The sequence below is a fragment of the Sinohyriopsis cumingii genome, chromosome 5, assembly GCF_028554795.1.
Source record: "Sinohyriopsis cumingii isolate HCF-2022 chromosome 5, ASM2855479v2, whole genome shotgun sequence".
NCBI classification, from domain to species: Eukaryota; Metazoa; Mollusca; class Bivalvia; order Unionida; family Unionidae; genus Sinohyriopsis; species Sinohyriopsis cumingii.
In genome coordinates, this window is record NC_142965.1 from 32,187,198 (window position 1) to 32,296,431 (window position 109,234).

Here is a 109,234-nt window from a genome sequence, read left to right on the forward strand (position 1 = left end):
AAATTATAAGTTGATCTTTACCTTGTCTGTTAGATTAAAAATGTTGATCTTTGCCATTTCTGTTAGATTATAAAGTTGATCTTTGCCATTTCTGTTAGATTATACAGTTGATCTTGGCCATGGATAACGAGTAATAAGTCATTTCCTTTACTGCATTGTACCAACAAGGTGGTCTGATAAATAGGCGAGCTTAATGAATTCATACTGTGTTTTCTTCCAATGCAGATCTTATTTCCGACGAAGTCGAAGCACAATATAAATAAAGATGAAGCCGTCAGAAGAAAAAAGTGCGAGGGTTTTTCTTATGTTTATCTTTTCTTAACCCGAACCACAGTCCGCCGAGCTCCTTTTGGGGATGTTATGCAGGATCTGAAACGTTGTCATTCACTTCTTTTTATGGCATGATGCCAAATAATGTCGCACTCCCATAATCGGTGTAACCTGAGTTAAAGTTTTACACAGGATTCTATAAAACCTGGACACTTGTGACTATGGACCTCCGCCCCGACTAATGGACCTGATGATGGAGACTGATTCATACATATGCACGACTTCGATCAATCACAATTGCAGAAAAATATAAAAGGGATGTAATAATGATGTAGAATTATCGAACAATTAAAATTCACGTTTATGTGAACGGTAGAGTAAAACCAATATCCACATGAGTGTTGAATTCGCTGATCCCGCAAACGTCCGTCCATTAGTTGGTTCCGTTATAAACATAACTTCAGCTATATTGAGAAAGGATTGTCCTACTTTTGATGTGATATTAAACAAGGACGATCAGATTGCAATGTAGGTTTTAAATTCTGCAAACAGATCCGAGAGAAAAGGGGTGGGCGGTCAAAGGCCAAAGTTTCAAAGGTAATATGACCTTTTTCTTGTAACCTGAAATCTACACCGACCGAGAGACCAATCATATTTGACATATTTTATGATGACGAGTTGAACACTGAAATAGCTTCGAAACCTGAATGCAGCCCAGTCGGATTGGGGCATTGGGTCAGAGTGAACGGAGGCGGTCTAAAATAAAATGTGCGGATATTTACGATGACTTTCATATCAAATTTAGCCATAAAATGTGTGTCAAAATCCATAATTGGCCATGAACGTCATTTTTAGTGATATGCAATCAAATTCATCATTTGTACATGTCAGGAAATGATTGACTTGATAATAATCCATTTAACTCGTTTAATCCTTAATACATTGCGATAACGATTCTCAAACAACGCTGTCTTAAACCAGAAATGTGTTCAGAGAGCACGAATGACCAACCACTTCCTCTTTTGCTGTACCTCGGCAAAACAACTTAATCAAGATAAGATGCAAAGGAAAGGAAGTACGAAATGACAGGATGAATAATTCTTGAAATTTCTAAATATTTAGCCGGGCATAAAAATATGACGAACTTTTAATGATCGATTTTCTATGCTTGGTATAAATATCAGCATTTGTTCAGTCGAATACATTCAAACACGTACAACGAATACAATAAAGTAAATAGTTTCACCCAACGGACTAGGTGCGCTGACCCGTATGTAAAAGTTATAGATTGAGAGTTAGTACTTTGAGACACTAGGTACTCTAGTATTGGACATGAATGAGATTGACAGATCAGGGATGAGACACTAGTTACTCTGTTACTGAAATTGAATCTCATGACCAGAGATTGACATTTGGTCCTGTGGGACACTAGGCACTCTAGTATTAAGAATGACTCTCATGACCAGAGGTACATGTCTTATTACACATACACAAAATAACTTTATTTTCACCCTTAGCAAGCGCGAACGTATGTACACGAGAAATGGTTTGTTATGGTAGGGTACGATCGAAATCGGTAGTGAAAACGCAGTACATATATTATCTTCATCAAAATCTCAGAAATATCTTGTTAGTTTCACGGTTTCGCATTTAGTCAACTGTAACTTAGTGCTCGCATCAAAATATAGCCATTTAACTAGTAAACAGATTAATTGAATTTGCAAATGCCATATAAATTCGATACTTAATGTACTCCAAGGGTCATGGGGAATCAGTTCGAGAGACTAGAAGTTTAAAGATAAGATAATGTGTGTAATTTATAGACATTCCAACTCGCTTTCAGAGCCAGGGCAATGCCAAAGTTCGTCTGGAGCAGATTTCCTTTAAGGACGTTTTTCGTAATCCTAATAAGGGAAGTGCGCATCTACATATAATTATCTGTAATTATCGTCATTTAAAATTAACCTTATTGTCACTTTGCTCTGTAATTATCATCGTTTAAAATTAACCTTATAGTCATTTTATTCAGAGTATATTCAGAAGCCGACACTTTTTAACCCTCTCTTACCACACTCTGTCGTAGAAAGACAATTGTCGTGTGTACAGCTTGCCAAGGGTGATTATTATTTGCTGAATTAGGTCAGGTTTTTAAATACTAATTTTATAAAGGACTACCCGATGCACTGGAAAACTGGCCTAGTGATTGTTCATTTTGTTGATCTCTCTTGTGTAAAAATGGAATCCGAGGAAACGATTAAATACAGCACCATAATGCTCGGAGTGCAAAACTGTAATACGATAAACAGAGCCATTGTAGACTGAAACAAGAAGGTTCACTTTAAATAATCAGTGCAGCACCGTGAATGTAGCGTGAAGAATACAAAATCAATTCCTGTACATGTTGCACTGGAAGCATAAATAATTTGTTCCATTATGATTAAATATTCGTGAAGACGATAAATTATATCCCTCTGAGTGCCATAATTAAAATACGGCTGAAAGAAAGAAGACTTAAATTTTATGAAACAGATAGGTACAAAAATGGGATGTTGTCTTCCCTAGAAATTCAGGAGCAATTTGATGATTATACTGAAATGTTTCCAGAAAATGCATTTTCTTATTGTCAATGTCAGACAAATTTCTGCCAGTTTTCATGGAAATTTCGATTAAAATAAGACCCCTTTTCCGAACAAAATTTGCACTATATACGGAAAACAAGTGCAGGTCTTCATACGATTCTGATAATAAAATGCATTGGAAAACACAGTGACCTTAATATACATATGGAAAACAAATTTGAAACAAAAATGCCTAATTGCGCGAGAAACAGTCCCGTATATGTCGATATCACAAAAACAATCCTGACGCAACTATACGTCCCTTAATATCTGTACATCTATGACTGCTTGTTTGTCTGTCTGTATGTAAGTCTGTCGTATACATCTGTTGAAAACAAAAGACCCAGCATACTTAGATAAGACAGATTTGGAATAAATGTCTTTATCCATGCATGTACGTGCAGATTGAATAATTTTGAATAAGCGAGTAAGACCAATTACGTTCCGTTTCCTTGATTATAAGTTGCTTTTCTCCGTCTGGGTCTCGGCAAATTTTCACCACCTCAGTGCAGCAAGCATGAATACCGCCAACGCACACGATACACACTTGTCATGACCTTTGACATCCTGATGGTTTAGAAACGTGACTATTGCATGAAATGGCGTGGACCCGAGTAAAGTCTGATTAAAATATGTATGGGTTAAAAAGCGACAGCCTGGATAATGAACTGGCGACTGATTTGCTTTATCCTTTGTTTAGTCCTACATGTAAGACCTCGACGCTGATATTTATGTTTTGGGCGTCAAGGTCTTACAGCCTAACTAACGGCACTGTATAGCGTGTTTTGATGTCGACTAGCATTGTAACGAAAGTCACATTTTCAGGAATAGCTCACACAACTGGCAACCAATAACAAAGAAAGGTCATAATGTTTAAGTCAGTTTTTACTTACTCTGGTGTCTTTTCTCTAATAAATTCAAATTCTCACAAAAAGAAATGGACCTGTTTTCAAGTTTCGTTGGCCTACATTTCAGTTTGCTGGAAAGCGATGAAAGCTGGAAAGCCGAAATCGGGTTAAGTTGAAATACTATTCTTTAACTAAACGAATAAAAATATATTATACCTATTGGAATTGTAAGAAACGGTTAGTTTCGTTCAAGAAATATATCCCATACATGAAACCTACTTGAACATACTTCGGCATACCTCGACTACCGTCGCATTTCAACAAATTCAAATGTATGTCAACGGAACATGAAAATGCGTCCATTTCATAGTGTCAGATTTTGATTCAACCAGGATAACAGCACAGTAAGTAAATTAATTACATATCAGTTTGTGTCCATATGGGCTACCAAGTATGTGAGATATTTCTGAAACTTTGACTACTCGTTACGATGTCAACCGACATCAGAACACGCTATACAAGGCCGTTATTTGGGTAATAAGACGTACCACTAAAACATAAATAACATTTGATACGTCTTACATGTAGGACTATCCTTTGTTGTGACGTAGACCTTGGTTTTGTTTGATTTGGTTATGTGGGGTTTACAGACATTTTTCAGCACATGATAGACTATACATTGCGGTCGGTATATTTGGTGAAGGAAGAACCCTGAAAAACACCGAGAAGAACCACCGACCCACTGGAAGCTACTGGCAAGCTTTCTCACATACCCGCATTGGTTGAGCCTAGACTCTACAAAGGCGAGCATCTTATACCACTCGTCCACCCGGGGCCCCCGACAGGGCAGTGGGTATGACTGTAGATGTGCGTTACACTGTCAAGTCCAAATACACAATGGGATATGGTTTCATTAAACCATTTTTATTGGTTTAAAGATTATTCCAGTGATAGAAGCCACTGATTTATGTTTCCCTGCGGTGGCTTTGACCTTCAGACGCATGAGGGGTATGGCCAGGGCCAACCTTTGGCCGAATTTACCGCTTTGGCCCAATCGGGCCTAGCGCTCACAGAGGCCCCGTGCGTAATTTTTTTTAAAAAATATATCTATAAATAGAACTAAGTTTAAAGCGATGGAAACAACTGTTAAGTTCAATATTATGTAAAACTTGTTTAAAAGTTTATTTTCAAATACCATGCTCACAGTGGGCCCCTAGCGTAAATCCAGGGGGCTCCGCCAAAATGACGCCCTGGATACAATAACAAATTTCATATTCTCTTGCCGTGGCCTTGACCTGGCTTGAGGCAGAGGGCTTGGCTTTTTATACGTGACCCGCTGCCCATTCATAGTATAGCAAAGTTTCATTATATTATCTTCAGTAGTTCAAACGTTTTATTCAGGAAAAGACTCTAAGTCAGAGAATTACTTTTTCACTTGCAGAAACCTTGACCTTAAAGGAGAAGGCCAATGGTTATGGTCGGTGACACACCGTTTAGGTACGACATATACTTGGGCAATGTTTCATGAAAATCTCTCCAACAGTTGCAAAGTTATGGGTCAGAGAGGCAAATATGAAAGGATCGAAAGAAGGACAACGCCATGACATAACACGTCCAAATAGATCGAAAACGCCGATCCAACTTATTAATTACATGTTATATATTTGAAAAATTATTCCTTTGATACGATCGGCACATAATGCACAAAAATAATGCTTCCCTGTTTAAGTCTCTCTCTCTCTCTCTCTCTGCTTCAGCTGAGATAACTTTGCTCTTAATTGATATGGATTGTAATTAATTTCAGATTGTTCGGTCAAGATTCTGACTGGGTCTCTGGCTCCCTTTGAAACTCCATATGCTCCGTAGGTAAACTTGAGTTAAGTCATTATGACTGACCATGCATACTAAGGCCAAAATTTGGAAATACTTTTTAATTATGATTTAATTATTATTTCTTTAAAATCTTTTCTGACGATACCTAGCGGAAGTGACGTATCATGAGAACAAAAGGGACCCCTCCCCTACACACACAACATTAATGGTTTTTATATACACATGTCAGTGATGTGATGCGATTTTGATTTTTAACGTAGCTTTAACAATTTTTCAGTCATATCGCTACGATGTCTGCAATGTGGCAGTTTATAGTGATGTCTAGCACTAGGGCATCATGCCGCAGACATGTAGCATGATGTCCCACCCAGTCTCATTATCCTGACACCAGGCCGACCAGTCCTAACACTAACCTCTTAATGCTGAACGCCAAGCAAGGCATCTGTTAATACCATTTTTGTAAGTCTCTGGTATGACTCGGCCGGGGATTGAACCTACGACCTCCCGCATCCGTGACGGACGCTCTAACCACTAGGCCACCGGAGCGGTATATACACAAGTCAGAATGAGAACAAAGTTGATCAAATACTGACAATGACTTTCGAAAAAGAAATACTAATTGTTTTGGATGTTGAAGTGAGGAATACATCCCCCTCCCTCAAAACTTTTACCTGTATATTTTTGTATTTATATATGCCCTATTTATTGATGCTCTTCCGATGCTCTACATTTTTCTGATCTTTTATTATATCAACTAATTTTTCTATATATTATCCAGCAGATTCATATATATCCGTGTGTGTGATCTATCTGGCAATTTGTCCTTCAAATACCTATTAAAAACTAGTTTATTGTACATTATATAGGATAAATGGTAGATGAATTTTGTTGTCAATCAATTAAAGATATGTCTCAATAACTATTAGAAATATTGCAATAAAGTTCAGTGGAAGGAAAGGTGTTAAATTTTAATAGTTTTCTTCAAACCGTCAAAACTCACAGCTAACTCAAGCAACAGAGAATAATATCAGAAGCTGTAAGTTCCACTCAAAGAACTAGCTGACTTACAATTTCTGTTAAATTATTATTCTAACTAATTCGTCAAAATAATATTTTCGACCTCTTCTACGTTGCACGTATCTTGCTATATTGTTGATAGATACTGTTATCTAAATCAGTTAATATTTGTCGTTAAAAAATATAATAAATTTTCAACATCGATGGCCGTTGCTGAGTTACATAACTTGCCATATGAAAAATACAAAACTTTAATTGTATATTTCATACAAAGATATTGAAATACGTCAATGCGAGAAAAATCACATTACCACAGAATCGATATAACTTTTATTGACAGAATGATGATATCACTTTCATTTTCTTTTTTTTAATAAATATATATGCCCTAATATATATTATTAAGATCCGTATTTCCATATTTAGGTCTGTTCCATATTTTTTCACACACACCCCTCCATCATGATGAATAAATAAAAAATGCTTCAAGACTATTGACCTTCTAGTATACATTTATGTAGTTAATCACAATGCGCCATCAAGAATGCCGAAAAATGAACCCCAAATTTGAAGTATTAACTCTACTATAATTAGTTTCCATGAATTATAAAAATTGTTTACGACTGAACTTACATGACCTGTTACTATTTAATATTCCCATACAGTATTGCATATCTATTACACTCATTGACCAAATGTACACATTTTTATGGTTGCATATCGTAATAAAATTGTTTAAGTAGCGACTTTAGCTGACATGACAATTATAACCATGTCTAAAACGATAGAGAAATTATGCATTGATTAGTGTCGATTGCAAAACCCCAATTAAGTGACAATATATAGTTGGGTACAGCATATGTTATCGAAATAAATTGCGAGCATCCCAACACACAAAATTCACGTCTCAATGCAAAAATAAACGAAAATAGCTATCACAATTCTTACAAGTAAACTCACAATCGTTAAAATATGATGTTTAATGACGTTAAGCTCTGAAGTCTGTTGGACCGTTCTGTCATGTTTCAACATTATTACACCCCAACAATGTCTCTTGTACCACTCAGCGCAATAAGTGTTAACAACGATTACACATATTTTAATTTTGGTATGAAAAACATTCATTAATTTGACAAATGCACAATTTGAAGTATTATATGCAAAATCTACATTTGTAAAAGGTCGATGTCTAAAATTGTAAAATTTCGGAGCTTTTTTTATTAACATAGTGCAGCCGTTCACCACATTGACTCAGAATGTAGAAATAAATCCATGCAAACGAAAGGGTTGTGCCTTGAAAAATATTACATAAGAAAATCGTAGTTTTTTTAGTAGATATATGGAAATATAATTTATGATGTGGAAATATTTTTTATTTTCACGACAAATACGTTTCCAATTCACGAGTGTAGTGTTTCCTTACAGCTATTCGTGTAAAACGTACAAATCATCGATTAATTTTATCATTCAGATGGCATGATAACGAATTGCTGAAGACTAAAGACTGCCATTACTGTTAATTAGTGTCATAGAAATCCTTGCTAAGTCCCGGCAGAAATTTCGAGTGTCTTGAGGAAATAATTATTGTTTAAACCAGACCGATTCGTTGAACACAAAGGAAAGTAAATCTTAAAGGGATGTAAATAAGAAATCTGCAGAAGCTACTTCTTTTATTTAGTATCCGTAAAGCTCTGATTGTAAGCTGTATGAGGAAAATAAAATATGTGCGTATAATTGCGGTCATTTATATCACGTAATAGACAGAATGAAATTATTTTGAAACCTAAGGTTAGCTTGGATTCCTTAGTTACGTTCTCTTGTTTTTTTAATTGCAAGATATTAGAAATGTCTTTCAAAACATGGCTACTTGGTCAAGCTGCAACCAGAAATAATGTGCACTGTGTAAACAAAATAACAACAAAACAAACAAACAAATAAAGTAGGTACAGGCCACACTATGTACAATGCGTTACTTATGATATTTATGAAAGCAAGAAACCTTCGTACTTAAATCTGTTTTCATGCTTCCGGCTGACTTTTTACATCCGGGTTTGTCGATGTGAAACTGTCTGTATCCGGATAACAGTAATTGAATCTAAGTCCCAAGAATGCACACCATAACGTATCACATTCTAACATTCTTATGATTCGTGGTTAGGCTCGAATAAACAGAAACACAAGAAAGAGTGAAAACAACAAGCTTTGTAAAAAATATAATAATTTATTTTCCTGGAAAAATTCGGTAAAAATTAAAATATGATCTTACGGTTTTAAGAACCAAATCCAAAAAATAATCCAAGAATAATAAAAAAAAATTTTTTTGTTGAATTCATAATAACAAGATTTCAAGTTCGAATTCTGACGAAGAATCCAAGATGGAAGACGATGACGTATGCTGTGATACGTAGTGTTGAAGTCTACACTTCCTTGTAGAAACAAGAATTATCACTCCGGTTTTGAAAAGCTGAACAAATATTTATGAAAGTTGTCCTTATTCAACAATTTCACATAAGCACACCTATTTTCCAGGAAAAAGAAATAATCCTTTTTGAATCAAGGTAATTTGAAATAACTCCAAACAACACAACATACAACTTCCAGCGTAAGAAAAAGCCCAGCTTCTACTGAGAATATTTCTCAAAAACAAAGGTTATATCGTCTTCTAAAACGCAAAACGGTGGTCACGTTTTCATGTTCATAACCTTGAAGAAATGATGTGCTTGCTAAAGATCACGTACACCCAATGTGGCCCTGACGAAAACCAATCATTTTACACTCAGAAATAAAAACAAAAATTGTTTACATCTTAAACACGTGGTCACATCTTGACCTCGACAACAACCAATCATTTTAAAATAAAAATTGAACTTTATTTAAGTTGTTGCTACTAATTTTGAATCAAGGTCAAGGTCTAGATCAACACCTGGTGTTTACAAAACGAACAATTAATGTCAAATTATTTTCTGGAAAAGGCATCATCTCTTGTGCATACATTTACATTACAATAGCATGTAATGAAAAATATAAAAAAATTAAAACTGAAAAAGAATTTAATTGAAATTATATATATATATATATATATATATATATATATATATATATATATATATATATATATATATATAAAGTCAGATATAATTAAATCAAATACACATAACAACATACATTCTGAAAATATTTCAAAAATCTATCATCTTTAACGTTCACATAAATATTCGTTCGATACCAAAAATCACAAAACTGTTGCATGGATATATGACAGGAATCTTAACTGTCTTCGCTATTTAATTGACATAAAAGTTTACAGGTTAGTATTTGCTATTTCGTGATCAGAGCCTTGTTTCCGTTCGGTGATACACTTAGTTTGCATGGATCCATCCAATGTATAATCTCAGATTTTTTTCATTTCAGTAAACACAGCGCCTACCAACCTTGAGAAATACTTTGAAAATATCTTCATGCTTGTTTTTTTCTTCAAAGCTATACATATTTCTATTACAAAAAATGATACTGCTGTTGCTATTGCTACTACTGCTAATACTACATCGGTGTTTGCTTATTATACTCAACAATTAAGCTGCATATTAAAAACGGTGTAGCACAAGGATAGCTACCGAGAAATTAAATTCTTCTAAATTCTTCATATGAATGAATAATAGGAGGACAGAAGAAACGAAGTGACTAATAGTCACCCATGGTCGTTTGGATCCGTATTTGACCACACTTACTTTTCATTTCTAACTCCTCTTTCTCAAATTGATCGACCAATTTTGGACCTGTTTAGCGTTACATTTGCTCTTGAAATAAAATAAATAAATAAATAAATAAATAAATAAATAAAATAATAATAATAATAATAATAATAGTGTTTATCTGTATTCCCGGCCACTCGCCCGTAATGCATATTCATACATTATGCGGCACAAAAAGATGTTTCAATGCGGAACAAAAAAGCATCGTATCTGTTGGAGGTGTTATAAATGAAAGTAATCGCAATTGCATTTTTTCGAACTGGGTGAAATGCAGATATATATTATACAGAAGTCATACAAACTAATTTCAAGAGAACCCTAAAACCTGCATGGAGCAAGTTTTGTGATATTGATCAAGAGTCTTATGTATCAGGATTCGATGATAAAACGGTTTATCTAATCTTTAATGCTTTTAAAGTAAATATTGATAAATTAGTCATCGGAAAGTTTTATCTTTATATACAAAGATTGGTAAATATGTTCTTCATAATTCTCCATTTAGCGGACAAGCAGTAATACAATGGAATTCATTTTCGATATTAATGTCACACAATTTTTCTTCATAACATGTATTTTCATTTCTTCCCGTGTTACCTATGATTGATAATTTGTGTTTCCTCTGATTGGCAAGTTCCCCACTCTTTGATTAGTGATTATATAACAAAATGCGCTATCTCCTAACGATTACAGCTATCATTGGCAAGTGAATTCTACTCCCAATGACTTATAGAAACGCAGTATTTCCATGACTTAATCTCATCCTGTAGCTTTTGTCTAAAAATCATCATATCTCTGGTTGAACAATCTAAGAATGTATCTTCATCATTTACGCCCTGAGTACACCAAAAATTGGCAAATCCAAAAGTACGTAGAAGATTTTCAATAGTTTTACTCCAGCTATTTAAATTTTCACCCCATCCCCAAGCTTAACTGTAAATTGTAACATTGTCTTCTGGCATTTTTAAAATCGAAGCCAACATTTCAAAATACGTCTATTTCTTACACTCTGCATCTAATTCTTCTTAATTCATTATATACAAATGCATTTGGAGTAGACAAAGATGTACCAAGAATATATTTACCACGTGACTAAATAACTTTTTCAATATCATGGGAATTATAAAGATTGTTAAATCCCCAAACATCGGCCCCATAGTTAATTCATATTACGTTTGCTTGCTTTTTGTAAGAAATTTATACATATTTCTATAGAATTAATAAATATTTAATTAATCTGAACTGTCTTAGACATCTTAAAGCTTTATTTTTGGCGGTTATGCAATCTGTGTTAAACCAAGGATGACATTTAACAAGTCTTCTTAGAAATGTCACAGCTAGGTTTTGCTTGTCTTGATTGTCTTCATTGTGTTTGCTGCATCGTGGTAAATATCAGTAATTGTTTCGACGCATTGAATTTGTTATTGTTTATATTATTCAAAATATTATCCACTTTTTGAGATAATAGATATTTGCAATTTTTGATTAACGATAGACCTTCTTCTTTGCTCCATACCTATTTATCCATTTCGTTACCACCCCCTCCCCTCGAGAAATATAAAGCCTTTTGCCCTAGTTTACCCATGTAGTCAAGAGAAAATACAATGGGCATGTGTATCGAGCCTAGTCTATCATGTATGTCGAAGAATGAAATACATTTTAAAGCACATGCGTCAGACAAAACAGAATCTATTGCGGAGGCCGAGTTGCCGTGGATACATGTAAATTTTCCTATCCCTTTATCTGATCCACATCTGCCATTGGCGATCCTCAACCCAGTCTTAATGACATAGTTGTGGAAGTTTTGCTCCATAGTGATTTATCTCCTTTACGTATTGATTATCCCGATCATACAAGGCTTCGTCATCTGCAGAATTAACTTCTCGAATTAGGTCAATAACACTATCATATTCGATCAAATCTGGCTCCGTACCAATATAGGCATTAAGATCACCTGCAATTATTATTATATAGTCAACATTTTTCATTTGTGGGTGAGCTAACCCATGTTTTTACCACTGCATACGCATTTTCTTAGCAGTGAACACAGGATGATTCAGGGGACAAGTAGACAAAACCAAACATTAAGTTCCACTTCAGTATGCTAGTCTTAGATGATACACCTAACCAAATAATATTTTAAGACGCTTTTTTCTCTTAATATATTGAAATGATTGAAGAAGAATTTACTTACAAACACCGAGACCCCCCCCCCCGCCAACAATTTATTTTAGCTGAGTGTGATTTAATACTTACGATACTAACGTTTTTGTAACCGTTAATATGAAATTGATAGAAAGATTCTACCAACGTTGCAACAAAGCCTAGTAGATCAAATTTTTCAACATAGGTAATAAAATCAGACCTCTTTTTCTCTAGAAAGCCTGTTACTTAAGCCAGATATATTCCATATCAAACAACCCAACACAGAAGTAGAAAGGCTCTCATCGCATACAATTCCTAGTTCCTCGGCAGGAGTCCCATCTTTTGTCTACAAGAACAGCTTCATTTCTAACTCCATCAAAAACATACGTGCAACAGTCTTTTATTAGCTTGCGATATCTACAGAAAGTTCTGAATGTTTTTGTAAAACAACTCGTGTGATTTAATTATTCTTGAACAATTTGTTCAGAAATAGTTGTATTAACACCTACACACGGACTCGCAAGAGAAATGAAAGAAAGAAATATTAAATCATGCACTTATCACAAATTCTTTTGATGGAAGGGAGATAAATGGACTCCGGAACGAATAAGAGAGAAAATTATTCTAAGGAGTATTGTTTGGGATGAAATATGCACTGTTTCATTAGAAACGTTACAAATATTTCTTGATTGGTTATTGACAAAAATACTGCTGTAATAATGTGCAGCGATCATAGCCAACCACCGCCTTTTCTTGGATTGTCTCCACATAAATGGCTGAGGAATTTTGTAGATTATTATGAAATAATAACTAATGATCATAAAGTGCTTGATTCAAAATTAAGAGAGATTATGAAATTAATCAGACTACAACCGAATAAAGTGCAGTGTGAAATAATGCGTGAAATAATTTCAGAAACTCCAATTAACAAATTTTGGAATTTATGGAGACCAAATGATTTGATAGTGGCAAGCAGAATGATAGTTGGTGATACAGGTGTTAAATCTACCCGTACCATTGTGCTATCAACCAGCAGATACGCGAAGACAGAATATCGACGTTGATATAAAAGGATAGTCAGAAAAACAAAATATTGTATTAAATGATAGTGTTTTAGTTCCTGTCAGTGTTGTTGAGAGCGCGTTAACTATGGATAAAACTCCACGGACGATAGGATAAGCAACGACAATTCTTTTATCACAAGGATTAACCATCTCTGATACAAATGTTTGGATCGTCGATGATCATATCGAATGGTCAAACTTAGTTTATCTCGCAGTGGCTCAAGTCAGAAGAATATCTCAGCTGTGGAGAATTGTCATAGACTTCAAAGAAAACAATGATCAAATTCAGGAAACCATTGCTGGCAATGGAGATGATATATAAAGAAAACAATTAGTTATAAACAATGTGACCAAAAATAAGCGCGACTTTGATCTCGATGCTGAATTTAACATGACATTAAAACAACAACAGAATAATCATTGTGCGGGCTGTAACACATTCATGTTTTGGCAGTATTCAAAAAATAATCCAAGACAACTTACAGCAGACAGAATTAATATTAATGTTGGTCATACAAGCGAAAATGTGATGCTGACCTGTCTTGAATGTAATCGACGTCAAGGTGCTAGTTTACAAAAGTGAATGCGGTGGTAATTGTGCGTCTTCAGGAATTACTTGTAATTGTTCACGTACAAATCCACGTTGAGGAGCAGTTGAATCTAATCTGTATGTTGCAGGTCTACCCGTAGATATTACTACGCTAGAAATGTTATGTGTCGTCACAATCCAAATAGGATCAGTCGCTCATTTTTTACCACCTTCAAGTTCGCCAGGTTCATATAAATATCTTACAGTAACATTACATAAAACTGGTTGTTTTGAAAAGCCATGTCGTTGTATTGGTATATGTTTGTTTTTTGTGTTAATGAGTTTCATGGCAGTTGCACGAGTAATTTCATTATTTAACACAGTTATCACACCTGGTAATCTTGCAACCCATTCGCGAGATCACATATCTTTCTGAATTATTTCCTTTGCATATTTATATCCAACTAGCCGCTCAGTATGTGTTCGATTAAATCGTTCAGAAATTGCCTGATCATGATGAATTGCAGTATGTCCTCGTCTAATTTTGCCATTATGTTTTTTCATCAGTGATGATACTGCACCAAGAAATTGCTTGCCAGGATCAACCTGTAGCAACTGTGGCCATCGCAAGGGTCTTCGTTGATAAATTCGTTCAAATGCATATACAACTTCAGCTGCTGTTTTAGTTGATAGTGTTTCTGCTTCCTTGTATCTACTTGCAACGTCAACGACAGTCAACGCGTATTTGTAGGTACGTGATTGAAGTCTACCACTTTTAATATTATCATGTGGTAAAAATATAATGTCTGCTTCATGAACTTCATTATGAGTGCTGACATCAAAATGTGCTGAATATTTTTAGGTGGTGCTAGATAAATTTGACATATTGTCTGTAGGTCTAACCAATTTTCAGCAACATAACGTGTACCATTTGCTGCATCAGCAAGTTTACTAATCGCTGCTCTACCCCTCCAATATCCTCTTGGGCTATACTAAATAGATTCCATTATTTTAATAATCGGATTATTCATAACCAGCCCCTAGCACTAGTTTTTCTTTCATCGCAGATCTTATCAACCAATTAGCTAGTAATTCTCTAAAATATTTTATTATAAATGGAATTTAACGAGTGAATCAACTTCACATCTGCAATATGTCGTTGTTGCAGATCTGGATTTTTAGAAGCTGAATCATGAACGTGATAGACTTGATCAACTGCATTTATTGGATGCTCTCCAAATCTTGGTTGATCTCGCTCGTCAAGTCAGATATAAAGTCGAGATCTAGGACCAGAATAAATATATCCAGAAAGGTGTTTTTCTCCTGCGTATTTAGACCATGGAGTTCCTGGTAATTTTCCTAATGAAGTAGCGATATCACCACTGCTTTTATTATTATAAATAAATTTATATTTTTAGTACCACATTTAACACACTTACCTGTAAGTGCACGTTTTTTATTTTTTTGTTATTATTGCTGTTAATCCACTTGTGAGTGTGGATGCTTTACATCAAACAAAATATAAATCCATATTATTTATTATATTTGTATAACATGGATGTCATTCATTTCTCAGCGACACGAAAACAAGAGTCAGTATAACATCATCCAGCGCTACCAAATTGTATCAGAGCAATTATCATAGGTCCATCCGGATCGGGTAAAACACACTTACTGCTTAATTTGATAATGAGATGGCTCAAGTCGGATAAGTTATATTTAGTGGCGCCATCCGTAGATTACCAGAGATGCTACGATATTCTTAAAGATTTTAATGAAAATGCAAAATTATCGGACGAGGACGGTAATGACATTATTGATTATTTCACCGATATTGACGATGCTCCATCTGTAGATGACCTCGATGGATTTATTAATAATCTCGTGGTATACGATGATATGATGCTGGACAAATCCAGCCAAATCCAGCTAAAATATTTTCTCGAGGCAGACATAAAAACACTGATGTGATTTATGTTACTCAGCGATACACACAAATACCTAAAGTGTTCAGAGATAACTGCTATATTTTAGCTGTGTTTAATGGAGTTGAAACGCATACTCTGCGAAACATTCATCAGCCTAGTTGTAGTGGGGGTATGGAGATGATTAGGTTCAAAAACACCTGCCCAAGTTCACCAACATATTATCATGGCGGCCTAGCCAGTCACAGTTAAAAAGATGCAAACAAACAGGCTCCTGTTTCGTGTAACTCAGACTTGTCTACGTGTAAGGATGTTTCTCAATCATTTTTCAATTCAATCTTGAACAGTATTTTTGGTTTTGGTGTTTCTCTTTGACTTGCTTTTGAAAATAAAATAAAAATGTGCTTCTTATCTACACAAGTACTGATATTTTGAGCAACAACTCTATATCGAAGTAACCATTTGCCATGAGGTTGTCAATTTTAAAACTTTTTGAAAATAAGTTTTAACACTTTGAAGTGTATATTTAAGCAGCTCTTTCTCAAAATATTGTATTCAGTGTTCACAAGTCCTTAACTTTTATCAACAAAATGAAAACCAAAAATCACAGATTGTTGAGGTTCAGTTTGATGTTGCAAGAATGCAACATCGACATTAGGCACATCAAGGGTAAAAACAACCTGATGGAATATACATTTTTATGTATATATAAGTTCTGAATTGCCTTAATTTATATATATATATATATATATATATATATATATATATATATATATATATATATATATATATATGTCTTGTTAATAAAACGTCTTCCAGTGCAATTTTATTATCAGTTTTAAGTTTGATTGATATGGAAAAAGAGAGCATTATTGCATAAATCTTTCTTTTCTTTATGAGGTGAGGTGTTATGTATATGTATTTTTTTGTAACTCTTGGTACATGATTGTGTCTATATTATATGTAGCTTTTTATTATGACTAAATTGTGATGACCAAATGTAGTCGAAATATTAGCTAATTGGTTTTTACTCTTGTATAAAATTATAATTTAAGATATTACAAATGTAGATTACATAAGATCAAGATCAATAAATAAATTTCATATTTCTAATAATAAAACCTGTTGACAACTTTGATGTAATTTCTCACTGGCAGGTGGGATCCGCCGGGTTGTTAGAAGAATTAAGTTAATTTTCATGATGGGTTAGGTCACATGAATAGGTATTTTCAAATATTAGATTAATAAGTAAGATCCGTCACGTGGGGTATGTTACGATATATAGTTGTAATAGACTCTTGGAGGTGTATATATAGAGAGAACTGAACAGATTCATTCATATTTCAAATTCCTCTTCCATACGCTGAAATCAGTCTGCAGATGTGTTTAAATAATTTGAGGAGATATTCATTAGGACTATCATTGGAACTACAAAGAGCTCAGTGGACTAAAATATTACATTGGGACTAATGTGAATTATTCAAAGTAATTATGGCCAATGCCACTGTGATATATACATTCAAGGATTAGAAATGTATTCGGAACATTAAATTCTCTTGGACCTAAATAGAACGTTTCAGGATTATTTTAGATTCAGTTCAAAATATTCTTTAAGTTACTATTAAATTTTAATTTCATAACATGGATAATTAAATTGTTCGTTGAATTTTTTTTTACAAAACTTGTTGGTTTTGTTTCTTTCTGTTTCTTAGTTTATGACCATAGAGTCGTAACAATGTTGAGCATTGTTTACATTGTGAGTCATAAAAGTATAATGAAATTACCTTGTATCATATACAATTTAGCCAGGACATTCAATTTATCCTGTAATTCCACTATTTTCCCGTGCACTTGCTGCCAATACAAAATAATCTGCCAGTTTGCACTCTTTTGGTTAGCTATCGCTATGCCAATTGACTGACTATCGGTCATATGACCTTTTGCTATTAACAGCACCATAAAATTGTACTGAAGAGCTTCTACGGTATCTATTCATCTATCTATAAAAACGTTGACGTAGTCACTATTAAGCAACGGGTGGTGCGTGGTCAAATATAAGGTAAAGATGGTAGCGATTGGACATTCAGAAGAGTAATGTTAAGAAAGGCAGACATAACTAAAAGAGTGCCAGTGTACGTTTTTGTCCCTACATACTCAAACCAATCTGTCGGCTTATGGTCAATCCACACCCAAATTGTTTCGTAACCAGTAGAAATTGGTCGCTTCGTACCCAAGGAGTTGGAGTTTAAATGTTTATGTCTAGATAAATGTATCACTTTCTGTAATGGCATGTTCATCTGTTCTTGTACTTAATGTAATTTACAAATAAATACTTTCAATATTTATTCTGTATGGTCTTGTATTATTCTTTCTAACAACAAGCAAGACAGGAGTACCCCAAAATCATGTAGCCTGGATGCGAGGTTACAATACTATGGAAACAAAATGCTCATAAATAGATGGGCATTGCAATAGCCTTCCCCATAACATACTGTTGGAAAGAAGTTAAAGTGCCAATTTACTGGCCTAAGCTAGGTTAGTATATATGATGAAGCAAATTTAGATCTACTTAATGAGTAAATATGATGAAAACAACAGCAAATTTAGATCTACCTAATGGGTACATATCATGAAAACAGCAGCAAATTTAGATCTACCTAATGGGTAAATATGATGAAAACAACAGCAAATTTAGACCTACCTAATGAGTAAATATGATGAAAACTGCGAATTTAGATCTACCTAATGGGTACATATCATGAAAACAGCAGCAAATTTAGATCTACCTAATGGGTAAATATGATGAAAACAACAGCAAATTTAGATCTACCTAATGAGTAAATATGATGAAAACAACTGCGAATTTAGATCTACCTAATGGGTACATATCATGAAAACAGCAGCAAATTTAGATCTACCTAATGGGTAAATATGATGAAAACAACAGCAAATTTAGATCTACCTAATGAGTAAATATGACGAAAACAATTGCAAATTTAGATCTACTTAATGGGTACATATGATGAAAACAACAGCAAATTTAGATCTACCTAATGGGTAAATATGATGAAAACAACAGCAAATTTACATCTACCTAATGAGTAAATATGACGAAAACAATTGCAAATTTAGATCTACTTAATGGGTACATATGATGAAAACAACAGCAAATTTAGATCTACCTAATGGGTAAATATGATGAAAACAACAGCAAATTTACATCTACCTAATGGGTAAACATGAAGAAAATAACAGCAAATTTAGATCTACTAAATGGGTAAATATGATGAAAACAACAGCAAATTTATATCTACTTAATGGGTACATATGATGAAAACAACAGCAAATTTAGATCTACCTAATGGATAAACATGATGAAAACAACAGCAAATTTAGATCTACCTAATGGGTAAACATGATGAAAACAACAGCAAATTTAGATCTACCTATGGGTAAATATGATGAAAAGAACAGCAAATTTAGATTTACCTAATGGGTAAATATGATGAAAACAACAGCAAATTTAGATCTACTAAATGGGTAAATATGATGAAAACAACAGCAAATTTTATATCTACCTAATGGGTAAATATGATGAAAACAACAGCAAATTTAGATCTACTAAATGGGTAAATATGATGAAAACAACAGCAAATTTTATATCTACCTAATGGGTAAATATGTTGAAAACAACAGCAAATTTAGATCTACTTAATGGGTAAACATGATGAAAACAACAGCAAATTTAGATCTACCTAATGGGTAAACATGATGAAAACAACAGCAAATTTAGATCTACTTAATGGGTAAACATGATGAAAACAACAGCAAATTTAGATCAACCTAATGGGTAAATATGATGAAAACAATAGCAAATTATAGATTTACCTAATGGGTAAATATGATGAAAACAATAGCAAATTTAGATCTACCTAATGGGTAAACATGATGAAAACAACAGCAAATTTAGATCTACCTAATGGGTAAACATGATGAAAACAACAGCAAATTTAGATCTACCTAATGGGTAAATATGATGAAAACAACAGCAAATTTTATATTTACCTAATGGGTAAATATGATGAAAACAACAGCAAATTTAGATCTACCTAATGGGTAAATATGAAAACAACAGCAAATTTAAATCTACTTGAAAGGTAAATATGATGAAAACAACAGCAAATTTTATATCTATATAATGGGTAAATATGATGAAAACAATAGCAAATTATGTAAAATACTTTATTGAGGTTTCGTGGAAAGAAATCTTGCGCTAAACACTGAGAATTATGCTAATTAACAGCATATTTTTGACAAAGACCACATCCACATCAATAGATACTTGTTTGTTAATATCATTTTCAATTAGAACATAATGGTTATAAAATAAAGGTATAATGTGCCTTTTGAGCTAAAACAAATTTGCATGGCAAACAATTTTTTTTATCCCATATTTGTGTATAATCAATAGTTTCAACATGTCACCTATATAAAAGATTGAACATTAGCAAGTGATGCAGATTTATTTTAAAACCGAGGGTTAACATCAGGCAAAACTGTTTTCTTCATTCTAGCTACTGTATGTTTACAGTGGACACCAGATTGTACAGGATAGGTATCATCACATTAATGTATTCACTTTGCTGGACAATATTTCATACTGCAGTGTTAAATACTCAGATGTCAAGACCTCTACAATTTGTTATCTGACACACTTTGTAGATTTAATTCATAAGCATGCATTACACTATGGAAACAAAAGTGACAACTGAATTCCACACAAGAGAAGGAGTGCAGCTGCTACTAAACACAACTTCACACTCTTCCTAAATGGATATCACATTTCTGTCATGTGTGCATACATGTGTACATTAAGGTACTAATTGCAACTCCTGTGACGCTAGTGGAGCACCAATGCTCAACACAGACCACTACAATGTTTATTATTTCAGACTCCATGTTGCACTTACCAATGTATTCCATGTGTACCCAATTGCAAATAGCCATGACATAAATCGGCTGTTGAACAATGGTTGGAGAGATTAAAATATATGCTGTTTACTCTGACAGCATATAGTTACACAGCAGATCTGGATTTATGCTGTAGGTTGCTGAGTGCATATCACAGAAGATCTGGATTTATGCTGGGAGGTGCTGAGTGCATATCACAGCAGATCTGGATTTATGCTGGGAGCTGTCAAGTGTATATCACAGCAGATCTGGATTTGTGCTGGGAGATGTCAAGTGCATATCACAGCAGATCTGGATTTGTGCTAGATGTCAAGTGCATATCACAGCTGATCTGGATTTATGCTGGGAGTTGCCGAGTGCATACCACAGCAGATCTGGATTTATGCTGGGAGTTGCTGAAGGCATATCACAGCAGATCTGAATTGATGCTGGGAGTTGCTGGGTGCATATTACAGCAGGTCTGGATTTATGCTGGGAGTTGCTGAGTGCATATCACAGCAGGTCTGGATTTATGCTGGAAGTTGCTGAGTGCATATCACAGCAGGTCTGGATTTATGCTGGGAGATGTTAAGTGCATATCGAAGCATGTGTATAGACATCATTTCAGCCAGTCAAGTGCTCATTTATTCTCTGCACTTCTTTTATGACCATTTTTAAATATTTGTTTTTCTTTTTAAGGGAATATACATCCAAAAATGATCCTAGTGCTCTTGGCTTTAAAGTCATCATGTGATAACTGTCAGTGTGGAATCTAATCAAAGTAGGTTTATCATGAGAAAACGAAGAACCAATCAATCAGAACTTAATAGCCTTCATGTATAATTGTCAAATTCTCTGTCTGCTTGACCCTATCTCTGGTCTCTTTGCTTGGCCAAAGATACAAATAAATTTTGTTCACAGTCTTATTAGGGCCACCTGTAAAAAATATTTGCTTGTTGTCTCATAACCCAGAAGTCCTGGTAGTCGGTACATACCATTTATACTAACCTTTAAGCAGAGTCCAACTTCAAACTACAAAGATCAGGACCTGCAATTGCATAAGGCACCAGCAGATCTGGGTCTATGTAGTTTGTTAAAAGTAATCAACAGAACAAACAACATAAACCCTGATCTGCTAGGATATTATTGGATGAGATTAAGATTTTTTCATTTGCAGCTGAACTCGACTTACAAGCAAGTATATATGGTACACAGCATCTTTGTTCTTCGGCATGATTTTTAACAACAGCAGCAATTCAGCATCATCAATTTTGTGGAAAAAAAATGTTTCCTATATATGTTTGGGAAAAATCAGTTGCAGCAGTATTTGTCATCCAGAAGACAGCCAACAAAGAATTGTTAAGACTAGCCTGACAGATTTAGGATTGTTCAATTTGAAATCCATATACAGAATAAGTTGTTGTTGTTGTTGTTGTTGTAGGGCTTAACGCCATTTTTCAGCACAAGATAGGCTATACATGGCGGCCAGTATTAATGGTGGAGGAAGAAACCGGAAACCCCCGGAAAGAACCACCGACCCACGAGAAGCTACTGGCAAGCTATCTCACATAACCACATTAGCCGAATCCGAGACTCGAACCGACGCAGACAGAGGTGAGATGGCAGTGATCCGTAACGGTACGCGCTTTAGACCACTCGGCCACTCGGGGCCCCTATACAGAATAAGAACAATGTACTGGAAAGCTAAGGATAAAGTTGTATAAGTTCTAGGTAACAATTCACTGTACCATATTTCTATAAACTTTTACATGCACAAGCAATTCACAAAGATCATGACTTCCTTATGTCCTCTAATTTTCATACAAAGAACTTTGTCTTGTTAACAAAATTGCAAATTCTATATACTTATCAAAACTTTCACCTGTAATTATTTGTACCCTTAATAAACACAATATGTACTTTAAAAAACAAACAATACCAGAAGAATTGCCTTAAATCTGTTCATATATTACACAACCAATTACAACTCTCAGCTGTAGAAGCATGCAAATAAAATGCTAGCACATTCTAATATCTCATAAGGTAGTTACAGCTCTATTAAGCTCCATCACACCTTTACTAACAATACTGTTTTTCTGTGTAAATATTGGAACTGATCCCTCAAAATTAGACAGTTGGCTGACCTAAAAATTAAGCCAACCTCATAAATAATCTGTCGATTCCTGCAATGTCTGCATTCAAAAGAAAGTCATACAGAAAACAAATGACTTAATACATATCATATAACATGCAGAGAGGGAAACTTGCACCTTCAAAGATGAAACAGTCACAGAGCATCCATTTACATCACAAATGGCACTTTTCAGACAGCTTTATCCCCTAGACAATTTCACTCTGTCATTCTGACTTTATCCTATTAAATTCTGATCTAATTTGAAATTAACATTTTCTTTTCACTATGGTCAGGGGTAAATCCTTCCCTAGTCACCAAAACTGTTAATAAGTGAAACCTATATGAAGTACAAATAAATCTGGCACTGACTAGCTCTACCCAAGGCATGCAGTACTGGCATTTCCATCAAATTTCTTGCTGTTATAAACATCAACATGTGAAAATCAGGCAGGGTATTACATGGATTCATAACACATGTTGTTAAAACTTAATGTATCTACTAATGAAAATTCAAGGACATTTTGGAGACAATGAGGTTGATGTTTCATTGATGCAAGCAATGATGCAAATCAATCATAAGTTTTCATAAATAAAATAAATCATTCATAATTTTTAACAGCCTTTCATTTTTTTAAAAAATGTGTTGACTGAACTCTTTGAGTCTTCTCTTATGAACAGAGTTTAAAATTCTTCTAAGGAAAGTCAATATAATGTATTTGAAGGTTACACTGCTGATCAAAATTAATATGTTTCTCTTGAGGAAAACTTTCAAACAAATTACATTTGTAAGCATTCAATAACCAATCACCACATGCAGCAAAACAAGGGATGAAGTAAATTATTAAAAACACTAGAACATAATAAAGGACATTAACTAAAGCTAAATAGCAAATTCTGGAAAAGAAATTTAACTTCTTGTAAACCATAAAAATATAAATAAAATAAAATCATTCTCATTTTTCTCAAAACAGTATGTAAAATACTATTTGATAATCCAGTAGTTTTTCTGACAGGCACCTTATCTATGATATCTGATCTTATTCCTCAACTGTCCCAACTTGACCCTTTGAGACATATACAGGGGTCACACTAATCCTCTGGAAAAAATTCCAGCACAACTACATTCAAAATTACAAGCAAATTATAATAACAAAATCAATTAAAATAGAATTAACATGTTCTTCATTAATGCTGCATTAAAACAGTCATGGGTTTAACATTCTCTACAATTTTTTAAATGTAAATAGAAACCTATTTCTAAATGTTTATTAATGTTTTCTTGAAAACAAGCCTACCTATAAAAAAAAACATAATCAAAAATAAGCTGAGCAAAACCCTACATATGAATAAAATTACCTGTAACTTAGTTTCAAATTTTGGGAGTAACAGAATAGTTATTAGGTGAAATATAATTAAAAACTGGAAACCAAAGACAATTCAGAATCAACCTCTTGATTACAGGTCTGTCAATATCAAAATTTACTCAAATGTTTATTAACAACAGCAGTCAACATAATTAACTATAACTGGGTAACTTTTAATCATTCATGAATTTCCCATAACCACTTTTGTTAAGGTATGACTGAAATTAAAACCCCAAACATACTCCAGGGTATGAAAGTGTGCTTTTATATGTAACCATCTACTGACATCTTAAATAACCTGCTAATGAGTCAAGTATGAAAAACAGATGCAACTCATTTTCACAGCACAATTACACACTTCTGTAGCATTCCTAACACCCCTAATTAGTCAACTAAATATAAAGTCAACTAAAGTATCACAACCTTAATCTCAAAATACTGAGAGACATGCAAACCTTTCAACTCTTAGCACTGCTTAACTTTTTCTCAATTTTAATTAGAAAAACACAGTCAAACCTGCCAGGGGCGACACATTTTGTTCACATACAAACTGACTCTGAACAAATCACTTACCTGAACTAAAATTCCACTCAATACAAAGGGACACATTTTCTTTGATGATTTTGACACAATGCATCCAACCGCTATAATTAATCATTACAAAATTACTTTTTAATGATCCATAGCTTTTGTTTGTTTCTCAAAATATTTTATATACTACAGTACACTTCAGCAAAAATGATTTAATTCGATTTCATTTCCAGCATCATTAAATGTACAACGTCAATGAATGAAGTTTATCTGTAATGCAGTCCATCAAGCCATAATAATACTGATTCCATTTCATTTAATCCAGGCATGGGTAACTTCCATCATGAAAAAGGCTGGATAAGCAATTTTTAAAGCCCCAACCTAAGATGTAAATTAATGGGTAAAACCAGGTCATGGGCCAGATCTGGCTGCAAGCCATATTTTGCCCACCCCTGATTCAAAGCAATGTCTTTTCCATGTTGTTATGTTGACCAGTACTCAGGAAAAAAATAGTTCATGCTGTGTGCTGTACTATAGTGACAACTGTTTGGGATTTTTGTTCCCTCGTTTGTATTAAATTTCATCAAAGCACAATATCTTGGTTTTCAGGTTCTGACATCAACCATGAGGGAGCAAAATAGTTCTGGCTTATAACTGTACTTCAGCACATCTAGCATTGTTTATTTAAATTTTGCTTCCTTTTCACTGAAAGTTAGTTTTATATCTATTATTTCAATCAGCACTAAAAAAAATATCCAGAAAACAATGGCTTCAAGTGTCAAAATTATACATGTTACAGTATAAAGCTCTCACCATCTTGAGACAGGTACTCATGATTATGTTTCAAAACCAGCCAATCTCGAATAATGGGATGGCAGGTAAATCATGTAAACAGAATTAACAAAGACTTCCTTTTTTGGGCAATACAACTACAACAAGAAAAGATAAGTACTACACAAAGCTTAACGAAACAGGCATTTGTCAGAAAAGATTTCTGCACATGATTTGTAGGTCATACGAATTTTAATGATTGCAAGTTTAACACCCACTCAGGCCAGCCTCCATGCAGTGTCCCTGGGAAATGGATCAGTTTTCAATGGTAAGATACAGTCAATTATGCATTAATGTACTGTTAAGCCAACCAACAGCAATAATACCTGTTAAAAATGGAACAGCCCAAAGGGCCTTTCTATTAATGATTGGAGAGCTATACAGTAGATGCATTGTAAATTAACTCTGAGGACCAATGTTCATTCAAGGTGAAAAATATTGTCATGGTAGCATGAGAACAAGTTAATATATTTAACCACTGATAGCATATGTATAAACAATGGACATAACACGCACCAAGAGGCTCATTACATTTTTCATGACGGACAAGTATTACATTATTCTTGAAGGACAAGCACTAATTATAAGTAAACAGTGAAGTCTTTTTCAAAGGAATATTATTGTTATTATTATTATTATTATATTATTATTATTATCCTTTATTTGTCCAGGATGACATACTTAGCCGGAAGTTAGTTTACATTATGGCCCTGCAGCAGCCAAAACAATTACACCAAAACCCAAAATGATTAACATTTACTGCATCCAAGAAAACAAACATAATAAAAGTTAATACAAATTTTACAAGCTTAGCATACCATCATCTCACTGAGATATCACAGTTATAAAATCAGGATTGCACATTCAAATACTTGCAGAGGTATAATTTCTAAAAAGCAGAAACATTACATTTATATCTGAAATCATGTTTCGTAAGACTGTGCTAGAGTAAGAAAAGGTTTCTAAAAATACTGTCAAACACTTAGTAGGTATAAATCATTGTTTTCACTTGACCATGTACTCCTTGTCTTGATGTTCCTTATAAACTAAAAACCTTAAGATGATGTTACTGTAGCTCTTTTTCGTATGCTGCATCGTTTCTGCTTGTATCAAGATTTATGGGTTCTCCACACACGATACAGCGGTAAATAAAATATAAAACTACAACTGTATTATACACTGTCAAAAATCAAATGATCAAACATAAAACCTCCAACCCTTTCCATAATTTCTTCTTTCTTAGATTCTAAAAAAAAAATGTTTCAAAGTGGCTAGACCAGGATAAAGCATCAACAAGGATACCCAAACGTTTGGCACATTTAGCCATTTCAATTTCCGTACTGCTTACTAACAGCCCTGAGTGGCTTTTGAGTTAAAGTCATATAAAGATTTTTCCATTTTTGAGTACTGAACGCCAAATTTGGTGGTCAGTTGAGTGCTTTCTGATGAAATTGTTCAAATTCTGTTTAAGTTTTTAAAAATAAATCATTTAAAGGATTTTCTCTTTTTTGCAATGTAACCCATATTTAATGGTGGATTAATACCTGTTGTACAACTCTGACAGACCTCTATGTGACCTCTTTCCATCAAATCTGAACTAATTCAATTGAGATTTTTGCGAAGTCATTTAAAAATTTCTCCATTTTTAGTAATGGCAGCCATGTTTGATCATGGATTGGCATAATCTGTACCACTATGTAAGGATGGTTTGTGTGTGTGTGTGTATGTGTAATCTGTACCACTATGTAAGGATGGTTTGTGTGTGTGTGTGTGTGTGTGTGTATGTGTAATCTGTACCACTATGTAAGGATGGTTTGTGTGTGGATTTTTAATGTAGTTTTAACAATTCTTCAGTTATATTGCTACAATGTCTGCAGTGTGGCAGTTTATAGTTATGTCTAGCACTGGGGCATCATGCCACAGACATGGAGCATGATGTCTCACCCAGTCACATTATCCTGACACCAGGATGACCAGTCCAAACACTAAACTCTTAATGCTGAGTGCCTAACGAGGCAGCGGTTAGTACCATTTTTAGTTATATTCTTATAAGTCTTTGGTATGACTTGGTTGGGGTTTTGAACCCGCAACCTCCCACATCCAAGACAGACACTCTAACCACTAGACTACCAGGGCTTTGTCAAATGTGGTCAAGTTATGGATAGTATCTTATGAGAAGGACCTTTCTAGCAAAAGGGGAATGCATATCAGGGTCTATGTTGTTCATTCTACTGATTACTCCTAACAAACTGCACAGACCCAGATCTGATGGTGCATTATGAAATGGCAGCTCTGGGTCTGTGCAGTTTGCAGTTGGACTTGTCTTATAAGTGAATATGTATGGTAATTTATATGAACCTGAAAGCCTTGCCTGCCAGGTAAGATGATTTTTGATCGAATTCTGTTTAGCCATTTATAAGAAATCATTAAAGGATTTTCTATTTTTAGTAACTGTGGGCAAATTTGATGGCATATTGGCATTTTTATTTGTACAAACTTGTGTTATGGATATTTAAATTTATATTGTATACTTAACTTTTGTCCATGACTGCAAGCTGTAAACAAAATGTTTATCCAGCAAGAGTTCATGGCCAGTCTTATTTAAACTTTGACTAGGTTTTTACATTGGAAATCTTCCCATTCTATAATGATGTAGGTTAAATGAAAATGTGTATCAATAGGGATTTGATAAACAGATCATTCATTCCCAATTTTAGATAAGTCTGTCAGATATAATTCAATAGGAATTATTTAAAACATTCACTGGAATTACTAAAGTACTCACTGACTTTCAAATTTGTGTGAACTTATTCAAGGACATTATGGACTGTATCATTATATCAGATAGTTGAGACTACTGGAATTCATTTAGAACATTCTATATTTTTGGACTTGTGATAGGACATTTAAGATTATCTCGAATTTAGATCACAAAAACTGCGTCTCTTGAATTTTCACTTTGTACTGTAGAGATATAAATTGCTTGTTTATTTTACTTAATTTAATTGATTTTACTTTCTTTCTGTTTCATATTTTAAGACCTAGAGTCATGACACTTGAAAAATCTTCATTCATGGATGCTCTTTTTCAGATCTGGTTGAAACTGCCCTGGTGGCTTTTTAAAGTTGAAGATAGTACATGTTGATCAATGCACGCATGGTAGACATGGGATCATATCACAAGCTCATGGAGCTGCACCACCAGGTGAGCTAAAAATAAGGCTGTCAAAGAGGTTATTTGAGATGAAACCATGTTGCTGCATTTGATCCTGGGCTACTAGGCAGTATCTACGCACAGCCTGCATCAGGTGACCAACTGTCCAGTTCTTCTCCTTGATTATATCCACCACACTCTGCAGCTAAAATAATAATAATAATAATAATACTGATTCAGCATATCATCAAACATAGCCAATTAAACAATATGAGTAGCAATCTTTTCCATCTAATACATTAATTTGTAAAAATATATATTTAATACCTATTTTCAAAATTAGTAACTAAATAATACATAAATCATTTCATTCATATTTCCAAAATGTTGACAACCAAGAGGACTAAAAGCCCATCTTTATTATAATGTTAATTCAAATTTGTTTGACTTTCAAATTTTGTGGGATTGGAACATTCAAAGGAACTGAAGACTAAGACCACTCTCTCCAGAATCAAGAGTACCACAAATGGTAAATTACTCACCTGTATTTAATACCATATATGCTCACTCACAAGTTGAGTAAAACTGCAAACAATAAGGATGTTGATCTGCCACAGTATAATGTGAGTGCAGTTCAGGGTCTATGTTATTTTGTTCTACTGATTAATAACAAAACACAGACACAGATCTGACAGCACATTATGCAACTGCTGAATGGGTCTGTGCAAATTGCAGTTTAACTTAACTTAAAAACGAGTATATATGATAATCCTTAGTGCACTCAGTGGGACATCTTTACGCTGGAGATTATTGGGTTAAAATGATCTTGACCAAATTCTTTTTATTACACTTACCAAAACTGTGACCTTCAACCTTTAGACCCCAAAGTCGGCAAGCATCTTTAAAATGCCAAATGCAAGCCATACACAAAATTTGGTCAAGAAGCATACCCATGAACATTTGCCACTTGGCAAAACCCAATATTCACTGAGTAACAATGAACATGACCTTTGATTATTTCACCCCCAAATGGGCCTCCATTACATGACCTTTGATCATTCCACACCCAAAAGAAAAGGCCTCCATTAAACCATAAATGCAAGCCCTAACCAAATCTGGTGGAGGTATGTGGTCAACAACTCAAGATATTATTCAAAAGCCATTTTTTCTTTTGGTCACAGTAACTTCTGATCTTTTGACCCTAAAATTTATTGGCTTATTTCTTTCCTGAAGTTTCAGCCATTCAATTTATAAAAAAAAAATTAGTCATTTATCAAGCAGTAACTGTTACCTTTGGCCCCCTCCAATAAACCTTGATCAAAGTGAAGACCAATCTTAGACCAATTCTGTAAAGTTGAATTGAAATTATCATGCAGAAACCACATTCCTACCTGGAGTCTCAATGACTCCAATGTGCGAATTTTTTTATCCCTAAATTAATAGGTTCTCCCATGCCCCAATGCAAACTATTTACGAAGTTTGGTAATAATATATGGAGGAAAAAACAACTTTCTGTGTTAAAATCTGGTAGGGAATCGATGGATGGACAGACATGACATTCTCTGTCTTACAGCAGACATATACAATGAGCTTACACACACACACATACACACAGAAGCCAAACATATCTTATGCTGAAATTAATGAATTTTGATGCTTAACAATCATGTTTGCACTCAGACACCTTTAGATCTCTTTTTTTATATACAATATATACGTATGTATTTCAGGGGTTTCTGAAGTACTGAATAAGTCCTCTAGATACTCTGGTACAGCGCCACTCAGACATTTATATGCAAGAACTGTCTCATGAAAATCAATCAATTTCATATATATTAAATTATTTCAGTTCTGTAAACAAAGAAATAATTGACAGATGCACGTAAAATTATGTCTGCTGCGAATTTCTGAAGTTTATAAATCATGCAAAACTGAGAACTGGCACATTTTCACCAATACAGCTGAACAATAATCCACTTTTGGAAGATTTGGGGAAAAATGAGAAGGATTGTGTAAGGTCATTTTGCACACAGACTAATACTGGTCACATGATCAGGTAAAACTGGGTACAGCCTGTATAACATTGCTATAACAAGTACTGATGTACAAACTGGGTACAGCCTGTATAACATTGCTATAAAAAGTACCGATGTACAAACTGGGTACAGCCTGTATAACATTGTTATAACAAGTACTGATGTACAAACTGGGTACAGCATGTATAACATTGCTATAACAAGTACACATGTACAAACTGGGTACAGCCTGTATAACATTGCTATAATAATGAGTACTAATGTAAATACTAGGTACAGCCTAAATAACATTGCTATAATAAGTATACATACAAGGTGCAGCCTGTACAACATTGCTATAATGTGTACTGATGTACATGTTTGGTACCGCCTGCACAAGATTGCTATAATAATAAGTACACCTCTCCCTCGATAACTCACGCACAACGGGGTCCACAAACATAGACAGCACTATAAGCGAGGCGCGAGTTACCGAGGGACCTCCAAATATTGAAAAACGTCGCTTTGACATCGAGAAAACCATACGGGGTGGGGGGGGGGCGGCAGGCGTTGTTGTTAGGGAACTGGGCTGTTTAATGACTGAATCCTCATTTTACAATCACGTCGATAATAATTTTTAATAATGCGCTTTTTCTAATGAAGATGTTTGTTATTCTGTTTAAATAACATTTTTTTCTCTCAAAATATCCAACATTTGAAAGATTGTTCCAACTGGTTTGAACAACCATCATGTATATGCGAAAAATCTGTGTATTACGTCACTGCTTTTTGTTTTCTTGATGAGTCTGGTTCCTGTAGTGGTATTTAATAGTATCTTGCCAAATTGGTAGTCCACAATTTGGGAACTAGACTAACTGTTGATACATCACCAAACAAGATTCCTTTTTTTTCAAAAACATGCGACATTTATTTTGTGACAAGTCTATGTCGAAACTCAATTTTTTATTGTTCAATTAGTACAATGTTAATGTCGTGATTTCACTGGAAATAATAATGAAATTTCTTATCATCCCTGAGGATATCTCTAAATGCCAGTTCAAAAATTCTCTGAAACTCGCTTGCCCATAATGGTACGTATCTGTGAAAGCAAGCTCTTTATTTTACAAAGTATTCTTTTCGCTTTGCTGCCTTGTTATCTTTGATCACAGTTATGAAAGAGTCGGTTAATTTAAGGTAGTTTCTGTTACATACACAATAACATTTATTACAGTGCTCGATTGATCAAATGAAGTGAGTTCACCTGACATACAACCGAGGCCGCTAGATTTTAAGTTAGTCCGATTTTTGTGCCTTTTAACTTTTCTTTTATTCCAACTCTTTTTTTTCATTCAAATGACATAATTAACATGATAACATAAAGGAGGCCAGCTTTTAATTCAGTGCAACAATACTACAATTACAGTTACTTCCGCAAGTCAGTTATCAAAACACAGTCGGCACTTAATTAGATTCTCAGAGAAACGCTCGCGGACATAGCTGTTACGGCAGATTGATGCATTTTACATTTAATTACAAGGGGGCACACTGCACTTATGAATTACACTTAAAAGAAACTAAAAGATGGAACTAGAACCCAAATTTCAATTGATAAAAAAATTATTTAATTTGTATTTATTTATTAAAGTACTGCCTCCACTCGGCGTGACATTTTCATTGATCGAAATTTCCTCACATATCGTTAATTGTGGTGTACTAGGAATGTCGTTTGGAAAGAAAATGAAAAAACTGTATGAGTTATTTTTACATTTGATATTTTATAGTGTTGATTAAAATTTACAGGTCCTATCTACCATTTTCAACAATAAAACGAGCGATACATCAAAGTTTATGTTATCAATTTTGATCGCGATTTTCAAGTTCAACAAATAGGGATAATTTTTTGGGTATTTTCGGGTTTAAAAAATGGGATCCATGCCTGACACCGCGTTATAAGCAGGTTTGCGAGTTATCAGGGTGCGAGTTATCAAGGGAGTGGTTTACTGATGTACATACTGGGTACAGCCTGTATAGCATTGTTATAACAAGTACTGAGGCAAATAAAAAAATGTGTTTCCTATTGCACTGGATTTAAAATTAGGATAGTTAGGTGGGTTTTTTTATATTATATTTAGTGCTTCAAGTACTGTGCAAAACCTGCTCTTTTAATTAGATGTAGAGTGTGACCCCGCTATAGCAAGTTCCGTTATAACTCAAATTCGGATATAACACGGTCGTGGTGTGGTTCCCAAAATTTCATATGTATGTATTTTTCTCATACACGAAAAAAAAAATTCTTTCTGAAAAGTACGAAAATGAAAAAAAGAAGTTTATTATCATTTTGGGGAAGAGACTGTGTATAAATAATACAAGATGATCGTGGCATGGCTCCTGAAATTTTATATGTATCTTTCTCGTACACAACAAAATAGTTTTTCTTCTTAAAAGTATGCAAAATAATGTGTAAAAAGTTTATTCAGGGATCGTGCAGGGCTTTGCCTTGATTTAATAGATCCAATGGCTGAAAATGTGAAAATTTTCACTCTATTTAAATAAAATTGAGAATTTTATGACTACTGGAGGAATTTCATGAGGAAATAAAGGTTGGGTTTGAAAATATAATGCATGATTGTCATGTATTTGTTTTTTTTTGTTTTTGATGCAATAATTTACAAGAAATTTACATGGATCCATCATAATGCATGCTAGAAAAGACCATGTAAGACAAGGAAATTGACATAAATCATGAATTCTAGAATACATCCTGAAAGATTGGGAAATTTACATGAATCCTGCAATCATGCATTGTAGAATAGCTCCTGTAAAACTGAAATTTGCATAAAATATCAACATACAATAACTGTAGCAATATTGGTGTAACTGCCTAAGAATGTTTATCTTTGATGTATTTGCTCTGTAAAATATAGCTGCAAATATCAAGTTTATTCTGGTGAAAACAAGTGGATTGATAATTTCTTCCTCTTGAGTAAAAGGCAGGACCATGTATCAAGAGACAAATAGAATTTCCTGTCTTTTACTATAAAAGTTGTATGAATACTAGGAATAAAACAATGCATTTAATAGCTTTGGAAGGGGAAAAAAAAACAAGTAACACATCAAATGAAATCTTTCCTTCAGCCTTTGTGCATCCACTATCATACACATATTTGATCCCCATAATGGGCTTTTTTCGCCACTACCGACACAAAGGATTTAAAACTTTTTAGCCACTGGTAAGCTGATGATCACAAGAAATATTTATTGCCGACTGATTGCAACAATCTTCATCTCTTGTAAATTACCTGCAAATACACTGACTTATACTTACAAACAAGAAATCAGATCTCCTTTGAAAGTGTCTAAAAGTATAAACTCAAGAAAAAAAGTACAGCAAAGTGATGCCCAAAAATAACAAAGCATTAAGATATTATTTTTGCAACAAATTTATGGTGTCTGAAACCATGCCAAAAATATGGTAAATGTTAATTTTGGACAGTTCATATCATTTACTAGAGATTTCGTTCTGTATGGATCAACAGGTCAAATCTGTTTAGTGATAAACTTTTACCAATTAATACCAATGTAAAGACTTCAATTCATCGATACATCAATTATACTGAACCAGCTCTACTGGAGAAGCTGTCTGACTAGCTCAACCAGTGAGTGAAATGTAGACACTGACAAGAAAATTCAAACGCAGATCATTCACAGGAAAACTGGGATGCCCTCTTCAACGACATGGGTAAAACATGGTTAATCCACTTTACATGTACTGTAAATAAACACCAACTGTCTCAAAAACTAATTTAAAATCAGTGTATCCCCCAGGGGTGTAAAACTGAGGGTAAAAAAAACCTTTTGGTGTCAGAACTGGGGGTCAGATAAAAAATGTGGGGGTCAAAAATATACTGACAAATTTTCATCCAACTCGTACTTTTTCAGCTTGAAATAGGATATTGCAACTTGCACACCATACGCTCTCTCTCTCTAAACATACCAATAAACCAACATGCACAATTAAATTTAACAAACAAATGCATTGTCCATTCAAAAAGTAATTTTATTAGTTCATTTTTCTTTTAAAATCGTACTTTTAACAGTCTCCTTATAATCTTTTCGAAGCAATATTATAGACCAACATATTACACACAAGCCAATACAAAAAACCTAATAAATCTTTATAACCGAATGACAATTTACTGCCTGTCATAAAATGTGTACTGTCATCGGTTTCATTGTACTTCGTCCTGGACCAAATTTATCCAAAAATCAAGGAGACTAATGATTCATCTAGTTTCTAATAAGTTACACTTGAACTTTAATGTCTTTCTTTTATTGCAGCAAAGTTAAAAACCAACAAAATCTGCAATGACCCCCTGACTGTGTAATCCAAATAAACGCATTTGTCTCGGCAAGTTTACTGATTTCTTTGTTGTGAAAGAATGTCTTGGGTTATAACGTGTTCTCCATATATCTTGTGGTGAACGAGGGCAGATTTGTTAAAATTCTTAAACCCTGTCACGAAAGGATGATTCACTTATGCAGTCTTCGCAATCATGCTATCATAAGTCAAACCGGTAATCCTAATCAGGCTAATGGATGTGCCGTATTCCAGTGAAGGGAATTATTTCTCCATTTTTCATTAAAGTTAGATTCACAGTTACTCTTTTGTGTTCTGCTTCTTTCACTTTCTTCGCTAATGATTTTAGTGCAAAGCTCGCGAGATTAGGGGAAGCTACTCCGTCATAACATTGCCTATGCTAGTCTGGTTCCTTATTTCGTATGTTGCCTGCATTCCACTCCGCTATACAAATAGAGGAGCCCAACACAGGGAGTAAACAAAGCGGGGAACCAGTCAATGCCTATTTGCGAAGTATACACAATGCCACCCTTTGTCCAACGCATTGGATATTAAATAAATCCTGATTGCATTATGCGAATCCCTTGCGTCAAAAAAACGCACAGCAACAAAATTTGTGCATCAATTTTCTTCAGCGTGCGTCACTGACGCACAAATGTGTGTAAAGGGAAACACTGAAAATGTCCCGACAATACATAAATTGTACATGTACAAGACTATCTGCTCATAAAGATCACTTTCAGATGACCTCTGGGCAGTTGTTATAGACATGTTTGACTGTATTGCATTAGAAATAAAAAGGTCACATAAGTACCTGCTTACCCGAATCATTTGTGGATTATTGAATGTGTAGTACATAAGAACTGGTGTCCCAGCATAGGAGGCTGCCATCCACTGGATAAGAGACTTTAGATGAGGGTCTCCACCAAATGCACCACAGCCCCAATTTCCGGTAGCAATTGGCCGCCCACACGTTCTCTGTTTATAATAATAAATAAGTAATGCTTTATTTTCCAAACTGAAAATACTGATCTAGTGGAATTTTTTAAAAGAAAGTTCTCGCCTTTAAATTCTTGAGGTTAATATTTTATTTTGATTAATCACAAAACTACATTCCTTTTGAAAGTTTGTTCTTGATTGACCAAGTGTTGAAAATTCAATCTCAGACTCAAACTCAGATCCAGAACTCCTTGAACATCTCATATTTCCATCCTCAAACTCAGATTTAAAGAAAAATGAAAACATGTTAACTGCTTGGTTTACCACATCAAATTTCCCACCAAATATTTGTTAGGAATCAAAAATAAAAATATGTCACATGATAGTCTTGTTGTTGTTGTTGTAATGGGGTTCAACGCCATTTTTCAGCACACGATAGGCCATACATGGCAGCCAGTATTAATGGTGGAGGAAGAACCCGGGAAAACCCTGGAAAGAACCACCGACCCACAAGAAGCTACTGGCAAGCTTTCTCACATACCCACATTGGCTGAATCCGAGACTCGAACCCACGCAGATAGCGGTGAGATGGCAGTGATCCGTAACGGAGAGCGCTTTAGACCACTCGGCCACTCGGGCCCCATGATAGTCTTGAGTTCTACTCTAAAAATTGTTCAATATGTGGGGAATTTTCTGGAATTCCTCATTCTGTCCAGAACAGACAGATACATGTGTATAATTTTAAAACAATGATGGATTTTATTTCCATCCTTTTTCTTATCTGAACATATACTTGCATGCACCAGACAAAATCACATTACTGTCAGAAGTATTGTTAGCATGATAATGTAAATTCTCAATTTGACAAAGAACTTGAAGAAACTTGTGAAAACAGGGCCAGGGTCATGCTTTCCACAAAACCATGAGTTTATTTTTAAAAAATTGCAAGTTTGAAACAATTCATATATTTTAGTGATTAACGGCTACATAGTTTTAATAGAAGCAAGTCAAAACCAAGAAAATAAAGGTCTGGAAGGTGGGGCTCTTGCTAGAGTGACCTTTGCTTACTTCTTATTCATTCACAGATAACAGTACAAATGAGCAGTCTATGACCAATTGAGATAAAAGCTGTAGGCCAAGTTACATCTACAACATTGTGTGGACAGATTAGACAGACACACTCAAGTATTCCAATATGCTACCACCTCTACAGGTGGTGGGTATAAAAATAAAATGACATAATGACTTACCCTAAGCCTGCATTCTTCTTCCCGTTTCCACACTTTAACAGCATTAACCAACACCTGATCTGCAACACAGCTGGCATACTGTTCCAGCACAGGGTAAGGAATATCCAAAGCATCCTCAAAATCATGAGACAAGGAGGTGGAACGCAGGGTTGGTCTTGCCTCCTTTTCAGTATCATCAGTCTTCTCTATACCTGTATCTATAACACCTTGATCCAAAGGGTCTTGATGTTCATGTGATTCAATGGAGTCTGACTTGGAAAACTCTGATTTGCAGTGGACAACACTCAATTCATGTACAGCAGTAGTAATTATTTGCCCGGCTAAATTATTACAATAAGATTCTAAACTAAATATGACAACAGTTGTGTCCTTGTGCCTTACGACAGAATCTTCAGTTCCATGAAAAACACTAAGAGATTGTATTAAAATACGAGATGCCAAATCTTTGGCAAAGTTGGACACTGTCTCTGAGCAACAACTACCACTTTCTGAAGCAACAGACAAACCAGAGGTGTGACTGTCAAAGGACGTGCTTTTCAAAACTCTTGCATCCAGCATCGAATTTCCAGATTCCACATTCAGAGACTTCTGCTGTGACACACGACCTAAAACCTTTTGCCTAGAAGTGGAGTTTTGACTTTTGGCTGATGATCGCACACAGTTTGTGTTCACAAGCTCCTCCTCAAAGCTGGCAAGGAGAGGATCTCGGAAGCCACTGATGTTACTTGTTCCAGACTGAGAGGATCCACTGGTGCTTCTGTTTGTACTGTCAATGGGAATGAATGATGGTGCTTTCACATTTACTTTCATCAGCTCCTCTGCAAATCTGGTCAGAAAGACAGCGGGTTCATTAAATCTCGCAACAAATACAAACAGAAGTACTGGTACCTTCAATATACAAATATACAAAGTTCAAAATCTGAACTCTACAAATCTGCAGAATCTCAGTATGTCCCTACTCTTTTTCATCCTTAATCCAAACAAAAAAACATACCACTTGGTCCCTTCACTTTGATGTTGACACTTCATCCACTGTGAAAAATTACCAATGAAATACATATTCTGCAAACTGCCAAAGTATATAATATTTATTTCTAGAGATGAAAGATTCAGTGATAAAATGTCAATATGTTTAAAATGGTAACAAATCCACAGCAGGTCAATTACTGGCATCTCTGATTCATAATCCAAGGACTGCAGGTTTCAAAACCTGACCAGGCTTTCATGGGTTAGCTGCCATTGTGTGTTCTTAAGAAAGGCAATTTTCTTGGAATGATTTAACCAATAAATTGTTTAAAGTGCCATTACAATCAAATATAAAAACAAGTCACCCCTCCCAAAAGCAAATGGGTTAAGATTATAAATACACCATGGGCATTCAAAAATGCTCAGAAAATTTTAAGAAAAATGTATGCAAATAATGCACACTGCATTACTTTAGACAGTTAATTCAGTTAAACAATGATAATATACACAAAATGTAAAATAGTGAAAAAATTTAAATTGTTAAATATTTCTGTGCCCATACAAATCTTGATAGTTGTAGGTGACCTTGATATTGAAACTATAGCTAGTAACAGGTATTCAACTAATAGTAATCCCATAATCTCATAGTTTCAGAAAAAAGAAAGAAAAAAATACTTGAAGGAATCTAATGACTATCATTATTAATTTACACTGAATTTGCATTCCAAATTTCATACCTCGACAAAACCGGGTCTCGGAAGCCAGTTGACCGCCTCCTATGCTCCTTTCCTATGTCAGTTGAGGATCTGTACCTTGCAAGTTCTGCTGCAAACCTCCCCAGATCTTCATCTGTCCTACACTGAACAAGTGACATCTGGGATCCCGACATGTCACATGCATGTTCTGCCAATCTGCGCCGAACAGATCCGTTTGACAAGTGAATTGGCTCACTGCTCCTGCGCGGATAATTAGAAGCATGTACATTTTCTTCCTGCACTTCAAGAAATGCGTTGGTCACAAGATCTCGAGAAAGAACGTTAAAATATTGATCCAGATATTTATGACCACCGTTGGTCCAGGAATCTTTTGTCTTAGGTTCATCTTTTACATCAACATCAAACTGAATCTTCTTTTGAACTGCATTTTTCACATTATTGGAAACATCTGAGTTGGACTGTTTGACTTTTAGTGAAGACAGAACTGGAGATGAAGTTTCCTTCAAAATGTCAGAATGGATTTGTGGAGATACAGATTTATCTGACCTGCCTGATGAACCTGAATGTTCAATACTGGATTTGGATAGTTTTGAGCCTGAACATTTTCTTCTGGGAGATTTAATGGCTATTCTCCCTGAACAACAACTCGGATCACTGCTACTGCCTTTCTGGCTTGACTGACTTTGGTCACTGCTGGTACCTGTATCTGAGGAACTCAATTCTTTGGACAGCTGGTCCTGATGAAAAGAAGACCTATGCTGGACAGAACACAAATTAATAGAATTGCTGTCATTTTCTTTGTTCATATCACTAACATCTGATAAGCAACTTTGTAAAACACTGTCAGCTACTTTGGAATATATTTCATTCTGGTCCGAGTGGTGCTCTTTTGTTGTCTCAAAATGGTCTGCAGTCTTAAGATAAACATCGCAGACATGAGAGGTATACTTTTCTCTTCTGCTTTCTGAATCATTCTCATCTCTCTTGCACGTACAACCCGATAAAGAAGAAAATGCATCAGTGACGAGCTTGTCTGCAATGGCTAAATAAGCTGCACTTTCTGTTTTCTCAATGGAATGTAGTGATTCATCTGTACTATTGGAGAAATCTATCTCTCTTACGTCCCTGAAAAAACTGGAATGCATTGAAGGCATCTCCACATCCATTTGCCGAGGAGTACAGTCAATTGCACAAGAGACTGAACTTGAATATTGTAAATCTGTCAGCCTGGGCAAATCTTTCTTTAGACACATTTGTTCATATTCATTCATTGCTTCTTGAATAACTTGATATACAAGATTATTTGCAGCATCAAGTAATACATTTTCTTCAGAAGGCATCTCAGAGCCTTCTGTGTGATTTTCATTTGTGATCAAGGAAGCATCCACATGCTTTGGTTCATCTTCTAATAAATAATTGACAGTTCCTGGAAAAACTTGTACTGAAGCGCTTAGTTTCTTGTCTTTATTGCAGCACTGTGATAAGATGTGTCTAATTTCCTGCTGGCATGGAGCAGACAACTTTCCAACAGAAAATGGCCAAATTCCTTTGAACAGTTCATCGACATATTTCTCTGCAATTGACACAGGAACACAACCTGGGGTCTCTTCAACATCACTATCATAAAATTTCAGAGGAAGAGGTCTGGCAGTGCCTATTGCTGGTTGGACATTATGAAAATCTAGAACACAAAAATGAGACTCAGCTGCCACTTCATGTAGGATCTGTAAAGCCAAGTTGGATGCAAATTCATTCACTACTGAACCTCCCAACTCTTCTTTAATGGTATGATATTTATATTTTTGATCATACATCTGAAAATTTTCATACATTTCCTCAAACTCGGAACTAAATTCAGAACTGTACCGAGTGCTACAACTGCTTCGTCTCGATGTCACATCATAGCTGCTTCGGCGTGAACTAAGATCACTCAAATTTGAACTACGCCTTCTTCGGCTCAGCCATTCACGAAAGTTAACTTCCAGGTGTTCCTTTCCATCATTGTAACCTTCTTCCTCTAAAGAAGTAAAATCCTCTACCATCATGGATGATTTCTCATTCCTTGTATCACAAGCTATACTGATATCTATGCTTGCCACATTCCTTGGGGAGCTCAATAGTACATCTACAGCTTCAGGCATAGCAAGAGTTATTGCCCTTGCAAGTAGTTCCTCTGCCATGGCATTTATTCTTTTAAGTTCAACATCACCATTATCTGCAATATATATATATATATATATATATATATATATATATATATATATGTATATATGTATGTGTATATATGTATATATATATATATATATATATATATATATATATATATATATATATATATATATATATATATATATGTATGTGTGTGTGTGTGTGTGAGTGTGTCTGTGGAGTGATGGAGGAAAAAAGGACCCTAAATATTCACTAGAGGTACTATTCCTGGCAGACTGAATGTCAAACTATAGCAAACTGAAATAGAACTAGAAAGGACTTGTTTCTAAAAGCAAGCACTTCCACCTACTCCTCAGCTACCATGCCAAAGAAGTGTCAGCAATGGACAGACAGCAATGCCAAATTGTCTGACTCTTTTTGAGAAAAGGGGTGGGGGAACAAAAGCTATTTTCTGACTAAGTGAACAAATTACTTTATAGTAATCAATCTCACTTAAATGTAGTATCTGTTTAAGCATTAAAGCATTAAATGTATTTCAACCTTTTCTTTAGATTAAGACAATCACTCATTCCAGACATTACTATCTCACATCATTCTTCTCCATTAATGTTTGTGATTTGTGTGATTTAGATTTTTAACGTAGCTTTAAAAAAATTTCAGTCATATTGCTACGATGTCTGCAGTGTGACAGTTTATAGTGATGTCCAGTGCTGGGGCATCATGCTGCAGACATGTAGAATGATGTCCCACCCACTCACATTATCCAGACACCAAGCCGACCAGTCCTAACACTAACCTCTTAATGCTGAGCACCAAGTGAGGCAGCTTTTAGTACCATTTTTGTAAGTCTCTGGTATGACTCGGCTGGGGTTTGAACCCGCGACCTCCCGCATCTGAGATGGATGCTCTAACCACTAGGCCACCATTAATGTTTGTGTTTAAATGTAAGACATGTCTGAACAGCTCTAATCTCACAAATGAAAATCCTCAAGAGACATATCTGATACCATGATAATTCATAATTCCTGGAGTGCATTATCAACTTCATTCATGATGCCTTACCCAGAGGAAAAAGACAATGTGACCAAATGGTTCTTTTCCATGCATGTCAATGAAGGAGAGCAAATGAGTGATAGCGTTACAATGCTCACACATTGATGAAGGTTCTTAGTCATGCAGTGTTCCAAAAAATCTGAATGTCTGATTCCCTGAGCCCCCTGAATTTCAAATCAGGCCTTCCTGTATTCAGGGATGGAAACAGCCTCCCCCCAAAAAAAAAATCTGAAAATTTTAGATGCATCTCTATGGCACATGTAAAGTGCCGAATTTCACAGGTAACCAAAAACATGCACAACAAAATTATCAAAACATGTAAGAAAAGATTAACTATTATTATCATTTATTAACTTTGATACTCTGTAACTGTTTTGACAAATCACTTGTGAAGGACTGTTGATACCCTTTCTTTCAGCTTGTATTAAACTGGGACGCCTGCTGTGAAGTGTTTCCTACTGCACTGGTTTTAAGATTAAAATAGGTAGTTTTTACTTGAACATTATATATAATAGGGTGAAAAAGTTCCTAGAGTCAGAAATGAAAAACCTGGGATGGTTGGCTGGCTGGAAACATTTACTTTTGGCCTGAGGCAGTCACTGCCATTTTCAAAGAAGAACGTGACTGAAAAGCCACTTGAAGCTTCTGGTATTTACCTTGTCTTCCCTGTGTGTGCTTTTTCGTTTAAGCATGGTTAGGGAGACTTTTTCATTCAAGCATGGTTAGGGAGACTTTTTGCTAGTTGATCCAGAATTAATTTTGTCCTGGCAGCTCAAGCACCAGCAGACCTGCCAACCCTGTCTAGTCCATCTCAGTAAGGCAACTGATTTTTTTCCATAAGATTGACCAGTTTTTGGTAAGGTGTAACAAAATATCAATAACTGCTATTGTAAAGCTGGAAAACATAATTAAAAGTTTGACGCATCGACGATAAACATTATCTTCAACTGAAAAGTTTGCAAAGTATGTGTAGATTTTATTTACCACTAGTACAGTTGCACAAACTCTAGTTCCAAATCCTATGCAGCTCAATGGCTGGTTGCTATATCTCAACTTTGACATAATTCTTGGAAATTCTTTTCCATTTCACATGACAATGTTAATCATATCTCCCACCACAAGGCATACTCAAATTGGCATGTGATCCAATAGACGTAATTGTGTCCTTTCCAGCTTTTATTCACAAGAACCTGAATACTCCTTTTTATTCTTCTGTGTTGATTATTAACACTTTTCTAGAAGCTTATTTTCCCTTTCATCTCAAACATGCATCACTTTCTGGATGCCATTTTAAAAAATTAGATAACAGTTTTGATCACACAGACACTTCGCATGAACAAATAGGTGAAGTTTAAAGCGTCTGGGGTGCTGCTGTAAAGTTAGTCTGGTTCCCTGACTAATTTCACTAATTCTAAGATGAAACCTGGATCAAAAAAAAAAACACGGAAAAATCAATTCTCTGGAATTTTTGGCAATGATCATTTTTTTGTAATGGTTGCTAGGATGCCGTAAGTCCATATTTTATGGGTAATTTTCAGACGACTTACGCAAAATCGTAAGAGTTGGCAGGTCTGCACCAGGCATGTCCAGGTTCCTATAATTTCTGAATACATTCTAAAAAAAACATTATTGTGATCTTTTTCTTCAAGCCAGATCCATCAGAATGGATTTCTTTTTACTGACTGTTCAAAGTTAGTTGTATACATACCTTTTCCTCTGTCAACAAATTTCAATACCATAGAAGCCAAGAAAATATCTGAGTGTGCACAACATTAATCAAGACTGCACAATGAACAACTGAAACAAAACAATTACTGCCTCACAATTAACATCTGGTATACTGTGTGTTGGTGTTATGTTACCTTCTTTCCTATTCAAATTACATCCAGGAACAAATTTTCTGATTTAAATTTTTTTTTTTTTAACCACAAAATGGAAACTTGGTCTGCATACAAAACTGGATGTCTGACTAAAACCAGAAAATTTCCATCTCTGTGTATTCCATCTGAATTGACGAAAATTAAGAATCACTATACGGGGGATGCAACTCACTACCGAGCATGAAAAGCTATCACTATTCAAAAGCATCTCTTGTGCGATAGCAGCTTCAATGGGAATCATAACAGATCAAACTTAACTGATTTGAGCCAAGTCATATTCCATAGAATATCCCACTTAGGAGGCATCGTGGTATCGCCTATCTCAGTTAAAGCTGGCCAGCAAGTCTGATCGGTCTTTGTCATGGCTGATATTTGTAATGCAATGAATGTTTTGAAAATCATACAGTCATCTGTCCTGATCATACAAGAAGCTAACATTTACTCCTTGAAGAGCCTTAGAAAGAAGTTAGCCAGCTGAGAGCATTATCTCTGCACAAGTCCCTAAAAACAAACCACTTTCTCCAGTAAGTGTCTTTTTCATTAGAGTCTACACAACTGAAAATTGGGACTTTTTCTTTACAAAAGGCTTTCCTGTGTGCGAGGTCAAGTCGATCATTCCACCAGGACTTGTCCCACATGAGAAGGCTACAAGAACCACCTTGCCAGTCTGGTTCCTGATATTTTGAATCACTCTCATGAATGAGGCAGTTGGAGGGGAAGCAAAGCCCCCAACAACTTACTGCCAGTGTCCATGGCACACTCCAATGGACCCAGAACAGGAGAGACAAAGGTGACCAGCTAGTGACTTTACCTCAGAGTAAAAAATTTTTTTTATCAGATGTCCTTAAAGTGTGCAAATTGAAGGGTGAAGAGACCTCACAGAATGTACAACATGGCCCTTTCTTCAAAGGGAATTATTCAAAACATTAATTCAGCTGATAATGTGCCTGAGCTGGACCATTATCATGCACAAGAAGCACCAACACTGACAACCCCAGACCATGACACACCATTATCATGCACAAGAAGCACCAACATAGACAACCCCAGACCATGACACACCATTATCATGCACAAGAAGCACCAACATAGACAACCCCAGACCATGACACACCATTATCATGCACAAGAAGCACCAACATAGACAACCCCAGACCATGACACACCATTATCATGCACAAGAAGCACCAACATAGACAACCCCAGACCATGACACACCATTATCATGCACAAGAAGCACCAACATAGACAACCCCAGACCATGACACACCATTATCATGCACAAGAAGCACCAACATAGACAACCCCAGACCATGACACACCATCATGCACAAGAAGCACCAACACAGACAACCCCAGACCATGACACACCATTATCATGCACAAGAAGCACCAACATAGACAACCCCAGACCATGACACACCATTATCATGCACAAGAAGCACCAACATAGACAACCCCAGACCATGACACACCATTATCATGCACAAGAAGCACCAACATAGACAACCCCAGACCATGACACACCATCATGCACAAGAAGCACCAACACAGACAACCCCAGACCATGACACACCATTATCATGCACAAGAAGCACCAACACAGACAACCCCAGACCATGACACACCATTATCATGAACAAGAAGCACCAATACAGACAACCCCAGACCATGACACATTAAGTTGGGTGATCTGGTCCACCATGTTTCAAGAGATGGGCAACAACAACAGAATTATCCAACATTATGATGATCCCTTTCTCAGTTTTCTAACCAGCTGTAATCTCGAACACAGAAAGACATTTGTCATAGACTCCATTTCCAGAAGGTTGATTTAAATACCTTCTCTTCTGGGTTCCAATTGCTACTTACCACAGTGTGGCCACATGTAAACCTTGCAGCCAGATAAAAACTAGCATCTGTACAAATCAGTATCAGATTAGGGATTCTCCAGAGGAATTCATGTTGTCAGCCATTACCTGTCATGCCACTGATTCAAGAATTATCTTATTTAGATCAAGATGACAGGAAAATGTGTTACATTGAGCTTGCAGTGCCATCTGCAAATGGCACATATAAAACCAGCCTAGACGAATCAAATCTACTGCTGCAATGAATTAGCTTAGTAGTTACAGAAATCCTCCCTGCAGAAACTCACTTCCTGTTTAAGATCCCAATTACAGCTCAAGAACCTATTCAAAGGAGAAGTATGATACTGAGATGGTCAGAAATTCCATACTCAGATAGACAAAATGTTATGAGGGGACAAGATCCAACTTCTTGAAATGGAAGCAAAACAGAAATTACCACGTGTTATTTTAAGGATGTTGTCCAGGTATGTTGAACTTGCTGTTGATAATGAGGTCCTGAACAAAAAGACACAGCTGACCTTCATAGATTGAAACTGAAAGGCAATGCTCAATAATGGCAAATTGTTCCTTAAATGAAAACATCAAAAAGGAGGGGTGATGATTAAAACCTATCCTTCAGACTACTTCTCAGGACCTGAAGCCCATTCCCCATATGAATTGAGTGAAATATACAGAAAGGAAGGTTATCAAACAATCCTTTGACAAGTAAAAACTGCATATGTTGATCAATCTCCAATGGTCCATGTTCAATGTTAGAGGCTCACTGTTCCATGATTGGTGCCCCCAAACCTAAATTTGAAGATTGACACCACAGACTATGCCCAGTGAGCAGTGTACCAAGCACAGTGAATGGTGCCTAGTACTTGTTGAGTGGTGCCTGGTGTCTAACGGTCACTGTCCAGAACTCTTGGGACATCACCAGGTGACCAGTGCCCAATTTTCTGTACCTGTTGACTGGTTCCTGGGAAAAGTCATCATTGAAGCAGATGCAGAGATACTCCCATGATATTATCATATAGGGGTAGTCACAAAAATAAGTGGCGAGTAGGAAAAAATCGGGAAGGAAGAAATGGACATAAGTCAATATTTACCTAACATTTATTTAGCCATCTCTTTCTCTTCCTTCTCCAATTTATCAAAGTCAAAATCTTTAAACAATGTCCCTTCTAGATGTATAAGCCATTTCTATTTTGGTGGTAAATCTAACTTGGCATCTGACATTGCTGCTAAAATATCATCCTCCATTTTTGTGAGAAATTCTATTACTTTCTTCATTCTCCCTTCACTTTCCACATTCCTGCCACCACTGACTTCAAGTCTATTTCACATTCCCACCAAGACTAGCTTGACATTGAAAATAATCAGTAATTTTATGTCCCACCATGGTTGATTTTACTTTCCAAAAATGGACCAAAGCTTGCGTGTGCACATATGAAAGGAAAGGTAACATTTGCATAACTACTAGGATGCACATTCTGGTTATAAACAATTAGTACTAAACAATTAGTAGAATTTCCAAGTATCCTTTTACATTAACATATATCTGCAGGCTTTGGAATGGAAGAGGTATGGTGAAAAAATATCCTAACTTTTGAATTTATTTATTTATTCTTTGTTGACCAATTTATCTTATCAGAAATAAAATTTGTATACTGCCACTCACTTTGAGGTATTTTTTGTCTTAGTTCTTGTGCATCACCTTTTTTCAAGTGCACAAATTTGTACAAATTTTTTACACGATTCATGCACCCTGGAAACATCTCGGCAGATGATTTCAGTAAACCAGGAAATGCCCTAGCCACAGGTGAGCTCTGTACACCAGGAAATGCTGTAGCGACAGGTGACTTCTGTACAGTGGGAAGTGCTACAGCTATCTCTCACTGAATTAGGCAGCTTTCAAACAAACGGATGTACCATCATTGAAACAGGTAACTTTCATACACCAGGAAGATCCACAGCCACTGTAGCTTTCTGTGGGTCGGTGGTTCTTTCCGGGGTTTACCTGGGTTCTTCCTCTAGGAAAATACACTCGCTGACATGTATAGACTATCATGTGCTGAAAAATGGCTTTAAAAATTAAAAAAAAAAATTTTAAAAATTGTATGAATATACAATTGAATTTTTCTTTAATCTGCTTGATCAACATTTGCAATTCTGCTGTTTAACATTTAATGCTACAAAATCACTCAGTGAAAGATCAACTTTCATTATGTATGTATCAAGAACTGCATGTACTATACCTTCTTCCAAACTTTCTGAAGCAGTATGGTAGTCTTCATCACTGGATGATCCACTCTCCTGGCTGGCATCACCATCATCCATAGGTTTGTTAAATCCTGTACAGAAGCCAGCAAATGCCTTGTTCAAGTCTCGCAGTAAATGCTGATCAGTATACTGTTTGTTATTGTTTCCATGGCGATAGGAGATAGCATCTATAGCACACAGCTTGTTCTGTAGGTTTCCATTGGCATCCGTCTAGGCAGAGAAGAAAATTTTGAAAATTAGCAAGACTTCAAACAACTGCAAAGCATTTGATAAATTTAGCATGGTCAAAGTGTCATTAAAATGAATGATAAGCAAGAATTTCTGTGGAAGACAATATTATGAATACTCATGTCTTGCATTATAAAGTACTAATACATGTATGTTGAATATGACATAAAAGGTAGCTGATCTAATTTTTACCAAATCTGCATTTCAACTGTACCTAAATGCTTTCATTTCACTGGAATTCTGTTTCTATTTCATTTCACATTTGAATTTCTTGTTTTCCACTTGCAGTATCAGAAATGCATTCTGACTTTGCGCTTATATATTAATGACAAATAAAACTATAGCTAAAACTGTAATAATTATAAAAGTATAAGCCTTGAATATTCAGCATCAAATTTTATTTATGTCATTTTGTTTAAGTAAAAATTAAACATATAAAACCATCATCACATCAATGTCAGTTATGTGTCTTGACAAGAATGGTATCAGGACTTGTAAAGACCAAAAACCTGTCCCTCAAAAGAATCTTATCCCTTATTATCAGACATGCAGTATTTCAGACAGATATTAATGGGCCAACTTGATAATAAAATTAGATATCGTTTACACAGCATAATTTATATTATTTGAAGTGCTCAAACTATCCAATATCCCCACACCCAAAGCAGGCCCCTCCTGTATTCTAAGTGAAGTTCCAATTGGGATTGTTGAAATTTTTGTATTTGCTTGGGAAAACTTTGATCATGCTGATGAAATGTTGAATTTTGTTTTCAGGATGTTGAAAGACCCGTAAATTATTATTTATTTCCATGTAGGCTCCTTGGTCTTAAGAAGATCATCTATGTCCTACTTAGCATACTTTATCTAAAGCTGTAAACTACATGTACAGAGTGAAGCATGTGGCCTATGAAAGTAGGAACAGACTGCCTAGGTTATCTGTAATTTCAGTGCTCATTTGGCTTTATCCAAGATGTCATTCTATCAACAGTAGGAAAACAATGCTGTTTTAAGTCGGTCCACCACATAAACTCCATTATATTTGAAATATACCATCTTTACAAATTAACTGATTTTTATATATATTTTTACAAATTTAAAAAAGAAAGAAAGAAAATAAAACTATTTTTCATGTTCTATTTACACATTACAGATCCCAGCCAGAAAGTCTACTGGGAACCAGAACTGTTCCAGCAGTCATTGTACTTGTGCAATGGTGCATGACTGCATCATTGGGTGAAGGCTAACATGTGTTCACAACAACATGTTAATTGATTACCTTATTGTAATCTGGAGAGTTTAGGCCAAATTATTGATGTTTTTTGACATAAGTAACAAAGGGATCAAAAGTGGTCCATGATGGCTTCTGAGTCTTTGATTAAAGACTGGCTGTCCTTTAGTGTAGTTTAAATAGAAAGGAAAGACTGACCAAAAATGATTCTGGCAGAAACTCTTAAATAAATAATGTAACACTGGTTAAACATATTAAATGGCACTTATGAACAACTTCAAAATAGTAAAGAGAAACTGTATAAAGCAAGACATGCTTCAGATGCTAATGAACATCAACACTGCTGACAAAATGAGTAAAGCAGAACAGATAAAGCAATTAAACAATGGTTAAAATAAGGACTGGGTGGAAAACCATTGGCTTAATATGTGAAACATTTTGAGATCTGAATAAACACACAAGTCAACTTAACATGATTCTGTTTCTTTGTTTTCATATTTAAAGTACAGCAAATGCAACAATGTGTTACAAATAATTGTGAAAAAATAGGGCCCATTTCGGCATTTGATGGTTTTTTAAATATCACCAATCTGGACCTGTGTCTGAAAAAAAAATATTCTTTGAGTACTGATTTGTAGGAAAAACCAAATAAAAAATAGTTTTTCTTTAGGGTTCTCATCTTTCATATCTCTAACTATACTGCAGTAACAGCACAAGAGAAGGAGAGGTCTTCATTATTATACGACTCTAAGATTACATTCACCAGTGTTTGTGAAGTTTCAGCTTTCAAGTGATTTCTTCCGGGCTAAACACAATTTTTCTGTGATTCCATCATTTTAGAATCCATGTCTTCATCTGATTTTTTTATATCTCAGCTTGTGTTTTTTTTAATCTCAGCTTGTGTTTTTTTAAATCTCAGCTTGTGTTTTTTTATATCTCAGCTTGTGTTTTTTAAATCTCAGCTTGTGTTTTTTTAAATCTCAGCTTGTGTTTTTTAAATCTCAGCTTGTGTTTTTTTATATCTCAGCTTGTGTTTTTTATATCTCAGCTTGTGTTTTTTTAAATCTCAGCTTGTGTTTTTTAAATCTCAGCTTGTGTTTTTTTATATCTCAGCTTGTGTTTTTTAAATCTCAGCTTGTGTTTTTTTAAATCTCAGCTTGTGTTTTTTAAATCTCAGCTTGTGTTTTTTTATATCTCAGCTTGTGTTTTTTATATCTCAGCTTGTGTTTTTTTAAATCTCAGCTTGTGTTTTTTAAATCTCAGCTTGTGTTTTTTTATATCTCAGCTTGTGTTTTTTAAATCTCAGCTTGTGTTTTTTTAAATCTCAGCTTGTGTTTTTGTTATCTTGGCTTGTTCACTAGAGTCATCATCATATCTGCAGTCATTTTTAATGCTTTTACGATATAAGCATTATACTAGAGTAAAATCACCTAACCATCATTCCACATCTATCTCATAGTGAAACTCTGCCATCTTTAGAGACGGTAAATGGTATTACATCAAGGTCATACAATGTCAATGGAAGCACATGGTTATGAAAATTGTGAATACTAAACATTTTTCTTTTATTCAAAAATGTTCACAAAACTGGCGTGGAATCTACCTCATTACATTACTTTAAATTTTTTCATGAAGGTCATTACAGAGATTATACTTAATCTCTCAACCAACAAATATTATGAATGAAGTACAAATTATTTCCTAATGATCCTGATTTTTGCCATATATTAGAATACAAGAACGGTGGAAAATAGTGTTGACCATGGAGAAATTTGGCCATTTAATAATTGGTTGGTGCATCTGTATTAGATTTTAAAGGCAAAATAACTAAGTTGCTATGTTCATTTTTCTTGTGTAATTTGTGGTACATTAAATCTCTACATTTGCTGGACTTCATTCATATTTTGTGCAAATCAAACAAAGGCAGTTCTAAGGTGAAACACCAGATAGAAATTTCTACTGTGGAAATTGATGAACAGCATAAATATAATCAATTTGAAAACCATTCTGAAATGCATTCAAGTTTCATTCAATTATTATTTATCATTTTGTGTTCTGCATTCTGCTTTTTAAAAAAAATGCGTTCATCATTGTGTTTGTATTTATTCTGCATTTAATTTGCAGACTGTTTCACAATTAACATTGTGCAGACTGTTTCACAATTAACATTTCAGAGTTGGTAACTCTAAACACAGCACATCAAAATCAACTACAGTGTATTTACCGTATATATTGAGACATGATAAAATAATGATTCTTTAATAATGAGTCTGTCCCAAGACTTATTGCATTTGTGCTCCCCCCCACTGCATGAAGCAGTCAAATAGATAAATAAAATGCTTATTTGATAATAAAAAGAGAGAAACTAACCTTGTTATCATTTGATCCTTTTACTCAACATGAGCATTAAAGAATAACATATATCTATGAAATCTGCATATGTAGCATAGGCTTCCATAATGTAGCATGTATTGCTTATGTCTGATAACACATGCCACGTTGTTCATTGATGTAAACATTGAGAAACAAATTGTGTGTGGTTGTGCTAAGAGTTTTGAATATGTTATCCGAATGAAAACTGGATCCAACAAAATCAACAAACATGAGAGAAATAATCAATCAATATCCTGAAGACAACTGTCAGTCACTCATGACATGGTGTTAGGAGCAAATTAATCAAGACTGATTTATATCCAGGTCTACTGTACGACAGTATCTCACAAATAAAAATCATTATTCGAAAACACATTCACCTGAGTGTAAGTGACAAACTTTTTGCCAGCATGGGTTAAAAAGTATCATTATTTACCTGCAGACATATACACTTCTTTGTGCACTGAATTAGATTAAATTTTTTTAAAGGATATCAATACAAAGGTTATTTTATTGCAGAACAAGCTGACCTCGGAAGCTGACTATGGGTTCTTTTAAGTGTGCTGATTTTTTAAATTTCTTTTTTGTAATATACAATGACGATTGAGATATGGAAGCTATTTTTGGTTCCTTTTCACTGGTAATCACAGGAATTTTGAAAATAAATTGAAACAATAGAACAAATTTTAAAGTGACACAATATAGTGCTAAGTGCACGGATGTCAATGACCCAGCATTGCCTAGAATATATGGAGAAAATAAAATCATGTGATGAATTCATGAAGGTCAGAACAGAAGCAGATGATTTCACAAATGTGAGGGAAATAATCAACCAATATATTGAAGACAACTGCCATTCACACATGACACAGCATTAGGTGCAAAATAACCAAGACTGAATTATATCCAGGTCTACTGTATGACAGTATCTCGCAAATAAAAATCATTATCTGAAACACATCCACTTAGTGCAAGTGAAAATCTTTTCGCCAGCATGTGTTACAAAAGTATCATTACTATTTATCCAAAGACATCAATGCTCCTTTGTATTAATTATAACTACAGATGCCAAGCACATAAAAGCCCAGGTGGTGAATAAACACAACTGGCAGCGAGTAGTAAACTCCTTCTTTGAATGTACTAACAGGACATCAAGGACAAAGGTTATTTTTTATTACAAAGCAAGCTGACCTTGTAAGCCAACTTTGGACACTCTGAAGCCGGTTATTTTTTTTTAAAGGATATCAATACAAAGGTTATTTTATTGCAAAGCAAACTGACCTTGGAAGCTGACTATGGATTCTTTTAAGTGTGCCAATTTTTTTTATTTTTTGGGAATATACAAAGACGGCCAAGATATAAAGCTAACTTTGGTTCCTTTTCACTGGTATTCATAGGAATTTTGAAAATAAATTGAAACAATGGAAAAAATTTTTTAAGTGACATCATACAGTGCTTCATGCACAGACATTGATGACCAAGTGTTGCCCAGAAGATTTGGAGAAAATAAAATCATGTGATGAATTCGTGAAGGCCAGAAGAGAAGCAATGATTTCACCGACAATATGACCATTAACATGTAAGAAATTCTAGCGCACTTTGATCGCATGCCTGAATGAACTGATGATAAGCTGGGGATAAAAATAGTGTGAGAATTAGCAAGACTGGTGCAGATTTGAAATAATCTGACTTTAGTCCTTGCAGTTTCCGCTTAAGGTGGTGTGCTGCCTCAAACAATTTGTCACAGTATGAGAAAGCTAAAAAAAAATATTCATGTACCAAAAGAATGGATTATATGTGTGCAGGAGTCAGGTTGTGTTTATGTGTTTATGAGATGCTGCTGCAGTGGATTAAAGTTTTATCTCAAGTACAGTTTTATATTTTTTTAAAATAAAATTTCAGTTATAGTGCATTTTCCAATATGTAATTTTCAAATGATTTCAAAGGTGTCCCACAACTTACGACTAAAAAAACCCAATGTCCCAGAACATACAGTGCACAAAAAATTGCTTTTAGAATTAATTTTTGGAGTCCCAACAAATACAGTGTCCCAACATATATGGTAAATATGGTAATCCAACAAGTTCATACATCTAAGCAATTCTGCGGCAGCATTTAAAACATTGAGCAAAATTACAAGAACAAAATACATTTTGTCAATGTCACCTACCTTCAATACAATAGTAAGTGCTAGTCTTGAACATGATCACAACCAATAAGTCTAATTGATGGACATGCACTAGTTTCCAAGAAATAGAGATATATACTTAAAAAATGCAGAGACTGATTTTAAATATGAAAGTCAACAGAATGAATATAAAAAAAGGTTACATCCGTAAGAAGATTCAGACTGAAGCACAGCTCTGTATATATCCTATGCTTCTTTAGGCATGATACTGAGAAGTGGAAAAAGCCTGGAGAGAATTAGGACTGAATTCCTACATGATCGAGTCATGCCAATATGATGGCAGCATTCCTCAAAATAAAACCGATTTATCATGTCCCAATATAAACATGATGCAATCTACAGCAACTACATGTACCTTAAAGACACCTACTGAATTGATCCAATGGACAAATTACACAAACTATAAAATAAAAAGTAGGGACACATACAAAATGTTTTGCATGTTCAGTAGGTAACTCACAGTTGCAGGGTCCTTGAAGTCACCCACATAAAGAAGACTGGCTGCATAGCCATCAGTTTTGGAGAACTGCTCATATCCTTCTATTACAATGGCTTCATTCTCCTCCATATATTCCATAAACAAGCGGGACACAATCAACTCTGGACACACAGAGAAACGAATCTCCTCCTGAAAGATAAACAAATCCTTGAGGTAACAAACAAACCCCCTCCCCCCAAACAATAACTTTTCTTCCGTATGAGTGAAGTCACATTTTTGTTAAAGCCATAATACCATTTTACCCAAGTTATACTATATATAAAAAGATAGCAACATGTCTTCAATTTTTTTTTTTTTACAGAATGTATACAAAATGCAAAAAGACCTTTTCCACTCATGCCTGTGTAGTGCAACTGATAACACAACAGTATTCTGTAATATCCAGGTATTTGAGTTTGGTCAAGCTACAGTAACCTAAACGGGACAGAGTTTGATTATATTTTTGATCAATGGCAATGCCACTTGCTGCCAGTCTTTTGAGGAATCTACCATACAGTGTAACCTGCAAAATGGTCAGTTAAGTCCAAAATTTACCTGTCGGGCTGAGTGCAGTTTATACCTGTTGAATAATGCACAGGCAGTGCCAGAATATTACAGCAATACGTGTCAATGATCTGCATATAACTGTACCACCAACAAAAGTGTAACATGTGCAACTGAATTATATACAACTGCATCTGACACCAGCAAAAGTGTAATATTTGTCATCAAACTACAATCAGATGCATCATACACCTGCACAACTATAATATGTCACTGAACTATGTTTAACTCTACCCTACGCCAGTACAAAAGTAACATGTCAAGAAACTACACTCAATTCCACCCTACAACAGCACAAGTGTAATATATGTCAAGAAACTACACTTAACCCCTACACCAGAACAAGTTAATATTTGTCACCAGTCTAAACTCAACAGCATTGTACACCAGCCAACTATGTGTCACTTAACTACGTTCATATGCACCCCACACCATGACAAGTGTTTGTCATGCATAACTGGACAACATTAAACTGCACCCTACACCAGCATAGGTGTAACATGTGTAACCATTTATCTGTACCTTATACCAGCAAAAGTGTAATGTGGTCAATCAACTTTATGTCAACCATATATAATCAGAAATGATGTAGAGTTTGTAGAATACGAGAAATATTTTAAAAGTTAACTATGTGTGTGATTGAATAATATGAGTCTATCAATCACCATTATGAAAGTACAATCTAGTCAAGTTCATTTTATTTGTGTTTATCCATATGTTATATTTCAAACAATGCAATCATGGGAACAATCCAAAGTCTTCCAAACTCTTTAACTTGCCAATGGTCAGGGTAAACAGTGTTGTATTTAAGGGTTTGAGGATATTTTAATGGTTTTATTGTAGCAGATTCAGTTGTGCTGACAATGATTATTTATGTATGTACACAGCACAGCAGCACAATGGTGGCTTTGTGGTGCCAACTAAAAGTTCCAAATATGTACAATTGAAGAGTTTCACAAAATGTTTAGAAAAGAATCCTTCCAAATTTTTTTTTAAAACTTAAGTACAAGAAGATATAACATAAAAGGGGAGGATGTTAAAAATAAAAGATATAGTGGGGCCTCAGTTGGCTGATTAGCCAATAGCTTCCATGGGTCGGTGGTTCTTGCCGTGGTTTTCCTGGGTCCTTCTTCCACCAGTTATACTGGCTGCCATGTATAGCCTATCTTGTGCTGAAAAATGGCGTTAAACCCACAACAACAACAACTGTAAAAAATATATAAATATTATCTTAGCAAAGACCCAGTAAGTGTATGTGTGTGTGTGATTTGGACTTTTAACATAGCTTTAAAAAATTTTCAGTCATATCACTACGATGTCTGCAGTGTGGCAGTTTATAGTGATGTCTAGCACTGGGGCATCATGCTGCAGACATGTAGCATGATGTGCCACCCAGTCACATTATCCTGACAGACCCAGTGAGACTAGTGAAAATAAAGCCACTATTAAAATCTTCATACCCTAAAGAAAGAATCATTATTATCATTTTACCACCTCAGACAACTGAGTAAAAAAAACTAGCTGAAAACGTATTTCTCCCTGGTAATGTTATATGTTGTAGGGACAGTCATTAAGTCACAATGAAATCAAAGTTTCCAGCAGAATTTTAGGAATTTTTGCTATTGTAAATGGAGAAATACTATAAGGAGTCATTTTTGACCAAGGTGATAGGTGATCTTTTTTTCTCAACATGCATACAAGTAGATAATTTTAACTTCAATTTTTGTAATTAAATTTGACTCAAACTAAATTAAGTTTTGGAGTAAATGTTTCTATTTACTGGTCATAATATTATTTCTCATCCTAAATTAACATTTATAAATCTACATGCAAACTGACATTTTGTTATATGTTTAGTTAATGCTTCCAATGAGAACCAAAAAGAGTATGTTTAAGATACATACAAAATATACATTAAATATCACCTTGGTTATCTATGGTAGCATCTCTTAACTTGGACACTGAATGTAGCCCAAACAATTCATATTTTTCACTTGCCATTGACATATTTTATGGCAACTTTTATCCAAGAAAATTAAGGCACTGATTCCCAAAAATATTTTTACGGCTCCAAACAATCTTGTGAAACTTAAAGTAAATTGTGTCCATTTTTATATTGCAAAAAAGACTTGTTAAATGACACTTAAAAGATATAACCATGGCAAACTGCTGAAAATCAATACAAAACATGATAACATGATTCCCAATACTTTCTCTTTGAACGAATATATCAAAATTATGAATTGCTGTATTTGTAACCACTTAAAATAAGGTAGTTTTTAGTTTTCAACAGTAATATGTTGATTCTGTTAAGTTTTTTAATGTATTTACATGTGTTTCTCACAAGTTAATGCGTGCTAACCATACCTGTACACGACCATTCCGAAGGACTCCACCACCAATGTACCGGTTTGCAAAATCCACCTGTCAGAGAAATCAGACTGTTTAGAGGGGATTCAGTCTATACTTGCCTACAAATCAAGTCAAACCGTGAAAGGCACAAACCCAAATTTGGCACTGTATAATGTGCCTGCAGATACGTATCTATACAGTTTGCTTAATCAGTATAACAGTATAACAAAGATCAGGGTCTATGTTGTTTGAGTAATCAGTATAACAAAGACCAGGGTCAATGTTCTTTGAGTAATCATTATAACAAAGATCAGGGTCTATGTTGTTTGAGTAATTAGTATAACAAAGATCAGGGTTTATGTTGTTTAGAGTAATCAGTATAACAAAGATCAGGGTCTATGCTGTTTAGAGTAATCAGTATAACAAAGATCTGGGTCTATGCTGTTTGCTTAGAGTAATCAGTATAACAAAGATCAGGGTTTATGTTGTTTAGAGTAATCAGTATAACAAAGATCTGGGTTTATGTTGTTTAGAGTAATCAGTATAACAAAGATCAGGGTCTATGCTGTTTAGAGTAATCAGTATAACAAAGATCAGGGTCTATGTTGTTTGAGTAATCAGTATAACAAAGATCAGGGTCTATGTTGTTTGAGTAATCAGTATAACAAAGATCAGGGTCTATGCTGTCTGCAGCTGGACTTGACTTATAAGCATGTATATACGGTAGGAGAGGGGAGGTTTTCAATTACAGAGATAGATTTAAATGAAGACAAAGGTATTTTAATCAATACAAATCCATTTTTGTATTTATGAAGCTGATTAAAAAAAAATCAAGACTGAAGAATTCAATGGAGCAACATACATTAATAACATTTAAAGTGTACTTCAACATGGTCATGTAGCAACCATTACTAATTAAAAATACAATGAATCACCCATTATAGTTGGCTTCATCCAGAACTGCCCACGTAATTTTAACACAAATTTTTTTTGGATGTTCTTCTGGGGTGATTATATAATTTTCAAGCAAGGAATACTGATTACCTATGACTGAAATAAAATTGCCATTTAAAGGCATGTTTAATCGACTTCACATAATGACACCCAAAGCTGAAATAGTATCTACCAGCGGCCTGACAAGATTCAGCTCTGTCCTTTGCAAGGCTGTCACTCAGATAGAAGCTGGAAGTAGACTTTTAGAATTGAGACATTTTGAAAGGCAGGCTTGAGGAAATCATCCATATTTTATGAGCCTGATGATGAGGATCTATTGCAATTATAAAATTTTGAGGCTGCAAAGCCAGCCTGACAGATAGACACTGAACACCAAGTTTTACCATCTGTGACATTCACTGCAGGTAAGACACAAAAAAATGGCAATAAATAACTTAAAAATTAAACTCCTGGCAAAAGCTCAAGCTGTTATAAACAGCCTCCCCCCCCACTTCCAAATAAGTTATTAATTAAATTTGTCAATGACAACTTGGGTAATGTTAAGTTTAAACCATCTCTTATGCACCTCAATAAACTGGCATTAGGTTTGATCCCAGTGTTTGCCACTGAAAGGATTAGGGTTTGTACCATTTTGGAAGTATAAACTTCACAGTAGCTTTGACGACTTTCCAAAACTGCACTCAACAGTTTTCAAGGACCTAATTCATAGCGTTCTCCTTTATCCCCCCCGCAATCTAAAACAACAAATTACGGATCAATTTTTATAACCATCTTCCTTCAGTACGCTCTAAGTAAACATTTAATTTAAAATGTGTGCTGTTTTCATTACAACTGATGCAAATATTTAATATGACAATTTCTTAAGTGTATGCATGTGACATTTGACCTTCCTCTAAAAAGTCAAGGATTTTCAAGGACATTTTAGCAAATATGTTAATTCTCAAGAATTTTAAGGCTTTTATTATGTAGTTTTAAAGTTAAAGCATTTTCAAGGATTTCAAGGCTTTTATTATGCAGTCTTAAGGTTAAAGCATTTTCTAGGATTTCAAGGCTTTTATTATGCAGTCTTAAAGTTAAAGCATTTTCAAGGATTTCAAGGCTTTTATTATGCAGTCGTAAAGTTAAAGCATTCTCAAAAATTTCAAGGACCTGTATGAATCATGAAGGGTGGATGCCTATAACCTGCACATGGTCTTATTTATCTACCTAAAGAATGTCCCTATGCCAAGGTGAAGTCAGTCAAGGTACTAAATTTAAGTTGTTATAACATGCCAAATTGTACTGATATTATTAAATGGTTTCATGTAATTTCTTTTTTCCTTATCACCTCCATGGCTTCACATCCAGCATCCTCAATGAACCCATCCTGGTGTACCTCCAGATGGCAGAGATCAAAACTGCAGTTTAACCAGGTGTCCAGGGTAGGTAACTCCTCCAAAGGAAGAACCTGCAAAAAAATTGAATAAGCTCACTGAAATATTATAAGGAACCAAAGCAAATCAATGATTAAAAAAATAGGTGCAATACATGTGGTACATCAAAAAATCTGGGCTATGATGTTTATCTGGGTAAAGTACAGCTGGGCATTTTGCCATGATGTCCATCTGGGTATAGTACAGCGGAGCATTTTGCCATGATGATTGTATGGGTAAAGTACAGCTGGATATTTTGCTATGATGATTGTACAGGTAAAGTACAACTGGATATTTTACCATGATGATTGTCTGGGTAAAGTACAGCTGGATTTTGCCATGCTGTTTGGGTAAAGTAGAGCTGGGCATTTTGCCATGACGTCTATCTAGGTAAAATACAGTTGGACATTTTGCCATGATGTCCATCTGGGTATAGTACAGCTGGGCATTTTACCATGATGATTGTATGGGTAAAGTAGAGCTGGATATTTTGCCATGATGACTGTCTGGGTAAAGTACAGCTGGATTTTGCCATGATGTTTGGGTAAAGTAGAGCTGGGCATTTTGCCATGATGTCTATCTGGGTAAAATACAGCTGGACATTTTGCCATGATGTTTGTCTGGGTAAAGTACAGCTGGATATTTTGCCATGATGTTTGGGTAAAGTACAGCTGGACATTTTGCCATGACATTTATCTGAGTAAAGCTCAGCTGGACATTTTGCCATGATGTTTGTCTGGGTAAAGTACAGTTGGACATTTTGCCATGATGTTCATCTGGTAAAGCACAGCTGGACACTTTGCCATGATATCTATCTGGGTAAAGTATAACTGGGCACTGTGCCATGATGTTTGACTGGGTAAAATACAGCTAAACATTTTGCTACGATATATATCTGGGTAAAGTACAGCTGGGCATTTTGCCATGATGTTTGTCTGGGTAAAGTACAGCTGGACATTTTGCCATGATGTTTGTTTGGATAAAGTACAGTTGGACATTTTGCCATGAAATTTGTCTGGGTAAAGTAAAGCTGGGCACTTTGCCATGATATCTATCTGGGTAAAGTATAACTGGGCACTGTGCCATGATGTCTATCTGGGTAAAGTATAACTGGGCACTGTGCCATGATGTTTATCTGGGTAAAGTACTGCTGGACATTTTGCTATGATATCTATCTGGGTAAAGTACAGCTGGACATTTTGCTATGTTTGCCTGGGTAAAGTACAGCTGGACATTTTGCAATGATGTTCATCTGGTAAAGCACAGCTGGACACTTTGCCATGATATCTATCTGGGTAAAGTATAACTGGGCACTGTGCCATGATGTTTGTTTGGGTAAAGTACAGTTGGACATTTTGCCATGAAATTTGTCTGGGTAAAGTAAAGCTGGGCACTTTGCCATGATATCTATCTGGGTAAAGTATAACTGGGCACTGTGCCATGATGTTTATCTGGGTAAAGTACTGCTGGACATTTTGCTATGATATCTATCTGGGTAAAGTACAGCTGGACATTTTGCTATGTTTGCCTGGGTAAAGTACAGCTGGACATTTTGCAATGATGTTCATCTGGTAAAGCACAGCTGGACACTTTGCCATGATATCTATCTGGGTAAAGTATAACTGGGCACTGTGCCATGATGTTTGTTTGGGTAAAGTACAGTTGGACATTTTGCCATGAAGTCTGTCTGGGTAAAGTACAGCTGGGCACTTTGCCATGATATCTATCTGGGTAAAGTATAACTGGGCACTGTGCCATGATGTTTGTCTGGGTAAAGTACAGCTGGACATTTTGCTATGTTTGCCTGGGTAAAGTACAGCTGGACATTTTGCCATGATGTTCATCTGGTAAAGCACACCTGGACACTTTGCCATGATATCTATCTGGGTAAAGTATAACTGGGCATTTTGCCATGATGTTTGTCTGGGTAAAATTCAGTTGGACATTTTGCTATGATATTTATCTGGGTAAAGTACAGCTGGGCATTTTGCCATGATGTTTGTCTGGGTAAAGTACAGATGGCCATTTTGCCATGATGTTCATCTGGAAAAGTACAGCTGGACACTTTGCCATGATATCTATCTGGGTAGAGTATAACTGGGCATTTTGCCATGATATATATATCTGGGTAAAGTACAGATGGACATTTTGCTTTGATGTTTGTCTTGGTAAAGTACAGCTGGACATTTAACCACAATGTTTATCTGGGTAAAGTACAGCTGGGCACTTTGCCATGATATCTATCTGGGTAAAGTATAACTGGGCATTTTGCCATGATGTCTATCTGGATAAAGTACAGTGGCTGAAAATTCCATAAGCATAAAGTGATGTATTCAAAAATTTGAGACCTGGAACCCAGCTATATTTTCAACAAACATGAGATCAGTAAACATCAATTATATGCCCATCACATGTTAAATAGTCTGTGACGGCACTATTTGGGTGTGGTTGTGACTATTTACCAATGAGTCTTGATGACCACAAGTTTTGGTCAAGAAATGTGGTTCTGAACAAAACGTACTATTCAGAAAGCAATATTTCCTTCTTGCCATGACTATGACCAGTTCCCTTTATAACCTACAGATTTCTTATTATGTAAGTGCAAGCCATCAACAAAGCTTGATTACGAAGATACTCTAGAACAAAGTTATTTTGCAAAACCCAACATTCAATAACCCTGCACACTGACCTATGCTGATATGACTTTCCATTTTAGAGAAGTATTGACAACAAGATTTTTAATTAAGATGGATGCATGGTGGCCATATTCAATATCAGACTGACACCATTTCAATTTATCACCAACTATGCAGTCTTTGGGTGAAAGCACAATGTCGATATGACCCACCATATAGACACAGTGACATCAAAATTTTCAAGATGGCTACTGTGGCAGTCATATTAGAAGTCAGAATGGTACAATACTCATTTATGACCACTAGACATCACAGCCAGTGAAAACCCAAGGTGACATGACCATTCATTCAAGAGAAATAGTGAAAAGATTTCCAGGATGGCCATTGTGGCAAGCATCTTCAATGTCTGAATGGTACTATTAGGACAAACTACACATCGTAAGAAGTTGTTTAGCAAAAGCCCCATGTTGATATGATCATAAAATCTGGAGAAAAGGTGATAACAATATTTTCAAGATGGCCTCTGTGGTGGCCTTACTGAACATTAGATCAATATCATTTTCATTTAGCACTAACTATGCATCATATGAAGTCTTGTAGTGAAAACCCCATGGTAATATTACATTTCGGACTAGCTATGCATTATATGAAGTCTTGTAATGAAACTCCCATGGTAATATTACATTTAGGACTAACTATGCATTATATGAAGTCTTATAATGAAAACCCCATGGTAATATTACATTTAGGACTAACTATGCATCATATTAAGTCTTGTAGTGAAAACCCCATGGTAATATTACATTTAGAACCAACTATGTATCATATAAAGTCTTGTAGTGAAAACCCCATGGTAATATTACATTTAGGACTAACTATGCATTATATGAAGTCTTATAATGAAAACCCCATGGTAATATTACATTTAGGACTAACTATGCATCATATGAAGTCTTGTAGTGAAAACCCCATGGTAATATTACATTTAGAACCAACTATGCATCATATGAAGTCTTGTAGTGAAAACCCCATGGTAATATTACATTTAGGACTAACTATGCATTTTATGAAGTCTTATAATGAAAACCCCATGGTAATATTACATTTAGGACTAACTATGCATCATATGAAGTCTTGTAGTGAAAACCCCATGGTAATATTACATTTAGAACCAACTATGCATCATATGAAGTCTTGTAGTGAAAGCCACATGGTAATATTACTTTAGGACTAACTATGCATCATATGAAGTCTTGTAGTGAAAGCCACATGGTAATATTACTTTAGGACTAACTATGCATCATATGAAGTCTTGCAGTGAAAGCCACATGGTAATATTACTTTAGGACTAACTATGCATCATATGAAGTCTTGTAGTGAAAGCCCCATGGTAATATTACTTTAGGACTAACTATGCATCATATGAAGTCTTGTAGTGAAAACCCCATGGTAATATTACATTTCATTCAGGGGGATTAGCAGTAACAAGATTTTCAAGATGGCCACTGTGGAAGCCATATTTGACATGAGCCTGGAACCATTTTCTTTTAATACCAACAAGACAACATAAGAAGTCTTGTAGTGAAAACTCCATGTCCACAAGACTTTCCATTCAGGCGAAGTAGCAATAACACCACAGTGTCCATTTTGGACATCAGATCTAGAACCAACTGGACACTCTAAGAAGTCTTGTAGTGAAAACTCTTACACTGATACAACCATCCACTGAGGAGGAGTAGCAATAACAGCAGTTTCAAGATGGCCAATGTGGTAGCCATGCTGAATACAAGATTGGTGGCATTTTCATTACAGACCAAGCAGACATCACAATAATTATTCTGGTGAAAAACCCACATCTGACCGACTTTTTGTTTATTAAGAGTAGCAGTGTATCCCCCAGGGATGTAAAACTGGGGGTAACAAAAAACCCTTGGTGTCAGAACTGGGAGTCAAATAAAAAATGTTGGGGTCAAAAATGTACTAACAAATTTTCATCTGACCCATACTTTTTCAGCTTGAAAAGGATATTGCAACTTGCACAACATTCTCTCTCTAAACATACAAATAAACCAACATGCACAAATAACAAACAAATGCATTGTCCATTCAACGAACAATTTTATCAGTTCATTTTTTTTTTAGTTTAAAGTCATACTTTTAACAGTCTCTTTATAATCTTTTTGAAGCAATATCATAGACCACCAGATTATGTATAAGTCAGTACAAAAAGCCAAATAAATCTTTTTAAACAAATGGCAGTTAATTTACTGTCTGTCATAAAATGTGTGCTATCATTGGTTTCATTGTACTTTGTCCTAGAACACATTTATCCAAAAATCAAGGAAGCTAATGATTCATCTTCTTTCTAATAAGTTACACTTGAACTTTAAAATCTTTCTTTTATTGCAACAAAGTTAAAAATAAACAAAATCTGCAATGACCCCCTGACTTTGTAATCCAAATGATGCATTTGTCTCGGTAAGTTTACTGATTTTCTTCTTCTGAAAGAATTTCTTGGGTTATAATGTGTTCTCCAGATATCTTGTGGTGAACGAGGGCAGATTTTTTAAAATTATTAAATCCTGTCATGAAAGGATTAGTCACTTTTGCAGTCTTTGCAATCACGCGATCAGAAGTCACACCAGTAATCCTAATGGATGTGTCATATTCTGGTCAAGGGAATCATTTCCTCCATTTTTCATTAAAGTTAGATCCACGGTTACTCTTTTGTGTTCTGCTTCTTTCACTTTCTCTGCTAAAGATTCTTAGTGCACGCCGTTTTAATCTGGAGATCACTTTCTAGTGCAACAAGCATTGAGGTTAAACATCTAGACATCTTACTGAGCTCGATGGCAATTTTGTGAGAGCTCGCGAGATTAGGGAAAGCTACTCTGTCATAACATTGCCTATGCTAGTCTGGTTCTGTTTTGTAAGCTCCCTGCATTGCACTCCGCTATATGAATAGCGGTGTGCAACACACGGAGCAAACAAAGCAGGGAACCAGTCTATGCTTATGCTCGAAGTATACAAGATGCCATTACTCATCCAAAGCATTGGATATTACATAAATCCTGATTGCATTATGCAAATCCTCTGCATAAAAAAAACACATGGCAACAAAACGTGTACATCAATTTTCTCCAACGCATGTGTCCCTGACACATAAATGTGCGTAAAGGTAAACACTGGAGTAGTGACAAGATTTTCAAAATGTTTTCATTTCAGACCAACTAGACATAAGAAGTCCTTTAGTGAAAACCCCATGTTGATATGAACATACATTCAGAGGGAATAGCAATAACAAGGTTTCCAAGGTGACCACTGTGACAACCGTATTGGAAATCCATCTGGCACTATTTCTTTTAAGGACCAAGTAGATATCATTTAAGACTTCTAGTGAAAATCCATGTCATCACCATTTTATGTTCAGGAGTAGGAATTACTAAATTTACAAGTCAGCGATAGTGGTGGCCATATTGGACATCAACTCTGCCCTATTTTCATTAGGGACCAAAAAGACATCATAAGGTGTATTTAAGTTAAAATCCAATGTTGATACGATCATCCATTCAGGAGTAGTAATAACAAGATGGCCAATGTTACAGCCATATTGGATGTCAGTTAGGACCAACTACACCATGGGATGAATGTATGTGTAAAGTCTCATGGTAATCCTCCAAGTAATTGAAGTGGAGTAGTTATAACAATCAAATGACAGACGACAGATGACAGACAACAAACTATCCCATAAGCCCTTCTTATCTATGACTAGTAGACTTAAAAAATGTATAACCAGTTACTGCAATTATTTGAACTATCAATGGTTAACTGGCAACCAAGTGACTATTACAATAGAAATGTCAAGAAAAATGTGTAAAACTGGATGTTTTACTTGTCTAGTGTAGATCACATTCCCGGTCAGATGGTTCCATTGCTGCAAAACTCTCTCAAAATAATTTAGAATGCATCTTAGCTTTGCAATCTGGGATTGCCTGCAAAATAAAAACAACAGAGAAATATGAAGAGTTAAAGTGTTTAAAATTGTCATATATATTTTTCTGCTCTGCCTGTGTGTGTGTGTGATTTAGATTTTTAACGTAATATATTTTTCTGCTCTGCCTGTGTGTGTGTGTGATTTAGATTTTTAACGTAGATTTAACAATTTTTCAGTCATATCGCTAAAATGTCTGCAGTGTGGCAATTTATATAGTGATGTCTAGCACTGAGGCATCATGACACAGACATGTAGCATGATGTCCCACCCACTCACATTATCCTGACACCAGGCCGACCAGTACTAAAACTAACTCTGAATGCTGAGTACATAACAAGGTAGCTGTTAGTACCATTTAAGTCTTTGGTATGACTGGGAGATGGGGTTTGAACCCATGACCTGCCGCATCTGAGGCGGATGCTCTAATCGGAGCAGTCTCCTGCTCAACCTGTGAAATCTCAATGCTATTGTGCACTATATCTAATGGATCTAAATGCATCTGTTCTGACAGTTTTAGGTCCGTGCACCAACGTACCTGTCAAATAAGTTCCAACAAATATGATTAATGTGCTATCTTCACTAGATGTCCCTGCTAATAAAACACAACAATCATGATAATGTATGGTCAATGTGTCATCTACACTAGATGCCCTTAATTATAAAACACAACACAGTGTGTCATCTACATTAGATGTCCCTAGTTATAAACACCACAATGATGACATTGTATGATGACTGTGTGTCATCTACTGTATTTACCGCATATGTTGGGACACGATAAAATAATTATTCTTTTTCCTGTCCCAGAACTTATGGTGAAACATTTTTTCACTTTGGTCATATGTCCCAAGACTTAAGAAACAAAATAAAATTGTATTGCATTTGTGCTTCCCCCCACCCCACTGCACGTTGCAATAAAATAGATAAATAAAACGTTGAATTGATAATAAAAAGAAAGAAACTAACCTTGTGTTGTTATCATTTATTCCTTTTTTCAACATGAGCATTTAAGAATAAAATATCTCCACAAAATCCGTAAGCATAGGATTCCATACTGTAGCGTGTATCAATTATGTCCGATACCACACACCATGTTGTTCACATGAACGTTGAGAAGCAATTGTGTGTGGTTGTGCTCCAAAGTTTGAACATGTTATCCGACTGAAAACTGGAGCCAACAAGAGGGAAATAGTCAACCGATATCTTGAAGATGCCATTCACACATGACACGGTGTTGGGTGCAAAATAATCAAAACTGAATTATATCCAGGTCTACTGTATGACAGCATGTCGCAAATAAAAATGATGATTTGAAAACACATTCACTTAAGTGTAATTGACAATCTTTTCACCAGCTTGGGTTACAAAATTATCCTTACTATTTACCCGCAGACGTCAATGATACTTTGTATTAATTGTAACCATAGATGCCAAACACATAAAACATAGAAGCCCTGGTGGTGAATAAACACGACTGGCAGCAATCAGTTAACTTCTTCTTTGAACCTACCGACAGGACATCAAAGACAAAAGGTGATTTTTATTACAAAGCAAGCCGATCTCAGAAGCCGACTTTGGTTACTTTTTTTTTTGTTTGGTAAAGGATAATAATAATACAAAGGTTATTTTATTGCAAAGCAAGCCGACATCGGAAGCTGACTGGATTTTGTAAAGTGAGCCGATTTTTTTTATACATTTTTTTTTTGTTTAATATACAAAGACAGCCGAGATATGGAAGCAAACTTGGGTTCCTTTTCAATTATATTCACGGGAATTTTGAAAATAAATTGAAACAATGGAACAAATTTTGACGCAATATAGTGCTTTGTGAACAGATGTCAATGAATTCGCAAACGAGAGGGAAATAATCAACCGATATATTGAAGACAACTGCCATTCACGCATGGCACGGTGTTAGGTTCAAAATAGCCAAGAATAATTTTTATCCAGGTCTACTGTATGACAGTATCTCGAATAAAAAATAATTATTTAGAAACACATGCACTTGAGTGCAAGTGAAAATCTTTTCACCGGCGCGGGTTACAAAAGTATCATTACTATTTATCCGCAGACATCAGTGCACCTTTGTAATAATTACTACAAAAAATGCCAAGCACATAGAAACCTTGGTGGTAAATAAACACAGCTGGCAGCCAACAGTAAACTTCTTCTTTGAACTTACCGACAGGACATCAAAGACAAAGGTTATTTTTATCACAAAGCAAGCTGACGTCGGAAGCCAACTTTGGACTCGTAAGCCGATTTTTTTTTAAAGGCTATGAATACAAGGATTATTTTATTGCAAAGCAAGCTGACCTCAGAAGCCGACTTGGATTCTTTTATGTGTGCTGATTTTTTATATTTTGGCTTCGAATAAACATAGACGGCTGAGATATGGAAGCTAACTTGGGTTTCTTTTCACCAGTATTCACGACATTTTTTAAAATAAAGTGAAACAATAGAACAGTTTTTTAAAGTTTACAATGTAATGCTTCGTGCGCGAACATTGATAACCCAGCATCATCTAGAAGATTTGGAGCAAAATAAAATCACATGATAATAGATCATTTCGCCGACAATATGATCATTAACATGGATAAAACTCTAGTGTACTTTGATCGCATTCCTGGATGGACTGACTATAAGATGGGTGTCAAAAGTGTGAGAATTAGGATGGACTGACTATAAGATGGGTGTCAAAAGTGTGAGAATTAGCAAGACTAGTGCAGATTTGAAAACATCTGACTTTTGTCCTTGCAGTTTCCGCTTCAGGTGTTGTGTTGTCTCTAACATTTTTTCACGGTATGAGAAAGCTAAACATATATTCACGTATCAAAAGAATAGATCGTACGTGTGCAGGAGAAGGGTTGTGTTGATGAGATGCTGCTACAGTGGATTGAAGATTTTTATGTCAAGTATACAGTTTTATATTTTTTAAAATAAAATTTCAGTTGGAGTGCAATTTCTGACATGTAATTTTCTAATGATTTAAATGGTGTCCCACAACTTACGACTCGAAAAAAATAAAATGTCCCATAACATACAGTCCACAAAAAAATTACTTTTAAAATTAATTTATGGTGTCCCAACAAATACAGTGTCCCAACATATATGGTAAATACGGTATATTAGATGACCCTAGTTATAAACACCACAATCATGTCACTGTATGATCACTGTGTGTCATCTACATTAGATGTCCCTAGTTATAAACACCACAATCATAACATTGTATGATGACTGTGTGTCATCTACACTTGATGCCCTTAATTATAAAACAACACAATCATGACACTGTATGATCACTATGTGTCATCTTCATTAGATGTCCCTAGTTATAAACACCACAATCATGACATTGTATGATCACTGTGTGTCATCTACATCAGATGTCCATAGTTATAAACACCACAATCATGACATTGTATGATCACTGTGTGTCACCTACATTAGATGTCCGTAGTAATAAACACCATAATCATGACATTGTATGGTCACTGTGTCATCTAAATTAGATGTCCCGAATTATGAACACATCAGTCATAACACTGTATGGTCAATATGTCATCTACACTAGATGTCTCTTACTAAAAAATACAATAGTCTTGACTCAAGAAATAAGTGACAGTGTTTTCTCTATGCTGTGCCAATGTGGGAATACTACAATATTTTATTTAATGTTACCTAAAAATGTTTTATTCTTCTCATATTGTATTTTTTGGAGTATAAAACTGGAAAAATGTCATGTTCATATGTCCTATGATTGGTTCTAATATAATGGTATGTTGTGACGCAGCCATTAGCTCTGTAACTGCATGAGGAACCAGTACTGTGACAGTGAAGAAATTAATCACTAAACAAGTTGTACAGATTCAATCAGAACATGTATGCATGACAATTTATGATGGACTTGTCTATTACAAGAATCAGCACAGTGAAGTAAATATGCTAAGACAAGTACTTTTTTAAACTAGTCACTGACCACTTCAGATCCAGCATAATCTTATGAGAATGATGTTTCATGGATAATTTAACTGAGTCTTCTGATGGGGAATGAATGAAGGCAGATATAGGGCTACCTTCTTCACTGAGATCATCAGACTTAAATCCTGCTACCGTAACACCTATTTTACGTAAGCACCATCTCTTATTTTAACTTTAGTACCCTCATTTCTCCCAATGTCACTTTTATTATCCAATAAGCACCTTTAGCTGCATACGATAAACTTCTGTCTTTTCTTTTAATCAGCTGTAATAACTGACATTGTGCTGGCTTTTAAACAATACAATAGTCCTATTTCATATTTAAATTATTAAGTGTAATCCTTTTTGTGATGTGTTACATATGTTCATACTTTAAAAATAAATGTGCATCTGCACATTGTCTATTTTCTACTACCGTGTTGTAGTTTAATTTGATGTCATTCCATCTTTTTTTGGCTATTGTAGTGCCTTTTAATCTGCTATTATAATGTCTTTTTTATCTGACACTGAATTGTCTTTTAATTTGCTGTTACCATTGGTACTGTAATATCTACCTGTGTACTGTTACACTGCAAATAAGTACTAATTTCTCTCTTTGAAGTCACAGTGACCTTGACCTTTTAATCCTGAAATCTATAATATCTTCCTTATGCCTTGTTAAAGTTGTCCACAAAGTTTGGTTTGGTGAAATAATATAAATACTAATAACCATGTTTCTTTCTTCAGTTGCAGTATTCTTGAGCTACTGACCCCAAAATTTGCATGCATATTCCTTATCTTAAATGCAAGCCATCCAAGGTTTGGTCAGATCAAGTTAAGTAAAACTAATGTTCTTTTGCATGTACCATTTTTCTGCAGACAGTCACGGTGACCCTGACCTTTGATATTTTAAACCCTAATTCTATTGGCTTCTTTTTAACCTCAAGTTCAACCTACCCACAAAGTCAAGTTTGGGTATGTGATATAGAACTAATGGCATTGCACAAAAAAAATTATTTTCCCCAGTGACCTTGACCTTTGCACTTATGACCACAAGGTCAATGGGTATCTTCCTTACCCCAAGTGCATGCTGTCCACAAAGATTGGTGTTATTATGAAGAAACCATTTTCCTTCTGAATCATTGAAACAATGACCTTTGACCTTTTGAACACCAAATCAATATTGTTCTTTCTTACCCCAAGTCCAAGTTATCTACTAAGTTTAGTAACTGCAGATGCTTAACAACTCCAGATTTTGTGCAGAAATAGATGAAATGATGGCTGGACAAATGGACATCATCATAAATAACATGTTTGCCATATGTTGGGCATAAAAAACAAATTCAGAGCTCCCTATGGTGGGAGTCCTTGCTTCCAGGACCTTCAGTTTCTTGTGCTGGACTACCTGTTTTAAAAATCTGCAGACAGTTTCTTATACACTGATTGCTGTTGGAGGGATGTGGCTTGGAACTTGCATTTTCAAAATCCTACTGAGCACTATAATTCAGTATTGCAATATTTGTGCTGATATTAAGACAATTTTTGAAAAATCATGCTCTCAGAAATTCTTCCACAGATAGATTCAATTCTATACAGAAGAAAATCATTCAAGCAGATCTTAGTAGATTGTACTCACGATGACAGAAACGTGAAGAACTGGGTGAAGTTGATTGTGTCGAGCTTTTGACCACGACCACGGTCTTTATCTGGGAAGAGACAAAGGAAACCACAAGCCAAAACTGAGGCAATCTGCTGCCGATTTAAAACAATGCTGTTCTCTGAAAATAAATATAGATCAATTATTGAACTGAAAACGTTTGAAGAAAAAAATTAATGTGGCATGGTTGACAAATAAGAATTGCTACAAAAATTTATATTATTTTTAATGAGTAATGTCTACTAAGCACTTGTTTTGATCATTCTAAATGCTGACCTCCCTTTACTGGCTTTTCCATATCTTCCCACCACAGCACTGTCTTTATTCTGGCAGCAGAGTGAAGTCAACTCACCCCATTAGTCAGCTGCATGCAGTTGCAAAACGGGAACCTCAATAATGTCCAAGTTATCACCAAGGGCCTGCTTCCCTATTGGTAGGGATGATCCCCACCCAGTCAAAATCATTTGAATGTATAAAATTGTCCTTTTATACCAAGTATTCAAATGGTTACATGATTCAGGATCTCAAAATGAAGTAAGGAAATACAGTATAACTGGTGGAGGAAGAACCCAGGGAAACCTTGGTAGGAGTCACCAATCAAGAGGAAGCTAAAGGCAAGCTTTCTCCAATACTCTGAGACTTGAACCCACATGGTGAGAGGCTAAAAGATGGCAGTGATAGGTAAAGGCAGCATGCACCATACATCCCCCACATTATCAGCTGATCACAATGACTCCTAATCTCATCAATCGTTTGTTCTCAACCATAGCTAACACAAAGCATCATCAGAATTCCCATACTGTAGATGGAGGAATAAGAATCTGTTTATGTATTTCTACTGGAAGGGGGCAAAAATAAAACACACGGAATTAGTCCACTACAAGATGTCTTGCACAGCAGGACCTCAAATATCCCAGGTTCAAGAAGGACACAAATTAACAAAACAATAAACATATCTCATGAAAATGACTTGGCCATGGGCTTAGCATGATGGAAAGAGGCCTCTTATATTTTATTCAGCATGAAAGGCATACGCTGAGTCAGCAAATTATTAGACTGCCCTATTCAAAGGCACAGCCAATTTTAGAACTAACCCACTGATATCACATGAAACAAGAAAAAAGCATATTACTTGCATTAGGATGGTTATTGCTAGTAAATCAAACCTATCCCCTCCACCATCCTGATTCCAACTGCCCAAGCCTTTAAAAAGTTGGGTGTAGAGCAGTGGTTCCCAAAGTGGGTGGTGGGAAAATGAGCAGGGCGCTAATGCTGAATGCTTTTTATGGGGTAAGGTAGGGGGCTCTTAGGATAACCAAGGGGATGGTGGCATGAAAAAGTCTGGGAACCACTGGTATAGAGCATAAGAAAAGGCTTGAATGTTTTCTCAGCAAAGCATATTGGGTGATTTAGATTGGAAAATGTTTATCTGATTTTGCATCAGCTTGTAACATTTAGCCAGAAAAATGGTTTATCTCTGGGACAAAATTAAATAAAAAAACTCACAGATATAATCTTTCATCAACTCCATAGTCTGTTCCTTAAGGCACCAATACCAAAAGAGATACTAGGGTTTTAGTTCCTCATCACTCTTATTGATAGTGAGTCTCGGATTCAGCCAATGTGGGTATGTGAGAAAGCTTGCCAGTAGCTTCTCGTAGGTCGGTGGTTCTTTCTGGGGTTTTCCCGGGTTCTTCCTCCACCATTAATACTGGCTGCCATGTATAGCCTATCGTGTGCTGAAAAATGGCATTAAACCCTACAACAACAACAACTTATTGATAGTAGCATTGACTGGGCCATTCATGAGTAAAAAGTAGTGTATGTAAGGTATATATTGCCTGCAGACAAGATGCCCATCATCAGAATTATATCTATTTATTCCAGTGGCTAGTGTCACAGTTGATGGTGTTTAAGCTGCAATCAAGGTTGCTATAAAAAGTAGTGGAATTAGATTGGATTCTTTGGAACCAGAGTTTGGGAGTCATCACTTATTTGTCCAAATTCTGATGCACTATCTATGAATTTGGGATCAAATGTCGGCAAAGTGCAAAGTTATATGATAATGTACTATATATCATCACTACACAATGCAAGCAAAACTTGCTACAGTACATGCAAGTAAGTCATAATTTATGCCAGTATTTCAGTATAACATGAAGGAAATATTTGGGTTTTACCATTTCTCACCCAAATGGCAGAATGAAATGAAAATAGTAGCGATTGTCATTGAAACTGATGTGGCACATTTTAGATCCATCAAACAGGTTTGGTGACTAGCAAGGAAAACACTTGAGGCAGTTTTTGCACATCTTCAGTATGCATCTGCTGCTGACAACCATGGTGATGATGCAAATCAAGTTAAAGGCTATCTCAAGGGCTTAACACCTACAACATTTTTGAGCAGTTTGTATTTTCTGCTTGAATATTTAGCTGACCTTTCTGTACAGGGCTTTTCAGACTAAATATCTCCTAATTATATAGTTGCCAAACTTGGTAAAGAAGTGCTTAGTACAGTTACCTTTAAGTGCTCAGAAGACCATCTCTGGTAGAAATGTGAATATGAAAGTATTTCTGCAACAGCATACCAATAGCTAAGGATTTCTGGCAATGTTACAATGAGAGAATTATGTGAACCTGTTACTTTTCAGAATTGTAATAAAAGGCAAGAACTGTTAAACAGTACAATGCTGTCATGTATATTCAAGACAGATTTTCAAAATTGAAGGAACAAATCAAACAGCATGGCATTTCCAACTGCCTCAGAGTGACGAAGATTTAAAGCACCTGCTGTATGAATCTGTCACAGGTGCTTGCCTATTAGAATGTCAGACAATGACTCAAACACTAAAACTGCATGTCAGGTCCCAAGGGCCAACCCTCTTGTTGATGTATGAGGCTTAGTCCTGAGAGGGAGGATGTTGACTGAATACCTCTACAACGTAACTCCATCTAATAGTGTTGACTGTGTGTTGTGTGAAGACTGACCTGAGGACCTCCTTGACCAAAAAGAATTTTCACAATCTGTTATTCACCATGTCAGCAAACAGAACATCTTGATTTCGGTTTGTATGAGACCGTTGCATTTCTGCTGAGAAAACATGGCACATGACACATTCACTCCCAACACCAAAGCAGGACTCAGCTGAGGCTGAGCAATATGCAGTGTGAATTGTCACTTTTGGGGCAACTGACAGCATATACATGTGCTTTCATGGTTCTTTTCCCCCCATCTGTTTGAGCATTGAACTGCAAATGTGTTCTATTTTTTTGGTGTTTGATGTTTTGCATATAGAGCTGAAAACTGCAAATGTGTTCTATTTATTTGGTGTTTGATGTTTTGCATTAAGCTTTAAACTGCAAATGTGTTCTATTTTTTTGGTGTTTGATGTTTTGCATATAGAGCTGAAAACGTTTAGACTTTTAGTTTAGTTAGTATTTATGGTACTTTGATTCAAGAATGATCCACCAATCTAAGGCACAATATGTGGTTCAGAAAATTTAAAATGTTATGGTTAGTAAAATACTGATATGATTTAAAAAGCTATGACTGTGTGTGTGTGATTTGGATTTTTAGCATAGCTTTAACAATTTTTCAGTCATACTGATACAATGTCTGCAGTGTGGCAGTTTATAGTGATGTCTAGCATTGGGGCATCAGACATGTAGCATGATGTTCCACCCAGTCATTATCCTGACACCAGGCCGACCAGTGCTAACACTAACCTCTTAATGCTGAGTGCCAAGCGAGGCAGCTATTAGTACCATTTTTGGAAGTCTTTGGTATGACTCGGCCAAGGATCGAACCCATGACCTCCCACATCCAAGGCAGATGCTCTAACCACTAGGCCACAATAAGCAATGAAGTAGTTGTCTGAATTTTCAGTTTGCACATTCTTTTGTTATTTTCCTTGTCTTTCATGTGATACTGCACTGTAGTAAATATTAGCATGTCAGACTAAGCTGTTGGATGAGTCCTTGGCTTATACAGACATGGACAGTGCAGGGCCCTACTGGTAATGAACCAGTGAGTCAAAAGCAAAATTTCAGGCCCTGTCCTATAAGATGCAATTCTAATTTTTATTTCTGGGTTACATTGGTGTTGATTTAATCAAAACACATATCTCCATGGAGAATAAGTACTCATGATTTTAAAATATAAAAGGATGGATTTCTTTGGAGATTCAAAATGTGAATTTTCTATATAATGTTTAGATCAAAACAGTAAAGAAACTAATAGCTGAAAAAAGCAAAGAAAGGCAGCATGCAACATAAGTCAACATTATACAGCATACTTCCTACCTTGTTGCTGAACACTGCAATCCACACCATCAGATGGTATCAGATCCTTGATTTTAAGGGCCAAGTCAATGACCCCAGGGAAAGTAGACTTCAGGAATAACTCCCTTTCTTCTATGGAGGCGTGTTTACTAAGGAATTTCATCAGGCCATACATAATGCTGTTTCCATTGCTGTTTTCCACATAATCACCACTGGCATGCATGACATCATAGGCCACATGGTGCATCTCAGCCAGTTGCTGGAGATCACAGCCATCCTGAAGGCTCAGTTCCCGTAGTGACCAAAGCTGTTCCTTGATGAAAGCCCAGGAACTGTGCTCACAGGGAAATATCACCTTCTTCATAACTTCACACCCTGCCAAACTTTGACTCTGTGTTCATCACATTGTTTTGTATTCTTCATCCTGAATAACAAAAAATGGTAATCGTAAATGATACCCAGAAAAACAAGCATACATTTCAGCCACCAATGACTAGGTACTACAAGTATGACCATCAGTCTTCGCTTATAAGTTGAGGAAAACTGTAAACAAAGATCCTGATCTGCTGTAGCAATAATATGCCTGCATATCTGGGTCTATCTTGTTTGTTCTGTTTACTACTTCCAACAAACATCATAGACTCAGGTCTGCCAGCACATAATGTGCCAGCAGATCTGGGTCTGTTCAGTTGGCAGTTGGTCTTGAGCTATGGGGGAGTAGAAATGGTAGTCATAGCTACCAAGACAGTCACTTTTATCACTTGGGTTTGGAATATTTGTACTTTTTATATCATGGAACAAAATTTATCAATGCAAAACTGGCACACCAGTAACTAAAGGTAAACTATCAAATTTTTAAACCAGAACTCAAAGGACCATAAACTAAGGATCCCATGACCTGGAACTCAGTACCATTTTGGTAACAGAACTAGTATTTTAAAATATTACAATAAATTATAATTTTTTTTTTAGATGTAACCAGAACTTCTAGTGATCAAATTTTCTACAACATAATGGTCCTACCCACTTATAAACATCCAAGAAATAACAAAGATATCTAATTAACTGACCACAAATATATCTAATTAACTGACCAGAAAGATATCCAATTAACTGACCACAAGTAAAACAAATTTAAAAACTAAAATTGTGAAGCAAACTGTTAATGATATTCCCATGTTTTGTGTCTGCAATAATAATAATAATAATAATAACAATAATAATAATAATAATAATAATGACCTTATTTAAAGAGGGTAACACAATTAGCTAAGAACTAATCTACCTCGAGGCCCTCATAAAAAGGAATTTATTTATTTTAGCTGCATCTCTAAAGCCACTGGATATATTGGGTTTGGAAGAAGGAAATAGAGAAGGGCATTTCTTAGATCTCAACTGGAATACTATTCCAGAGCAGAGTTCCAGAGTATTGGAAACTTTTTTTAAAATAACTCCTTAAAATATTTGGTTTGGGAATCTAATACTGTTTGGTAGACATGGAATGCAGGTGGGGAGTATTACCAGGTAGCCTATACTGGAATAGTGACTGTAAATATTCAGGAGCACTACTATGACATCATAATGCCCATTTCATCCATTAAGAAAGCAAACATTCAGAAAGCATAACTACGAAGCTTAAAAATCGGGCAGAAATCCAACATAAAAATAGATTATCTAATTATTTTTTACTATAACTTGAATGTGAAATTCATATTCTAAGTGTTACATCCCAAAATAAGCTACATTATTATGCCAACCTCGCATGTTCCTTACTGCATTTGACCTTGAAGAAGAATACACTTGTTAACTTAATTCTTGATACAAATCATAAAAATAAAGCATCAATACCATTTCCAGCACTTGTTTAATTTTGGAACTGGTTTGGTGTCAGAATGTTACGTCTTGGAATCTTATGAAAATTAGGCAGCAAATGGAAAATAGATGACATTGTTACATCAAGCAGTATTCAGATTGTGACGTCTATATGCTGGCTGTTTACAACTGCCCAATGTCATACAAGCATGCTTTTTTCTTGACTGGCGGATGAACGAGACGCATGTCAACTTTCTTGCTTGTTACACATGTGTGAAACAGTGGTTTCAACAGACAGGATGAGGAGTACTGGACCCTTCACTCATGGAACTCAACAGTCTCCAGCCTATTTCTGTGAGTCCCTGGCTTGTGAGTCCCTAACTTTCAAAAGAATGTAAGAATAAAAAAGATAAATCAAAACTAGATTATCAGTACTTTATTACTTATCTAGATTAAATTTTCAACCTCATAAAATCATGTTGGAGAGAAACTAGTTTTGGTCAATGTCCAAAACAATTTTTATACCACATTGCACTCTGCCATCTGTGAACTCGTCTTTCAAATTAATTAATTTCTTTCCTTTTTCTTGTTCTTTGACCTGACAGCCAATGTATGTATGGCATTCCAATAAATAAAGTCTTCAAGTAAATGACATTCCTACATGAGTCTGATTAACTTTCATTTTCACTGTATGGAACTAAGCTGCTTTTTGGTCGCAAGTTTTTGCACTATATTTTGAGTTTTCTCAACAGTAAACCAGACTATCTTGTTTTTTCTTTCTTTCTTCATAGCAATGCAACCCTCAGTGACAATTAAACGTTCTGGTTTAAATTCATAATGCCAAAATAATGACAGATGTAAATTAGTGTTTTCATTTCAAGTGAAAAGATTTGCATTAAAGCAGTCTTACATCAGTTACAAATTGCTTTAGATGTACCATCTGATTCAACTTTTTTCAACAATAAGAACTGTTTCTCACACATTGTTTTCCAAGTTCTCAAACCATTTTAATTCTCATCATTCACCATGGTTGAAATGGAATGAGTGTTCAATATACATTCAGAGTTTGTTTGAGTTTTCCTTGTTGTCTTCACTTGTGTTTTCACTTTCATCTAGATTTTTTTTAAAATACCTTTTATTAGCATTCATGTAATTTTCATTGCAAATCTGTTGCCCAAAATAACAGATTTTGCTGACTCATTTTTATGAGTCAAAGTACTTTTTCGTGCTCTTTAGAAACTGTCTACAGACACTGAAATGCCCTAGTCTAAATCATGCATAATGAAGCAGCAGTAATTATGATTATAATGCATTAATGATTCGATAGCACTAACTCAATAATCTGGGAAAGCTTTGATTACTTTCATTATACAGTATATGCATTGTCACCAATTTAAACACCGTCAAATCAGCAAAGGGCATCCTTTATTTACTGAACAATTACAGGTGCTCATATATACATTTAACTGAGCAAAGAATCCTTGTTTGTTTAACCAAGTCTAGCCATTAGCTAATCTGCAAATTGGTTATGACTGATAAAAAAATTTAAAAGAGGAAGCATCACAGGGAAATTGAGGCTCATCAAGGGCATGTATCACATGAAGAGAAGGAAAATCCACTGATGTTTATTTGAAACAGAACCTTGGTTTCCTGAAAGCCTTGATAAATTACCATTGATGTATGGAATTTTTACCTAGCAACAAATAGAAAATAGTATAAATTGTTGAATAATTTCAATTTACATGACACTGTTCATGCCATTCATGCAGAAATAGAGCGCCGAAACCAAATTTCAAGATTCTTAGATTTTCCAGTCTTTACCCATGCTGTATAACTTTTTTAATGTTAGTTGTTTCATGTGCTTTAGATTTCAAGTATAGATCATAATTCTGAATGCTGGATTGAAAATGAGTTCGTTACAGTAATTCTTTCAGGGAAAAGAGGAGATAGTTTTGACATGTGATCAATAACAGTGAAAACATCCTGTTATGGACATGTTAGGTAGAAGACATACCCCACTATCTATAGTCCACGGACTGATAAAGTGTAAGTAGGCTAAACATTATATTTGTTCTTTAACATGGGAATGGTTATGATTTATATGTAAGAAAAGAAAATGGTTAAAGAAAACCCAGCTAACATAAACCGAATTAACATGATAATCTGGTGGAACAGTGGGTACTTCCAGTTATCAAATGAGAAAGTGTGTGTGTGTGTGTGTGATTTGGATTTTTAACACATTAACCCCTGGCGATGAGTTTATGTGGCAGGAGGTAGTAGCCTACTGCCAAGCTCTGTAGCATCATGGTCATGTATGATATACTAAAGTGGGTGGTATTATAGAAAGGTAGACAGTTGTAGTTCCACAATGATACCAAATAATCTGGAAGTTCTAATTGCACTACAAAAAACGGGAAAAACCTCTTCTTTTTTTAAACCCGATTTTTTTCCACCCAAAATTCGCCCATGGTCAGAATCTGATTTTGTGTCCGGATTTAAGACTTTTGGTCTCAGATCTAAGGCAGACTGGTATGAACTGCAAACGGACAGATGAATCTTTGCAAAAAGTAGGATGAGAAGGGCATTTGGAATAAAGAGTGGTCTCGATACGAAACTAATGGGTCAGTTTAGCAAAAAAAAAGAAGAAAAAGAACTCCAACTTTAACCCTTCTGCTCAAGCGCGAGCCAAATATCTAATGAAAAATGATGTTTCTAACACAACTAGGCATTAGGTTATTGGAAAATCACCTGGAAGTTAATGTATTAGGATGTATTCAGACATAGCTTTCAAAATGTGTTTCCTACTTGAATTTCAGGCGAAAACAACAAAATCCTCCAGGGGTTAATGTGTTAACATAGCTTTAACAATTTTTCTGTCATATTGCTACGATGTCTGCAGTGTGGCAGTTTATAGTGATGTCTAGCACTGGGGGATCATGCCGCAGACATGTAGCTTGATATCCCACCCAGTCACATTATCCTGACACCAGGCCGACCAGCCCTAACATTAACCTCTTAATGGTGAGCGCCAAGTGAGGGAGCTGTCAGTACCATTTTTGTAAGTCTTTGGTATGACTTGGCTGGGGATCGAACCCACGACCTCCCGCATCCGAGGCAGATGCTCCCAAATGAGAAAGAAAAATCCTTGCAAGGAATGTAACAATCACAGGTACACTTAAATTACTCCAACTGAGAATATTTACCTAATAAAAATGCAAAGTGAGGATGTAATTAATGTCAACTTAAATCTTTCAAGTAATAACTAGTCATTTGGAGTGTCCTCTTATGCATGTCATGTATATGTAATTTGTATTGTGTGACTGACTTTTGTTCATAGTTGAGGGTAGGAATTTCAGCTTTACTGACTAACATCTTGTTTCTGCACACAAAACAATTACATAGCTACTTTTAGTCTATGATTGTAAATTATACATTAAGATTATTATTATTTGTAGGTAAACATGTTTACATGGATTTCAGTTCTGGACACTGGTTTTCCTCTGAGGAATTCCTTATCTACTTGCTGTTTTGACATGTTCTTTATTAAAATGTTAGCAATAGACCTGATCTTATTTACAACTTAATGTTTACTCAACATATTGTCTTAGGTTTTTATATAAGTGAGAAGTAAACAGAAATTCATTATTTCTACTTTAACATCTTACTGGTGGAATCAGACTTTAGTTTCAGTTTTAATTTAAAGAGAGAATTACAAACTGCTCTTTAGGAGTAAATCACTATTTTGTGGGGACCCGAGTGGCCGAACACACTCTCCGTTACAGATCACTGCCATCTACAACCCTACTACAACAACAACACTATTTTGTGATTATTGTGAATTCATTTACAGACATTTTAGATGACATCATTGTGATACATCAAGACTATTAGCACACCAAAACTAGTTCCAAGAGAGGACCCAGAGTGTCCTAAAGCATTCACCATTCCAGATCACTGCCATCTCACCTCTATCTGCGTGGGTTTGAGTCTAAGGCTTGGCTAATGTGGGCATATGAGAAAGCCTGCCAGTAGCTTCTCATTGGTCAGTGGTTCTTCCTCCACCAGTTATAATAGCTGCCATGTATAGCCTATCTTGTGCTGAAAAATGGCGTTAAACCCTACACCTACAAAAACAACTAGTTCCAGGCTATCAGTACATTCAAGACTGAATTCATTCAGAGCACCACTGGAATTCATCTGGAATAATCTATACTTTTGGACCTGTGATAGAACTTTTAGGCTCTTTGTGATTTTTCAGTTTTTTTCACTTTGTACATTAATGAAATAAAGTATTTGGTGAATTTTACAGAACTTGTTGGTTTTTGATCTTTTCTGCTACTTAGTTTAGGACCATAGAGTCATAACATGTTTCAAGATCATTAGTAACAAAGGCAAAAATGGAATCCTGTTACACCTCCAACTAAATAATGGCCGCTACAGTTTTCATATCCTGACCTTGATGTTCAATACCAGTACTCTCCGTATGGCCTTTTATTATAGAGGTTTGATACATTATCATTTCAGCCCACTTACATTATATACCAACCAATATGCAATGCAATAGTGCTATTATATTTCCAAGTAACCTTTAAATAGTAATGTTAAATAAACCTCCAGCAACCTAATTCAAATACACTGTCACATGTTCTTACCTCTTCTTGGTATGTAATTAAGATAACACAAGATGCTACTCACACAGATGAAGCCGTTATCTTTGTAGCTTCCTTGGCCCAACCACTGGTGTGCAATAATCAGATGATTGGCCTTCTAGGATGCCTTCTGGTGGTGTATGTTATATATATTTCAGTCTCTTACACATATTACTTTTTAAGTTAAGCAGATTCTTCATGATTATCCTGAAAAATGGACTGCAAATACCTGCAAAAAAACCACAGAAGATATAACATAAAACTACCCAGTGCACAGCTTTGAGTATTAAAGACAGGTGATTCTAATTTACATAGCAGGATTTCACCAAAGAAGAATTATAAGAAACAGAACCAAGAAATGAAGATATATCTTTTGGACAGAAACTGCTGAGTGCAATAGTAAGTCTTCCAACGTTTAATTTTGGTTTTAATCACTTAGTTACCAAAAGGTAAGATGGGGCTGGGTCGTAGAGAATGGAGTTCAGTTCCTTGGGCGCTATTATAGTCTTGATTCTATATTAGTACAACTGTTGTTGTAGTTGTCATTGTTATTGTTGTTGTTATTTTCTGTAAATACACCTCTCCCTCAATAAGCTGCGCACAACAGGGTCCAAAAATATACACCGCACTATAAGCGAAAATGAAAATTACTAGGGGACCTCCATAACAATATGTGATCATGCCAGCATTGCTGACAACGAAAAAACCATGGAGGCCAAACTGGTCTATTTAATGGCTGAATACTTGTAAAATCGCGCTGGGAATAACCGTGTCAATAAAGTGCCTTTTGTAAAAAGGTTATTTGTTTTTATGTAAAAATGACCTTTATGTTCAATATGCCCAACTGCTGAGAAATCATTAACATTATTCCAGCTTGTTTCAACACCCTTAACATGTACGCGAAAACTTTAAGTATAACATTACAGCTTTATGTTGTTGTTGAGTGGTCTGGTTCCCTGATCAGTGTGCTCACTGCTTTGCACATTGTACTAAGCAAGGAAACTGACTAGTTACTGATTTAAATTCACAATCAAACAAGATTTCTTCATTTAAAAAAACCCAACAGATGCCAATCATTTAGTTCAGGGGTCTCAAACATTCAGCCAAACCATATCCTGTGGTGTCATTAGAGATAACAGAGGTGGCCCATTGAAAATGACATCATGCGGCCCTCAGGTTGGTCTGAGTTTGAGACCTCTGAATTAGTTCATGAAATAGACATCATCATCAAATGAAAGGTTCTTTTTATTGCTCTGTTAGTAGCATACTGAAGCCATTATTTCATTGCAAGTAAAAGTGAAGCTTCTCATCTGAGAGGAAATGTCTGAGTGCCAATTCAGGAATAGCAAATCAACTACAAACTCTAAAACTATTAATAAAACGTATCTGTGAAACAGAATGTTATTTCATCTAGTATTCGTTTTGCTTGGTTGTCTTGCTATCTTTGATCACATTTATTAATGATTATGCTAACTAGTAGTAGCTTAATTAGATTACGGTCATTTAAAAAATTGTAACCGTGCTCAATTGATCACTTAAAATGAAATGACCTGACACTCGACCACGGCAGCTAGCTCTTACGCAGGTTGGATTTGGATGCCTCTTAATCTTTCATTTATTCCACCCCCTTTGATACAAAAGATGTAATTAATGGTAATATAAGGAGGTCAGCTTTTAATTGAGCACAACAATACCAAAAATACTTATGCAAATTAGGTATCAAAACACCATCAGCACTTAATTAGATTCTCAAAGAAATGCTCGTGGACATAGCTGTTACGTTAGATTGACAAATTTCACATTTGAATACAACATGGCACACTGTATGTATGATATTACACTAAAACTGAACTATAAGATAAAACACGCATTTCACTTGATAAATTTTTTTTTTTAACTGGTATGTATTTATTAAAGTGCTGCCTCACAAAGGTGTTAGTGGCATTTTTAATTGATCCAAATTTTGCTGCAAACTGTATTTTTTGTTTTACAGTGTACCATGAAAGTTTGGAAGGAAATTTTATTTAAAAAATAAATGACTTCTTATTAAAAGTTGATTTCATGATGTTGATTCAAATTTCCAGGTCATAACAACCCTTTTCAACAATAAAACAAGAGCTATATCAAGGTTTCAGATACAAATTTTTATCGTGATTTATTTCATGATCAATAAATAGGGGTCAATTATTTGGTACTTTCTAAAAAAATCCGACATCTATGCAGGCCTGGATGTGTGGGTCCCAAGGCAGCATGTGGGACCCAAGGCAGCATGCAATGAGCACAGGGCCCCAAGGTGGTTGCCTTGCTCTAGGGCCAGGCCTGCATCCACAACTGACCCCATGTTATAAGTGGGTTCGGGAGTTATCAAGGGAGTGGTGTATTGATAACGTCCCTCACGCTATGCTCAATAACTGCCCTAATAATAATTGCACTTACAGCGAGCAAAGAAAACATTTGAAACTTCTGAACAATGCTTTAGATGTGACTGACTCAAGGAAGGAAATAAACACACCACTGTATTGACTCTTGATGAATTTGTCCTTGATAATTCACTCAATAAGGATTTAGGTAATTTTGTATCTTTTGTGAATCCCTTGCAAATTATTATGTTCCATTCTTTTCAGACTGTGAATGGTCATTGACTATAATGACCAGGATCTAGAATTTGGTAAGGAACTGGCTGCCATAGAGGCTGCTCAATTTCATTAATTTGATAATGGCAAAACTATCAACATTTGAAAAACTTAAAAATGCAATTAAAAATTATTATATATGATGTCAGAGGCATATGCTCATGATATGACAACTGCCCATAAAATATAAATTTTGTGTTAAAATCGATGTTATTTTTAGACACTTATGATGGTCCACATGAGTCAACCAATTTCTTAACTTTATAGAATATAAAGGTATGCAATGAACAACCTTTTACTAGAATATCAGTTTGGTTGTCAGATGTGGACCATATGAAGACAAGAAAATTTAAGTTCATCATTGTTCATTGGTACCTTGCATTTCTATAACAGTCAAGAATTAACTACATCTGAACTGAGGTTTCTGATACAATGAATGCATAAAATAATTTGGACCTGTACGACAATGACTGTATGTTTAATGTAACATGCATACATACAGTATAGTGAAACACTGAAATAAACATTTCATTTTGTTCCTATGCAAATGGGTGTATGTTTGTCATATTTCTGCTTATTCAAAGACCTCAAAAGGTACAGCACAACTGAGAACATTTTATATCTTTTGAGACACTTTTTCAAATGATCTAATATGTATGGCATATTCTCGTTGGAACTCCTGAAAGAAAAGCAAAATTGAAGACAAACCAAGTTCACAGCTCAACCCTTGCCATCTAGGTTGCTCAGTTCAAGTACAACTTATCACAAAAATGCCCTTTTCCCCATGCTTTTTAAAAACAAAATAACTGACATTCAAATGTCATATGTCATTTGTATTACTTTTGTCTTTTTTTCTGATCGCATTTTGAGACATTCTTAATAGTGAGATGAAGGTAGTTAAATAGTTAAGAGGTACATGAAGGAAGTTGACCCACAACCACAAAAAGCAGCTTACAGTAAGTTCACTAACAAGGTCTAACAGATGGAATGATGACAGAAAGAATGATTACAGTGTATCTTTTCCTTACCATGATCATTTTAAATTGCATTTATTGTTCCAGACTATTTTCTACCCATGTATGATTTCAAAATCTTGAACTCAGTCAAACCTTTTTAGAGTATGAAATAATGTGATTTTGTATTCATGCAAGCTATGAAAGCACTAAAATCTGAACTGAACAAAATTCAAAATGCAATAGGTGTTAGCATGTGCGTGACTTGGATTTTTAACGTAGCTTTAACAATTTTTCAGTTATATCACTATGATTTTACATAGTGATGTCTAGCACTGAGGCATCATCACTACTACTTAACAGACACTACTTAACACTAACACTACTGAAGAATCATGATTTTTGGACCTATCTCCCAATTCCCCAACTGTTATGAAAAACTCCCAATTTTACAAATCCTAGTAAACAAAACTTTTTTGGGATTTTTTTTTTACAGAACCATCATTTTCCATTTTTATTTTTCTTGTCTGGTTTGTTTCTTAGCAATATCTTATTTCCCATTTTGTCTGCCAATACCAAAGTGATTGACTCACATGGTGACTCCCTATCAGCAAATCTCAGCATTATAATCATGGAAATGTTTCTCAGCTAAATTAAAAAAAAAAGAAGAAGAAAATGAAATATTTGATGAATTTTTATCATCCAAGAAAAAGAATATATGTGTGATTGGAAGAAGCAGTTTGCTTCTAGTCGTTCAGCAACTTAAGGGACCTATCATGCTCACATCATATCTCAATACAGTCTGTCCAGATGACATTAATAAACATGTTACAATGGTCACATCATATCTCAATACAATCTGTCTATTAATAAACACATTACAATGGTCACATCATATCTCAATACAGTCTGTCTATTAATAAATACATTACAATGGTCACATCGTATCTCAATACAATCTGTCTAGATGACATTAACTCATTCGGCCCCAGCACTGTTTCAGCATCTCTGCTGATATGCCTCAGAAGCACAAAGCTGTGTCTAGCTGCTTCTGCCCCATAGTTTTTACCTGTTTGAAAACATCGTGCACATGCATTCACTCTTACCTTAATTTCTCTTCTGATATCCAAACAAAATCCACGAAATTTTCACCATTTATTTTAAATGAATTTGTCGACACATTGATGTAATTTTTTCCCTATGTCGAAGTCTTTCACAACTTATTTATACAGTATTTACAAACTTATGTGCAATGTTTATCCACACGAACTCTGTCATCATCACTGTCAGCATCATCATCTTCGGACGATTCAGTCTCAGAAACTTCTATGTCCAAATCTAAATCTCACAAAATATTCAACTGCTGAACATATCTTTCCTCAGCTTGCTCAATAATTTCAAGATCAAACCTGAGAAACTCCACACTTTTGCTCTCATCAAAAATCACTCTTCCATCCGCCATCATTTACAATTTTTCATGAACAGAACACTTGTAGTTAAACCGCTGTCAAACTTTAGCCTTTTGCTTCTGAACAATTCAAATTTCCACACATGAAAGTAAAATCATTTCTGATTGGTTTAATAGTTGTTTAGTTCTTGGAATAAACCATTTCTAACCAATCAGAGATGTTGTATCTAACACACATTCATCACGCCTGGAGATGGGATCAGCCACTGAATGCAGTAAACAATTCACGACTACAGGCGGGATCGGCCAATGAGTGAAGAAACCGGATCACGCCTACAGACTGGATCGGGGCCTAATGAGTTATTAAACACATTACAAAGGTCCAGCACAAACAGTGTGAAAAAGATAGCGACATGAAGCCACTGGAATTTTCCATGAAAAATGACAAGGATGACTTGTCTTGTACCTCCTGATTTTCTACCCTGCTTCTGATTTTTAAAGGTGATTTGGGGGCAACTCATGATCTTGAATTTTTTCAATGCTAGCAGGTTTGATACTTTCAACATTCCTCTATTATTAATCACAGGGGCTCATACTGGTGTTTACAGTTTACCTACAAATCATACAGGTACTATATAAACATACAGGAGAGAACACTTCTCACTCTTCTCACATGACCTTTTTAAGAATCAATACTGATATTTCAAGCTCAATTTTGTGTATCCTAATAAATTTGGCAAAGATGTTTAGCAAAGAGCTGAATAAAATACTGGCCTCTCAAAGGTTGACCAAATATTGTTTTGTGCATACTGATAGCCCAATCATGGCCATGTCGAGTAGGTAGCATGGGAAGATGGTCTAGTACTACTTAAAAGAATGACCATAAGTCAAACTTTGTGTAAGCATAGAAAGTCGAATATCTGAGCTAAACACCGGTACCATACTAACTACTCTATGTGAAGCATAGCTTGAAATATCAGCACTATTCTTAAAAAGGTCATAGAGAGTGACAAGTGTCCTCCCTTCTAGGATTATATAGTACATGTATGAATTGTTATTGTTGATATTGTTGTTGTAGGGTTTAATGCCATTTTTCAGCACAAGATAGGCTATACATGACTGCCGTATAAATGGTGCAGGAAGAACTAGCAAAAACCCAGGAAAGAACCACCAACCCACAAGAAGCTACTGGCAAGCTTTCTCACATACCCACATTGGCCAAGCCCGAGACTCGAACCCATGCAGACAGAGGTGAGATGGCAGTGATCTGTAATGGTGAATGCTTTAGGCCAATGAACCACTTGGGTCCGCTTTGTACGATTTGTAGGTAAATTGTAAGTATTGATACTAGCTCATGTGTTATTAATGTATAAAGTGTATGCGCTACATTTTTGTGAAGAAAATGGTCAAGAAATGCATAAACTGCCTTTTCTGCAGCGATTCTGACAGCAAGTCAGTGCTACATATACACATTCGCAAAACATTTTAAATAAAAATGAAATTATATATCACAATAAACCGAACCTAATGGAACTATCACACCATTTATATAATGTTTCGAAACAAAAATCAAACTACATGTCTCGACAACGACCTTTCGGCATATTGCGTGCAGTGCACAATTCTGAATATATAATGTTCGTCAATACGAGTGATAACTAGCTTTTAAGCCAACATACGTCTAACTCTCGAATATAGGTATCACAACGAAGAATCCATAGGCTATTTCATTGTTAATTTCCTTTATTAAAAGCGGCTATGGATAAAATAAAATACAGATGTATGAAGCGAGAGGGGCATATTATATATATATAAATTTCATATGGATCTGATTTTGGGATTACGGGCTAAAATTGTCTCTTATAGTATACCTACCTCTTATGCGATATATTGCTGGTGCGCACGCACTCGCAAAAGTACCGGAACTGACGTAATGGCTTTGATAATTTGCTGTAAGAATTTTTTATTTTTTTTGCCTGTTTACTGTAGACAGAGACACATTTATTTATTTAATTTGTAATGCACTTTTCTTTAACGGGTATTCAGACAAAATTATTCAAATATATTCCCCCCGCAGTTGTGATTTATGTACAGATCATTTAAGTTATTTTACGATAAAATAGTGGTAGCATAAAACTACAAATTTATACAACTTCAAACACAGACAATGATCATGAAAATTAGTATGGATGTGCGTGTCCTGAATCACTCAAAGCTTTTATTAGTGTAATCATGTTTAACCAGACAGTCATTTATTGCTATTTAAAATCGTATCTTACTATTAATTAAAACACTCCCAAGTCCATGGACCTCAGTTTGAATTTTTGTCTTCTTTTTTTTTTTAACGTGACAGTGACAAACAATTTCTAGGAAACGAGTATGTCAAAGAAAGTATTTCTTCCAAAAACAAGTAAACACCATTTTTTCAAAATTAAAATTTTATTTCCATAATTATGACTAAATGAAAATGATGATTAGGGATGGTCCGTTCCTCTTCATGTACAACTCAGACAATTACCAAAAGAAATGTCAAACATGGACGCATTTACAAGATTGGAAACTTGGAGATGAAAACTTGACTTTCAGTGATGCAGATAATTGTCGTTTTGCCGTCTATGGACACTGTGATTTTGAGTTAAAGAAAATAAATACCCATAATGATTATTAAACCACATTCTACCGTTGTATCGTTTCCAGAGAAATTACGTCCAAAACAAGTCAATAAATATTCTGGTGATGAAGAAAATTCACACAATGTTGTGCACCATCAGTTCCGATCTTTGTAAGTAGTGTATGGGGACTACTCAGCGTCAAGGGGACCTTAATGTTAACATAGTGGGTTTGCCCTTTGGCGTCGATGTAAATTTAACATGGGGAAATTTTTATGGCTTTTGCGTCAAGGGGAATTTAACATGGGAATATATCGTGGGACTGTATAGCGTCAAGGGAAATTGAACATGGGTGATGGATATAACACTGACAACAGATTTTTTAAAAAAAAAGAAATTAGGCAAGAAAGTCAATTTCTTTTCGAGGCATATGAATGGCCCTGAAAAGGGCCTTTGGGTTTCTTCTTCTTATTCTTCTTCTTCTTCTTCCATTTTTTCACCAGCTCCTTATCTTTCCCACTATTCCTTTCTTCTTCTTCACTTCATTCTCTGGCATCCAGTCAGGATGGCCTAGAGCTCTGAACTTCTCCTGGACTTTGATCCAATTGTTATTTAGCCTCTCAAACTCTTCTTTTTCTTATTGTTTTCTCTTTTTTTTCTCTCCTTTGACCACCATTCTTTAATCTTTTTGACTTCTTGGGTCAGCACACTTCTCATGAGTTCTTCTGCTTTCTTGAGCTGACCTACTCCCCACTTTACAAATGACCACTCACTCCATTCCAAGATATCTTCTAAGAAGCACCTGACTCTCGTGACATGAGCAATGGCCTCCTTCAATGTTCCCACTCTTACATATGGAGGGTGAATGAAGCCTCTTAATCTCTTTACTTCTTCCTCTATTATTCCCTGGACCAGATCCATAGCTACCTTAAGGTTGGTTACTTGACTTGTCACAAAGTCTTTGGTAACAGGATACCTCCATTCATGTTCAAGCCTTTCCACTACACAAGCTCCATCCACCATCCAGTACCAACTGTCTTTCAAGTTGTTGAACAAATCAGAGACTGCTACCATCTTCGTTTGTTTATTCCGTAGAATGGCACAAATGACGAACGCTTGATTTTTTATCTGTGAAGCACGGACGTGAAGGAAAACATCCCCTACTTTTCTCTTCTCATATTATCTACTATCCCCACATAGGTAATGAGACAAAAAAACAATCACATAATATACTATCCACACACGATTAAGCAAAATCAAACTCAAAATATACTATCCACACACGCCTGGAAGCAGAAACAAACCCAAAATTTACTATCCACACACGCGCAGCAGCAACATCAAACTCAGATATAATATCCACACACGCGAGAAGCAAAAACAAAACCCAAACATACCATCCACACAGAAGGGAAGTTTAAACAACCACACACTCTACTATCCACACAAACGTACGTTAGCACTTGCAAAACCCAATAATCTACTACCCACACAAACGTACGTTAGCTCACACACACACACACACACACACACACACACACACACAGTGATATTAATAAAGGAGTCAGTGTTTATACTCACACTACTCCACATTCACACATTGGCAAATTAAATAGTGTTTCTTTTCTAGAGCTTTTAGACGCCCAGAAAATGGCTGTTTTTAAAAAACTTCAATCCTCTCTTAGTGTTGGGGCCAGCGCGCTTCCAGCTCCAACTCCCAATCCCAGTCCTCTGTAACAGGTACTGTAAAGACTGGTAGCTGTTTCTTTATTATTATGGTCTCGATATGGCAAATCGGTCTCATCATGAGGATTATATCCTTCTCCTTCTCCTCCTTCTTCTTTTTCCCCTCAGTTAACTTCATTTCCTCCTCCTCCTCCATAGCTAATTCCTCTAGGAGCCGTCATTACCGAAAAACACGCGGACCTAAAAGAAACACTCACTCACTTTTTTACTACCCATCACTATTTTAAATTTTTTTGACAAGACACTTAAAGAAAAATGCTTATACACACACTTTTTAGCAAAGATAAAGAATTCATGTGCTTATGTACGCATTTCTAATTATTTTCTAACATATCATAAGCAATGGATTGTTAGTTCTTTTCTAGAGGATGGGGTAGCACTGAAAAGGGCTGGGTTTTTAAATGTGTGTGAACGAGGAGCTATGACAATCTTTTAGGATCTAAGACTGCGGCCTCCTCTGACGACAGGCTTTCTCACAGGATAAGGTCCGCTTCTTCGGAAAGAGAAGGAGAACTCTTTGGTGTCGACACCACAGTCGACAAAGCCTCTGTCAGGTTCCTGCTGCTGCTGCTGTTGCTGCTCTCTCTGTTCTCTCTGCTGTTTCTGAAGTCTGTACTTCTCCGTCCATTCTTCTTTCTCCCTGTTAATTTCTTCTCTGAAGAGCTCTTCTATCAGGTCTTCAGTGACTTGTAACATTCTGACATTCTCTATCTCTTCAGGCTTCGGTATCAGACTTTGTCTGATAAGATGCAAATTCACGTAGGCTTCGTTCAGCTTAGGTAGTCTTGAGCACATCTTCGTAGGAGGATGAGTCGACAATGTATGGTCAGACTTTGTTGTTTTTAGCTAGAATTATAGTGGTGTTCGTCCACTAGGGACATTTACCACTGGTTACTGGTGTCACTGACACCTATTTAATTACTCCTGGGGGAAGGAATTAGAGCCACATCCCCCAGGCTTTAATGTACTCACAGAGTACTATTTAATTGAGCCTTCAGGTTGTAGGACTAATTAGCCCCTAACAACCTGAATGAATGGCTGTTTCATCAGAGGGAATAGTACCACACAGCTCATGTTACTAAAAGAGTTCAGTTGTATTGAATCGCCCCAGGTGTGAACCCAAGCAGTATGTAACGCTCGCTGCGATTGGTCGACAGCGATGACGTCACATTAGGACACCTAGTCGTGTGGCAAATGGAAATCGTTCCACATCTTGCCACGTGTACGATATCCGAGCGTGAAAAGGAGGAAAAGGCACCCGGCAAGCCAGCCATGGATGTTGTGTACTTGCCGAAACGCTAGCCCGTACTTATTTAAAATTAAGTCCAGTTTTACTAATGGACAATAATATATACCAATAATGTGTAAGCCACCTCTGCAATTAGCCAAATTATAAAAGTAATAAATTTTGAATATATTAAATTAAATCATAAGTTGCAATTTTTGTGTACAAAGTGTACATATTTAAATAAAAATATACCAATCGCTAAGTCAAAATGACTTATAAAAAATGTTGTTACACGCATTGGTATAAGTTTAGTCATAAGTTTTGACGGCGGTACCAAAATGATCCAAATTGTTTGATATAAAGTTAGCCAAGGAGGGACACCTAGCCAAAATGGGTCCCTATTAAAATTATAGGCAATCTGATAGCCCTAAAAAGGGTTGTTTATTCCTGGAAGGTGCCACGTCTCTCTTCCATCCTCACGATTTGTTCCGCTGTCCGCTTTTCATGTTTGATAACATCAGGAAATAAGTAACCGTAATAGGTGGCTATGTATGAGGCGGCTTCGGTCAATTGGCTGAGAGGGTATCCAGTGTAGGCCCGTCTGTAGTGTTGAGGGAGAACTCTAGTTCCAAAACCCCATTGCGATGGTCTAGGTTGGAAGGTGTCAAGGGACCGGAATGCTACATATTGGACTGCTCTTACAAATTGCCCAGCAATTTTTGTGTTATGTAGCGGTAGGTCAAGTCCCATTTCTGTGTATTTCTCCACCAGGGGGTCAGTATCGTCCTCCATTTTGTCTTCTACCTCCGCTGCCCATTCTTTGACCGGTGTGCTTTGTTCATCTTCGGTCGAAGTCGATACTTCAAGGTCAGCCGCAAGGTCGTCGGCCGTTGTGGTAGATTTTTCTTCAGGTATGATTGTCTGAGGTGTCGGAGAAGGTGAGCGTACAATTCTAGCAGTAAGCTCTATTAACATATCCGACGATGATATTGTTGATAAGATATCTTTTGCAGCTAGGTCAGAGTCCTGGGCCCGGTTAATGTTAACCGTAGGTGTAGGTTCAACATTCAGGACTGTGGGTTGCTGTCATATGGTTGTTGTAGTACTCGCTGTGGTGAGGCTGCTAACATTCTGGGTCTGCATTTGTTGCTCCCTCTGTTGTTGCGTTTTTTTCTTCCCTCCACGACGAGTTCTGGGCCTAATTCTTTGTTCTTCCTTTTCTTCCCATATCAATAAGAGTGTAGTTCTCTTATGTTGAGCTCGTAGGCTCCAGCCGGAGGCTATCTTCAGACCAAGTCCGTGGATTGCGCTCAACGCCTGTTGTGGGATTAGTATTTCCGCCGCTAGCTCCATTGTTAGGTGTTACTCCTACTGTGTTCGCTGCTGACTGTGTCATGGTCAGACTGGAGACTGCCGCGTTGATATGGTCAAGTCGCGGACACGAAGGAAAACATCCCTACACTGTTTTTGAGTCGGAACGCTAAATTAGTGTTATGTGAGGGATAGAGAGAAGTCAAAGAGCATGAATCATGATACCCATAGCAAAACAAACGACAAACGCATTCTTTTCAAAACACAACATTTTTATTCCAATAACTCATCACTAACAAGTAACAAACATTTTTAACAATAACCATTCAATTTAACATTAAACATTTTTTTCTTCAAATAACTATCTATTTTGGACATGGCTGACAACGTTGTGAATGAAATTGTGATTTCCACTGTTGGAAGTCATTGGGTCATTGATGTACACTACGTTTCCTAGCAAGAGACAAAAGATAAGCATAATGGTCACAAAACAATCGATCTACTTTCTCATCGTTTCTAGAAGAATGACGATCAAAATAAGTCACTAAATGTTCTAAAGAATATCCCAGACTGCGATGATGCAGAAAATGCACACAGTATTGTCCACACACCAAGGAATCTGTGCCTTGTAATTTCGCATTATTGAATCGTGTGGTCTGAGCATTTCTTCTCATAAAGTCAATGATATCGTCTTCCAAAGGGGGCAATCCATACGAATCGAAATATTCCACACATCCTTCTTGAGGAAAGCGGACGGCTACCCAGTGGGTTCCTGGGAGATGACTGTCGTCCGTGTTGATCACATAAGCTTGACGGTCTTGAGGTTTGCGATAAGGGAGTTCATCTTTATCACATACGACAGGATTCCAAGAAGCAGTGAACGAACTGTGGTTAAAAAGATAATAAAGTTCCCAGGTATCCATTTTTTGTGTTTTTTTTTTCTTCACAGGTGATAATAAGTGATCAATTCGATCCTGATTTTCTCTTGGAAAATGTCTGACAAGTAAAGGGGTACGAGCTCCGACTTCGGACCCTGGTTCACGAGTGTTTCTATGCAACGGATCTCCAGACGCGTTAATGGAGGAGAAGAATATTCACGCAAGCCTTTATACCACTGATCAAACACGAATTCTGTCTCGATGAGACTCCAAGCTTTTTCCAGATACTCGTCCAATTTTTCTTCTTGACTCAGCATCAGGTATTTATCGTGTTGAATTTGACTGGGATGATCGTTTTGACATCCATAGCAATCTTTCTTGATCAGTTCCTTAATTTTATCTCCCAGGACTGTAGCAAAACAGGAGACTAAATGTGCTTCTTGTTCTGGCCATCGGGACTTCATCATGATGACTTCTTCGTCTTTGTCTTGGGATTCTTCTTCCATGGGCTCCTCACATTCCATGTCCAAAGTTTCTCAACTAGGTAAAGAGGGCTAACAGTCTTCCATGGCTTCTAATAGTCTAGAATGACTTCTCTCAAACTGTTGATTTCTATGGTATTGTCAAATTCGGTATATAGGATGACGTTCACCGTGTTAAGTGGGGGTAAAGCGTCTGAAAACCGAAGTTCCACACGAATCTGAATGGATTTTAGAGGTGGAAATGCTCCTCACCGCTGCCTTGGTCTGGAGTGAAATCAAAAGCCCACATAGCATAGCCTCCTGCATAATCCTCGTACGATATACCGTGACTGGTGTTGGTTCCTAACTGCCCGGTAGCTTCGTACAGGGACAAGTACGGTCTCAAGTAATTCTTCTCGTCACCAAACTTAGGTTCAAAGGGTCGGGTACACAAGGTTTTACCATCGCGACTGACTTCGATTTCGGACACATTGTAATGTTGAAACTGGAAAGGGTTTTCTTTGTGGGCTCTGTTGAAGGCTGAATTCTTGACGATACCAATGATTAAACGTTTGGGTAAATGGCCTTGGAACAGATGATCTTCGATCATGGATCGCTGTCCAGCAGGAATAGTAAACGTTTTCACTTCCACGTGTCGTATCGGATACTTGGCGGTCGTTCTGCTCAACGTGTGTCTGATGTCGTTTCCCACTTTAGGTAACACTTCCACACTTCCAACCATCGTTGCACTTGAGGTAAACGGAGACTTTTCAGTCGAGTTTTGGCAGCACGATACAATTTTTGAACTCCTCCGTAACCTGCAGGATGGGATGGATCGTAGTAAATGCTGGCTAACACCTTTTCCATTTTGTTTGTTAATAAGTCAACCACTCTTCGCTGATGCTACTTGGAATGGGGCGAAAGGGTGGTTTGGAAATGGATTTACGTGTCCGATGGGCTACGGGAGTAGAAGTGGCAGAGGTGGCAGAGGTGGTAATGGAATGGCTTTGGTCTTCTTTTCTTTTTTCACTTCTGGTTTCCCTTCTTTCTTTTTCACTTCTGTCAAAGGAGGAGTGGACATCATCTTTTTAACCCAAGCTTTCATTGGGGGAAAGGGTCAACAAGGATGCTGCAATCTTACTAGAAATGGGAGCTGCTAACGGTGTTTGAAAAACTTCTCGTATCTCTTCTTCCTCAGGCCTTCGTGGGGATGGTGGTGGTGGTGGTGTGGGGGATGGACTTTTCATCAAGGTCTTAAAATCTTTCAGAGTGGGTAGAGCTGTTTCGTCTAAAGCTTTTTGGTGAAAGAGTTGCAGTCGTTGCAAGAGTTGACCGTACTTTTGCGATTTTTCTGTTTCGGACAAATCGTGGCGATCCATCAATGACTGCAATTCGTGTTGTAACTGGGACATCTCGCTCAAATTGGGATTGGGAGGTAAATGCTGGGTCAGCTGTTCTTGCCAACGATGGTATTCCATCCATCGTTTGTAAGGCACTAAAGCTAGTTTTCGTCCTTCCATTGGATGTCAAGGGTTACGTCTGAGAACATGGGACTTCAGATGTCCTTTTTATCCTGCTCCCACGAGTCCTCCCAACATGGTTCCCAAGACTCCTTTCAGTAATGGGCCTTACAAGAGGGGTAAATTCCTCCACGCTGGACCAACATCTTCTTCTTTTGACGAATGGGGATTTTCTTTTGAACCATTTGGCGAAGAACGTGACGATGTTTGCTTCAGCATTGTTTCTGGTGCCTTTCAAAACATTCAAACAACATTCGCATACGGTATCGATGACATCCTTGGAGGCCGTTTGAATGAGATTTTTTCGCATGGATGGAGAAGCTTTGGACAGGACAGATAACATGTCCCCATGTTTGACTAAACGAGGAGGCAGTCCTTTCCTTTTCTTTCCTTTGGGTTTAGAAGAGGAATGTTTTCTGGAGGGTGACATCTTTGCTTGTTGGTTCCGGGACATCCACCAAAAATACACTAACGTCAATGTCTAATCACACACCCTTTTATCTTTTTTGGACTATCGCTTTGTCATAAATGTGACAATGTGTTTTCCAAAATCGCCAAAGAATCCTCCCCGTTGGCGACTACTCTTTTCTTTGAACCTCTGTGTCTTTTCTTAGGGTAACGTCGATGCCTGGCTAAGCGCTTTGTCGGATGACGAGCCTGTCTTTGTCTCTTTCTTTTTTGACGATAGTGACGGTGTGTACTTCTTTGAGGTGACATCTTTTTGGAAGTTCATGAGCACAAAAAAACCCCACTGATATCTCTATTTTGTCGCAGCCCTATTTTATACTGGAATGCGTCGCCACTGATTGTTTTAACGTCGTGTCAACTTGAGGACAGGCAACACACGTCGTGCAGTGGTTCGCAACGGACTAAATCGAACGAGTTCTCGCTTGGACAAATCCAGTAAACTCTATAACATGCCCGATTTCTCTTGAACTTTAATTTTGGGAGCAGGTACTTTCTGAGTAGCTGCCACTGTCACTAAAGAGGAGGGTCCCGCCACTGGAGAAGTTCTTGGAGACACGGGCTTCCCTGGTGTCATCAACGGAGAATGGATGAACCTGAGGCTACCTGAGACGCGGTCACCGTTGTTGCAGGTCGTGGTTTGCGAATGTAAGGTTGCGTCCTGGCTGAAGTGCCTCTCTTGCAACTAGTTTTCTGTGGATTTTTCTTTTTCGGAGGACTTCTCTGTTTTTTTTTTCTGGGGACTTTACTTTTTCCGGGGTTTTGACCTGGTCTTGACACCGTTGATCTTTTTCTTCTTGGGGCTTCGTTTGACTTTTTTCTTGGGGAGAACTTTGGGAGCATTAGGATCCCATCTTAAGAGGGAGCGAATGATGACACCTCCTAGAGTACCGCTCGCTCCAGGTTTCAAAATGATTTGCTTTTTGGTTTGAGTGTCGATACGGGGATCGGCCAGTTGGGTCAAAGCTACTTTGTTTCGATCAAAAAAGCGTTTGGTTTGACGAGGAATCTGAATGATGCCTTGCAGTAATTGACGTGCTGTCACAGTGAACCATCGTAAGACTTCTCTGAGACTGGCTTCTAAGACACGAGCACGTATTTGTGGATTTTTTCGGGACTGATGCCATACAAGGCACGAATCAGTTTGACGGGAAGATGAGACTGAAGGGACGTCATGTTCAGACTGTGTGAGACAGACGAAAAGCGACTGAGGTTTTTAATGATTTTTTTTTGGGGGGGGGGTGAAGTCGAGGACGGAGATGTGTACAGGACAGGCCTTCCGTCTTGACACCAGTGGTGAAACAAATGGGTACGAAATCGCAAATAATCGGGGATAGTAGGTTTCAAATCGACGAGCAAATAGGCTTATGGAGTTTGAGTGGCATCGTCGTACGCCTGAGTCAGCCAAGGCGTTCCTAACTGTTTGGCTAAGACTTGCACTTGCGATTTAACTCGAGGACTTTTAAACAAGACCACGTAATGAGCATTGAGACTGATGGTGCGATGGGCTTTACTTTGTTGAAACAAATTTTGAGTGATGTAAATGACACTAGCAGTACGATGATGCCCTTTGCGCGTAAACCACAGTTTGATTTCTTCTTTGTCTTCTCCTAACATGTCGTCAAAAATGACCAAATGGGTTTGACGGGAGTCAGACACGATTCCGTCGTCTTCGTTAGGAATGCCTTCCACAAACACGATGAAATCGCCTTGACTTTCACGCAAGAGGCTGTACGCCGATTGCCACTCTTTGTAACACCACACGATTCGTTGAGGTGGACGATCAATCAAATGATGTTTATGTTCGATCAAACGTTTGACAAATTCGGTTTTGCCTGAACTGCTAGGTCAAGCAATGAGCATGTTAAATGGATGGCAAAGATACAAAGCCTCCCAACTAGTACGATCTAAGTGTTCGTCGATGACTTTGAAAGTGTAGGAAGAGGGAGCAGAGACAGCAGAGGTAGCCATAGTGTCAGGAATGTCACTTGTGACACGAAAGCAGACAAAACAAGAGCTTTTATACTTTTTCCAGGACACGTTTATTGATGTTTTAAAAATGAACACGAAAGACTAAAATACATAAAAGCCAAAGGCTTAAGTACAACGATAAAATGCACATGAAAACGATCAACGTGGAATAGAAACAAGTTTCTGTACAACATGTTTTGGGTAATGTTCTGACAAGTACAACAGGGAGTAACGTCACACAAGTGTCCTTCCGAAAGGGTCTTTCAGGAATGTCCATGACAGTCCTGTCCTGGGTGACGGGTTCTTCTGGTGCTATCACCAACACAGGTTGAAATCCTAGAAAACAAGTCACTAACACACACACACCACTTGTCGACCCAAATTGAACGGAAACAGTTCTTGTAATAATTGATGGTAATGATCCACGGTTTGAATATTTCATTGCGTTCCTTCCACGGAATCTGTTCAATCACTTGTGATAAAAGTCGTGGCATGGCAGCCTGTTTTTATACTCTCTTTCTTTTTCATAAGCAATAAATGTACTTACTAGCCAGAGATCTTCGTTCTCCAGTAGGGAATTTAAATCTTGCATACTGTAACCTACAGTTCAGAGCTCGTTCAGAAGTTTCCTCTTCCACTAAGCAGATTCCACGTAAAAGATGTGGTAATCCTTTAACTCTTCTTGCTCAATTCCTTGCACTAGGTGAATCTCGAAGTAACCAAAATCATGAACATGTCGATCATTTACGACCTGGAAGTATTGAACAAGGTCTGACCACCGAAATAATTTCTTACGAATCAGTTCTCTTATAGCATTCAGGTACCAGTGGTTCAAACACAGGTGACGTAACGGATGCAATTGTTCTCTACGTTTCACTTGTATTTTGCCCCGTTCTCGGTAAATGCGTTCTCTCAACTCCACAGGCAAACCACGAATGTTCTCCTGTAAAGTATCCATGAATATGTCATACTAAATCCTCTTTTGTCTGACACAAGAAATGTGCTGTCTGCACAGACATGGTTTTATTTCAGTGTTGAATCTAAATCGTTTAGTCACTAATTTGTACATCACAGTTCGTTCAGAAGTTTCCTCTTTCACTAAGCTGACATTGTGTAAAAGATTCTGGTAACTCGTTAACTCTTCCTCTGGAATTCGATGCAGTAAGTTTACATTGTAAGAAATAGAATCATCAATAACAAACCAGTCCTTTTTTAAACCAAGGAGTAGTTGACGAATGTCTGGCCAATGGGATACTTTCGTCTGAATCAGTCCTTTTATAGCATTCAGGTACCAGTGGTTTAAAAATCGGTGACGTAACGGATGCAACTGTTCTTTACGTTTGACTTGTATTTTGACCAGTTCTCGGTAAATGCGTTCTCTCAACTCCACAGGCAAACCACGAATGTTCTCTTGTAAAGTATCCATTCAGGGATTACTGATATCGTCCTACTAAAGGTAAACAGTGACAACTGGGAGACCATCAAGCATGTTCCAGGTAGGCCGAATCTTGTGGTTCCCAGTGGTGAAGTGACACACCGCAACTGAAGCACTTCACTTTATCCCCTTCGCCCAAGTAGAAAAATCCGGCTCTGGCTAATTCTTCAGGGGTTGGTCCTCCCAGATACTTGGGCCATTTTCCTTTGAACGATTGAAAACGATTTTCAAAGTTGCAATATTCAGACAAGCGCACAGGGAACGAATATTCGTCTTTCACAGGTTCGTTTCGATGAGGACAGGGTGACATCGACAGGAGTTTGCTCAGGGCTGTATTACATCCGTAGGGTGGTAGACGTGAAGGTTGACATCCACAACCCAGTAAAGTGTCCACGATAAGGAGCGGCATCGCTTTCGCATCCATCAGGTTTGACACGCACAGCATCACTTTCCATGATAGGGGTAGTGGTAGTAGTGATACTAAAGTTCCCATGATGCTTTACTGTATCACTCACATTACAAGGCTCACAATCGCACTCGTCTTCAAACTCCGTTACGCAGTTACAATGGTAACCGCATGGACAATTGCAGTTTCCTTTCGGACATTTTCCGTCGCAATGCAATGGTCTTATCCATCCAATATTAGTCACAATATGGAAAGGTAATTTTTTTTTACAATCCCCGAACTTGAGTGATGATGAGGATGAATGATAGGTGCACAACATAACCTGTGCGTGAAGGAGATTAAAGTGAAACAGCCTTTGCACAGAGACAGCCTCACTCTCTCGGCCTTGGTAGTTAGAACTCAGTGGTACGAAGATTCGTCACGACTGGGGACTACTTCGGCTGCATTGGATGGCTATGACGTCTTCCGTGCCTTGTCATACCCTGCGCTCTCCACAAAACGTTTGCAGATTCGCCTTCGTGGCCGTTGGATCACTCAGTTGATCTCTTCCGCCCAGTCTGCCGAAACTGGCTTTGCATGCGAGGATAGGCAAGCTCCCAAGTCACCGAGGGTTTTTTGAGGCCCGTCGGCTACCCTCTACCTGGTTTAGCCGGCCAGTCGAAGCCGTTTCCCGTGGTGTGGCTACAGCTACTTGGAGCCACAGGTGAGGGCTGAGCGCCTGGTGAGGACCAAAGATGGACAAGCTACTCCCGAAGGAGCACGACGTGCCCATCCACCAGAGGTACTACCCCTCCCAGATCACCCCGAACACCGAACTTGAATGACGTCTCTTTCAAAGGATTCATCTTGTTCCCTTGGTCTTGGTAGTCACAGTGAACTATCGATCTTGGACATTGTCCCTTTTTATATACAGACCAATACCGACATGTCCATAAAGCAAAGTGAAGTGATTGGGAAGTCGCACTCGCTTCTGGTAAACGATTTGATAGACTTTTTCCGAGGGTCGACTGACGATTTGGTGAGTGGATAAACGTACAATCTTATTCGGTTCACGTGTGGTCACTTTAAAGTTTTCATCTTCTCCAGACTGCAAGGTTTCTTTCAATACGCCAAAGTTCACCACTCGACTGGTACGATAATTCAGAGTCAATCCGTTCACTTTACACTCCGTGTGCATTTCTCCTTGTTTGTCCCGGTATTCGTAGCCGTAATTTTTAGGACCGCCACTAGCGAAACTTAAAATTTTCTCGTCGGGGTGTTCGTCTGTCCAGGCTCCTAAACGGTCTACTTCGATGTCAGGGTAATGTTGACTCGATGTAAATGTAACTGTCCGTGTCAAAGTGCAGGACGCGTTCCCCTAACAGTTCGAAAGCTCCGTACAAATTTATGCGAGCATGAGCTGTCACGTAAGCCGCAATGATGACATTTCCAAATGAGTCGGCTCTTACAAAGTTCAGATCATCTTCGTAATAGACCAAGATCAAATCCTCGCGAACGACGTCCACGTGTTCTATGTATTTGGTTTTTGTCGTGAATCATCTGGAAGTAGCGGGAAGGTTCTGTCAAACACGGTCGTTGTGCCATTTTGCCCCAGAAGCAATTTAACATCACTTTGGCAAACGATCGCCTGCCTTCGTTTTCCTCGATGTGATCTAAAGTGATACCTGCCTGCTCCCAGTATTTGTCTTTGAATTTCTTTTCGTCTTCGGGAGTGTGACACCAGGAAGGATACCACTGTCCTCTTTCTTCAGTTTCAAAAAGGCATCCACGTAGTCTGCGGAAAGACCTTTCTGACTTGGGTCACCCTTGTGGTATTGTTGTGTCTTGGGAAAGTGGCAAATTTCGTACACTTCTAACAGTTGGTATCCCATGTCCAGAACTTTGAACAATTCCACGCTGACCCACGTTCCCGTCAAGGCGTGTTCATCCTGGGTGTACTGACAAGGCTGGTCTTGGTTACACGTTTCGGCACAAGTACGGCACAAGGGAAACATCAGTTTGCCTTGACAATGATGAGGTAACACGGGATGGTACAAGTCCGTGGGAGGCAAAACTTTACATTTGACCAAACCTTCGTATTGTCGAATGGGGCCTAAGTCAATGTGTTCCGTCATCAATTGCGGGTGCTCTGCAGGAAAGCGACAATATTTGCACACGAAAGGATACAGGGAACACACGTCCAAGTATTTGATTTCTTCTCCTTTCTCTTCGTTAGCGTGGTACAGCAAACAGGTGGCATTGGTCCTTCCTCCGTACAAACTCTCCCTTGCATTCAGGGGGGTCCACCCACTGGTAACTTTCCACGATGCGTTTAAACTCGGGATCGATTTTCAAACGGTTATCATACTCGTGTTCCCACATTTCCCCCACTTGGTATCCTTGCTGTTCTAACTTCAAGCGTCGCTGACAAGTGTCCTGGTACAAGTCTTCCATGGTTCGTTGTAAAATCTGATTTTTAGTGTTACGATCAGGGTAGCAGACGGGACATCCGTGAAATAAGCAACCGTTAAACTCGTACACGATCTTGGGGTTTTCTAAGTCCCAGGCATCTACCGCATGCATTCCAATGGTTTTTTCTCCCCCTCCGTTGCGAGCATTCTGAATCCATTTGACTTCCTTGTCGCACAAGTACTGTAACCACCGTAGGGCTTTGACCGAATACTGACGTTTAACAAAGTTGATCGTTTGAGAGCTAATGACAGCCAGGGTGTTGTCAGGCATGAAACGTTACCGGTACACTAAGGAACACGTTTTGGCAATGGTGCAAGCTTCTTTCAAAGGATCGGTCCCTCCGTGTTCCATGAACAGTTCTCGAAATTTTCCACAGCAACGACGTAAAATGTCCACGTCGGAACGACAATACTTTAGCATTTCGTCCTGAAAGTCAAAAGGGTCCGAGGCATGGGTCTGGTACCAAGCGTAGAAAGCTTCTCGTTGTTCGGTACGCATGTTGTCGGGGTCGTAGTCTTTAGCCTCAGGCAAATGGGGTAGAACAGCATGTTGATTAGCTTCGGTATTGAAAAAGTGACGAAAGTACCCTTTAGCCATTTCTGTCATTCGGAACGTTTTAGGCATTCGACTCAAGTAACTCATCGAATCTTTAAACTGCACTTGTCCCACTTGCATGGAAATTATTTTGGCTCCGTTCAAAGTGACTTTAGGACGTTCGGTACCATGTTCGGTATAGTATCTCAAAAGAAACTGTCCATCGTATCCTGAGAAATTATGAGCCATGACTGTGGCATGGCGATGACAATCTCCATAACGTTCGATGTCCTCTCTGCTCCACGTCTTGTCGATGGGGTCTAAGACTAACTAAAGATAGGTTCTTGAATGCACTTTTCGCACGCTCGATGAGCCACGCAGAAATTAGGAATGTGAATACCGGTCTCTTGTATGCATTCGAAATCGAAAAAGATGAAATTCCCTTTCTTCTGGTGGTCATCATCTTTCTCTTGTTGGGGTTGATACTTTTGCATGTAGCATTGATGTTCCAAGTCCACGATTTGGTGATAAATGTGACATTTTTTCTTTCCTCGACATACGTGTGCCTTGGCACTGTTGGTACGTATGCCTTCTCTACACGTAGGGCACAATCTCAGGAGTTGATAGGCACATTTCTGCTGTAAACCTTGCGTCTTCAGATGTTGCTGGTAACAGGCAGGACTGACAAACGTGCGCAGACAAGTAGGACAATGCACTCTTTCTTGTCCTTTGTCCAGACAGGGCTGAGCATTTCGATCCACAATGTTTGTGTTGCTCTCGATTGTTATAGCCATAGTCACATTTCTCACAGTAATAACGGTATCCCAGGAATGCGGTGATACTGGTAATGGTATCGAAATATTCATCGTGATTATAGAGATGAATGTATTTTCCGTCCTTAAAGTCTTGTCCTCGAAACAACAGAGGTCCGTGCACTTCTTGAGGTTGCACTTTCAAGGTGTAGCGTGGAGCTAGGGCATTTTGCAATTTTTGCATCTCAGGAATGCCATAGGATGTGTCTTTGGACAGTCCGGCTTGTTGTAATAGGAGTTCTGCTTCATTTCGTTGTTTGGCTCGGTCGGATTGTTGAATAGTTTTCCAGGCTCTTTTCCATTCTGCCGTGTCGTTCTTGTTGGTATAGGTTCGTCCCACCACGATAGCCCGGGCTTAACACATCTGGTCTTGAGGGTTGTTAATTTGGACGAGTCTCTTTTTGGTGCTGTGAAGGTCGTTCACCAATAACACCTTTCTGTGTTGTCCGGTCCCTTGAGGAGGAGACACGTGGGTCACGAACAGTGTAGCTTTTCCATCGGTGATGTCAAACTGGTCATTGGATTGTTGCACGTGTTGAATCTTGTCCATGACTTTGGAAGGGGTCAATTCTGCGGGACTGCTTAACTCGATCCAAACAGGGGATTTCAAACCGTCGTGTTGTATGGAAAGTCTCAAGCGATCGTCTTCTTTGGCTTGACATTGACGTTTCAGTGTGGTGAGCAAAGAATCCCACATCTCGGTGATGAACCCTTCTGCTTTCTCCAACGGTACGTCGGACTTGAAATTTTTAAACTTCACCCTGTAAGTGTAAGCTGTGGTTCTAAATTTTCTAGAGGAGCGCTTTTCCGTCTCACGAATATGATAGTACTTTTAAGGGTTGACTAAGGGTGGTGAACTTTGGTTAGGTACAGACTCTCTGGGTCTGGATTCTGATTCACTCATGTCATCTTCAAAATCACTGGCATGAATTTGTGCCAAGACTTCAGCGATGGTACGAGGCGATAGATCACGTTTCTACCTCTTAGTTTCTTCTTTCTTCTCGATTGGATTCGATCGTTTCATCTTGACTGCAAAAGGTCAAATGACTACATGTGAAACACCATGGGTCACTTTATATCTATGGCAGACCAGCGTATATAAAGGGTGTGTGTCTTGTCCTTCCACTATTCATTTCACTCTCAAACTGAACAAAACGATGGAAGAGACTACACAGATCGAATTTTTCATCAGAGCTTTGCGAGGTTTCATCAGAAAATTTTCTTCAGACAAGCCGACGGACTACTCTCCGTCCTTTCGAGATAAAAGTCAAAGCCGAATCAGTTTTGATCAAGTCTTCTAGTACTTGTTCGCTGAGCATTTCTACACCGAAAGTTGTTTGCTCCTAGATAATATTTCAGACTATATTCTATGAAATGCGGTGATATGGTCTTGAAGCAACATACTTTGTTATTGGGAAACACATAGAACTGTCACTTGGTAATGTTAAATAAAACTGATTATTCAAAGTTCCATAGTTCTGGTCTCTGACGAGTCACTCGATATCAAAGTAATCCAGAGGATTGCTGTGATTGAAAGAATTGGGACTGGCTCTGCAGAGACTACCGCTACTACTGCCATATATTTAAACAAAGGAGTGGAAAGAAGTTAGTCAATAATGTACTGAAATTATAATAATCCACAGTTCTTTATCTCCTTGTCAATAACTCAGACTCTCGATTCTTGCTCCAATGATAAAATACACCATCAAGATTTGTAAGAAAAGGACAATTTGTTTTTTATGAGCACGTTCTCCATAACACGCCCGTTGTGGTTGTTATTTGTGTAATTATTGGAGGGATGAAGACTCAGAAGGGCATGTTCACGAATAGTCCGATAAATCAAACCTCCAATTCTTTGTTGACGCTGATGGACGATATATGGGTATGATGTTACCTGTTCATTAAATTGTGCAATTTTACTGCATGCAAATCTTTCCGGAACAAACCTACGTACACCTTAGACATATGCTGGTAAGAGGCACAAGTCATATGTAACACAAAATTCTAAATGGCCAAAGGACAGAGTGGACATATTATCCAACGTTCTTTGACTTCTTGTTTACGACGTTTCTCCATTTGCCTTTGATCGAGAATACGTTCCATACAGCATCCAGCACTGTCTTGGTCACCCATTGTAAATCGTTTAACACTTCTCCATTGTTATATCCAATTTATAGACATATGTGTCACGTACTTGTCATGTGACAAAAACCCCAGTAATGTCGTCAAGTTCCGAAACACCATTTTGCGTTTTGGTTTTCCAAGTGCGAACCAGATCTCCTGTGTTTCATAATTCTTTGTTTGTTCTTGTCTCCCACGTTGCAAACAATTAATTAATCACGGTCATTTCATTTTGAGACGTCACTTCTTTCTAAACATATTCTATACTGTCTTCTTCGATTGACCACAAGCTTTGACCAGGCGTGGTAACATGTTTAGCATTTTTAACTACCAGCAATAGGATCCTACAAGCTAACGAAAATTGACAACTCCTAAGGATTTACTTGGACAGATATCAAAATTATTTGCTTTTAGGTTTGAATATCGATTCTTGGATTAGCCAGTTGTCTCTAAGATGCTTCATGTTTTTAAAAATACGTTGTTTGATTAAGAATATAAATAAATTCTTGTGTAACACCATTAGATTTCTTTCAGACTGGAATCTAATACATATGACCTTACTTGTGTATTTGGTTCGCGACAAGGTTCCCTTTACATAAACATGTTATAAAATTACACTATTAAGAAAAGGGGACAAAGGGAAATACAATGTGTAAACGACACTTGCTGACGAACATGGCATTTTGATTGACCGCCACCTATTCATCTACTCACCAACACCTACGGTTACTGATCAAAACTCCGCTTGGGTGACCAACACCAAATCATCTACTGACCAGCACCTACATTAATTGTTGTTGTTGTTGTGGGGTTTAACGCCATTTTTCAGCACACGATAGGCTATAGATGGCGACCAGTATTAATGGTGGAGGAAGAACCAGGGGAAACCCCTTGGAAAGAACCACGACCCACGAGAAGCAACTGGCAAGCTTTCTCACATACCCACATTGGCGGAATCTGTGACTCTAACCGGCGCAGACAGAGGTGAGATGGCAGTGATCCGTAACGGAAAGCGCTTTAGACCACTTGGCCACTCGGGGACCCCACCTACACTAGTCAAACAAAGGGTAAAACGATAAAG

General features: G+C 36.6%; 1 protein-coding gene across 2 annotated transcripts; it reads right to left on the reverse strand.

Annotated features, from left to right (window-relative positions):
- Nucleotides 1-20,226: 20,226 nt before the first annotated feature.
- LOC149798894 (uncharacterized) lies at nucleotides 20,227-90,122 on the reverse strand. Of its 2 annotated transcripts, XM_089957811.1 has the most exons (13): nucleotides 90,081-90,122; nucleotides 83,258-83,440; nucleotides 76,772-77,174; nucleotides 72,449-72,590; nucleotides 66,748-66,847; nucleotides 60,135-60,254; nucleotides 57,869-57,925; nucleotides 54,920-55,087; nucleotides 48,418-48,652; nucleotides 39,226-41,419; nucleotides 37,523-38,348; nucleotides 36,156-36,311; nucleotides 20,227-29,166 (listed from the first exon to the last, which is right to left on the reverse strand). In XM_089957811.1, the coding sequence occupies exons 3-13, from the start codon at nucleotides 77,112-77,114 to the stop codon at nucleotides 28,993-28,995; spliced, it is 4,515 nt and encodes a 1,504-aa protein (XP_089813937.1). In that variant the 5' UTR covers nucleotides 77,115-77,174; nucleotides 83,258-83,440; nucleotides 90,081-90,122; the 3' UTR covers nucleotides 20,227-28,992. The 2 variants fall into 2 exon arrangements, with proteins under 2 accessions (XP_089813937.1, XP_089813938.1); XM_089957812.1 differs by lacking the exon at nucleotides 83,258-83,440 and having other exon boundaries at nucleotides 90,081-90,120.
- Nucleotides 90,123-109,234: the final 19,112 nt, after the last annotated feature.

Bases quoted from the DNA above. Each gene is read 5' to 3' on its own strand.
- LOC149798894 (XM_089957811.1), bottom strand. From the start codon at position 77,114: ATGAAGAAGGTGATATTTCCCTGTGAGCACAGTTCCTGGGCTTTCATC. The intron at 72,591-76,771 runs GTAGGAAGTATG...ATTTATTTTCAG, and splicing joins TTGCAGTGTTCAGCAACAAG to AGAACAGCATTGTTTTAAAT. The intron at 57,926-60,134 runs GTGATAAGGAAA...TTTCTCTGACAG, and splicing joins CTGGATGTGAAGCCATGGAG to GTGGATTTTGCAAACCGGTA.